Raw genomic sequence first — 144179 nt, 5'->3', positions numbered from 1 at the left:
AATGATGGACTTCCCAGGTGGTACTAGTGGTTAGGAACCCACCTACCAATTCAGGAGACAAAAGAGATGCAGGATCGATCCTTGGGTTGGGAAGACCCCTTGGAGTAGGAAATGCCAACCCACTCCAGTATTCTTGCCCGAAGAATCCCATGGACAGAGAAGCCTGGCAGGCTATGGTCCATAGGGTTGCAAAAAGTTGGACACGAATGAAGCAACTTAGCACAGCACAGTACACAAAATTAATGTCATGATATTTTAAAATTAGAATTGGGTTAGCAATGAAAATTATAGAATTGGAGAGTTGTAGGTATGTTTTTTTCTCACCCTTATAGGACAAAGATGATATACAGGCCTTTGAGGTAGAAAAGATAGGAATAAAGGAAGTGATTAATTTTCATCCTTACAGTAAAGTTCAAGTCCTCTAGCACTTAGGCAGATAGCTGATAATTATTTATCACCAGATTATACTTTCACTTTGATAATATTATGTTAAAAAAGATACTTTATTATTTATATTATCTTAGCCATGTAGGAAATTGCATCTACAACCCCTGTTCTATATCATGATTTAGTTTGTCACCTTCTCCTAGTGTATTGTCTGACCAAGTGCAGAAATAAACATTGAAAATGGTGAGGTCTTAGAGTTTTAGATTGGCAAAGTGATCATACAGAAGAGTATAGAGAGACATAAGGAAACGAGAGATGCAGTGAAAACAGTTCTTGTCTACTTTGCTTGTGTCCATGCTAAGTTGCCTCAGTCATTTTCCACTCTTTGTGACTCTATGGACTGTAGCCCACCAGGTTCCTCTGTCAATGGGATTCTCCAGGCAAGAATCCTGGAGTGAGTTGCCATGCCTTCTCCAGGGCATCTTCCTGACTCAGGGACTGAACCATTGTCTCTTATGCCTCCTGCACTGGTGGGCGGGCTTTTACCACTAGCGTCACCTGGGAAGTCCCTTTGCCTACTTTATGTTTCTGCTAATGAATTAGCGGACTCATTGCTTACTATTGTATATTTGTATGTATTTTTTGAAATTTATTTACATACTTTGCTGTGCTGAGTCAGATGAGGTACAGGGAATCTTTAGTTGCATTATGCACATTCTTAATTGTGGCACTAGGAATTTAGTTTGCTGACCAGGGATGGAACCCAAGTATCCTGCATTAGGAGGGCAGAGTCTTAGCCACTGGACCACCAGAGAAGTCCTTTATATGCATTTGTGTATGTGCTCTATCTGTCTGCATCTGTCTCTCCACACATACACACACACACACGAATGCAAGGATAGAGAGAAAGAATCAAGGCATGGGCAAGTCTCCGCAAGAAAACATACACCAAAGGGGATGGAAACTTCTCCTTGAAAAACAGAAGATCATGAATTGTAAAGTAGAGGCATGAGATAACCTCCAGGAAAAAGTTTACCCAAACATGCTTATAAAACTGACCTGTGTGCACCAGCTGAATAGTGAAGGGTAGAAAATAAATTAGAGTCTGGATGGTGGTCTGACCCAAAGGCATTTGGAGGCAGCAGCCACTGTAACTGATAACCTTAGAACAGGTGATTTGAGGTGGGCCAGGTTCTCTGCTTCCCTCCAGGGCTCCGTGACCTTGGTGTATGAAGTAAAGAGTAAAAGAACTTTTCCTAACAAGGGTGAACCCAATGGGGTCTTGGAGATAAATGAAGTTGTCTACTTCAGTAGAGTTCTACCATAGGAGGGCAAATTAAAAAAAAAAAAGATAAAAATGAAAATCTAATAGCAAATAATAGAAGAAAAACCTCCAGATGGTGAGAGGAATAGATTTTGTGGAGTAAAATTTTCACAAGATTTCTCATCATCTAAACAGTTAATTAGAATTTTATTTAATCCTCTCAACAATGGGGAGGCTTAGTATATTGAAAAATGAATATAATTGCTGTGTCAGGCTGTGGAGACCAGAGTCACCAGAGGTGGAGGGAACATTAGGAGGTTTTTATAGGCTTTCAGAAAAGAAGTAATAAAGACCTGGACACTTAGTACTGGATATATATGTTATGTAGTATTTCCTGTTAATTAAAATTCTTAGTATAACGATGGAGGAAGAGAACTTGTTCTATGCTTTATGGCTTTCCAGGAGGTGCTGTGCTATGAAAAGTGGAAAGTACTCCACCCAGCAACAGTCCATTAAAAATTAATTTCTGCAGAAATTCATAAAAACTTGAAAGGATGAAGCAGTTATATATATACCTTATATGACCACTCCCTGGTAAATCCCTCTGGATATATGCATCCAGGAGTCTTATGGTAAAATAGGATAAAGTATAGGTAATATTCACATGATAACAAGTATGGTCAGTTGATAAAATAAAAGCATTTAATGTTTAGATGATGAGAACAGCTTTCCTCTGAACATAAGTTGAACTATAAAGTACACATATATTTTCTCCTAATGAAGTTGAATATTAACTTCCATGCATGAGTGGACTGATTATTAAACAATTAAATTAAGTGTAATTCAGAGACCGGTAATTTGGGGACATCTGAAATTAATCTGTTAATTATGAGCTGCATCAGAAGAGTCTTTAGAACAGAATAAACAAAGTGGTAAATTAAATTCCACCTTGTTGGAAAGTTGAATTGGGCTGACATAATTTGCAAGTAAAAATGTGGGAGATGTAATTGAATAATAAAATCACACATTTTTCTTTAGCTTTTTTAATGTACCTTGTCAGAGAAAGAAAAGAGGCATTCAGGAAAGGATTGTAAAATAATCATTCAAGTGTTTCTGTGAAAGTTTAAACATGATGGCAGCAAATCCCAATATGTAAGAGTGCCTAAAAATAAAGAAATAAATAAACAAAATAGCTATTCCCCTTTTTTTTTTTTTGCCTGAAAAACAGGGTTTATATTTCAAATTTGTGTTTGGAAAGATGAATAAAATATTTAAACAATGTTCCTTTATTGCTTCTGTTTTAAATAGAATTTAATTATAAGAGCACAAGTACAAAGTTTTTGTGAAAAACAATATCAGGACATTACAAGCGATACACAAAGAATATCAGGTGAACTTCTGGTCCATATTTTAAAGGGCATTCATTTTTGCTTCTGTGGGGTCCTGTTTCATAAGGAAATGAAGAATCAGGTGATTTCCTTGTTTACAGGATTCTATAAGTTAATGTTGGCTTTGAAGGTTGGTGAAGATGTTTTTGTCCTACAAAGCAGATCTCAAAAGATTGATGCTTGAATGTACACTGTTAGTGGCATTCACTTGTTCTTTAAGCAGTTAAAATATAGTTTCTTTAAAAAAATATTTCCAGGACATGTCCTTCCTTTTGTAAAATGAGCAAATTTCCATAAATGTTTGATATAATAGAGTCATTCAGTTCAAAAAATATTTTTAAAAATGTGTCTTTTTATATTGAGGATTTTTTTCCCCAAGTTTGGCCTTTTCAAAAATGAGATAAAAATATGATGAAAGTTCCTAAAAATAAGCAACTCATAGCTCCATTTATAACTAAATTTAAACAGCTGTGAGTAAATTAAATTAGTATGTATTATTGTCCCAAATGTACCATGTGTCTGTACTCAATAAAGCAAGCATCATAGTTTTACAAGCAAAAATATGAATGTGCTATATATATTTATATACTGAATATAATATGCTTTAAATCAATTTAAAACTTAATTTTGGCATATTAAAGAGCAATAAAATGGGTAAATTTGAAACCTCTCAGGAAACTGAAACAAGTATGGTAAATCACATTGTTCAGAAACAACAAATAAAGCAAGTGTAAAGTATAGAATGTTGTGGTTACCGTTTAGTTGCTCAGTTGTATCCAACTGTTTGTGACCCCATGGACTGTAGCCTGCCAAACTCCTCTGTCCCTGGGATTTCCCAGGCTAGAATACTGAAGAGGGTTGCCATTTCCTTCTCCAAGGGATTGTGCTCACTTAAGGATAGTGAATCTCACCTGTGCCAACTCAGATATACAGGCTAGAGAAGGAAGAGAGAAAATTAGAGAGGATGACTGAGAGAGAGCACATGTTTAAATACAGTCTTTAAGTTTGTCCTTTTTCTATTCACCAGGAGCAAGTGTGAGAAGAGACATGAATCAATATCCTCCTTCCTCTGATTTCTCTTAGAAGGTGTACGGCTCACTGTACAAAGAGTGATTTTAATGCTTCAAGATATCTATTTTTTCTCCATCCTGACTTCTAAAAAAAATCAACTACCAGATCCAGTGCTCAAAGAAAAAACAGTTATCTATCCCAGATCTATCCTGAGCCAAATATTTTTCAGTCATAGAATTTGAAGAATGCTTTCTAAAGTTAAACGTATAGTAAATCATCTTTTACCTATGGCTTTAAGACAATTGAGGGGATTCTTAGACATTGTCGGCTATTGCTGCATTCAAATTCCAGGTTATGGGAAACTTGCCCAGTCTTTACATAAACTTATAACTGAAACTCAACAGGCCAAGACTGATAAGCTGGTTTTGTCATCAGAGACTCAAAAGGCTTTTAATACTCTTCAAACTGCTCTCTTACGAACTCCTGCTTTAAGCCTGCCCACAGGGTCAGGACTTCCCAGGTGGGGCTAGTGGTAAAGAACCTACCTGCCAGTGTAGGAGACATGAGACATTGGTTCAACCCCTGAGTCAGGAAGATCTCCTGGAGAAGGAAATGGCAACCCACTCTAGTATTCTTGCCTAGAGAATTCCATGAACAAAGGAGCCTGGTGGGTTATAGTCCATGGGGTTGCAAAGAGTCAGACTTAGCAGCATATCCCAGATCTAGAGGAAAAACAAATGGCTGTGTTGGACCCTTGTAACTGTGGCATGACACTTAATCCTCAATGCAGTGTTTCTGGAAGGGATCTGTCTGTGTTAGTTTGCTTGCACTGTTGTAACAAAGTATTAAAAACTTGTTGTTCAGTCACTCAGTCATCAAAGTGATGTTTGCTTTTTAATACGCTGTCTAGGTAGGTCATAGCTTTTCTTCCAAGAGGCAATCATCTTTTAATTTCATGGCTTCAGTCACAGTCCACCATGATTTTGGAGCCCAAGAAGATTGTCACTGTTTCTATTTTCCCCCCATCAATTTGCCAGGAAGTGATAGGACTAGATGCCATGATCTTAGTTCTTTGTATATTGAGTTTTAGGCCAGCTTTTTCACTCTCCTTTTTCACCCTCATTAAGAGGCTCTTTAGTTCTTCTTCACTTTCCATCATTAGGGTGGTATCATCTGCATATCTGAGGTTATTGATATTTTTCCCAGCAATCTTGATTCCAGCTTGTGCTTCATCCAGCCTGGCATTTCACATGATGTGCTCTGCATAGAAGTTAAATAAGCAGAGTGACAATATACAGCCTTGATATTCCTTTCCCAATTTTGAACCAGTCCATTGTTCCATTCCAGTTCTTAGCTGTTTCTTCTTAACCTGTATACAGGTTTCTCAAGAGGCAGGTAAAGTGGTCTGATATTCCCATCTCTTTAAGAATTTTCCACAGTTGGTTGATCCACACAGTCAAAGGCTTTAGCAGTCTTTGAAGTAGTCTTTCTAGTAGTCAATGGGGCAGAAATATGTTTTTCTGGAATTTCCTTGCTTTTTCTAGGATCCCATGGATATTGGCAATTTGATTTCTGGTTCCTCTGCCTTTTCTAAATCCAACTTCTAAATCATAAAGTGGGTGGCTTTAAACAACAGAAATGTATTCTCTTATAGGCAGAGGCTAGAAGTCTGAAGTCAAGGTATCAGCAGGGCCATGCTCTCTCTGATGGCGCTAGAGGGGCCAGTCAGTTCCATGTCTTTCTCTTAGCTTCTGGTGTTGCTGGCAGTCTTCAACAGTCTTTGACATTACTCCAGTCTTCAATCACTTCTTTCATTGTAAGTTGGTATTCTCTCTGTGTCTGTGTGTCTTCTCTTCTTATGAAGACACAAGTCATATTTGACTACAGCCGATGCAAATGATCTCATCTTAACTTGATTACATCTGCAAAGACCATGGTTCCAAATAAAATCACATTCCCAGATATCAGGGATTAGGACAAACATTTTTTTGGAGTGAAGGAGAGTTATAATTCAACCCAAGACAGGGTGTTACAATTAATTTTGAATTTTTTTGTCCCTTCTGTACCAACTTTAGACCTGAATTCCCACTTAGGATATGACTCTATGAAACATAAATGTAAAGGTGTCAGAAATATTTCACACTGTTTATAAAATAAAAAGTATTTTATCTTATGTTAAGTTTCTTTTCCAATAAGAAGTATTGATTCTTATGTGCTGAGAATTCTAAATCACATATTTTCTTAAATATTTAGCTGTAACTAGAGAGTCCCAGAGAAGCTACTAGAATAATAACCACTTTATTCTTGACATGTCCTTAGATTTTTAGTTCTTCTGTTAACATTTGCTCTCTTTACATCCAAACTGACAGTAGAAGGAACAAAGATTAAGGCTATCTCAATCACAATTGTGTTTAATATGAATATGTAATTATACAGAAGAAAAAAATTAATCCAAATTAATGTCAAGTCATTTTGAAAGAAATAACTTTCCTGAATTTAACTGGTTCCTCTCCTTTGATTTTAGGCAGCTTTAAATTCAATAAATCTTGAAAAGATAGGGTAAAATCTCACTAATTTATATGGAAAAGAAGCTATAAGCAGATCCACTTTTAGTCTTTCAAGGAACTAAATAAATTTAAGGTTCTCTGTAAAGTAAGTATCAGTTAAGAAGTGACTCTGGAGTTGAACAAGCTATGTATATATATTAATCTTAGTAGTAGTACTTACTAAGACAAATCCCTATATATAAAATGGGCATAATAATGACATAATTATCACCAGGTATTAAATAGAATACTTTAAGAAGATTGAATCCAAAAATAAATGTTCAAATTATTAGTAAAGTATTTATATGGAAATAACTATTCACTCAATGAATATTTGTTTAAAACATAAATTTTTCCAAGTTGCTTCATGCCATATCTTGAAGTATTTAAGAAAATTCATCAGATATTACTCCTAACTTCAAGGATCTCTTAATTCAAGTGGGAAAACTCATAATTAGTTTTAAAAGTCATCAAAGTAAAAATGAGGGCAAATATGGTTAAAAAAAATAAAATATGCGGTCAGAGTCTGGAAATACCTTATTTCCTAAAAGTTTGAAACCAGGCAGGATCTTCTTGGGGACAGGCCCCTGTGTTCTCCCACCTATCTCTTGTTTGTAGACAAGCTTTAGCCTCCTAGGCCTTCCCTAGTTCCAAAGAGCAAATTTAATAAGAGAAGTGAGAAAATGTAGAAACAAAGAAAAGCAGTCAGGCAAGACAAAATAATAACAGTTTAGCCATAAAACAAAGTCAAGGACTTATTTAGTTCCTCCTTAAGTGCTGTAGATAATATCCTGAGTTTCATCCGTGAGCTGTTTTGCAGATGCTGAAATCCCCACCAGATGGAAGTAGCTATCTGCATGCTGGCTACCTGCCTGGAGTAGACCTCAGAGTAGTTGGAAACAGAAGGTTGATTATTAAGACTCCAGAACTATCAACCTGTTAACCATTAACCAATCACAGACTTGTTTGTGATTGGTCAGGTACCCTGGAACCCATACCCCTAATATTGCCTTTAAAATTTTTTTTTCTAAAAGCGTTTGGGGAATTCAGATTTTTGATCATGAGCTACCTGTTCTCCTTACTCCTTAAATACTACAATATCCTACACCACAACCCAGGGTCAGTAGATTGGTTTTGCAGCATAGCAGTTGAACAGACCCAAGTTCAATTTGGTAACAATTTGGAAAGAGCAAGAGATAGGAGATCAGACTCTGAATGCTATTCATAATCACCTCTGAATCAACTGTAAGGACAACATCTTGGATGTGTTCTCCAAGAAAACTACACTGGTTTATGTGCTATTTTCAATTTATTTACACAAAACCATGGGAAATCTGATGGGCAGAGGAGCCTGGTGGGCTACAGTCCATGGGATCACAAAAGAATCAGACATGATTCAGCGACTAAACTAAACTAAACCTAACTAAATGCATGCTATATATTATGAAAGATTAAAGTTCCTACAGTGATTTGGTAGTACATGATTTTAGCCTAATGCCCTGATATTAAAAATCAACCTTATTGCAGTTTATAAAATTCCTATAAGATAGCCCAGTCTTCAGTTCAGTTCAGTTGCTCAGTCATGTCCAACTCTTTGTGACCCCATGAACCAGAGCACACCAGGCCTCCCTGTCCATCACCAGCTCCCAGAGTTCACCCAAACCCATGTCCATTGAGTCAGTTATACCATCCAACCATCTCATCCTCTGTCGTCCCCTTCTCCTCCTGCCCTCAATCTTTCCCGGCATCAGGGTCTTTCCCAATGAGTCAGCTCTTCACATGAGGTGGCCAAAGGATTGGAGTTTCAGCTTCAACATCAGTCCTTCCAATGAACAGCCAGGACCGATCTCTTTTAGGATGAACTGGTTGGATCTCCTTGCAGTCCAAGGGAATCTCAAGAGTCTTCTCCAACACCACAGTTCGAAAGTATTGATTCTTCGGCACTCAGCTTTCTTTATAGTCCAACTCTCACATCCATACATGACCACTGGAAAAACCATAGCCTGGACTAGATGGACCTTTGTTGACAAAGTAATGTCTCTGCTTTTCAATATGCTGTCTCAGTTGATCATAATTTTCCTTCCAAGGAGCAAGCATCTTTTAATTTCATGGCTGCAATCACCATCTGCAGTGATTTTGGAGCCCCCCAAAATAAAGCCAGCCACTGTTTCCACTGGTTTCCCATCTATTTGCCATAAAGTGATGGGACCGGATGCCATGATCTTAGTTTTCTGAATGTTGAGCTTTAAGCCAACTTTTCACTCTCCTCTTTCACTTTCATCAAGAGGCTCTTTAGTTCTTCTTCACTTTCTGCCGTAAGGGTGGTGTCATCTGCATATCTGAGGTTATCGATATTTCTCCCAGCAATCTTGATTCCAGCTTGTGGTTCCTCCAGCCCAGCGTTTCTCATCATGTATTCTGCATATAAGTTAAATAAGCAGGGTGACAATATATAGCCTTGACATACTCCTTTTCCTATTTGGAACTAGTCTGTTGTTCCATGTCCAGTTCTAGCTATTACTTCCTGACCTGCATACAGATTTCTCAAGAGGCAGGTCAGGTGGTCTGGTATTCACATCTCTTTCAGAATTTTCCACAGTTTATTGTGATCCACATGGTCAAAGGCTTTGGAATAGTCAATAAAGCAGAAATTGATGTTTTTCTGGAACTCTCTTGCTTTTTCGATGATCCAGTGGATGTTGGCAATTTGATCTCTGGTTCCTCTGCCTTTTCTAAAATCAGCTTCAATATCTGGAAGTTCACGGTTCACGTATTGCTGAACTCTGGCTTGGCACAGAAGCATGGCGGCTGCAACGATTCAGAAGTATGACCGAGAGGAGCTATCCCACGTCCAAGGTAAGGAGCAGTTGTTGCTCTTTACTGGAGCAGCCGTGAAGAGATATCCCATGTCCAAGGTGAGAGTAAGACAGTAGGCACTGAGAGAGGGAATCAGAGGGCAGACAGACTGAAATCACAATCACAGACAACTAGCCAATCTGATCACATGGACCACAGTCTTGTCTAACTCAATGAAACTAAGCCATGCCTTGTGGGGCCACCCAGGACGGACTGCTCATGGTGGAGAGGTCTGACAGAATGCGGTCCACTGGAGAAGGGAATGGCAAACCACTTCAGTATTCTTGCCTTGAACACCCTAATTTTCTTGAAGATCTCTAGTCTTTCCCATTCTATTGTTTTCCTCTATTTCTTTGCGTTGATCACTGAGGAAATCTTTCTCATCTCTCCTTGCTATTCTTTGGAACTCTGCATTCTGATGGGTATACCTTTCCTTTTCTCCTTTGCTTTTTGCTTCCCTTCTTCTCATAGCTACTTGTAAGGCCTCCTCAGACAGCCATTTTGCTGTTTTATAATTTCTTAAAAAAAATTCACATCTAATTCTACTTCTATGAATTTATCTTCAGAAAATAAGAATATCCACAAATATTAGCTACTAGCAAGTTTATTCCAGGGTATATGTAATAAAATTGGGAAAAAAACTATGTAAATGTTTAATTATAGAACATTTGTTAAATTTGTTTTATTAAAAATCAATAGATACATGGTCATTTAATAATACTGTAAGTTATATGTAATAAATGATGATCTACTTATAATTTAAAGAAATAAGAACAGATTGTAAAATAGCATATACTCTTTATCCCACTTATTAAAAAATTGATATTAAATCATACACACAGAAAAAAGTCTGTCAGATATGCTGAGTGTTTTTAATTTTCTTTATTGTGTTTATAATTGGTTCCTATTTTTCCATACATATTTAACCAGCCTAATTTAAAAATCTTATTACAAGTGAATTAAGGTGGTTTATAGCCATAACCTGAAACTCTGGATTCATTCAGTAGAATAATTAGGTTTTGTGTTTTTTAAAAACTTTATGGAAAGCAGAACACAAATTTTAGCCTAAAAATTTAATCTTTTTGTGGTAAAATAAAATATAGATATAGAAAATCACACATAATATATGTGTGTGTGTGCGCTCAGCTATGTCCTACACTTTGTGGCCCCATGAACTGTAGCCTTCCAGGCTCCTCTGCCCATGGGCTCCTCTGCTCATGGGAAAGGAGTACATCAAGGCTGTATATTGTCACTCTGCTTATTTAACTTATATGCAGAGTACAACATGAGAAATGCTGGGCTGGATGAAGCATAAGCTGGAATCAAGATTGTTGGGAGAAATATCATCAATTACCTCAGATATGCAGATTACACCACCCTTATGGCAGAAAGTGAAGAACTAAAGAGCTTCTTGATGAAAGTGAAAGAGGAGAGTAAAAAAGTTGACTTAAAACTCAACATTCATAAAACTAAGATCTTGGCATCTGGTCCCATCACTTCATGGCAAATTGATGGGGAAACAATGGAAATAGTGACAGACTTTATTTTTATGGGCTCCAAATTCATTGCAGATGGTGACTGCAGCCATGAAATTAAAAGATGCTTGCTCCTTGGAAGAAAACTTATGAGCTATCTAGACAGCCTGTTAAAAAGCAGAGACATTACTTTGCCAACCAAGGTCCATCTATTCAAAGCTATGGTTTTTCCAGTAGTCATGTATGGATGTCAGAGTTGGACTGTGAAGAAAGCTGAGAGCTGAAGAATTGATGCTTTTGAACTGTGGTGTTGGAGAAGACTCTTGAGAGTCCCTTGGACTGCAAGGAGATCCAACCAGTCAGTCCTAAAGGAAATCAGTCCTGAATATTCATTGGAAGGACTGGTGCTAAAGGTGATACTCCAATACTTTGGCCACCTGACGTGAAGAACTGACTCATTTGGAAAGACCCTGATGATGGGAAAAATTGAAGGCAGGAAGAGAAGGGGACGACAGAGGGTGATATGATCCAACTCACTGGACATGAATTTAAATAAACTCCAGGTTTTGGCGATGAACAGGGAAGCCTAGCGTGCTGCAGTCCTTGGGGTCGTGAAGAGTCAGACACGACTGAGCAACTGAACTGAACTGGACTGCAGCCTGCCAGGCTCCTCTGCCCATGGAATTTTCCCTGGTCCCTGGCAATAATACTGGGGTGGGTTGCCATCCCCTTCTCCAGGGGATTTTCCCAACACAGTGATCTAACCCATGTCTATTATGTTTCCTGCCTTGGCAGGCAAATTCTTTACCACCAGCACCATCTTATGAGTTGTTATGAGGCAAGCACCTTTACACTTATTACCCAGGTAAATATATAATATTATCAGTGACTCCAGAAATCCTTCTATGTGTGTGCCCTCATGTCATATCCTGTCCTCTCACCAAGATGTAACTATTATCCTGACTTTCAGCAGTCACTTTTTGTATTTGTCTTATGAATGTGCATTTCTAGACACAGTTGTTTAGTCTCACTCATTCACATTTTTAGTCCAGGTGCTACCCATTCCATGGTAAAATTTGCTATGTTTCTGAGGGCCCTGTATATCTTGAGGTTTGGCACCTAGAACATGAAGTCTCATCATACTTAGGTTTGATACCACAGGCAAGATTACAGGTAGTGCGTGTGTTTTCATCAGGGTTTTCCCTCTTTTTATTATAGTTAGGATGCTACTTATGGCTAATGATATAATGTTTATTCTTTGGGAGAACAATTGTAATAAAATTGCAAAATGGTGACATTTCAGTTCTGTTCTTTCTTTTTCATACTCTATTTGGACTAGTTTATAAAAAGATGCTTACCCAGGCTATAATTTGGTAACCCAGTAGTGAAGTTCATAAGGGGAAGGTCAGATAAATACTTAATTCTTTAACTACATTTACTAGTTTGCTGTCATCTCTCAAGGGTGTCCATTAATTATCTGCTTTTTAAATCCTTATTAGTCTATTGATTTAAACATATTTAATTAATTGCAATGAATTGTACTTTATTTTGAAGCACAAATTGATCCTCTAAGAACCTCTTCAACTTTGTTCTTGAGTGCTTTTGACACAACATTAGCAGTGTTGGACAGTTCCTCTTTAGCAGTTATGAGAAGTTTCAAGCTGATTTTGTACTTCTGTGCTTTGTGTATGGAATTAATCATTTCCTAAAGAAGAAAACACCATTGTGAAAAATCTTGGAAAAACAATATTTTAGGACTGCAAGATATCTGAACAATAGGGATTCTTATTTATATTGTGCTTGGTCATTGTTTTATGCCTTTTTGATGACAAAAGCTAGAAAGTATTCTATTCAAATCCAATGAATATCCAATCTATTCATCAATGATGAATATCATCACTCTATTCATACATATATACAAGTATATGAAAGTGAAAGTCACCCACTCCTGTCCAGCTCTTTGGGACCCCATGGTGTATACAGTCCATGGTATTCTCCAGGCCAGAATACTGGAGTGGGTAGTCTTTCCCTTCTCCATGGGATCATCCCAACCCAGGGATCGAACCGGGATCTCTTGTACTGAAGGTGGATTATTTACCAACTGAGCTATCAGGGAAGCTCATACATACATTTCTATGCATATATGCATATATTATGGGCATGTATATGCATATATTATGGGCTTCTTCCATGGCTCAGTAGTCAGGAATCTGCCTGCAATGCAGGAGACATGAGTTGGATTCCTGGGTCAGGAAGATCCCCTGGAATAGGAAATGGCAACCCACTCCAGTATACTTGCCTGGAGGATCCCATGGACAGAGGAGCCTGGAGGACCATAGTCGATAGGGTCACACATAGTCAGACAATACTGAAGTGACTTAGCATGCATGCATGTATTATAAACATTTTCATGAGTTTATATGAGTTTATACTATGTCCTTTTAAGTCAAATTTAGAATTATAATTTTTTAAAATGAATCTCCATTCCTCTTTTTTTCCACACTAAGAAAACTGCTTTTTAAGGATACAGGGAATAGTAGAATTAGACTATCCCATAATTATTCTTTTATTTTTTTCCATGTTATATACATTAGGCTCAGAATAACTATACTAATATCATTGCCATCAATATTATATTCTTACTTATTCATTCTCCACTCTTTCTTCATTTTTATAGTTTTACCATAGTCACTCTGGCTGAGCACATAGGCATTTCATATTATGCTCTCATATTAAACCTCATCTAGTCTTACTAGATGAGAAGCCTAGTCATACCAGATGAGAAGGGAATGGCTACCTACTCCAGTATTCTTGCCTGAGAAATCCTATGGACAGAGTAACCTGGTGGGCTACAGTACTTGGGGTCTCAAAGAGTCAGACATGACTGAGCAACTAACACATTAATGTTAGTCTTACTTCTATAAGTAGCTACATCACCATCTATTCTCTTATCATTTGAGTTATATGGAATCTGATCTCTAAGAATTCTCCAGAAAGACTTTGGAAGCAATACTCTGTGGATTTTTGCCTGTTCATACAGTTTGTGTCTGCTATGTTGACATTAGTTTTGCTGGATATGAAATCATGGTTCAGATTTTCTTTTTCTGAATATTTTAGTTTTGTAACTCTTTTTAACAAAGTATTGCTGTTGAATAGCCTAATGATAATCTAATTTTTTTACTACAGTATAAGTACCTCACTATTTTTGCCAGAGAAAGGGATTCTTCTGTCTTTAAAAAATTTTTAGAAAATTTAATAGAATATGTCTCTGTACTAGTCTCAGATATGTGATGTGGTTTTTTTAATATGAAGTTTCAATTAAAAAAAAAACTTTCAGGAATGCTTTCGTGATTTTAGCTTTTGTTCTGTTCCTTTGCTTCAGTAATCTTTAGGGATTACTATTTCCATATGTGAGATCTGGCATATTGTTAACATTTTTCACTTTTTTTCAGATCTCATATAATTTCTCATTTCTTTTTTATTTAAAGAAAACTTTCATCTTATATTTCTCTTAAGACATCATTTTCTGTGTTAATTCTTCCTATTCTCTCCTCTAATTTATTATTCATTTAAATTTATGTTTTCCTTTAGTTCAAATTCTCATCTTTATAGTATATTGCTTATGAATTTTTCTAATTTTGATTTATATTGTACTTAGTGTATTATATCATTTATTACTATCTCTTGTTCCTTTAAAAGTGAAAATGAAAGTGTTAGTCACTCAGTCATATCTGACTCCTCTATCCATGGGATTCTCCAGGCAGGAATACTGCAGTGGGTTGCCCCCATTCCCTTCTCCAGGGGATCTTCCTGACCAAGGGCTTGAACCTGAGTCTCCTGCATCACAGGCAGCTTCTTTATGGTCTGAGCCATAAAGGCTTAGTTTTGTTCTGTTCCTTAGACATGTCTTTCTGGCATGCAGTTCATGATCTGTAAGGATTTTATTCTGCTCCTTATTCTTTCTCTCCTTTTAACAGCAAGACTGTTCAGATTGACTTCAATACTTTCATGTTGTTCATTTTTATTTGAGATAAATCTTGACAAAATTTTAGAGGAAAATATGACTCAAGATAGCTTTGATCACTTCACAGTGCCCTTCTTTTGTGTGTGTGTGTGTGTGTGTGTGTGTGTGTGTGTAGTGTTCAAAATGATTATGATGGCTTGCTTTCTCGGGTTTTTGCTTCTCTCTTCTCTCCCCAGCCAGGCATATTTATCTGCATTTTCTTTCCTTCTCTATCTGCCCCTTTCCTGCCTGATTTTAATGTTACACCACCAGTTTCTTTTCAGTGTAGATCCTTGTTCTGGAGGAAAACCTTGGCGAGTCAGTTTCAACACGTCATAAAATCTAGACTTTTCTCTTTCTCTTTAAGGTTTTATGTTGGGACCACGGTACTCACTGGAGAATGGATTGGGCAAAACCTTTTCTAATTTCAACTATTGTTTTTAAATTGACCCAGCATGATTTCCAACAACTGCCTGTTACATAATTTAAAGTTCTTCTGTTCTCAGGTGTATCACTCACCCTTTATTTCTCTCTTCTTTCACCCTCACATGATACTGATAAGATGCAAGTCTTGTGGCTGCTGGTGGAGTCCTCTCACCTGCTTAAATATTGTGGTTTGTGAGAATACCTTTTGTGGTACTTACTGTCCATAGATTTTATATATGTATATATGCTTAGTCACTCAGTTATGTCCAGCTCTTTGCAACCTTTTGGACTGTAGCCCACCAGGCTCCTCTGTCCATGGGATTTCCCAGGCAAGAATGCTGGAGTGGGTTGCCATTTCCTTCTCTAGGGGATCTTCCTAACCCAGAGATCAAACCCTGTGTCTCCTGCATTGAAGAAGAATTCTTTACCCACTGAGCCTTTTGAGAAATCTTATATATGTATGTAATTGGTATCTCATTACTTAGCCTGTCTTTTTCTGGAGATTGGAAGAGATTCACAAATATGCCCCCACTTCTGCCACTTTCCTCATTTTTTTAAACTCCAAAGAGATCATGTAGATATAGCCTCAATTAATTGGTTCATTAGATTCAATATTATCTGGTGAATCCTATATATTACCTGTACTCTGGCAATGGAAGTAAAGTAAGGACTTGCATTTCCTTTTGGAGTATAATGGAAATATGAAATCACAGCTTGGAACATAAGAGAAAGAAAAATCTCTGATTTTTTATACTCAAGAAAATGTCAGGAGCAATTTAGACCATATCCTGGAGGCTAAGTTCTAATTTTATTTGAGCTACATTAGTCCCGCACGTGCTCAAGGGTACGCCTACTCTATGAAGTTGTGTCTTAAGTGGAGACTGACTGTTTTAAATTGTTGTTTAATTTTAGCTTGGTGATGCAAGAGCTCAGTTCTTTCATTGCATTTACATCAATGCCATAGTCTGCTTCACTGTGGTATATTCTGCACATAAACACTATCTCAAATTTGCAGTGAGGATGACTGCAATCATTCACACCACATATTAATAGTATGGTGATTTAATTACTATACAAATTGATTCATAATTAATCAAACAGGTAGGTAGAGCTTTAATAAGTTGTATGCACTGTGAAATATATCAAGTCTGCTACTGCTCACTAGTGCTGCTCTCATTATCTCCAGAGTCTAGTGGAGCTGACCAGGCTAGTCCTCTTAATGCCACAAACCAGTTTTTAGAGTCATCCCAAGACACTTCCCTGTGACTCAGATTGTAAAGTCTGTGCGCAATGCAGGAGACCTGAGTTTGATCCCTGGGTCTGGAAGATCCCCTGGAGAAGGAAATGGCAATCCACTCCAGTATTCTTGCTGGAAAATCCCATGGATGGAGGAGACTGGTGGGCTATAGTCCATAGGATCGCAAAGCATCAGGCAGACTAAGTGACTACACTTTCGCTTTCAAGACACTTAAGTTTTTTTTTCCTGAAACAACTGAGAGTGTAGTCAAGAGTTTTGGAATCCAGTTATTCTTATTACCTTCACAGGATCCCTTGTCTGGGGAGATAGCTTATTGGGCCCCTGTTGTACTGAGTTGGCCAAAAGGTTCTTTTGGACTGATTTTATGGGAAAATTCAAATGAATCTTTTGGGCAACTGAATATATAGTTTACTGTACTATGCTGCTGCTGCTGCTAGAAATAGATAATAGTCAAGGGCTTATTTTATTCTACATTTTATTGCTTTACTTAGTCTGCTTTGGGATATTACTAGGTTTTTGATTACTAGGTTTTGATCTGCATATCTTAAACAAACCATGATGCTTAGTTTTATGTGTCAGCTTGGCTAGGCCATGGCATATTTTGGATATTTTGTCAAATATTATTCTAGATGTTTCCCTGAACTATTTTTGTATTGTTTTGTTTTTACTTTTGGATGTAGTTAACATTCACATCAGTAAACTTTGTGTAAAGCAGATTAGTTCCCATATTACAGGTGAACCTCGTACAATCAGGTAAAGGCCTTCAGAAAAAGACTGTTCCCTAAAGAAGAGGTGGTTCTGTCAGTAGACTGCCTTTGGACTTAAACTGAAACTTCCCTGTGTTTCTATCCTGTGGCTTATCTACAGATTTTGGACTTGCTAGTCTCTACAATCATGTGAGCCAATTCCTAAAAATAAATTCTTTTGCATAGATTGCCCCCCATACACACACACCATATTGGTTCTGTTTCTCTGGAGAACCCTGACTAATACACAAATTATCTATAAATGGTCAGAAATATTATAGAGTTTTTACGTTGATATGCATGCATTCTAATTAGTTCTCACAGATGATTTTTCAGATCAGACCTAAAGTTATTCCCTGACAGGAATGTGTACCTAAGTAAAAGGCCAAATAAGGATAGTTCTGCTCTACCCCTTGAGAAAAGGAATTCTACTTTTATTTCCCATGTAAATGGAAGGTAGGATGTGAGACCTACCACAAGGTTGAGGTATAAGGGAAAAGTGGCCCTGACTCTAGCTTAGACTGTAAACAAATGGCAAAAACAATCATCATGGGTCACTTATGACCAGGATATGCTTATCAGGGTAGAGGACAAGAACTTTTAGAGAAGAATAGAGGATGTATTTAGACTCTGTATCAATTTATATTTATGTCCATTGATAGATGAATATATATACACACATATACATTTGCATGGACTTCCCTGGTGGCTCAGATGATAAAGAATTTGCCTGCAATGGGGGAAACCCAGGTTCAATCCCTGGATCTGGAACATCCACCAGAGAAGGAAGTGGCTATCAACTCCAGTATTCTTGTCTGGGAAATCCCATGGACAGAGGAGGTTGATGGAGTAGCCCACGAGGTCGCAAACAGTCGGACATGACTGAGTGACTACTCAGTCATATGTCATACATATGTGTATTTATGTCAGTAACCAAACATAAGTAGGTAATTAATTAAGAATAGCTTCCCTGGTGGCTCACCTGGTAAAGAATCTGCCTGTAGTGCAGGAGACCTCGGTTTGATTCCTGGGCTGGGAAGATCCCCTGGAGAAGGGAATGATTATCCACTCCAGTACTCTGGCTTGGAGAATTGCAAGTACTATGTAGTCCATGGGGTCACAAAGAGTTGGACATGACTGAGGGATTTTCACTAGTTGAGAATATTTCAGAATTTTGGTTATTTTCTCTGAGAATGAAATGACAATAATAAGTACTGGCAAAATTGTTTGATTTACAACCATATCGCTCTTAATTGTTATTAACGATAAAATGAAAATAGCTGTCTGGGGGAAGTCCCTGTGTTGTAATAGCTATAGGAATGAATTCATTTATTCATTGTAGGAATTTTTCTGAAGGAAGCATCATTGCCAACATTTTATAAATAAAGTAATTGAGTTTCAAAGAAGTTAATAACCTGCCCAAGGTTATGTGTGATTATATTTGAAGAATCATCTGGACATTTCTCAAAAATCCTGCATGAATTTCAACTTCCTGCTATTTTTGTTCTTTTATAAGGGCAAGAGCATGTAAGTTCCACAAGATATAATTTTTTAATATAAATGTATTTATTTTAATTTGAGGCTAATTACTTTACAATATTGTATTGGTTTTGCCATACATCAACATGAATCTGCCACGGGTATACATGTGTTCCCCATCCTGAACTTCCCTCCCACCACCCTCCCCGTACCATCCCTCAGGGTCATCCCGCTGCACCAGCCCCAAGCATCCTGAACCCTGCATCAAACCTAGAATGGCGATTCATTTCTTGTAGGATATTATACATGTTTCAATGCCATTCTCCCAAATCATCCCACTCTCTCCCTCTCCCACAGAGTCCAAAAGACTGTTCTATACATCTGTGTCTCTTTTGCTGTCTTGCATACAGGATTATCGTTACCATCTTTCTAAATTCCATATATATGCGTTAGTATACTGTATTGGTGTTTTCCTTTGTGGCTTGCTTCACTCTGTATAATAGGCTCCAGTTTCATCCACCTCATCAGAACTGATTCAAATGTATTCTTTTTAATGGCTGAGTAATACTACATTCTGTATATGTACCACCACTTTCTTATCCATTCATCTGCTGATGGACATCTAGGTTGCTTCCATGTCCTGGCTATTATAAACAATGCTGCAATGAACATTGGGGGTACACGTGTCTCTTTCTATTCTGGTTTCCTGGGTGTGTATGCCCAGAAGTGGGATTGCTGGGTCATAAAGCAGTTCTATTTCCAGTCTTTTAAGGAATCTCCACACTGTTCTCCATAGTGGCTGTACTAGTTTGCATTCCCACCAACAGTGTAAGAGTGTTCCCTTTTCTCCACACCCTCTCCAGCATTTACTGCTTGTAGACTTTTGGATAGCAACCATTCTGACTGGCTTGAAATGGTACCTCATTGTGGTTTTGATTTGCATTTCTCTGATAATGAATGATGTTGAGCATCTTTTCATGTGTTTGTTGGCCATCCGTATGTCTTCTTTGGAGAAATGTCTATTTAGTTCTTTGGCCCATTTTTTGATTGGGTCATTTATTTTTCTGGAATTGAGCTGCAGGTGTTGCTTGTATATGTTTGAGATTAGTCTTTTGTCAGTTGCTTCATTTGTATTTTTTTTCCTATTCTGAAAGCTATCTTTTCACCTTGCTTATAGTTTCCTTTTTGTGCAGAAGATTTTAATTTTAATTAGGTCCCATTTGTTTATTTTTACTTTTATTTCCAGTATTCTGGGAGGTGGGTCATAGAGGATCCTGCTGTGATTTATATCGGAGAGTGTTTTGCCTATGTTCTCCTCTAGGAGTTTTATAGTTTCTGGTCTTATGTTTAGATCTTTAATCCATTTTGAGTTTATTTTTGTGTGTGGTGTTAGAAAGTGATCTAGTTTCATTCTTTTACAAGTGGTTGACCACTTTTCCCAGCACCACTTGTTAAAGAGATTGTTTTTTCTCCATTGTATATTCTTGCCTCCTTTGTCAAAGATAAGATGTCCATAGGTGCATGGATTTTTCTCTGGGCTTTACATTTTTTTCCATTGATCTATATTTCTGTCTTTGTGCAAGTACCATACTGTCTTGATGACTGTGGCTTTCTAGTAGAGCCTGAAGTCAGGCAGGTTGTTTCCTCCAGTTCCATTCTTCTTTCTCAAGATTGCTTTGGCTATTTGAGATTTTTTGTATTTCCATACAAATTGTGAAATTATTTGTTCTAGCTCTGTGAAAAATACCATTGGTAGCTTGATAGGGATTGCATTGAATCTATAGATTGCTTTGGGTAGTGTACTCATTTTCACTATATTGATTCTTCCAATCCATGAACATGGTATATTTCTCCATCTATTAGTGTCCTTTTTGATTTCTTTCACTAGTGTTTTATAGTTTTCTATATATAGGCCTTTTGTTTCTTTCATTTCAATTCAGTTCAGTTCAGTCGCTCAGTCGTGTCTGACTTTTTGCAACCCCATGAATCGCAGCACGCCAGGCCTCCCTGTCCATCACCAACGCCCGGAGTTCACTCAGACTCACGTCCATCAAGTCAGTGATGCCATCCAGCCATCTCATCCTCTGGCGTCCCCTTCTCCTCCTGCCCCCCAATCCCTCCCAGCATCAGAGTCTTTTCCAGTGAGACAACCCTTCACGTGAGGTGGCCAAAGTACTGGAGTTTCAGCTTTATCATCATTCCTTCCAAAGAACACCCAGGGCTGATCTCCTTCAGAATGGACTGGTTGGATCTCCTTGCAGTCCAAGGGACTCTCAAGAGTCTTCTCCAACACCACAGTTCAAACGTATCAATTCTTCAGCACTCAGCTTTCTTCACAGTCCAACTCTCACATCCATACATGACTACTGGAAAAACCATAGTCTTGACTAGATGGACCTTAGTATTTTATTCTTTTCATTGCAGTGTTGAGTGGAATTGTTTCCTTAATTTTTCTTTCTATTTTCTCATTAGTGTATAGGAATGCAAGGGATTTCTGCATGTTGATTTTTTATCCTGCAAATTTACTATATTGATTGATTAGTTCTAGCAATTTTCTGGTGGAGTCTTTAGGGTTTTCTATGTAGAGGATCATGTCATCTGCAAACAGTGAGAGTTTTACTTCTTCTTTTCCAATTTGGATTCCTTTTATTTCTTTTCTGCTCTGATTGCTGTGGCCAAAACTTCCAAAACTATGTTGAATAATAGTGGTGAGAGTAGGCATTAAAAAGATCATACACCATGACCAAGTGGGCTTTATCCCAGGGATGCAAGGATTCTTCAAAATCTGCAAATCAATCAATGTAATACATCACATTAACAATTTGAAAAATAAAAGCCACATGATTACCTCAATAGATGCAGAGAAAGCCTTTGACAAAATTCAACATCCATTTATGATAAAAACTCTCCAGAGAGCAGGAATAGAAGGGACATTTCTCAAAATAATAAAAGCTATATATGACAAACCTACAGCAAACATTATCCTCAATGGTGAAAAATTGAAAGCATTTCCCCTAAAGTCAGGAACAACACAACATATCTTTTAAAGAACTCAAGTTTCTAATCATTCTTCCCTGCTTCCCTTGGCCTGTTTAGTTTTAGTTTGATATCTGATACATATTTGTCTAATCTACCTCTTATGTGTATTGTGATGTTTCCTGACACTCAGATTGATTGAGCAATTTGCCCAAGACTGCACAGGGTAGTCTTGGAAGAAAAACTATAGTTAATAATGGTAGAACCATAATTAGAATTTCTGATTCTTTATTCCTTTACTTAACTGGGCTATGTTGCCTTCCCAGAGCTATGTTATGGATAACAGCATGCCCTCTCAAGGAAAGGAAACACATATGAAATCCTGGTCTTGAAAATTTAGGTAAGGAAAGAATTGTTCAGTTCAGTTCAGTCACTCAGTTGAGTCTGAATCTTTGGGACCCCATGGACTGCAGCACACCAGGCCTCCCTGTCCATCACCAACCCCCAGAGCTTAGTCAAACTCATGTCCATCGAGTCAGTGATGTCATCTAACCATCTCACCCCCTGTCATCCTCATCTCCTCCTTCAATCTTTCCCAGCATCAGGGTCTTTTGAAATGAGGTGGCCAGAATATTGGAGTATCAGCTTTAGCATCAGTCCTTCCAGTGAATATACAGGACTGACTTCCTTTAGGATGGACTGGTTGGATCTCCTTGTTGATCTCCTGTTGAAGCCTGGCTTGGATAATTTTAAGCATTACTTTGTTAGTGTGTGAGATGAGTGCAATTGTGTGGTAGTTTGAACATTCTTTGCCATTGCCTTTCTTTGGGATTGGAATGAAAATTGATCTTTTCTAGTCCTGTGGCCACTGCAAAGTTTTCCAAATTTGCTGGCATATTGAGTGAAGCATTTTTACAGCATCATCTTTTAAGATTTGAAATAGCTCAACTGGAATTCCATCACCTCCACTAGCTTTGTTCATTGTGATGCTTCCTAAGGCCCACTTGACTTAGCATTCCAGGATGTCTGGCTCTAGCTGAGTGATCACACCATCATAGTTATCTGGGTAATGAAGCTCTTTTTTGTGTAGTTCTGTGTATTCTTGCCACCTCTTTTTAATATCTTCTGCTTCTGTTAGGTTCATACCATTTCTATCCTTTATTGTGCCCAACTTTGCATGAAATGTTCCCTTGATACTTTTAATTTTCTTGATGAGATCTTTATTCTTTCCCATTCAATTCTTTTCCTGTATTTCTTTGCACTGATCACTGAAGAAGGCTTTCTTATCTCTCCTTACTATTCTTTGGAACTCTGCATTAAAATGGGTATATCTTTCCTTTTCTCCTTTGCCTTTAGCTTCTCAGCTCTTCATAAGGCTTTCTCAGAGAACCATTTTGCCTTTTTGCATTTTTTTTTTAAATTGGGGAAGTTCTTGATCCCTGTCTCCTGTACAGCATCATGAACATCCGTCCATAGTTCATCAGGAACTCTGTCTACCAGATCAAACCTTTGAGTCTATTTGTCATTTTCCACTCTGTAATCATAAGGGATTTAATTTAGGTCATACCTGAATGGTCTAGTGGTTTTCCTACTTTCTTCAATTTAAGTCTGAATTTGGCAATAAGGAGTTCATGATCTGAGCCACAGTCAGCTCCCAGTCTTGTTTTTGCTGACTGTGTAGAGTTTCTCCATCTTTGGCTGCAAAGAATTTAATCAATTTGATTTTGGTATTGACCATCTGGTAATGGCCATGTGTAGAGTCTTCTCTTGTGTTGTTGGAAGCAGGTGTTTGCTATGACCAGTGTGTTCTCTTGGAGAAACTCTGTTAGACTTTGACCAGCTTCGTATTGTACTCTAAGACCAAATTTGCCTGTTACTCCAGGTAGCTCTTGATTTCCTACTTTTGCATTCCAGTACCCTATAATGAAAAGGACATCTTTTTTGGGGTGTTAGTTCCAGAAGGTCTTGTAGGTCTTCATAGAACCATTCAACCTCAGGTTCCTCAACATTACTGGTTGGGGCACAGACTTGGATTACTGTGATATTGACTGGTTTGCACTGGAAATTAACAGAGATCATTCTGTCATTTTTGAGATTGTATTTCAGTACTGCATTTTGGACTCTTTTGTTGCCTGTTATGGCTACTCCATTTCTTCTTAGAAATTCTAGCCCACAGTAGTAGATATAATGGTCATCTGAGTTAAATTCACCCATTCAAGTCCATTTTAGTTCACTGATTCCTAAAATGTTGATGTTCACTCTGTTTGACCACATCCCATTTGCCTTGATTCATGGACATAACATTCAGGGTTTCTATGCAATATTGCTCTTTATAGCATTGGAGTTTACTTCCATCAGTGGTCACATCCACAACTGTGTGTTGTTTTTGCCTTGGCTCCATCTCATCATTCTTTCTGGAGTTAAATCTCCACTGATCTCCAGGAGCATATTGAGCACCTACCAACCTGGGGAGTTCATCTTTCAGTGTCCTATCTTTTTGCCTTTTTCATACTGTTCATGAGGTTCTCAAGGCAAGAATACTGAAGTGGTTTGCCATTCCTTTCTTCAGTGGACCCCATTTTGTCAGAACTCTCCACCATGAGGTATCTATCTTGGGTGGTGTCAAGATGGTAAGAGGGGCAAAATTGAATTTAGAATCAAACCCTGTACCTGCCAGAGATGTTTGCAAGGCTAAAACAAACCTTGTGAACATCAGGACCCAGAGACCCTACAGAGACTGAGCCAGAACTGTGTTTGAGTGTCTCCTGAGGAGGTATGGATCAGCAGTGGCCTGCCACAGGAGCAGGGACTCTGAGTGCAGCACACCTGGGTATGGCATAAACCTTCTTGGAGGAGGTTGCCATTAACCCCACCAAAGAGCCACCAGAACTTACACAGGACTGGGGAAACAGACACTTGGAGGGCAAAAACAAAACCTTGTGTGCATCAGGACCCAGGAGAAAAGGAGCAGTGACCCCAAAATATACTGACTCAGACTTGCCCGTGAGTGTCCAGGAGCCTTCAGCAGAGGCATGGGTCAGTGGTGACCTGTTGCAGGGTCAGGGGAATGAGTACAACAGTGTGCACATGGATCTTTTGAGGGAGGTCTCCATTATCTTTATTACCTCCACCATAGTTTGGCCTCAGGTCAAACAACAGGGTGGGAATGCAGCCCCACCCATCAAGAGAAAATTTGATTAAAGATTTACTGAACATGGTCCTGACCAACAGAACAAGACTTGGTGTCCCCCTCAGTCAGTCTCTCTCATCAGGTAGCCTCTCTAAGCCTCTTATCCTTATCCATCAGAGGGCAGACAGAATGAAGACCACAATCACAGAAAACTAACCAAACTGATCACATGGACCACAGCCTTGTCTAACTTAATGAAACTATAAGGAATGAATAGATATCATACATATAACAAAGTTGCTACGTTAATATTTTCATGAATATAGTTCTCTAAAGAAATTATGTCCATCCTCGCATGCTAATTCCCCAAGCAATTAGAAGGATAATAATGTTAAATGAAAGTTGCTTAGTTATGTCTGACCCTTTGAAATCCCATGGACTATACAGTCCATGGAATTCTCCAGGCCACAATACAGAAGTGGATAGTCTTTTCCATCTCCAGGGGATCTTCCCAACCCAGGGATCAAACCCAGGTCTCCTGCAATGCAGGTGGATTCTTTACTAGCTTAGCCACCATGAAGTGAAATGAAGTCACTCAGTCGTGTCCGACTCTTTGCGACCCCATGGATTGTAGCCTATCAGGCTCCTCCGTCCATGGGATTTTCCAGGCAAGAGTGCTGGAGTGGATCGCCATTTCCACCATGGAAGCCCACAAATACTGGAGCGGGTAGCCTATCCCTTCTCTCCAGCAGATCTTCCCAACCCAGGAATCAAACCAAGGTCTCCTGCATTGAAGGAATATGTTAAAAGGTGAAGTATATTATTATAGTTGTTGTTTAGTCAAATCCAAACCTTTTGCAACCCCATAGACTGTAGAACGCCATGCTCCTCTGTCCATGGGATTTCCCAGGCAAGAATATTGGAGTGGTAGCCATTCCCTTCTCCAGGGGATCTTCCCAACCCAGGGATTAAACCCGTATCTCGTGCTTGACAGGCGGATTCTTTACAACTGAAGCACCAAGTTATCATATGCTATATTGTCTAGGGACTGTCACTCATTAGTTTAAAACTTCATTTGAATTCTTGTTAAATAGAAATTGTAGGTAAAAGAAAAACCCTCAGGCAAAGTTAAGCAGGAGATATTTTACATACACAGAATGAAAGGGTTAATTAAGCCATCACATTTAGAGAACTTTTTCAGAACATTTCCTTTTACAGAAGCTATTTTGGCAAATGTATGCAAATTGTGCACGGATTTGGTGGGCAGTAAAAGGATATTGTAAAACTTCATTAATTATAAATTCTACAGAAGAGATAAAATGGACTTTGAATGAACTGAGTCCATTTATTCCATTATGTACATTTATCTGTATGTATATGAAATTTACAGAGTTGAGACTCTACTTTTTGGACACCTGCTGTATGTCACACAAGGCTAAGTGACTTACATTTGCTCTCTCTCTCTCTCTTTTCTTTCTTTTTTTCTTTCTTTTTTTTTTTTTGGATTTTTTATTGGGGGTATAGTTGCTTTACAATGTTGTATCGGTTTCTGCTGTACAATGAAGTGGATCGGCCATCCATATATACATATATCCTGTCCATCTTTGAACTCCTTTCCACCCACACCCCCATCCAAACCATCTAGAACATCACAGGGCACTGAGCTGTACTCCCTGTGCTATATAATAGGTTCCCACTAGCTATCTTATACATGGTAGTATATATGTGTTAATTGCAATCTCCCAGCTCATTCCCCCTTCCTGTCCATGTCCATTTTTCCATTCTCTATGTCTGCATCTCTGTTCCTGCCATGCAGATATGTTCATCTGTAACATTTTTCTAGATTCCATGTATCAGTTCAGTTCAGTCACTCAGTCGTGTCCGACTCTTTGCGATCCCATGAATCGCAGCACACCAGGCCTCCCTGTCCATCACCAACTCCCAGAGTTCACTCAGATTCACGTCCATCGAGTCAGAGATGCCATCCAGCCATCTCATCCTCTGTCGTCCCCTTCTCCTCCTGCCCGCAATCCCTCCAAGCATCAGAGTCTTTTCCAATGAGTCAACTGTTCGCATGAGGTGGCCAAAGTACTGGAGTTTCAGCTTTAGCTTCATTCCTTCCAAAGAATCCCAGAGCTGATCTCCTTCAGAATGGACTGGTTGGATCTCTTTGCAGTCCAAGGGACTCTCAAGAGTCTTCTCTAACACCACAGTTCAAAAGCATCAATTCTTCGGCTCTCAGCCTTCTTCACAATACAACTCTCACATCTATACATGACTACTGGAAAAACCATGGCCTTGGCTAGACGGACCTTAGTCGGCAAAGTAATGTCTCTGCTTTTGAATATGCTATCTAGGTTGGTCATAACTTTTCTTCCAAGGAGTAAGTATCTTTTAATTTCATGGCTGCCATCGCCATCTGCAGTAATTTTGGAGCCCAACAAAATAAAGTCTGACACTGTTTCCACTGTTTCCCCATCTATTTCCCAAGAAGTGATGGGATTGGATGCCATGATCTTAGTTTTCTGAATGTTGAGCTTTAAGCCTACTTAAGCCAAGAAACACCTGGAATAACAGGCAAATTTGGCCTTGGAATGTGGAATGAAGCAGGGCAGAGATTAATAGAGTTTTGCCAAGAAAATGCACTGGTCATAGCAAACACCCTCTTCCAACAACACAAGAGAAGACTCTACACATGGACATCACCGGATGGTCAACACTGAAATAAGATTGATTATCTTCTTTGCAGCCAAAGATGGAGAAGCTCTATACAGTCCACAAAAACAAGACCAGGAGCTGACTGTGGCTCAGATCATGAATTCCTTATTAACAAATTCAGACTCAAATTGAAGAAAGTAGGGAAAACCGCAAGACCATTCAGGTATGACTTAAATCAAATCCCTTATGATTATACAGTGGAAGTGAGAAATAGATTTAAGGGTCTAGATCTGATAGATAGAGCGCCTGATGAACTATGGAATGAGGTTCATGACATTGTACAGGAGACAGGTCTCAAGACCATCCCCATGGAAAAGAAATGCAAAAAAGCAAAATGGCTGTTTGGGGAGGCCTTACAAATAGCTGTGAAAGGAAGAGAGGGGAAAGCAAAGGAGAAAAGGAAAGATATAAGCATCTGAATGTAGAGTTGCAAAGAATAGGAAGAAAAGATAAGAAAGCCTTCTTCAGTGATCAATGCAAAGAAATAGAGGAAAATAACAGAATGGGAAAGACTAGAGATCTCCTCAAGAAAATTAGGATACCAAGGGAACATTTCATGCAAAGATGGGCTCAATAAAGGACAGAAATGGTCTGGACCTAATAGAAGTAGAAGGTATTAAGAAGAGGTGGCAAGAATACATGGAAGAACTGTACAAAAAAGAGCTTCACGACCAAGATAATCATGATGATGTGATCACTCATCTAGAGCCAGACATCCTGGAATGTGAAGTCAAGTGGGCCTTAGAAAGCGTCACTATGAACAAAGCTAGTGGAGGTGATGGAATTCCAGTTGAGCTGTTTCAATTCCTGAAAGATGATGCTATGAAAGTGCTGCACTCAATATGCCAGCCAATTTGGAAAACTCAGCAGTGGCCACAGGACTGGAAAATGTCAGTTTTCATTCCAATCCCAAAGAAAGGCAATGCCAAAGAATGATCAAACTACTGCACAATTGCACTCATCTCACATGCTAGTAAAGTAACACTCACAATTCTCCAAGCCAGGCTTCAGCAATACATGAACTGTGAACTCCCTGATGTCAAGCTGGTTTTAGAAAAGGCAGAGGAACCAGAGATCAAATTGCCAACATCCACTGGATCATGCAAAAAGCAAGAGAGTTCCAGAAAAACATCTATTTCTGCTTTATTGACTATGCCAAAGCCTTTGACTGTGTGGATTACAATAAACTGTGGAAAATTCTGAAAGAGATGGGAATACCAGACCATGTGACCTGCCTCTTGAGAAACCTATATGCAGGTCAGGAAGCAACAGTTAGAACTGGACATGGAATAACAGACTGTTTCAAAATAGGACAAGGAGTATGTCAAGGCTGTATATTGTCACCCTGCTTATTTAACTTATATGCAGAGTACATCATGAGAAACACTGGACTGGAAGAAACACAAGCTGGAATCAAGATTGCTGGGAGAAATATCAATAACCTCAGATATGCAAATGACACCACCCTTATGGCAGAAAGTGAAGAGGAACTAAAGAGCCTCTTGATAAAAGTGAAGGAGGAGAGTGAAAACATTCAGAAAATGAAGGTCATGGCATCTGGGCCCTTCACTTCATGGCAAATAGATGGGGAAACAGTGGAAACAGTGGCTGACTTTATTTTGGGGGGCTTCTAAATCACTGCAGATGGTGACTGCAGCCATGAAATTAAAAGATGCTTACTCCTTGGAAGAAAAGTTATGACCAACCTAGATAGTATATTCAAGAGCAGAGAAATTACTTTGCCGACTAAGGTCCATCTAGTCAAGGCTATGGTTTTCCCTGTTGTCACGTATGGATGTGAGAGTTGGACTGTGAAGAAGGCTGAGCACTGAAGAATTGATGCTTTTGAACTGTGGTGTTGGAGAAGACTCTTGAGAGTCCGTTGGACTGCAAAGAGATCCAACCAGTCCATTCTGAAGGAGATCAACCCTGGGATTTCTTTGGAAGGAATGACGCTAAAGCTGAAGCTCCAGTACTTTGGACACCTCATGCGAAGAGTTGACTCATTGGAAAAGACTCAGATGCTGGGAGAGATTGGGGGCAGGAGGAGAAGGGGACGACCCAGGATGAGATGGCTGGATGGCAACATGGACTCGATGGACGTGAGTCTGAGTGAACTACGGGAGATGAAGGACAGGGAGGCCTGGCGTTCTGCGATTCATGGGGTTGCAAAGAGTTGGACACGACTAAGCAATGGAACTGAACTGAACTGAGCTTTAAGCCAACTTTTTCCACTCTCCTCTTTCACTTTCATCAACAGACTTTTTAGTTCCTCTTCACTTTCTACCATAAGGGTGGTGTCATCTGCATATCTGAGGTTATTGATATTTCTCCCGGCAATCTTGATTCCAGCTTGTGTTTCTTCCAGTCCAGCGTTTCTCAGGATGTACTCTGCATATAAGTTAAATAAGCAGGGTGACAATATACAGCCTTGACATACTCCTTTTCCTATTTTGAAACAGTCTGTTGTTCTATGTCCAGTTCTAACTGTTGCTTCCTGACCTGCATACAGATTTCTCAAGAGGCAGGTCAGGTGGTCTGGTATTCCCATCTCTTTCTGAATCTTCCACAGTTTATTGTGATCCACATAGTCAAAGGCTTTGGCATAGTCAATAAAGCAGAAATAGATGATTTTTTGGAACTCTCTTGCTTTTTGCATGATCCAGTGGATGTTGGCAATTTGATCTCTGGTTCCTCTGCCTTTTCTAAAACCATCTTGAACATCAGGAAGTTCATGATTCACGTACTGCTGAAGCCTGGCTTGGAGAATTTTAAGCATCATTTCAGTAGCTTGTGGGATGAATGCATTTGTGCATTTGATCATTCTTTGGCATTGCCTTTCTTTGGGATTGGAATGAAAACTGACATTTTCCAGTCCTGTGGCCACTGCTGAGTTTTCCAAATTGGCTGGCATATTGAGTGCAGCACTTTCACAGCATCATCTTTCAGGATTTTAAATAGCTCAACTGGAATTCCATCACCTCCACTAGCTTTGTTCATAGTGATGCTTTCTAAGGCCCACTTGACTTCACATTCCAGGATGTCTGGCTCTAGATGAGTGATCACACCATCGTGATTATCTTGGTCATGAAGATCTTTTTTGTGCAGTTCTTCTTTGTATTATTGCCACCTCTTCTTAAAATCTTCTGCTTCCGTTAGGTCCAGACCATTTCTGTCCTTTATTGAGCCCATCTTTGCATGAAATGTTCCCTTGGTATCTCTAATTTTCTTGAGGAGATCTCTAGTCTTTCTCATTCTGTTGTTTTCCTCTATTTCTTTGCACTGATCACTGAAGAAGGCTTTCTTTTCTTTTCTTGCTATTCTTTGGAACTCTGCATTCAGATGCGTATATTTTTCATTTTCCCCTTTGCTTTTGACTTCTCTTCTTTTCTCAGCTATTAGTAAGGCCTCCCCAAACAGCCATTTTGCTTTTTTGCATTTCTTTTCCATATGCACTAATATATACTTGTTTTTCTCTTTCTGACTTACCTCACTCTGTATGACAGACTCTAGGTGCATCCATGCCTCTATAAATAACCAAATTTTGTTCCTTTTTATAGCTGAGTAATATTCATTGTTTATTTGTAGCATCTTATTTATCCACTCATCTTTTTAAAAATTTATTTTAATTGAATCATTCATCTGTTGGGACGAGGGAGCCTGGTGGGCTGCCGTCTCTGGGGTTGCACACAGTTAGCCACGACTGAAGCGACTTAGCAGCAACAGCAGCATTTGTTGAGGACATTTTGGTTGCCTCAGTGTCCTGGATATTCTAAATAGTGCTGCAATCAAGATTGGGGTGCATGTATCTTTTTGAGTTGTGGTTTCCTCAGGGTATATGTCCAGTATTGGAATTTCTGGGTCATATGGTAGTTTTATTTTTTTTTTTAAGATATTTAAAAATATTGTTTTTTCCATACTGTTCTGTATGCTAACTGTAACCATTTCTACATCTGTTATTGTATTTAACCCTTATATTTAATTTATGAACTTGTTACCAGTATCATCCATTTTTCATATTAGAAAAGTAAGACTCAGAGTATCTTTCATGAAGCAATAGCAAATCAGGCATCCTAACAAGTCCTGACATAATCTCCAGATTTTTAAAGTGATATCCTGTCCTGTACACCTTCCTTCCATATTTCTGTATTACTTCCATATATATATACTCACACATCCAAGGTATTTGCATTTATCTATTTAATATTAATGGAAATACCTATTTCATTCTGAATAAATTATTATTGGCCCACTTAATGGAGCAAAATTAACCATTCACCTAGTTCCCTTTTCCTCAAGCTTGCAATATTATCCCATAAGAAATATATTTAATATATCTTATAGATTCCTCCCATTTCTAAATTATCAGGATTTTTAATGAGACTAGAAGATAAGTTTGACTAAATGCTATTGTGGCATCTATTGAGTTGAAATTGTTTTCCTTCAATCTTAAAACTTTATGAAGTGAATAAAATCAAAAGAACTATTATTGAGATATTATATTATTTTAATGCATTTATGAGTTTTACACTTGTGCAGCTGTCATAAGAAGGAAAGTAACTGATAAAATAATGTAAATGTAGATAAAGACTCTAAGACAGATGAGTGTATGAAGATTGTCCTGAGATTATGAGACTCAGTCATTCTTGCTCTTTGGATGGACCAACTTCTGTGGTCTTCAAATCCCCTCATAGTGAATTATTGCTTCACTAGAGGTATAATCTACTGAAGAATTATACCTTCTGAGAGGATTGTGTGTGTATGTGGTAGGGGATGAGTAATTATATGTATTCCTCTGGCACATTGCCACGTGAAATTGTTCTGCATAAGAGTTTACCTGTTGGTCTGGGAAGTCAAGTGTAAAAGTACATCAACTGAATCAGGAAATGTTCATTTTTCTTAGTGCCTTTGAATACATGATCAAGCAATTCAGATATATTAATCCATGCATACTGAATGGATTCAATCAGTAGACAGTGCCACACATCTTCTTGGTGTGATGGAATAATCTTTAAGAGTATGGTTCTCACAGCATTTGAGTTCAATAGTTCATTGATGTTGGTGTGCAATTGTGAACTTTTAAAATCAGTTTTATTGTACCTTCATGAATTGAGTTATTACAATGGTTTCAAATATAAAAACCAGCATAGAGAATAATATAATGAATACCTGCTGTAAGAAACAAACCATAACTAATTTGAAACTTCCTTTGTATTCTGTTTCCTTTCTCTAAATTTGGAGATTTAGTGCTAAATTTATTCACAGTGGTTCCTGTCCTTCCCATTCATGTTTATATAGTAGTACTACAGTGTCAGTCAAGTGTAAAGTCAGTTTACAGTATGGGTTTATAATTCTCTGTTGATGACAGGATGTTATATGTATCTTTTTGCAATTGATTTTCTTACTTAATATGATGTTTTCAAAATTGATCCCTGTTGATCAATTTTGTAGAAATGGTTTATACTCTTTAATTGATGCATAAATTGTACAGAACATACCACACCATGTTTTATACGTTTCATTCCTGATGGACATTTGGTTGTTTCTATTTTTATATTTTTACAGCAAATGTTGCAGACATATTTATATATGGCCTCCTATATCTCATGTGAAAATTTTGCATCCCAAAATAGAACTGTTGATGGAAGAACAAGCTCATATTCAGATTTACTCTATCTTGCCAAATTATTGTCCAATAATGAAGATGGTCCCACTTTGTGTCAGTTGTGTTGGGAGGCCTGCTTCATAACGAGTGAAAAATAGCAGCCTGATCAAACAGAAGTAGCTTCAGGGGACTTCAGAAAGGGTTTGAGGGTAATACACAGGTAGGTAAGTGTCACTGAAGAAAAATCTTTTTAATTTTGCTACTCTACAAAGGATAGACACAGAGTCCATGATGACCATGATAAAATGGAACTGCACTTTTCTTCATTTTGGTGGGCATTTCTATAAGTTTCAGTCAGGCAGAAGCTTCAGTTAAAATTTTTACCATAATTTTAAGAACCAAAGAATAAATTAGCACATGCTTCATTGGAAAAAGTTCCATGCAATTACTGTAAATTATGTTTCTCCTGAACTCTCTCACTTTACTCAGAACTTCAACTCCTAGGATAATCCACCAAAAGAGAGCTGGTAGTTTTAATCTGTAGTTGTTCAGTCACTAAGTCATGTTCGACTCTTTGTGACCCCATGAACTGCAGCACACCAGGCTTCCCTGTCCTCCACAATCTCTCAGAATTTGCTCAAATTCATGTCCATTGAGTCAGTGATGCTATCTAACCATCTCTTCCTCTGCCGCCCCTTTCTGTCTTTGCCTTCATCTTTCCCAGCATCAGGGTCTTTTCCAATGAGTCAGCTCTTCTCATCAAGTGGCCAAAATATTGGAGCTTCAGCACCATTCCTTCCAATGAGTGTTAAGGGTTGATTTCCTTTTGGATTGACTGATTTAATACCCTTGCAGTAGAAGGGACTTTCAAGAGTCTTCTCCAGCACCACAAATTCACCACAAAGAAGCATTAGTTCTTTCATGCTCAGCCTTCTTTATGACCCTACTCTCACATCTGTACTTGACTACTGGGAAAAACAGCTGTGATTATACGGACCTTTGTCAGCAAAGTGATATCTCTGCTCTTTAATATGCTGTCTAGGTTTGTCATAGCTCTCCTTCCATGGAGTAAGCATCTTTGAATTTCATGGCTTCAGTTGCATTCACAGTGATTTTGGCGTCCAAGAAAATAAAGTCTGTTACTGTTTCCATGTTTTCTCCATCTATTTTCCGTGAAGTGATGGGACCAGATGCCATGATCTTACTTTTTTGAATGTTGAGTTTCAAGTTAGCTTTTTGACTCTTCTTTTACCCTCATCAAATGGCTCTTTAGTTCAACCACCCAGGTCAAATTTATATCCACAGATCCTGGTAGAATGGGCAAAATATCTTCATCTAAGGAACCTTGAAGTCAGGTATCCAATCAGTCATCTGGACAGTATGACTTTTAGGATAAAAATATAATTACATGCCAAAAAAGAAAAAAATAAAAGGCAGAAAAAGAGCATCTGCAGTCAGCTGACATTCAAATCTAAATAAATTTATTTTAAAACTATCTACTTTTTAATCACAGAACTTATTGGAATTTGGGGCTTTATATGTCTGTATATGTTTAGATGAAAAAAAAACCTAGAAAGACAAAGGAGAAATACAGACATAGGCATTGTTGGGCATTAGCAATTTCATTAGTCAGTCAATGGGGTTTGAGGAGAGAAGTGACATTTACTCAGAGATCAGAACAGAGCATATGGATGAAGACGGGGGGCTTATCCAGTTTCTCTTCAGCCATTTCAGTTATTCAGGGGGGCTGGGGATGTTACTCTGTTTCTGTTTGTGTATGTGTGTGTGTGGGGGGGTTGATGTAAACATTAAAACATTAAATAAACATTCACTGACCAATTTTCTGGGCTGCATGTTTCACTGGGTGCTTGGAGATTTTATATCAATAGCTACAACCAACTGAACATCTATTCTGTGTCAGGACATTTACATACATTTTTTTCAACGCTCCTAAAATAACACTATAAGGGAACAAGCATTCATCTTTTTCAAAAATAGGTGAGGAAGTTGAAAAACTTGTTCAGGTCTATACCACAGTAAGTAGCAGATCTGATATTCAAAATCAAGACCACTCTGATTCCAAAGTTAGGGATTTTAACACAGATTCTTCATAGATGTAAATATGCTAGCTTCACCTTTCATTCAGGAATTTGAGAAGCCAGTGAGGAGAAAGACATGCAACAAAACTATCACATTGTTGAATTCCTTAGTTGAAGTCCTATTTCTTCCCTTGCATAGATTCAGGTCCATTTTAGATAGAACAAGTAGGTAACTGTTTTAAACATGAGTTGGATCCTCTGACATCTGCTTATGTCCCTCAGTGGGAGCTCAATTATACCCACATAAAGTCATAGTCCTTATAATGGCCCACTTGTCCTGCAGATCTTTTCACTCTTCCGATCTCATTTTCTACTTTCTTTCTCACTTACTTTTGCAGTCACCCTGCCCACCTTTGTGTTCCTTAAACACTTAAGCCAGTCTTCTGCTTCTGAAACTTCTTTTCAGAGGAATCTTTTGCTAACAGGATCTTTCCACTTCTTTTCCTCTTCTTCTCTACCAACATACTCTCCCCTAACTGTATCAAGGTTTTTATCTGCTTTGTTCACCATTTTAAGTTCAGTCCTACAGAAGTGTTGGATACCTAGAAACCTCTGCTTAATTGTACTGAATAAAGATAAATGAATAAGTGAATGAACAAATGCAAGCAGTAATATCATGAAGATGTATGCACATAGATGATGGCTTTCCAAATCTAACTGAGATCTACAGAGGCTTGACAGAAAAGGCACTTCAAACAGCAATTTGAAGGATGAGGTATGGTTACCCTGGTGGACAAAAAAGGAAAGAGATGTCCAGGCAGAATGAAAAACAAAAGAAATGGATAGAGTGGCTTAATAAATCATGATTTGTTTGGGTAACTGTAAACACAGTTCAGTATTATCTCAACATAGCACTTGAAAGAAACTGGGGTGCTGGCAGGGAGCCAGATTATGGTTCCATGTGCAACAATCAAGACCTTAGCAGGCAACAGATGAATATGTACAGGGTATACTCGAAAATAAATCAGTACAGTTCAGTTCAGTTGCTCAGTTGTGTCCGACTCTTTGTGACCTCATGAAGTGCAGCATGCCAGGCCTCCCTGTCCATCACCAACTCCTGGAGTCCACCCAAACCCATATTCATTGTGTCAGTGATGCCATCCAACCATCTCATCCTCTGTCGTCCCCTTCTCTGCCTGCCCTCAATCTTTCCCAGCATCAGGGTCTTTCACATGAGTCAGCTCTCTGCATCAGGTGGCCAAAGTATTGGAGATTCAGCTTCAACATCAGTCCCTCCAATGAACACCCAGGACTGATCTCCTTTAGGATGGACTGGCTGGATCTCCTTGCAGTCCAAGGGACTCTCAAGAGTCTTCTCCAACACCACAGTTCAAAAGCATCAGTTCTTTGGCACTCAGCTTTCTTTATAGTCCAACTCTCACATCCATACATGACTACTGGAAAAACCATAGCCTTGATTAGATGGACCTTTGTTGACAAAGTAATGTCTCTGTGTTGGAGATTACGAGTGAAATGACACAGAACAAGACACACGAGACAGACCACACACACACACACTCCGGCTGGAGGAATAGAACTGGGCAAAAAACTAATTGCCGTTTATTATAAAAAGCCCCCTAGGCAGAATTTCAGACTGCATGAAAAAGCCTTTTCAGCACAGCACAGGTGCATACATGTTATCGTATAGCAAGAGGGAGTGAAATTCCGGCCTACTGCAGAGTCTGTCCAGAGCCTTATCACAAGAAGGAAATGTTCCCTCGTTTGCAAGGGACCATTAGTCTCAAGGCTGTGTCCGCCTCCTTGGCAGAACATCTTGTTTGTAAGCAGCACATCTCCACTTTCCCTATTGTGGCCGCATTAACCCTTCATCTCCCCCTTTTTTATTTTATTTAAGCCCTTGAGACATTTTTATTGATGTTCTGTAGAGCAAGGCGGAAAGCTGTAGGTGGCCAACCTCCAGCCTTGCCAGCCCCTCTCATGGCTGTGCCTGTCTTAGGTTGCCCTCCTCTGAGGGTCTTACCCGTCATTGGCTATCCAGCCACCTCTTGGGGGCTAGGCGGAATCTCTCTAGATGATGGGCATCTAGAACTCTTTTTATTTATATGTCTCAGTTAATCTCTTGAAAGGCTCATGTTAAATGGTACAGGTGTTATATAAAACTGAGAAGAATTCCAATCATATTTCAACACACTTCGTGTAGATAAAACAGCCAATTGATCTCCAAGCCAGGAAACGGTGTGTTGAAGATTGAGCACATTGGTAGCAAGTTGGGCATCCAAATCTCGCTGTTGTTGCCATAACAAATGAGAGTCTTTATGCCAGTCCCCAATAAAATTAGCTGTTTGAATTCCTTGGTGTAACGCAAGACCTGCCATCGCTGCTGTTGCAGTTACTGACGCAACTGCTAGAATCGAAGCAATGACCACACCAAGCATATGTCGAGATCGGTGTAGCAAAGTCTGTACAGTGGTTACTAGATGAGAAACAGCTAAAGAATCTGACCACGGCCGAGTAGATTTATAGGTAACCATACTTCTGTCCGAGCCTTAACAATTACTAATGAGAAATTGGAATTATAGGCTTGTCTTTCAAATTCTTCTCACCAAGACTGATTTACACATTGAGTTAGATTACAATAGTCACATGACATAGACCCCACAGTATCATTCTAGGTCCAATTTCCATATAACAATGCAAAAGGATATTTTATACATGCCATTGCAGAATAAGATTTATTAACATGTAAATTAACATGGAATGGACCCGAAGAGTCACCACTGTCCAAAGTATAGTTTTTTGACCAGATAGTGAGATTACCAGAAACCGCCCATAGTTTCCAAATATCTGCTTGAATGTGCGGATATCCTTGCAATTGTAATTGAGGAGGGACAAGTGCAAATTGCTGCCATTTAACTGTTTCATTACCATTGCCCATCAAAGTGCTATCTGCACGATGCCACCTAAAAGATTTATTTGACCATTTTTCTAAGAATTGCCCATGATCTGGACTCCAATCTACAATGATGGCCCCAGAATAATTTATGACTTTAAAGGGTCGATGACCTCGGCAACGTTCCCACTCCAAAGATTCTAGAGAAGGAACAAAAAAGTTAACAGGACATAGCAACATGTGTTTTCCATTATGAATATCTATCAGTTCTGTCGAGGTGCTAAATCCCCTGGTGGAAACAAGCACAGTAAAAGTAGCAAAATGGTAATTATTATATTTTACCCCCCATGTATTATAAGAATGATGAGAATGTTCCTTGGTGGACTGACAAAAGGGGTGTCCCTCTATACATAAAGGAATACCTTCCACTGCAATGGTCAAATTACTAATATTATATTGTAGTTTATGATGAGATAGTTGTTCTATTCCCCCACAAGCTGGCGGGGGAAAAAAGGCAGTCTCATTAGTACATACCTGCACTTCTGGTTCCCCCCAGGAAACTGCTCTTACTAATGGGGGATTAGGTATATATGCCCAATATGTATGATTACTTGCCGATACACTGATTACCTGACATGTCACCACCGCCATCATGGCAAGCAAAAGATTGGTAGGATTTAGAGGATGCCCCACCTTCATTCACGTCTTCTCTGCTTCCTGGGTCAACCTCTTCATTTGACCCCATGTAGGAGGTGTTGCTTCCCTTGTAAGGGAAGTAAGGCTTCTCTGTATAGTAAGCTCTTCAAATTTTTGAACAAAGGGATCAGCCATTGTTGATTTTGATCCATCTTGCTGGGGTCCAAAACCTGTAATTATCAACAGAAATGAAAATATACCCTCGTCCCAATTATATTAATGATGCTGGGATCCAACCTTTCTCTTTATCTTTATACCAAATAGGCGTATTCAAGATCTTCTTATCCTCTTCTTTCTCTTGAAAATGCAACTCTGCTGCTGATAGATTTCCCTTGCTCCAAACATTCAAAAACTTTAGGGTAAGTAAGGTTTTATTCAGAATGTCTTTAGGTTTCATAAATCTCTCTTGTTTCCCCTTTTTTAATTTTTTTAAGATAATCATGCAAGGTACGATTAGTTTTTTTAATGATAGCTTGCCCTTGACTATTATAAGGAATACCAAAAGTATGAGTTATATGGTATTGAGATACAAAGTGAGCTAATTTTGCGGATTGGTAGGCAGGTGCATTATCAGTTTTTAATTTAATTGGTAATCGCATAACTGCAAAACAAGATAACAAATGAGTAATAACAGCATCAGCCTTTTTAGAGTGTAATGTAGTGGCCCATTGAAAATGTGTGCAAGTATCTATAGTATGATGCACACATTTTTGTTGTCTGAAGGAAGAACTGTAAATTACATCTACTTGCCATATCTGATTTGCTTGTAGTCCTTTTATGTTGACACCTGGTGGGGTAAATGGCAAAGTAAAGGGTGCATATATGGAATAAGAACGAATAATATTTTGAGCTTGTTTTTGTGTAATAGCATGAGATTTTTGTAACCCTTTGGAGTTGGTATGTTGTAAGAGATGTTCTTGTTTTGTTGCTTTTATAGGATAAAGTAAGGCATCAATTGTAGCATTTCCGGATGATAAGAGTCCAGGAAGGGCAGAACGTGCATGGATGTAAGTAAAGAAAATTAACTCTGAACGCTGTAAGAGCAATTGTTGTACTTGGTAAAACAAAGGGAGACATGGGGAAGCTGTAGGCAAGAGAGAACAGCATATTGAGAATCTGAAACAATGTTAATAGGAAGTTGGGGAAAATCTTGCAAAACTAAACAGATAGCCCACAATTTCGCGGGCTGTATAGAAGAAAATGAGTGGGGGAGAACCTTGGAATTTTTTTGGGTTTAATATCTAGCAGTATTTATATTTGCATCTGTAAAAATAGTGGGTCCCTTAACTGGAATATCTGAAATTGGGGAATGAGATATCATAGTGTTAGTCCGGAGAAAATCAATCAATTTAGATGATGGATAATGATTAGAAAACGAACCAGGATATGAGGCAAGAGAAATTTGCCAGTTTTTATTAAATTGTAAACATCGAGATATTTGAGCAGTTGTTAATTGAGTAACAATCTGGTGTGGTTCACATCCTGATAATTGTAAAATATGATGGTGACCCTTTTGTATAAGGAAGGCTAATTTATCCATATATATAGTCAATTTTTTGGAAAAACTGTTAGGTAAGAAAACCCATTTTATTAATCCTTCTTTTCTGAGCAATTACACCAGATGGGGAATAAGGGGTATGAAATATTATAAAAGAAATAGGTTGAGATGCATGTAAGTAAGTCAAAAAGCCGTCATTTAGTCGTTGCTCAACAAATTGAAGTTTTTGTAAAGCCAATGGGGTTAAGGTCTGGGGGCTATCTAGAGCTGTATCTCCTTTTAAAGTAGAAAACAAATGTCATAATTGATAAGTAGGAATCCCAAGTATGGGGCATAGCTAATTAATATCTCCCAATAACTTTTGAAAATCATTTAAGGTTTTGAGATGGTCTCTTTTAATTTGTAACTTTTGGGGCCTAATTCTATGTTGTTTTAATATTGTCCCTAAATATGAAATAGGAAAGTCTTTTTTAATTTTTTTCAGGGCTATTCGCAAATTGTATAGTCTTAAAGCCTCCTGTACTTTTAAAAAGAATTTATCACATTTAGCAATACTAGGAGCTGCCAATAGGAGATCATCCATATAATGATATAGAATATAATTGGGGTATTTTTGATGGAGGGATTGTAAAAAGCCAGCTACAAATTTTTGGCATAAGGTAGGACTATTTATCATTTCTTGTGGTAAGACTGTCTACTGATAACGCTTAACAGGCTGAGCATGATTAAGAATAGGAATTGTAAAAGCAAATTTATCTTTATCTTGCAATTGTAGGGGAATGGTAAAAAACAAAACAAAACAAAACAAAAAAAAAAAAACGGTCTTTAAGATCTAGCACCATTAAGGACCAATTTTGAGGAGTAAGAGCTGGAGAGGAGAGTCCCAATTGCAAGGCTCCCATAGGTTCAATGCATTTATTAACTTCTCGTAAATCAGTTAACATTTTCCATTTTTCAGATTTTTTTTTTATAACAAAAACAGAAGAATTTCAGGGTGAGGTAGAGGGCTCTATATGACCAAGTTGGAGTTGTTCTTATACTAATTGTTTTAATGCCTCGAGCTTTATTTTTGGTAATGGCCACTGCTCAACCCATTTTGGAGTATTAGTTAACCATTTTAATGGGAGTGCTTGAGGAATTTGAGCAGTGGCTATTAGTTTTCTGATGGAATGGTTACAGATGCCCCCAAAGGAGAGAGAAGATCTCTTTCCCATATATTAATAGGTATATTTACAATATAAAAGGTAACAAACACTGATCTTTCATTACAGAATTGACATTGTAAGGGATGGGTACTCTTCCAGATATCTGTAATGGAGCCCAATCCCGTCAGCATTAAAGGGCCTTTTTTTTTTTTTTTTTTTTCCTAATCTTGGGGCCATTGTTGAGAAGAAATGACTGAAACATCTGCACCTGTGTCTATTAGTCCCTTAAAGTTGTTTTTTTGTATAATCAAGGAGAAAACAGGGCGAGAATCTTTGATAAGCATTTCCCAAAATATATATCACCCAGTACTTTTAAATCCTCCTGTTCGTTCATCAGGAAGAGCCCAAAAGGGGTGATAAGGTAGGAGAAGTACTTGAGCAATATGTTCCCCAGCTAACAATGAAAGTGTGGTAGAAGTAGAGACCATAATTAAAATTTCCCCAATATAGTCAGAGTCTATTACCCCAGGAATTATGGTTAAACCTCTCAAAGCCACACTGCTACGGCCTAATATCAAGCCAAAAGTGCCTTTAGGCAGTAGTCCAAATACATTTGTTTTTAATTTATAAATTCCTCTCCCTGGTGACAAAAGAACATTATCAGCTAGTGGCAAATCAGCAGCAGCACTCCCTGAAGTAGCAGACTGTAAGTCTGAAATCATAATCTGAGGTCTTTTTAACGGGGCATCGACTCGTAACAGTTGTTGGGAGGGGATAGGGTTGGGGCAGATGGGATGGGAGGAGGGCAAGGAGGAGAAGTCCCCAGTATTGTTCTTGGGCCCCAAGGACTTAGGCCCGCAGGATAGTTTCCTGGTATCGGGTTGCCCATTTTGTCTGTTTTAGATTTGCACTCATTAGTCTAATGAAACCCTTTCCCTCACCGACGGCAAAGTCCAGGAGGAGTCTTATTCTTCCCAGCAAGAGATCTGTCTTTAGGAATTGCACCTTGATCAGCTTTTAATTTCCGACATTCTCTTTTCTTATGACTAGGTTTTTCACAATGAAAGCAGTTACCTCCCTTTGATGGTCTCATAACTTTTGTCAAGGCTGTAGCAAAGACATTAGCCTGATGCTCAGTCCCTCCTATTCCTGAGCAGGCTCTGATATATTTAGCTATAGATGCATCCTGTCCCTTTAAAGGTCCGAGTATATGCTTGCATTTAGGAGTTGCATTTTCAAATGCTAAAGTTTGTAATAATATCTCTGAAATTTTATCTTGTCCCTAATTTGCCTTTCCCCAATGAATCCAGCATAGCCAAAATAAAGGGAGATTGAGGACCGTATTGTGCTACTGCAGCTTTAAGATCTTTAAAAAATTTATATTTTAAAGGAGCATATTGAACATTTATCACATTGCCATCCTGCTCTCTCTGGATAGGAAATAATTGTGGAGGATTGATAAACCCACCAGGGGGAGCAGGCAAGTCACCATCATGAAGCATAGACAAAGGAAAGGAGAACCGACAATGTTCCCTGCCCACATCGGGCTGATTAACCACAGTGGGGAAAAGAGAAGCACAGGAGGAGCAGAAGGTGTAGATTTTTTCTCCTCTTTATGGGATTTCTACCATTCCTGGGATAGATGGGTCATTTCTTTAATCTCTTTGCCCTCCTCTGATGAAACTGAAGAAGCATCTGAATCTGATTCTGAACTACCAGATGTTTTACCATTTACGGGCGGAGGCTCATTTGTATCCTTGCCTTCAGGCGATGCAGAAGCCCCACCAACGTCTGACACATCCTCATAAATTATTTTTCCCGTCCTTGCATCATTAGATTTAGTTTCATTATCAGTAGAGAGCAAGGTCAAAGCCTGTGTTATAGCACTACACAAAGTCCATAACTTCAAAGGGCTCACATTACCCTTCTGATGTTGCTCTCTCAATTCCTTTTGAATTATTTCCCATTCCTTCAAGTTTAACTCTGACTTAGTTTGATATTGAAACCAATGACAATATTGCTCCACCAAGCGAAAGAGCTCACTCAACCGATGAGTCGAGGCCTTAATGCCTATGGAGTGGAGAAGTCCTTTGACTAACTCCATGTACATGAATTCCCCTAGCAATTCTCCATGATTTTCTGAAAGTTCCCCTGCTAGGGTGAGGAATTCCACTTGATTTTCTGAAAGTTCCCCTGCTAGGGTGAGGAATTCCCCATGATTTTCCCAAAAGTTCCCCTGCTATGGATTTAAAATCCCCCTGGGGTTACTCACCCTTTCGGTTTCACTCGAGCCCCACGTTGGACGCCAGATGTTGGAGGTTACGAGTGAAATGACACAGAACAAGACACAGGAGACAGACCACACACACACACACACTCCGGCTGGAGGAACAGAACTGGGCAAAAAGCTAATTGCCAATTATTATAAAAGCCCCCTAGGCAGAATTCCAGACTGCATGAATAAGCCTTTTCAGCACAGTGCAGGTTCATACATGTTATCGTATAGCAAGAGGGAATGAAATTCCAGCCTACTGCAGAGTCTGTCCAGAGACCTTATCAAAAGAAAGAAATGTTCCCTCATTTGCAAGGGACCATTAGTCTCAAGGCTGTGTCTGTCTGCTTGGCAGAACATCTTGTTTGTAAGCAGCACATCTCCATCTTCCCTACTGTGGCCGAATTAACCCTTCACTCTGCTTTTTAATATACTCTAGGTTGCTCATAACTTTCCTTCCAAGGAGCAAGCGTCTTTTAATTTCATGGCTGCAATCACCATCTGCAGTGATTTTGGAGCCCCCAAAAATAAAGTCTGACACTGTTTCCACAGTTTCCTCATCTATTTGCCATGAAGTGATGGGACCAGATGCCATGATCTTAATTTTCTGAATGTTGAACTTTAAGCCAACTTTTTCACTCTCCTGTTTTACTTTCATCAAGAGGCTTTTTAGTTCCTCTTCACTTTCTGCCACAAGGTTGGTGTCATCTGCATATCTGAGGTTATTGATATTTCTCCCAGCAATCTTGATTCCAGAAGGGACTTTTTAAATTTAATTTTTTTGATTATTTACTTTTTAATTGAAGGATAATTGCTTTACATAATTTTGTTGGTTTCTGCCAAACATCAACATGAATTAGCCATGTACACATATGTATACCAATCTATACCAATACATTTTACACATTTGTATAACTATTAAGGGGCTTTTTGCAGAAATGTGAGTAGCGTTAAGGGGAACCAATAAGATACAACCAACTTGCCAGCTGGGGAAATTAATAACCTTAACTCATTCTTTTTTACCCCCATCTCTTACCATTACTTTTCATGCTTAACCCCCATAAGCCAGATGGCAGTGGAGCCAATTAGCTATAGCAATATAGTTCAGGTTTCCAAGGGCATACAAACAAGGTGAGGAAGGATGAAGGGTACACCTAGAGAGAAAGAGAGTATGTCCAGGACAAAGATAAAAAATTTTACTTGTTGTTGGAGAACCATTCAAAAATTTTACATGTAATAGTTGAAAATCAGATTTGATATGAGAGAATATGGCTCTAGAAACAGAAAATGAATAAATGTAGAAAATAATTGAGGTAGGAGAGACAAAATGGTATTAAGTGGTATTGGAAGGATCCTGGTGAGAAATTGTGAGGGTCTGCACAAAGCAGTAACTGCAGACCAGGGGAGCAAAAACCTCAAATTGAAGACATCATAGCAATGTACATCACAGCTGAATATCTCTCAAAAATGCATACAGGAAGAGCTACTATCAATCTTCTTAATTATATATTAGCTTACATGTCTAATATAAAGAATAACTACTGTTTAGCTTCCATAAGATTTGCAGGGGGCTTCCCAGGTGGATCAATAGTAAAAAATTTGCTTACCAATGCATGAGATGTGGGTTTGATCTCTGGGTCAGGAAGATCCTCTGGAGAATGAAACAGCAACCCACTCCAGTATTCTTGCCTGGGAAATCCCATGGACCGAGGAGCCTGGCAGCCTACAGTCTACGGTGTTGCAAAAGTCGGACATGACTAAGTGACTAAACAACAACAACAGAAAGACTTCACATACAAAGGATACTTGCTCTGAAATTCAAAGAGGATTCTTTACTCATGGCCAGTAATGATTTTAACCAGGATAGAGGGTACCACTTCCAACTAAATATTTGATTTGATTATTGAACTGTAAAAGGAATGCGAGTTCATATAATTTATAGTGTTTTTTCCCAGGGACAAAGAATATAGAATATATTAGCTATGCTTGAAACTCTGGCTAGCTTTCTAGCTAGATGTGTAGACAGACTAAAGTTATGTGAACATGAGCTGGGTAAATTTTATATACTCATTTTCCCCATATAACTGAAAAACCCAGCAAGTCTTCAACAAACTCATAGGTCAAAGGCTTCCAACTATAGCAACTATTATGTAAATGAAACAAATTCAAATCATGAGTTTAAAAAAAACTGAGTTAGGTCAGAGTGCAAAGGCTGGTCAAGTTTTGAGAATTGTGGAAAGTGGTGAGTTGACCTTGGCTGAGGTCATTTTCAATTCCCGTAAATTTAGGACCCAAGCAATGAGAAGGGCACGCATGAAATCACAGATATAGGGTGCAGAGAGGATAAAGTGATCCCCAGTGTCTTTCTTGTATGCAGTCACTGAGTCATATGTGACTCTTTTTTTGACTGCATGGACTGTAGCTTGCCAGTCTTCTCTGCCCATGGGATTTCCCAAGCAAGGATTCTGGAGTGGGTTGCCATTTCCTACTTCTCTGAAGTGTATCCCAAGGTAAAAATTCCCAGCAGTCCATTTGCCTTGAGAAACCTTCCTGATAAGTCAGATCTAGAATCACAGGATCACTATTTTACTATACCAGGACCATGACATGAGGAAGATCATTTCATCACTTATGAGTTAAACTTCAGTTCAGTTCAGTTCAGTCACTCAGTTGTGTCCGACTCTTTGTGACCTCATGAATTGCAGCACACCAGGGCTCCCTGTCCATCACCAACTCCTGGACTTCATTTAAACTCATGTCCATCGAGTTGGTGATGCTATCCAGCCATCTCATCTTCTGTCATCAACTTCTCCTCCTGCCCCCAATCCCTCCCAGCATCAGAGTCTTTTCCAATGGGTCAACTCTTTGCATGAGGTGGCCAAAGTACTGGAGTTTTAGCTTCAGTATCATTCCTCCCAAAGAACACCCAGGTGATCTCCTTCAGAATGGACTGGTTGGATCTCCTTGCAGTCCAAGGGACTCTCAAGAGTCTTCTCTAACACCACAGTTTAAAAGCATCAATTCTTTGGTGCTCAGCTTTCTTCACAGTCCAATTCTGACATCCATACATGACCACAGGAAAAACCATAGCCTTGACTAGACAGACCTTAGTCGGCAAAGTAATGTCTCTGCTTTTGAATATGCTATCTAGGTTGATCATAACTTTTCTTCCAAGGAGTAAGCACCTTTTAATTTCATGGCTGCAATCACCATCTGCAGTGATTTTGGAGCCCCTCAAAATAAAGTCTGACACTGTTTCCACTGTTTCCCATCTATTTGCCCTGAAGTGATGGGACCAGATGCCATGATCTTAGTTTTCTGAATGTTGAGCTTTAAGCCAACTTTTTTGCTCTCCTCTTTCACTTTCATCAAGGGGCTTTTTAGTTCCTCTTCACTTTCTGCCATAAGAGTGGTGTAATCTGCATATCTGAGATTATTGATTTCTCCCGGCAGTCTTGATTCCTGCTTGTGCTTCTTCCAGTCCAGCGTTTCTCATGATGTACTCTGCATATAAGTTAAATAAGCAGGGTGGCAATATGCAGCCTTGACATATTCCTTTTCCTATTTGGAACCAGTCTGTTGTTCCTTGTCCAGTTTTAACTGTTGCTTTCTGATCTGCATATAGGTTTCTCAAGAGGCAGTTCTGGTGGTCTGGTATTCATATCTCTTTCAGAATTTTCCACAGTTTATTGTGATCCACAAAGTTTATTGTGAGTCCAACTTACATAAGATAAAATTCTTGCTTACTCACAGTTGCGCATTTCTATAATTTTGACTCCTGATCCTGCAACTAACTGTATAACTTTGAGTAAGTTTTATAGACTTGCTATTCATTTGCTTAATCTATAAAAAGGGACAAAAATTTGACCTCCTTTATAGGTTTTTTCCCCAGAAGAATGAGTTGATTCATGAAGAATGCTTGATGGGCACTTGGCATATAGTAAATATTTAAAATACTAGCTATAGTTTTATTTCTTTTTGTACTACCTGCGAAAGATTTCAGGGAAGCAGGCTTTTTAATGAACTAGATAGAAAGGATGTTCATAGTGCCTGGATGATATCTATATCATCTTTATTTGTCTGTTTATATCTAACTAGCTACCTTTCTATCTACCTTTCTATATCTATCTACCTGTCATCCATCCATTTATCTATTATCTGTCTATTTCATAAGAAATTACCAAAAATATGAAAGAAGAGAATTGAAGACAAATAAGAATGAAAAAGAAAAAAATCAGAAGAGAAGACAGACAATAGACTAGACCAAAAAAGAGCAGAAGTGAAGTGGTGTAGGAATAACAAGAATCAGACAGAAGTAAGTCAGGAAGGAAATAAAGCAGAGGTGTCCCTGAAGGAAGAGAGAGAGAGAATTAGCCTGCTCTGCATATCAATGCAGTGAGTATTTCTATATTAGAGCGTCCTGTAGTAACTATTTTCTATTTATTCTACTAAAATTTATGAAGAATCTACTATTTGTAAAGCCTGAGAACTAACAGATATAAGAGAACTGTCAGCAAGAAGTCTCATCATGGAACAAGTGTTTATATCTAGTATGCACTTTTTTTATATGAGTTGGAAAGTGAATATCTTACTTTATAAAATGCTTTGTGAATTGTAAAAGATGATTATAAAGAGGTGGGGCCCATAAAATAGAGCCTTTTGTCATTTGTAGACCCAATTCTTCAGGATTAAATGTATTGCCTCAGAACAGTGCTATACTGCATCAGTCTTCAGTGGGATGAACTTGGGGCTGAGAGTGCTAGCCACGAGCAAGGTCCTCTGTTGCATTATTACACACACACGCACACAAAAAAAATCTCCACACTCCATGTTCACCAAGTGTAAACAGTTGGGAAGCAAGGCTTTCTGGGCGCTCTTGATGGATACTCTCCCTATTTTCCTTCACTGCAGAAGCTGACAATTATCTATTAATAGATAAAAGTATGATTGTTGTTGTTCAGTCACTCAGTTCAGTCGTATCTGACTCTTTGTGATCCCATTGACTGCAGCACCCCAGGCCTCCCTGTCCTTCACTATCTCCCAGAGTTTGTTCAAACTCATGTCCATTGAATCGGTGATGCCATCCAACCATCTCATCCTCTGTAGCCCTGTTCTCCCCCTGCCTTCAATCTTTCCCAGCATCAGGGTCCTTTCACTGAGTCAGCTCTTTCCATCAGGTGGCCAAAGTACTAGAGCTTCAGCTTTAGCATCATTACTGCCCATGAATATCCAACTAAATCAATTCTGGGAACTAATTTTTCTTGCCATTAGAATAGGACCATTAGGATGTGATTACAACTGTTGAAGTAGCCTACAGCTTTCCCCCCTTTTTGGAGGGAGAAGATCAGACAAAGTTCACCAGAGTCAATCCATCTTCTCCAGGGCTGTCAGCCCAGCAGTTCATTTTCATAATTGATAATTTCCAACTGGTTACTTGATAGGACCCCTATTTCTAGCACTTGAATTAGGAAAAGTGAAGGACTTCTCATCTTTTGTTAAAAGATATTTAACCCTTGGATGACTTCATACAGCCTTTAATCATTGATAGTAAACTATCCTAGAACTTCTAACGGTTTTTAAATGATATTTAGAACTTCCATGTTATAGATTGGGGAGAGTTGGGAGTCTGCTAATTAAATTTCTAGAAAGTTTGCTAATGAGAGCTTAATGAGATAAATGTAAAACTAGACAGACTACTTTACAAATACAGAATATCTGAAAAGTAATTTTTAAAAATGTAACATAGGGAAGTGATGAGGGAAGTAATTGGAAAAAAAAAAAAAAAGATAGTTCAGTGGTCTCTTGATGTTCCAGTTGTGGAAAGTAAAAAAAAAAAAAAAAAAAAAATAGCACGAGTGAATTTGATTTATGTCCTCAGTTCTGCCAGGGAGATTGTAACTTCCTGGGGAGAAACATCTCATTTTATATTTTTCACCTTGATATATATTATCTTACTTTCCCCCCCACTATGTTATAGCTATTTTAATCCCTTTAAAATTAACTGATCAGTGAGCATGTACATACTTTGAGGGTTCTAACTGATTTTGATTCAATGGACCTGAGTACTACAAGAGATAAAACAGATTCAAAGGCATTTCACAATCAGAGTGGCTTTACAACTTGTATTCTAGTTGCTAATCATTCTACAGAGAATAATCCTATAGGAAGACTCTGCCGCTGCTGCTGCTGCTGCTAAGTCACTTCAGTCGTGTCCGACTCTGTGTGACCCCATAGACGGCAGCCCACCAGGCTCCCCCATTCCTTGGATTCTCCAGGCTAGAACACTGGAGTGGGTTGCCATTTCCTTCTCCAATGCGTGAAAGTGAAAAGTGAAAGTGAAGTCGCTCAGTCGTGTCCAACTCTTCGCGACCCCATGGACTGCAGCTTACCAGGCTGCTCCACCCATGGGATTTTCCAGGCAAGAGTACTGAAGGGGGTTGCCATTGCCTTCTCCGAGGAAGACTTTAGAGATGTTATTAAACAACTGAAAAAGAGTTTTTAGTGACTGTGCGCAGCAAATTTCAGGATTTTGTTTTAAACTCAAAATTCCTAAAAGTGGAATGTGAATTACATATCATTATTTGAAAATGAAGTGGTCAATGTTTCATCTCTCATGAGGTCCTTTGAATTATCTTGTATTTTTAAGAGTCTGGAAGGAGTATGTGCAGGTAGTAAAGCATCTCCTGTGTAGATGTCCTTTGCTGTGATTTTGTGGGAAGTTTAGATAATTCCTTAACATGAGCATCAGGTCTTCTTAGATGGCTGTTGCTTTTTCTGGGTCCTTGTTCCCCAGTGGGCAGCAGGATATCAACAGGAAGAAGAGCAATGATTATTTCTGAAAAAGAGAAAGTATTACACAGGAAAAACAACAAAGCCTTATTCTATTCAGATCATTTGTAAAGTATTATTTGACCTTGACTAAGTGGAAGTGAGCACTGGGTAAGGAAATTAGACTCAAAGATACTTTATTGTCAGGGCTGTTTTTCAGGATTATTATTCTAGTTCATATTGTTTTATAGAATGTCATCATCTTGAAAGACTCTAGAGATGCTATTAAAATATTCCAGGAAAGATTTTAGTGACTTTTCACAGCATACTTTGAGATACTCTCCACTGTATAATGATGTAGAGGGTACCTAGTAAATGTCTTAAAATAGGCATTATTTCCATTGAAAGCTAATGAATAATTTCCATTATAATTTAAAGAGAAATTAGAAAAGTGAAATAATTTAAAGCATACTTAATTCATCCTCATTTCTGATAATAAACCCTTCTCTACTGAGCCCTGCCTCGGCCCTTTCTTTTTAAAAGGATATTTAGCAAATCCTGTTTCTTTTTGGGTAACCTAATTGGAATTGCTAGATAAGTCATGGGAAGGAAAAACAAACAAAAAAATGAGGTCAAGATTCTTAAAGACCATATATTATACTTACTGATCCAGGAGGTTAGAGTTAAAGATCCATTCAGAGACATAAAGACATGTTAGTGATAATGAAACAAGGAAGGGGGCAGGGTACAAACTTTAAGAGAAAGACATAGCCCAAAGACACAGCACAAACTGATTAAAACCAAATAAATTTAACATGGCAGAAGAGTTGAGTTCCACTAGACCTTGTTGTTCAGTCACTCAGTCATGTCTGACTCTTTGCAACCCCATTGACTGCAGCACACCAGACTTCCCTGTCCTTCACTGTCTCCGGAGTTTGCTCAAACTCATGTCCGTTGAGTTGGTGATGCCATTCAACCATCTCATCCTCTGTCATTCCCTTCTCCACCTGCCTTCAATCTTTCCCAGCATCAAGGTCTTTTCCAATGAGTCAGCTCTTCTCATCAGGTGGCCAAAGTATTGGAGCTTCAGCTTCAGCATTGATCCTTTCAATGAGTATTTAGGGTTGATTTTCTTTAGGATTGACTGGTTTGATTTCCTTGCAGTCCAAGGGACTCTCAAGATTCTTCTCCAATACCGCAGTTCAAAAGCATAAATTCTTCAGCTCTCAGCTTTCTTTATGGTCTAACTCTCACATCCATACATGGCTATTGAAAGACTATAGCTTTGACAATAGGGACCTTTGTTGGCAAAGTAATGTCTCTGCTTTTTAATACTCTATCTAGGTTGGCCATAGCTTTTCTTCCAAGGAGCAAGAATCTTTTAATTTCATGGCTGCAGTTTCTGTCTCCAGTGATTTTGGAGCCCAAGAAAATAAAGTCTGTCACTGTTTCCATTGTTTCCCCATCTATTTGCCATGAAGAGACCTTGAACCTCTTATGTTAATAACATGTCAGTAAGCAAAATGACACACCCACCAGTGCCATGACAGTTCTGAAGTCAGCCATCAAAGATCAAAAATTGGATGGTGGCTCAATTCCTAGAAATCCAAGCCTCTTCTCCAAAACAGTTGAAATAATCCTCCCACTCATTAGCCTATGAAATTATCCAGTCCAGAAAATCTAACCATGCCATATTTTGAGGGCTATCATTTGCTGAGATGGCCCACACTCTGACTGTGGAGCATGTTTCTCTCTAAATAAATCCACTTCTTGCCTATCACTTTATCTCTCACTGAATTCCTTCTGCAATAAGACTTCAAGAATCTGAGCTTCATTAAGTCCTGAGACAAGGGTGTGTCATCTCAATTAAAAGACCAGGGGTTTTGGCTGACTAGGTTCAACTCCCAATCTGAGTTAGACAATTTCAATCAATGCCAAAGTAGTTTTGACCTAATATTTACTTTCTCCATCATATTAAATATTACATGAATATTTCTTGAGTGGGACTAAAACAAGTTCTAAAGAAAAAAGACTTTAGAACTAGGAATAGACAAGGACAGGGCACTCCAGGGCACTCCGTCAAACTCTGGGACAATGGCTGGTATGTTCCAAATCGTTTGCTTCAATCTGAGTACACAGATAGTTCACCAACACTAAAAGAACAGTGAGAAGCTCAAGTGCTATTGGCAGTTATGGGGTTAAAGAAGTTTTTCAAAATGTCAGACCACTATTCTTCCTATAATTCCACATAATTGTATTGAACCCCCAGTTAGTCTGAGATAAGTTATCGCTAAAGAATATTCCAAGCAAGCAAGAAGGAATTATGAATGTATGTGACTGAGACAGCAATACTCAGGTCAGCCTTGTGGAATCAGTAAATCACTGGGCTGAGGTCTGCCTAGTTGCAGAAGGATTGCAAGATTTTCCACATGCCTAGCATGTTCCATAGAGGAGAAATGTAATAGAGTTTCTACTGCAACATGTTTCTTATACATGAACCAGGCTTGTTTAGAGTAAGTGATGCATGAAGTGAAATATGTTTCCCTTGGCAATGTAAGTTTGGAAAGACTAGGGCTTATATGTTTCTTCTAGTATTTTATGAGAACACATCAAACATGCTAATTAACTATGCTTGTCATGAAATTATTCATTTGTGGAGTAAGAGAACACAAAACTGTAAACAATTACACCCCAATTTAAAAAAAGAAAAACAAAGCAAAACAAAACAAAAACCTTTCTGTAGGCTCAAGGTATTGCATCTATGGTTCTTAGCAAAGAGTTACATTTTTAGACCATATTTTCCCCATCTGACCATTCTTAACTCATTTTTCTTTTTCTTAAATCTTTTCCTATCATAATTTCATAGTAGCTGTATTTCTTTATATAATTCAGAAGTAATGAACATTTGTGTTTTTTTTCTTAAATTTTAATAATGTTTAAAAACTTATTTTCCTATTGAACACCAGGATTTCTCTAGAAGTATGAATGTCTTTATTTAAGAATAGCATTTAACAGGGATAAAAAGAGGGAAACTTTAAGTATATGAGTTTGTAGGAAACAAGGGAGGAAAGTGACAGCCCATGTATTCAGATAAGTTGGTAAAAATTGCCAAGGGACTTTGCGTAACATGGGAGAATAATGTTCTCTTTTAAATTATCTGCTATATAGTCTTGTGATGAGTGCTTACCTCCACTACCCCTTGAATCTCTTCTGTGTAAAAAGTCTATTTTTGTTTTTATTTAGTCATGTCCAACTCTTCACAACCCCATGCAATGTAGCCTGCTTGGCTCTTCTGTCCATGGGATTTCCTAAGTAAGAATACTGAAGTGGGTTGCTAAAGGTCTATAGCAAATTCTATTCTATGAATGGTAGTTTGGGGTGAGGGAACACGGAACTATTTTTCAAGAGTTGAAAAATAGGTCCTAAGGGTAACTCAATAAATAAGCAGCAGTAAGATATATAGTAGAAAATCAAGGATGTATCAGGAGCATGCAAGTGAATTTGGAACTGCAGAGATTAGTAGAAATGTTGGAGAAGACATTGAATTTTCCATTTGAAGAGGATGCTTTTGAAAGGACTCTGCAGCAATCTCAAGGAACAGGATGACTCTGCTGATATCTTGATAAAGATCTGATTTGGTGGTGAGAATACAAAATTAGAGTAAATTAGATAATAAAATCCCATTTATTTCAATAGCTCAGTCACTGCCACATTTCTCATAAATCGGTCACTTCTCTCTCTTTACATCCCCTGGATTTCTTTACTCTCATGTTTGATATGGCTTTTCAAGACTTCTATTCTCTGATCCTCTTTGGATCTGTTCTTACTAATAATGTTCTGTTATGAAACTCTCTGAGTCATTAAGATGAGGATTATAATATCTTCCTCAAAAAGTTATAAGAATTCACTAAAATAAAATATAGGAAGAGGGCAAGTTGTATAATTCAAAGTGCTATAAATTTTAGGTTTTGTACTTAGACAGTAGTTTATAACTGCTCTAACAGAAGAGAATAAAATAAAACAAATAGAGGCTCTTCTCCAAACAACTACCTATTTTTCTGGACAGTAGAGCTGGAAGGGAACTTAATAACTTTTCAGCACTTCTTGGTAGGACCCTCCATTTAATTGTGTATCAGAACCAAAGCTCAGTCCTCTCAGCAACCTGGCCAGAGAACTTTGTCTTTTCCAGAGGCCTCTGTACAGAAGGACACACTGTCAGTAGCCCCAGACTAGTTAATGTGGTAACAGATCTGAGAAAATCCTGGCCCCCCAACCCCTTCAAAATCCAGAGTACCCTTTCAATGTTTTCCACCTGAGTAGCTAACTAAACGTAGAGATGGATGCCAGGCGCTTAGAACAAGTTCTTGGATTGGCTAATCTATTTACATTTGATTGTCATGGCTGGACTTGAACTGTTTCAGAATTTATTGAATGTGAATAATGGCTAGATTCCTCTCATTTCTTTACATGAGAATTTGGCAGCACTGATATAAGGTGGATTGAAGGTGGGGTGGAAATGAGGCCTTCTTTTCTCCAGTATTTTTCTTCTGCCATTTAACTACATTCCTCCTGGTTTTAGTCAATGGCAATAACATGTTGCACTGATATCCTTTTATATACGTGTTGACAGCTTTGATGTTTCACTCTGTCTTCCTATATCCTCCAGACGGAGCATCTACAGTTCTCTTAACCTTCCCACATAAATCTTATTTTGTAAATTCTCTCCCATCTTGTGACTTCCTTGAAAGCTTCCCATCTGTTTTTCTTTGAAGAAAGCCCATATAGAAAATTAAAGGGCAACTAGAAATAAAGGTGCAAATATATCTTATTTTGCTCTTCTTATCTACTTCATTTTTCTTGTTTGTTCAGTAGCAGGAATAATTTACCAAAGACAATAAATCTGATATCTAAATGAATAATTGCCTCTTTCTGAAAATAACACAGTTTAGATTTAACTTTGGTTCTGAATACAGTTGAAATCAATTTGTTGTAGTTTAGTCATGTCCAACTCTTTTGCTACCTTATGAACTGTAGCCCACCAGGTTCTTTTGTCCATGGGATTTTCCAGGCAAGAATATTGGAGTGGGTTGCCATTTCCTTCTCCAGAGGAGCTTCTCAACTCAGGGATCGAGCCCATGTCTCCTGCATTGGCAGATAGATTCTTTACCATTGAGCTACAAGGGAAGCCCTGTTGAAATCAATGCCTGAATCAAAAAATTTAGTCTGTTTTTAAATTAATTGGTAAAGAGTACATTAGATTAGAGATTAAATCTAATCTGGATGATGCAGATATGAACAGGAATATTAATCCAATTTCTCTTTTTGAGCTTTTATCTCAGAAGAATCTTGTAAGGTTATCTTGTAAGATAACCTTACACCATCTTTTGTCAAAATTTTTTGAGAGATTGAATACATTTTGAAGCCACTCAGTATTTATTCCATGTTGAACCTTACCTATAACCTTACTTGGACATTGGACAAAATATAATGGAAAAGTTATATTTGTAACACACACACACACACACACACACACACACACATACACTATGGTGTGTGTGGTATATTTCCATGGTGTTGGTTTCTGAGGTTGAGTTAGTTGTTTCAGGCATCTCTCTTCCTTTTTCCTTCTTTTTAAGCTAGAAATGCTAAGTATGTCTCCTATGTCCAGATATTATGATGGTGGTATTTTTCCAATATGGGATTTACTGGCAAAAGAAGGACAAAACATAAAATTATGTCTTTGTGATAAAGCCAATGTTTTTAATGTTTTGATTTATCAAAAACAAGAATGATTGTCTCAATGCTTACTTTCTCTACTAGAGATTTTAATCATTCTTAAAATAGAATTTTTATCATTTCTTTTTTTCCAAGAGTGCATAAGAATGGCCAAAAAAAACCTTTAATTTTGGTTATTGTTATAGTTCCTAGGGCACTGTCAGGAAATGAGTTCATATAAAATAATTTCTAATTGAATCAGTGCAATATATAAGCACCTTACTTATAAGATAGCAATTTATTGATTTATAGGAAAATTAAAAATCAATTTGAAAATTGATTTACAGGAATAGAACTCCTTCCCCTTCTCTGCTGCTGCAGCTGCTAAATCGCTTCAGTCGTGTCCGACTCTGTGCGACCCTATAGACGGCAGCCCATCAGGCTCCCCCGTCCCTGGGATTCTCCAGGCAAGAACACTGGAGTGGGTTGCCATTTCCTTCTCCAATGCATGAAAGTGAAGAGTGAAAGTGAAGTCGCTCAGTCGGGTCCAACTCTTAGCGACCCCATGGACTGCAGCCTACCAGGCTCCTCCGTCCATGGGATTTTCCAGGCAAGAATAGCGGAGTGGGGTGCCACTGCCTTCTCCACTCCTTCTCAAAAATGCATAGGAGTGAAAACTTAGTTAATATATGTGCTATGTAACTGTGTGGCTTGTTACTATGTAAAAATCTAGTAGTTCTTTCCTCAAAGAAATTTCATTCTGATAAATCTTTAAAATGATCTTTGATAACATGATGGTTAATTTCATGCATCACTTTGGGCTATGGGGTGCAGAGATAATTGGTCAAACATTTTTTCTAGTGTGTCTGTCATGGTATTTCTGAAGGAGTTTAACACTCAAATTGCTGAATCAATAAAGCAAATTGCTGAATCAATAAAGCAAATTGCCCTCCCCAATTATGGTGGGCCTAATCTAACCCACTGAGGACCTGGATAGAATACAAAAAGACTGAGTAAGGAAGAGTTCTCTCTCCCTGATTGTCTTTGAGCTATGGCATTGGTCTTCTGTCTTTAGATTCATATTCAGACTAAACTACACCATCAACTCTCCTGGTTCTCAGGTCAGATTTGGTCTGGAAGTATGTCATCGGCTCTCTTAATCCTGACTTCTCAGCCCCCATAATTGCATGATCCAATTTCTAATGATAAATATAAACTATATATTAAACTATATATATATGTGCATGTGTGCTCAGTCATTGCATCATGTCCAACTCTTTGTGATCCTATAGACTGTAGCCCACCAGGCTCCTCTGTCCATAGGCTTCTCCAGGCAAAAATACTGGAGTGAGTTGCCACGCCCTCCTCCAGGGGATCTTCGTGATTCAGGGACTGAACCCACATCTCTTAGGTCTCCTGCAATGGCAGGTGTGTTCTTTACCACTAGCACCACCTGGGAAACCCCTTGGGTAAAGAAACTGACTGCCAGTGCAGGAGACCTAAGAGACACGGGTTCAATCCCTGGGTCAGGAAGATCCTCTGAAGGAGGGCATGGCAACCCACTCCAGTATTCTTGCTTGGAGAATCCCATGAGTAGAGGAGCCTGGTGGGCTACAGTTCATAGGGTCTCAAAGAGTCAGGCATGACTGAAGGACTTAGCATGTATGTATGTATGTATATATGCATGTGTATATATATATATGTGTGTGTGTGTGTGTGTGTGTGTGTATATGTGTGTGTATATATATATATGGTTTCCTTGGTAACTCAGGTAAAGAATCTACCTGCCAATGCAGGAGATGTGTTTGATCTCTGGGTCTGGAAGATTTCCTGGAGAAGGCAATGGCAACCCACTCCAGTATTCTTGCCTGGAAAATGCCATGGACAGAGGAGCCTGGCAGACTATAGTCCAAAGAGTTGCAAAAGACTTGGACATAACTTAGCAACTAAACAAAAGTGTGACCTTTTTTTATGATCCCACAATGGGGATTTCTGTACACTAGTGTCTGAAATTCCATTAATACAATGGAATTACCTACTTCTCTATCAGAGATGAGATATGAAAGGTAAATACTTTGGAAGAGACTATATTATGATTTCAATTTATGTGAAAGTAAATGGGGAGTATGATTCCTCTTTTTCTTTTTCTTCAAAGAAGGGATGGATTGGACTAGAAAAATAGCAGAAAAGATAGGAGTGTTACAGAAACAGAATGGACACAGAGAGGCATGATTGAGTGCACTACAGCTTCTTTCACAATTACTTCATGTTCATTTATTCAAAGGCCACCCCAATGAAAACCACTTTCTGAAAACTGGGCACTTCTCCACTCTGCTTGGACCCTCAGGAGTGATTCCATGGATTGGCAGTTAGCTTTTTAAAAAGATTTAATTATTTATCTAACTAGAATTGTTGAAAATATAGACTACTAAACAGATAACAGTTTGCCATCAAGGGCAGCCTGACCCGCTATATAAATTCTCAGGAGGCTGGAGAGAGAAAAGATTCTTTTTCTATTTGTGCTTATTGTAAGCACAGGCACTAGAATATTCTTATAATGAGTAGTGTCGTGTTTCAGATGTTTACTCATCAGGATCAACCTGAATGCTTTTTGAAGATCACTGTGACACAGTAAATGTTTAAAAAGATAACACAAATTCTCCAAAAGAAATGGATTAGAGCTTGAGCTTTTGTCAGTCACTGGAAAATAAAATAAAATCCATGTATCTATTTTTAATATGTATGAACTGCCAAGTTCAATTCTATGCCAAATTGTGTAGGATCATATACATTATATATATATGTATATACATATATATGAAGGGAAAGTGAAGTCACTGAGACAGGTCCAACCCTTTGTGACCCCGTAAGTGAAGTCACTGAGACAGGTCCAACCCTTTGTGACCCCGTAATCTGTCAGGATCCTACATCCATGGAATTCTCCAGGCAAGAATACTGGAGTGGGTTGCCATTTCTTTCTCTAGGGGATCTTCCTGACCCATATACTTGAATTCTATTATCTAATATTTTGCCAAAAGTTTTTCTGTCTATAATCAAAATGATATTCAAAGTTTCCATTTTCTTTTGTCTGATTTTGGCATCAGAGTGATTCTAGTTTAATAAAATGAATTGGGAAGGTTTTATTTTTGTATTCTCTTTTCTGAGATTATATAGAATTAACATGAGTTCTTCTTAAATATTTGAAAGAATTTTCTATTGAAGCCATCTATACCTGGAGAGTACTTTAAAAAAAAATTATGACTTTAATTTCTTTAATAGTCATAGGGCTACCCAGTTGATCAGTGTCATGTTAAGGGAGTTTTGGTAGTTTGTGGTTTTCAGGAACTGTTTCATTTCATGAAATTGTTATATTTGTATGGACAGAGTTCACTGAGTTCTCTTATGATCCTATGACTTCTGCAGAGTCTGTAATGATTTCCTGGTTTCATTTCTGATAATAGTTATTTGTGTCTTCTTTTCTTTTTCCACCAGACTTGCTAGAGGCTTGTCAATTTTATCAATGTTTCTAAGAACCAGCTAGTTTCATTGTTTTTCTCTATTACTCTAATTTTGTGGTTTTTTTTTTTTCAATGTTGTTGATTTCTCCTCTTTAATATCATCTTTCTTGAGCTTGGCTTAGGTTCATTTTATTCCCCATTTTGTAGGTTCTTGAAGTAGGTAATTAGGCTATTTCTGTTCTTTACTAATGTTTTTATTTAGTGCTATAAATATTTATCCCCAAATTGCTTGTGTCTCTCAGATTATTATTTTTTGTTCCATTTCCAATGCTCTAGGTAATGTATCTTTATTATGGTAAAATCTATACAGTGCAAATGGACCATTTTCAACTGTGTGGTTAATTGGCATTTAGTACTTTTATAATATTTTGAAGCCATCACCTCTAGTTTCAAAGTATTTTTCACCAACTTTACTGAAATGTAATTGATATATAATATTCTTTAAGGTATAAATGTGATTTGACACAAATATATATTTTAAAATGATTACCACAATAAGTTTTATTACAAAACTATCACTTTACACAACTGCTATTTTATTTGTAGTGAGAACATTAAACATCTATTCTCTTAGCAACTTTTAAGGATGTGATAGTGTTGTTGTTGTTGTTTAGTCTCTAAGTCATGTTTGACTCTTTGTGACCCATGGACTGTAGCCCACCAGGCCCCTCTGTCCATGAGATTTTCCAGGTAAGAATACTGGAGTGGGTTGCCATTTCCTTCTCCAGGGGATCTTCCTGACCCAGAGATGGAACCCATGTCTACTGCTTTGTCAGGTGGATTCTTTACTGCTGAGCCACCTGGGAAGCCCATGGAAATTCTTTACTGCTGAGGATGTGATACATTATTGTTAACCATAATCTTTATTCTGTATATTAGATGTCCAGAAGTTATTCATCTTATAACTAGTAGTTTGTGGCTTTTGGCTAACATCTGCTCATTTTCTCCTTCTTCTCAGCCCCTGGCAACCACCATTTAACTCTCTGTTTCTATAGGTTTTGATCCTTTCAAATTCCACATATAAATGGGGTCATTCAGTATATGTCTCTCTGGCATATTTCACTTAGAATAATGTCCTCAAAACCTTAGTTGGTGACCCATGAAAAGATAGAAACATAATTAAAATATTAGCACTGTTTTATACTCATTAAATGGCCAAAAGATACATAAATACTACAATAAATGTAGCATTTTATCTTGAAAAAGAAAATTCCTCAAAGCCCAAAGAATTTACTGCTTAGTCCACCACTGGGGAGGGTTTTATTATGTTGATTCCTATGGTTCTTATATTTTTTAAAATATTGCAAAGTTCTGATGAGCTTTTATGAGAATAAAAATAAAAAACAGGTTTTTCTTCTGACGGTCATTCCAACTGAGATATTTTTGATATGTTATAGGAATAATGAATAGCATAAAATAAAACTATCCTAAAAAGAAATCTCAGACCTTAGATAATATTGTCATTTATTCAAGGCACTTGGCCAGTCATAATGTAAAGAAAAATGACTACTTTTTCTGGTATTAGGATGTCTTGCATTAAGAATCAAAATAATTTAGATCATAAAGCATTTTCCCCTACAAACTAACTCTGGAGAGGCTTGGGGGGAAATAGAGAAACATAAGTATTTAGTTTCATTTTAAGCAGATCTTCATAAAATGGGATTCTTCCAAAGTAAGCATTTATAGTACCATTTTGAGGGCAATGTAATATTGAAATCTGTTTGAATGTGTATTCATTTAATCCATGTGTGCCTATGTTCAGCAACCAACTAGAGAATTAATATCTATCCCTTCTATAGTGATAAAGATCAAATTCTTCACAATACCATAAACCCTTCCTAACTAAATTATGGTTATGATAATAAATTCACATCTTGAAGGGTTTAAACACAAGAGAATAAAGGACTAATAATGAAAGTTAATGGATTACAATCCATTTAAACTGTATACTCAAAAGACTATGTTTCATTGGGGAGTTTTGTTAGCTTAATAAATGAGAATCATCTGTCCTGACTGTAAAATCAGCCTGGTTAACCTCACAACAAGGTCAGCTCACTGATTAAACACAGAAGGTATTTGAAGGGCACTTTATCTCTAGACCTAGATCATGCCCTTGACACAAGGGCATTTTTCCTTTATTAGAAAATAGCCATTTATTCTAACTTTGTGTTTAAATTACTCATTTGAGAAAAGAAGTAACTTTTCACATTGTTAGATGAAAACTATTTATAATGGTAACACATCAAATCATTCCTTCATCCACTTCTTGTTGGTGGGTCTCAAAATCAGAAGCAACCTTAAGGAAGGAATTTAAGTGCTGTGTGAATCACAGGATTTGGTCTTTGGCCATGAGAGTCCATCAGGCTCCTTTTTGGAATGAGTCCACATAAACCCCAAGACATCCTCTTTGTTCTGTAAAGACCCTTCCCTCACTGCTGTAGAATGTTCTGTGTTCATTCACCTGCACTAACTGAGCAGTACCCTGAGACAGGTGCCCAGCTCTGCCCCTCGTGTGTGTCTAAAGATGCACTTGGGAAAGATTTAGAAATTAATGTTGTGAGTCAGAAATATATCAGCTGGGCAGATGGACATGGTTTCACTCAACGGATGGAAATGGAGGGAGGAAATGTGGCTCCCTGAAAGAAACTAACCATGAGTGAACTGGAAGTCTGAGAAATGGAGCCACACCAAACGTGGCAGACAGGGAGCAGCAGGCCATGGTAAGATGTGAGACTCTGTCTAATCATATAGCCATTCAAATACTGTGAATGTACCCTGAGAAAACCATAATTCAATAAGACACATGCACTCCAGTGTTCACTGCAGCACTCTCCCATAGCTAGGACATAGAGGCAATCTAGATGTCCATTGACAGATGCTTAGAAGAAGATGTGGTGTGTGTCACACACAATGGAATCTATTCCAGCCATAAAAGGAATGGGATTTTGTCATCTGTAATGATGTGGATGGACCTAGAATCTATCATACAGAGTGAAGAAAGTCAAAAAGAGAAAAACAAATATATTTTAACACGTACATATGGAATCTAGAAAAATGTTACTAATGAACCTATCTTCAGGGCAGGAATAGAAAAGCAGGTGTAGAGAACAGACTTGAGGGCACAAAGGAGGAAGGAGAAGTGGGACAAATTGAGAGAGTAGCATGGACATATATGCACGACCATGCAGGACCGTATATACGCTACTACTGGGAAGCTGTTGTAGAGCATAGGGAGCTCAGCTCAGTGCTCTGTGATGAGCCTGACAGGTGGGGTGCAGGGACGGAGGAAGACTCAAGAGGAAAGAAATATAAATATATTTATAGCTGATTCATGTTGTTGTAAAGCAATTATACTCCAATTAAAATAAATCTTAAAAATATAAATATATAAAAAATAAAACTAATATTCAGGTTTTTAAAAAAGACACACACACACACACACGCACACGCACACACACACACACACACCTATACTGTACACACAGCTTTCTCTCTCTCACGCAGTCATCTTCCTGAGTGTGGACACTTGGGAAAGAGGAAACTGATAAACAGAGAGGCGCTCTGTCACTGCAATCCAGTTCTGCAGTGGGACATCTTTGGAACAAACTGGTTGTAAGAGTGGAGGGGGAAAAATCAGGACTTAGAGCATTTACCATGGCAGAGGTGGTGGTCAGGGCACAAAAACAGCCAAAATATTTCTGATTATTATGTGCAGGTGGTACAAGTTACAAATTCAGGAATATTGAGAACTACAATTTCATTTTCCTGTTACCCAATTTCCTCTTCATTCTTATTCATATGGAATGGAGGAAAATGAAAGAAAAATTTCTCAAACATCTTTTCTATCCATAAATCTATGTTTCAGTTGCAGGAGCCTTATGGAGGACCAAATAGTGAAAGGACACTCTTGTCATTTCTTCACTCGAATGAGATGCCCATTATCCTGTTTGGGCATTGGCCACCTGACCTTGTATGTAGATATCAGGTCATTTCTTACTGCTCTTCACCCAGCCCTTTTTTGCCTCACTGCTGTAAGTGACACATGTGTGACATACTTGGAGTTACACGTATTCACTTGCCACGCTCCGTTTCCCTGGGGACAGAAATCTCAGGGGAGTTGTCTCATCCTCATTAATCTAGCCCTGTTCCTCAGGCAGAAAGTTGGATCCTGTTGCTCTCAGAGAACTTTCTCCTTGCCAGGCTTCTTCTAGGATTTCCCAGTGCACATCTCCTGTCTGCAGAACCCAGTAGAGTCTTAAGTTTCTTATCTTACTACCTCCTCTCTTTTGTCCTTCCACATGGGACTGATTTTTCTTGGACCACTACAGCAATTACAAATAGATTAAATTTGTTTTTGAGACCATTATAATGCCTTGCCAATAACAGCTGAAAATTTCCTAATTTATAAGCTTGGTGTCTTCTCAGTTTACATTTAGAATCAAAGCATGTAGGGATAAAATTTCAGAATATAAAATGTTCCCTGCCTTCTAATCAGTTGAATGTCTCTTTTAGGGCAAAGAGCCTAGAAAGGTCTCAATGCTTTAATTTAAGAAAAATGGATAAGCACAGAAACAAAAGTAAAACTATAGAAGATAGATATTGATACATGACAAAGCTAGGCAGCATATTAAAAAGCAGAGGCATTACTTTGCCAACAAACATCCATATAGTCAAAGCTATAGTTTTTCCAGTAGTCATGTACGAATGTGAAGGTTGGACCATAAAGAAGGTTGAGTGCCAAACAATTGATCCTTTGAGCTGTGGTGTTGGAGAAAACTCTTGAGAGTCCCTTGGAATGCAAGGAAATAAAATGAGTCAATCCTAAAGGAAATCAACAATGAATATTCATTAGAAGGACTGATACTGATGCTGAAGCTCCAATGTTTTGGCCACCTGATGTGAAATGTTTGCTATAACCAGTGCATTCTCTTAGCAGAATTCTATTAGCCTTTGCTGCTTCATTCTATACTTCAAGGCCAAATTTGCCTGTTACTCCAGGTGTTTCTTGACTTCCTACTTTTGCATTCCAGTCCCCTATAATTAAAAGGGCATCTCTTTTGAGTGTTAGTTCTAGCAGGTCTTGTAGATCTTCATAGAACTGTTTAACTTCAGCTTCTTCAGCGTTACTGGTCAGGGCATAGACTTGGATTACTGTGCTATTGAATGGTCTGTCTTGGAAATGAACAGAGACCATTCTATCATTTTTGAGATAGTATCCAAGTACTGCATTTCAGACTCTTTTGTTGACCATAATGGCTACTTCATTTCTTCTAAGGGAGTCCTGCCCACAGTAGTAGATATAATGGTCACTTGAGTTAAATTCACCCATTCCAGTCCATCTTAGTTGGCTGATTCCTAGAATGTCAATGTTCACTCTTGTCATCTCTTGTTTGACGACTTCCAATTTACATTGATTCATGGACCTAAATTCCAGGTTCCTATGCAATATTTCTCTTTATAGCATCAAATCTTGCTTCTATCACCAGTCGCATCCACAACTGGGTGTTGTGTTTGCTTTGGCTCCATCCCTTCATTCTTTCTGGAGTTATTTCTCCACTGATCTCCAGTAGCATCTTGGGTACCTACTGACCTAGGGAGTTCATCTTTCAAGGTCCTATCTTTTTGCCTTTTCATACTATTCATGGGGTTCTCAAGGCAAGAATACAGAAGTGATTTGCCATTCCCTTCTCCAGTGGGACCACATTCTGTCAGACCTCTCCACCATGAACCATCTGTCTTGGGTGGCCCCACATGGCATGGCTCAGTTTCATTAAGTTAGAGAAGGCTGTGGTCCATGTGATCAGATTGGCTAGTTATCTGTGACTGTGGTTTCAGTCTGTCTGCCCTATGATGCCTTCTTTCAGCGCCTACCATCTTATTTGGGTTTCTCTTAATTTGGACATGGGGTATCAATTCACAGCTTCTTCCAACAACACAAGACAAGACTCTACACATGGACATCACCAGATGGTCAAAACAGAAATCAGACTGATTATATCCTTTGCAGCTGAAGATGGAGAAGCTCTATACAGTCAACTAAAACAGGACCAGGAATGGACTGTGGCTCAGATCCTGAACACCTTATTGCCAAATTCAGACTTAAATTGAAGAAAGTGGGGGAAACCACTAGACCATTCAGGTATGACCTAAATCAAATCCTTTATGACGAGACAGTGGGAGTGAGAAATAGATTTAAGAGACTAGACCTGATAGACAGAGTGCCTGATGAACTATGGACAGAGGTTCGTGACATTGTACAGGAGACAGGGATCAAGACCATCCCCAAGAAAAAGAAATGCAAAAAAAGCAAAACGGCTGTCTCAGGAGGCCTTATAGATATCTGTAAAAAGAATAGAAGCCAAAAGCAAATGAGGAAATGAAAGATATACCCATCTGAATGCAGAGTTCCAAAGAATAGCAAGGAGAGATGAGAAAGCCTTCCTCAGCTATCAATACAAAGAAATAGAGGAAAACAATTGAATGGGAAAGACTAGAGATCTCTTCAAGGAAATTCGAGATACTAAGGAAACATTTCATGCAAAGATGGGCCCAATAAAGGGCAGAGATGGTATGACCTAAGAGAAGCAGAAGATATTAAGAAGAGGTGGCAAGAATACACAGAAGAACTGTACAAAACAGATCTTCACAACCCAGATAATCATAAAGGTGTGATCACTCACACCTAGAGCCAGACATCCTGGAATGTGAAGTCAGGTGGGCCTTAGGAGGCATCACTAAGAACAGTGCTAGTGGAGGTGATGGAATTCCAGTTGAGCTATTTCAAATCCTGAAAGATGATGCTGTGAAAGTGCTGCATTCAATATTCCAGCAAATTTGGAAAACTCAGCAGTGGTCACAGGCCAGGAAAAGGTCAGTTTTCATTCCAGTCTCTAAGAAAGGCAATGCCAAAGAATGCTCAAACTACCACACAATTGCACTCATTTCACACACTGCTAAAGCAATGCTCAAAATTCTCCAACCAGGCTTCAGCAATATGTGAACTGTGAACTTCCAGATGTTCTAGCTAGTTTTAGAAAAGACAGAGGAACCAGAGATCAAATTGCCAACATCCGCTGGATCATTGAAAAAGCAAGAGAGTTCCAGAAAAACATCTATTTCTTCTTTCTTGACTATGCCAAAGCCTTTAACTTTGTGAATCACAATAAACTGTGTAAAATTCTGAAAGAGATGGGAACACAAGACCACCTGACCTGCCTCTTGAGAAACCTATATGCAGGTCAGGAAGCAGCAATTAGAACTGGACATGGAACAACACACTGGTTCCAAATAGGAAAAGGAGTACATCAAGGCTGTATATTGTCACCCTGCTTATTTAACTTATATGCAGAGTACATCATGAGCTGAAACGCTGAGCTAGAAGAAGCAGAAGCTGGATCAAGATTGCCGGGAGAAATATCAATAACCTTAGATATACAGATGACACCACCATTATGGCAGAATGTGAAGAACTAAATAGCCTCTTGATGAAAGTGAAAGTGAAGTGAAAGTGAAGTCACTCAGTTGTGTCCAAATCTTTGCGTCCCCATGAACTATAGCCTACCAGGCTCCTACGTCCATGGGATTTTCCAGGTGAGAATACTGGAGTGGGTTGCTATTTCCTTCTCCAGATAAAAGTGAAAGAAGACAGTGAAAAAGTTGGCTGAAAGCTCAACATTCAGAAAACTAAGATCATGGCATTCGGTCCCATCACTTCATGGCAAATAGATGGGGAAACAGTGGCTGACTTTATTTTTTCTGGGCTCCAAAATCACTGCAGATTGTGATTGCAGCCATGAAATTAAAAGATGCTTAGTCCTTGGAAGGAAAGTTATGACCAACCTAGACAGCATATTAAAAAGCAGAGACATTACTTTGCCAACAAAGGTCCGTCTAGTCAAGGCTATCGTTTTCCGGTAGTCATGTGTGGATGTGAGAGTTGGGAGTATAAAGAAACCTGAGCACCGAAGAATTGATGCTTTTGAACTGTGGTGTTGGAGAAAACTCTTGAGAGTCCCTGGACAGCAAGGAGATCCAATCGGTCCATTCTAAAGGAGATCAGTCCTGGGTGTTCATTGGAAGGACTGATGTTGAAGTTGAAACTCCAATACTTTGGCCACCTGATGCAGAGAGCTGACTCATTTGAAAAGACCCTGATGCTGGGAAAGGTTGAGGGCAGGAGGAGAAGGGGACGACAGAGGATGAGATATTTGGATGGCATCACTGACACAACGGACATGGGTTTGGGTGGACTCCGGGAGTTGGTGATGGACAGGGAGGCCTGGCATGCTGCTGTTCATGGAGTTGCAAAGAGTTGGACATGACTGAGCAACTGAACTGAACTGAACTGATGTGAAGTGCCGACTCATAAGAAAAGACCCTAATGCTGAGAAAGATTGAAGACAGGAGGAGAAGGGGATGACAGAGGGCGAGATGGTTGGATGGCATCACCGACTCTATGGGCATGAGTTTGAGCAAGCTCTGGGGATGGCGAAAGACAGGAAAGTCTGGTGTGCTGCAGTCCATGTGGTCACAAAGAGTGGAATATGACTGAGCAACTGAACAACAACAGATCAATAGATTGCTACATAAAAAGATGGTCTGATACTTTGCCACATAAGTGAGAGTTTTGGGTGATCATGCTTAATTATGAATTACAGTGAACGCTATAATGGTATATGCATGCCTGATAAGTTGTTTCAGTCGTGCCTGACTCCTCTGTCCATAGGATTCTCCAGGCAAGGATATTGGAGTGGGCTGCCATTTCCTTCTCCATGGGATCTTCCTGACTCAGGGACTATGCCTCCTACATCTGCTGCACTGGCAGGCAGGTTCTTTAGTGGTATATTACTGGGTAAAGTTGAGGAACAGAGAAAGTTGAGGGGCAGAGAAAGCTGAGGGACAGAGATTACTCCCTTTATTTATAGCTCTGCTAGGTCTTCGTTGCTGCTCAAGGGCTTTCTCTAGTTGTGGTGCTAGGGCTTCTCACTGAAGTGGCTTCTCGTCTTACATAGCACAGGCTCTGGGAACATAGTCTTTAGTAGTTGTGGTGCATGTGCTCAGTAATTGTGGCTAACGGGCTTAGTTGCCCCACAGCATGGAGGGTCTTCCTGGACCAGGGATCAAACTCGTGTCCCCTGAATTGGCAGGTGGATTCTTAACCACTGGACCTCCAGGGGAGTCTCAATTACTCCTTTTAACCCATCATTTGCAGTGACTGCCTTAACATCCTTACAACTGAGTAAATGCTAATCTTTAAGAATTTTATATAGCAGGGGCATTTGAATGTTATTTTGAACTGGAACAAGTGGTCAAACATCCTAAAATGTGAGAGACAGGTGATTTTCTTGTAATAATGTTAAATAAAATTAGTCCATACTTGACCAAGGAATATGGAACATGAAATAATTGTTGATTAAAACCCACATAGAGATTTCATTCATACCTAGTTTTCCTTTTTAGATAATAATTCAAACAAAAGATAACTAATTTTTAGGACAGTGATTTACTGAAATTAAAAACAAGTGGCTATATTTTTTTAAAAAACAATAAGGGCTTTGATTTAGATTGGTAGAAACTTGTACATGTGACACCCATTAAAGCTAGATACTCAATAGTGGCTGTGTACAAGTATTTAGGTTTACTGATTTTTTGATGCAACAGGTAACAATCAATTCCTGTAAAAAACTCAATGTTTCTCACTTTAAGTGTTCATTTTAGTGACAGCAAAATTGATAGGAAATATTGACTAAGATGGTAAAGAATCTGTCTGAATGCAGGAGACTTGGATTCAGTTCCTGGGTCAGGAAGATCTCCTGGAGAAGGGAACAGCTACCCACTCCAGTATTCTTGCCTGAGCCTAGAGGGAGACAGTCCATCAGGTTACAAAGAGTCAGACATGACTGAGCAACTAATGCTTTCACTTCACTTCACATGAGCTAGACACTGTACCAGTTTCTAGCATTCTAAGAATGTGTGTGTGTGTGTGTGTGTGTGTGTGTGTGTGTGTGTGTGCCTGTGTCTGTGTCTGTGTCTGTGTGTTAGTCACTCAGTCGTGTCTGACTCTTTGACACCACTGAGTGACTAAAACTTTAACTTTTCAAGGTAAAAATACTTTGATATCACAGTTAAAATAGCAGCAAAAAAGTACTTGATTTTATTCATTACAAAAAGTGTTTAAGTCTTATGAGTCTTTTGAGGGGTGCACTATTATTATCTTCAGTTATAGGAACTGAGGCATGGAAGGGTTGTATAGCTTCCCAAGTAAGTGCTGAGTCAGGATTTACAACCAGGCAACCTGGCTATAGAGTCCATGAACTTACCTCCCTTCTTCTACATCCCAGAAATCCCATTTCATTTAGACCACATAGAACAAGAGATAATCAGCCTGAGCACAGAGGCAGTAGGTCCTCAAAATGGTGGGTCTCAAAATTTAAGAACAAGTTCAGTTCAGTTCAGTCACTAAGTCGTGTCTGACTCTTTGCAACACCATGAGCTGCAGCACGCCAGGCCTCCCTGTCCAACACCAACTCCAGGAGCCCACCCATACTCATGTACCTTTAAGAACAAAAGCAAGAGTTATTGTTTTGACTCAAATTATTGAAGATTTTTAATAAGTCATGTTTATTTGGACTGATGAAAATGTTAATTTGTTCAACTGATTAAAGTTTTCACATGTGAGAATATATTACTTAGGTATGGATGCTTAAGTAACATTTTTTTTCTATGGTCCTATATAAAGGTTTTTGCCCTTCTTAGTGACTAGCTGTGGTCAGTCCATACCTGAGTACCTGATATCATGGGCAAGTATGATGTGTGTGTGTGTGTGTGTGTGTGTGTGTGTGCGCACACAATCATTCAAGCGTGTTTGACTCTTTGTGATCCCATGGACTATAGGCTGCCAGTCTCCTCTGTCTACGGAGTTCTCCAGGCAAGAATACTGGAGTGGCTACCATTTCCTACTCCAAGGGATCTTCCTGACCCAGGGATAGAACCCACACCTCCTGCATCTCCTGCATTGGCAGGCAGATCCTTTACCACTGAGCCACCAGGGAAGCCCCAATTAGTGTCTTAGGGAAAAACCAAAAGTATACATTACTTTCCTAAAGAAACCCACAAATCATATCATCCAATAGCACAGAATTTTTAGAAAATGTGGTTTGTGGTAGATAGGAAAACTTGGAGTCAAGTAGACCGGAATGAGTGTTTGCAGTATGACCTAGGGAAAGTTACTTGACTTCTCTGATTCTTAGTTTCCTAATTGCAAAATACAAATAGAAATGCCTATGCATATTGCCTGAAGATTAAATGAGATAACATACAAATTCACTTTGACAATGGTGGTGGTTACTTAATTTTAGAGGTTATCCCTATTTGAGCAAAATCATTATAATGACATAGGAAAATACCAAGTTTTTGCCACCAGTCCTTTGGAGTCAACCGTTGAGATGTCTACAAAAATAAAAAAATTTATTGTCATAACTCATGAGTCGCAGAATAGGATGATATTGGTAGCCAAACTTCCAGGGATTGAGTTCTATATCTACCTCTTACCAACTGGTGATTCTGGCCAAGTTGCTTTCTCTCTTCATGTCTAGTTTACTCATTTGTAAAGACTCCTTCACCCATGGAATTCTCTAGGCATGAACACTGTAGTGGGTTGTCATTCCCTTCTCCAGGGGATCTTCCTGACCCTGGGATCAACCCTGGGTGTCCTGCATTGCAAGGAAATTCTTTACCATCTGGGCCACCAGTGAAGTCCCTGTAAAATGTGTGTAATAATAATACCCTCAATACTTTCTTTGAAACTAGACTGTGTGATTATTTACACATTTCTTAGAACAATGACTTACACATAATTAGCACTATGTGCATGCATGCTAAATCGTTTCAGTTGTGGGTGTGTGCTAAATTGCTTCTGACTCTTTGGGACTCTATGAACTGTAGCCCACTAGGCTCCTGTGTCCATGGGATTCTCCAGGCAAGAATAATAGAGTGGGCTGCCATGCCCAACTCAGGGATCAAATGCACTTCTCTTACATCTCCTGCATCAACAGACATGTTCTTTACCACTAGCACCACTTAGGAAGCCCTTAGCACTAGGTAGGTATTTATTAAACAAGTATCTTCATAATGTATAGCTGATTTAAACTCTAATAATGGGTTCGACTGGATAGTAATTTTAGTCACATATATTTCTAGTATTTCTTGATTTCTTATTTGAATGGATACATAATTATTCCATATCTTGTAGAGGTAATCAGAGGTGGAAGCTTTCAGATATTTAGCAAATACTATTTTAGAAGGTTGATTAGCTTCACAGTATTTGCCTGAAGCTAAGTTGTTTATGAGACTACATTCTATGTGAGTATTAGGTTTATTTTTTTTTTAAATTGAAATTGTGGTGTCCTTTGTGTGTTTAAACTGAAATAAGCTAAGTAAAATTTTGAATTCATTGTATATTCCCAAGATGTCTGACTTCATATAGATAGCCCCCTTGTAAGAGTTTAATTTCATGAGGGAAGAAAGGAAGAAGCCTGAATGAAAGTGCTGTTACCTCAATGTCAGGATTGTGATTATTAACAGCAAAATGACAAAGTATTATGGAAATAAGCAATCAGGAGTCCAAATCTGTAATTCTCTCCAGTCCTTAAGTGTTCTGTTGCTTTAATCTGCAATCCATTGCCAACCAATAAAATTGCTCCCCAAATACGAACTTCATTCTCCACGCTGGATTCAGAGTGTTCCAGACTTATTTCTGATTCCAGTATGTGATTAGATGCTGACTGAATGCATCTCTCAGACAAGTGATGAGACACCTTGTCAAGGTTATAGTCAGACACTCCATCTCGTACAATTTAGACTTGGAAGGTGGCGGCTGCATTTATTTCTGTTAAGTGAACATTAGAGGTAAATGGCAGGGTTCATTTTCCAACTTAACACTTCTGTGAGGGTGAATAATGGATAGCTAAAAGCAATAGTGGTATCTTAACAAAAGCCAAAATAGGAACAGTGAATTTAGCTTGCTCCATCTGTCTAAAATAATATCTCTTATTTTTACCTACTATTGCCATCTCCATGGTACCCCATTCATTACTTACTTTTGGCAAAACTTAAACTTTTGAGATCAACTAAGGGATTATTAAGAACAATTTCTGTGGAATATAGACCATCCATATCAACCCCTAATACATTTTGTCAGAGGTAATATCCAACCTGAAAGTGAAACCTAAAAATAAATCTTTTTTTCAAATATAGTTATGAAAGGAAACTTAAAAAGAGAGAGCTTTTTTCATGAAACTGGATGTTAAGTCCAAAAGAAGAGAATTTGATGGAAATATAGTTAAACTTCAAAAACACAGACCATGCTTGGTTTCTGGGCAGGAAACCAGAAAGAAGCATCACAATAACCACTTCTGATGCCTATACCATTAAGGTGGGGTAAGGCTCTTTCCCATTTCTTACAGAATGGTAAATATTGGCTTTCAAAACTTTGATGGAGTAAAATGCAAAATACTTTTCCCTGGCAGCTCTTTGTGGATATTCTGTTGATTTGGACTGAAGGTGAGAAGGGAGAAGGATAGTTAAATATGACTAACCCATTGTCTCGGAGAAGACAATGGCACCTCACTCCAGTGTTCTTGCCTGGAGAATCCCAGGGATGGGGGAGCCTGATGGTCTGCTGTCTATGGGGTCACATAGAGTTGGACACAACTGAAGTGACTTAGCAGCAGCAGCAGCAGCAGCAGCAGCAGCAGCAGCAGCAGCAGCAGCAACCCATTGTCTTTAGTGCTCTGGAAAATATGAGTTTTTAAAATACTTGCTCCCCTTGGCCATTCTTGCCTCTTGGTTTAGCTATTAATCTCATTATCAAAGTCACACTAAATTCTCTAGCTGCTAAGTTTTGTTAGAAAGCCCAGCAAGAGAAAGGTTAGTGGTCCCCATCCCTTGATTGCTGAATGCCTGGGGTCCTTCTATATGGCAATATGATGCATTGTTCCCTGTGCTTTCTTTGCCATAATCTTACTGTTATACAACCCAGTATATAATTTCACAATCTTTCTCATTATCAGCACATTTCAATAAAGTTCAAATTTGTATAGCCTTGAAGCCATTAACATTTTGTAGCACATTCTGGGTGGCATATTTTTCATTCAGAAAAACGTCTTCAGAGGAATGTTCTTCTGATATATTACACTCCTTGGTTTATCATTTAAAACTTGAGACATCCACCAGCATATACATCTTATTTAAAGTGTCAAAAGAGGGCAAAAAATTGCAGTGACTTGAAGAGCCTTGTTACTTAAACTTCAGGGATCACTGAATCCATTTTGCCTTTTCAGTGTTAAACATTTTCTTCCCCTATTTTTTTCTCTATTTATTTTCTTTACATGAGGATTAAAAGAAGGGACAAAATGGGTGAACATCTTTAAAGTACAACATTTAAACCCAAATTTTGGGGAAAATAACAAAAATGATTATTTGTCCCTGCATATATAAGGCAACATAGAAATATTAATATTTGTACCTTTAGGAGCATTTTCTTTGTGGATTATGTATCTATGCAAAATAATAATAATATGATCTTCCTTTAGGTGAGTCTTAAAAAATTGAAATGTCTTACTTATGTAGAGAGACTCAGAACTACTGAAGTCTGAAGGGAGATTCTTTGAGTTTGAAAATAAGAGTGCTCATTACTTTTGTCACTCTTTAAAAATTCATCATAGGACAAATCACTAAGGAACATAAATATTGTTAAACTGAGTAGAGGCTCTATGTCACTGCTTACTGTGTATGCACCTGCATGTGGTTGGCACAGAATGGAAGGTCATCTTCAAGCTGTGATGGGAAGGGCTCTTCTGAATGACTCTTCTGTTCCTTGTTTTCATAGTGCTAATGTCACCATTTGAGGTTTATTTTTTCAGTCCTTTTCAAATGCAATTGGACTCTGACTCACCCAGAAAGTTTGCTAACAGTAAAAATACCCAAGACTTGTATGCAGAACAGTCTCTTTGCAAGTGCAATTGACCCTTGAACAAAAGAGATTTGAACTGGGTCGGTCTATTTACACATGAAGTATTTTTAGTAGTAGATATTACAATGCTACACTATCCATGGTTGGTTGAAGCAGTGGATGCTGAACCTTGGGTACAGAGGAACCACCTATACAGAGTACTGCAGCTACTCAGAGGGTGATTGATAAATTATACACCTGCGAGGAGGGTGAGCCTACCTTAACCTCTGCTTTGTTCACATCTGAAGTCTGGAATAGACCTTTGACTTCTGCAAACTTATGTACTTCTCATGTGATTCTCATAGTTTGGAAAATGCTGAATTCAGGTGATTCTTCACAGGATTCATATTAAATATAAATGACCCCTGGAGATAAAATTGTTATATTTTTATGTGATTGATTGAAGTACTTTTTCTAATTTATTTTTGCCTCATAGGATGACCCTCCCTGAACAAGACCAGTGGTGTGCTGATGAAGTGGGTAAAGTGGGAGGTAGGTGTTCGGTTTGGGGGTTTGTAGGAGGAAGCTTTAATTTGTAGCATTTGTCAATTTCCATGGTGTAAATCCTCATACCATAGCCAACTTTAAGCTATTAATGGATTAAAAACCATCTTGTGAGATTTCTGAATATTGAACAATCACCTCTTTTGAATCCATGAGATGTGGCTCTTGCATACAACTGAGACTGCAGGTAACTATATCTGAGAAAGAGGGAAAGTAGGCTCTGAAAATATGGCCCAGGGCCAAGAACTTGAGGTTGAGATATGATGCTCTTCTAAGGACAACCAGGGAAGGATTATGGTCAAAGTAAGCAAACAAAAAGACAAAAGAAGGGAGATCCTCTTTGGGATTTTGCATACAGAGTTATCGTTACCATCTTTCTAAATTCCACATATATATGTTACTATACTGTATTGATGTTTTTCTTTCTGGCTTACTTCACTCTGTATAATCAGCTCCAGTTTCATCCATCTCATTAGAACTGATTCAAATGTATTCTTTTTAATGGCTGAGTAATACTCCATTGTGTATATGTACCACCACTTTCTTATCCATTCATCTGCTGATGGACATCTAGGTTGCTTCCATGTCCTGGCTATTATAAACAATGCTGCGATGAACATTGGGGTACATGTGTCTTTTTCTATTCTGGTTTCCTCGGTGTGTATGCCCAGCAGTGGGATTGCTGGGTCATAAGGCAATTCTCTTTCCAGTTTTTTAAGGAATCTCCACACTGTTCTCCATAGTGGCTGTACTAGTTTGCATTCCCACTGTGTATGCACCTGCATGTGGTTGGCACAGAATGGAAGGTCATCTTCAAGCTGTGATGGGAAGGGCTCTTCTGAATGACTCTTCTGTTCCTTGTTTTCATAGTGCTAATTTCACCATTTGAGGTTTATTTTTTCAGTCCTTTTCAAATGCAATTGGACTCTGATTCACCCAGAAAGTTTGCTAACAGTAAAAATACCCAAGACCTGTATGCAGAACAGTCTCTTTGCAAGTGCAATTGACCCTTGAACAACAGAGATTTGAACTGTTGGTTAGCCATCTGTATGTCTTCTTTGAAGAAATGTCTATTTAAATCTTTGGCCCAGTTTTTGATTGTCATTTATTTTACTGGAATTGAGCTGCAGGTGTTGCTAGTATGTTTTTGAGATTAGTTGTTTGTTAGTTGCTTCATTTGCTATTATTTTCTCCCATTCTGAAGGCTGTCTTTTCACCTTGCTTCTAGTTTCCTTTGTTGTGCAGAAGCTTTTAATTTTAATTAGGTCCCATTTGTTTATTTTTTCTTTTATTTCTAGTATTCTGGGAGGTGGGTCATAGAGGATCCTGCTGTGATTTATGTTGGAAAGTGTTTTACCTATGTTCTCCTCTAGGAGTTTTATAGTTTCTAGTCTTACGTTTAGATTTTATTCCATTTTGAGTTTATTTTTGTGTATGGTGTTAGAAAGTGATCTAGTTTCATTCTTTTACAAGTGGTTGACCAGTTTCCCCAGCACCACTTGTTAAAGAAATTCTTTAATCCATTGTATATTCTTGCCTCCTTTGTCAAAAATAAGGTGTCCGTAGGTGTGTGTATATATCTCTGGGCTTTCTACTTTGTTCCATTGATCTATATTTCTGTCTTTGTGCAAGCACCATACTGTCTTGATGACTGTGGCTTTCTAGTAGAGCCTGAAGTCAGGCAGGTTGTTTCCTCCAGTTCCATTCTTCTTTCTCAAGATTGCTTTGGCTATTCAAGGTTTTTTGTATTCCCATACAAATTGTGAAGTTATTTGTTCTAGCTCTGTGAAAAATACTGCTGGTAGCTTGATAGGGATTGCATTGAATCTATAGATTGCTTTGGGTCGTATACTCATTTTCACTATATTGATTCTTCCGATCCATGAACATGGTATATTTCTCCATCTATTTGTGTCCACTTTGATTTCTTTCACCAGAGTTTTATAGTTTTCTATAAATAGGTCTTTTGTTTCTTTAGGTAGATATATTCCTAAGTATTTTATTCTTTTGTTGCAATGGTGAATGGAATTGTTTCCTTAATTTCTTTTTCTACTTTCTCATTATTAGTGTATAGAAATGCAAGGGACTTCTGCGTGTTGATTATATATCCCACAACTTTACTATATTCATTGATTAGGTCTAGTAATTTTCTGGTGGAGTCTTTAGGGTTTTCTGTGTAGAGGATCATGCCATCTGCAAACTGAGTTTTACCTCTTCTTTTCCAATTTGAAATTCTTTTATTTCTTTTTCTGCTCTGATTGCTGTGGCCAAAACTTCCAGAACTATGTTGAATAGTGGTGGTGAGAGTGGGCACCCTTGTCTTGTTCCTGACTTTAGGGGAAATTCTTTTAATTTTTCACCATTGAGGATAATGTTTGCTGTGGGTTTGTCATAGATAGCTTTTATTATGTTGAGGTATGTCCCTTCTATTCCTGCTTTCTGGAGAGTTTTTACCATAAATGGATGTTGAATTTTGTTAAAAGCTTTCTCTGCATCTACTGAAATAATCATATGGCTTTTATTTTTCAATTTGTTAATGTGGTGTATTACATTGATTGATTTGTGGATATTGAAGAATCCTTGCATCCCTGGGGTAAAGCCCACTTGGTCATGGTGTATGATCTTTTTAATGTGTTGTTGGATTCTGATTGCTAGAATTTTGTTAAGGATTTTTGCATCTATGTTCATCAGTGATATTGGCCTGTAGTTTAATTTTTTTGTGGCATCTTTGTCAGGTTGTGGTATTAGGGTGATGGTGGCCTCATAGAATGAGTTTGGAAGTTTACCTTCCTCTGCAATTTTCTGGAAGAGTTTGAGGAGGATAGGTGTTAGCTCTTCTCTACATTTTTGGTAGAATTCAGCTGTGAAGCCTTCTGGACCTTGGGTTTTGTTTGCTGGAAGATTTCTGATTACAGTTTCCATTTCCGTGCTTGTGATGGGTCTGTTAAGATTTTCTATTTCTTCCTGGTTCAGTTTTGGAAAGTTGTACTTTTCTAAGAATTTGTCCATTTCTTCCAAGTTGTCCATTTTATTGGCATATAATTGCTGATAGTAGTCTCTTATGATCCTTTGTATTTCTGTGTTGTCTGTTGTGATCTCTCCATTTTCCTTTCTAATTTTATTGATTTGATTTTTCTCTCTTTGTTTCTTGATGAGTCTGGCTAATGGTTTGTCAATTTTATTTATCCTTTCAAAAAACCAGCTTTAGGCTTTGTTGATTTTTACTATGGTCTGTTTTATTTCTTTTACATTTATTTCTGCTCTAATTTTTAAGATTTCTTTCCTTCTACTAAACCTGAGGTTCTCCATTCCTTCGTTTTCTAGTTGCTTTAGGTGTAGAGTTAGGTTATTTATTTGACTGTTTTCTTGTTTCTTGAGGTTTGCCTGTATTGCTATGAACTTTCCCCTTAGCACTGCTTTTACAGTGTCCCACAGGTTTTGGGTTGTTGTATTTTCATTTTCATTCATTTCTATGCATATTTTGATTTCTTTTTTTATTTCTTCTGTGATTTGTTGGTTATTCAGAAGCGTGTTGTTCAGCCTCCATATGTTGGAATTTTTAATAGTTTTTCTTCTGTAATTGAGATCTAATCTTACTGCATTATGGTCAGAAAAGATGCTTGGAATGATTTCAATTTTTTTGAATTTACCAAGGCTAGATTTATGGCCCAGGATGTAATCTATCCTGGAGAAGGTTCCATGAGCACTTGAGAAAAAGATGAAATTCATTGTTTTGGGGTGAAATGTCCTATAGATATCAATTAGGTCTAACTGGTCTATTGTATCATTTAAAGTTTGTGTTTCTTTGTTAATTTTCTGTTTAGTTGATCTGTCCATAGGTGTGTGTAGGGTATTAAAGTCTCCCACTATTATTGTGTTATTGTTGATTTCCCCTTTCATACTTGTTAGCATTTGTCTTACATATTGCAGTGCTCCTATATTGGGTGCATATATATTTATAATTGTTATATCTTCTTCTTGGATTGATCCTTTGATCAGTATGTAGTGGCCTTCTTTGTCTCTTTTCACAGCCTATGTTTTAAAGTCTATTTTATCTGATATGAGTATTGCTATTCCTGCTTTCTTTTGGTCTCTATTTGCATGGAATATCTTTTCCAGCCCTTCACTTTCAGTCTGTATGTGTCCCTTGTTTTGAGATGGGTCTCTTGTAGACAACAAATATAGGGATCTTGTTTTTGTTTCCATTCAGCCAGTCTTTGTCTTTTGGTTGGGGCATTCAAACCATTTACATTTAAGGTAATTATTGATAAGTATGATCCCATTGCCATTTACTTTATTGTTTTGGGTTTGGGTTTATACACCCTTTATGTGTTTCCTGTCTAGAGAGTATCCTTTAGCATTTATTGGAGAGCTGATTTGGTGGTGCTGAATTCTCTCAGCTTTTGCTTGTCTGTAAAGCTTTGATTTCTCCTTCATATTTGAATGAGATCCTTGCTGGGTACAGTAATCTGGGCTGTAGATTATTTTCTTTCATCACTTTAAGTATGTCTTGCCATTCCGGCCTGGCCTGAAGAGTTTCTATTGAAAGATCAGCTGTTATCCTTATGGGAATCCCCTTGTGTGTTATTTGTTGTTTTTCCCTTGCTGCTTTTAATATTTGTTCTTTGTGTTTGATCTTTGTTAATTTGATTAATATGTGTCTTGGGGTGTTTTGCCTTGGATTTATCCTGTTTGGGACTCTCTGGGTTTCTTGGACCTGGGTGGTGGTTGTACCACATATTCTTTATGCATTCATCCGTCAATGGATATTTAGGTTGTTTCCATATCCTGGCTACTGTAAACAGTGCTACATCTAGTTCCTCAGCAGGAATAGAAATACAGATGTAGAGAACAGACGTATGGAAATGGCAGGGAAGAGAAGGGAGAGACGAACTGGGAGATTAGGTTTGACATAAATACAGTACCACGTATAAAATAGATAGCTAGTGGGAACCTGCACAGGGAACTTCAGCTTGGTGTTCTGTGATGACCTATAAGAATGGGATGAGAGGTGGGGTGGGAGGGAGGTCCAAGAGGGAGGGGATATATGTATACATATAGCTGATTCACTTTGTTGTGCAGCAGAAACTAACACAACATTGTATTGCAATTATACTCCAATTAAAAAAAATAATAATGAGTGTTCCAGGAGACAGGAAGTGGGAGCTGCCAGTTTCTCATAGATCTGGAAATTGGAACAGGCCACCTTTCACCATATGGATATTGACCAAGCAGCCATAGCCCATGCCAATTCAAGGAAAAGGAACATTGATCCTACCTCTCAGTGAGAAAAGTGTAAACAAATGTGGCCTCCTTAAATCCATGATGAATGGATTGCATATTTTTATATCTCAGAATATTAATATGCTTCTGCCTATGTACAAAGTTATAGTTGTTATAGTCAGTGCCAATCAACACAGTGAGATATTTCTCATATTCAAGTTAATTTTCCTGGTAGCACTTAGTCACTAAATTTTAAAACTAAAATTTTTCTTTGTCTAATTCCTTCATTTTAACAATGAGAAGGAAGTAGAAAGGAAATCTGAGAGTTCAATGCAGAGTCAATAACAAAATTCAGATGGAACGCAGATTTCTGAGTCTTTCTCCCATCTTTGGTTTACGCATTGGCTTCAGCAAATTCCTTTACCACATACACAGGAAGCCTGGATAGTCTCAACATCATCACAAGATAAACTTATAAGATTGACTAGTAGATATCTAGTGACTGAAGTGCCTTGAAAGGAATAAAGAATAAAGTACATACTTTTCAAAGGTGGACAATATCTTAGAAAGATTGAAATTAAATATAAATACTTTATGCTTAGGATGTGGGTATAAGTGGGACATAAAAACAATGATATAGAAGTAGGAAAAAAACATATAGATACTGGGGGATATAAATTTATAGGAGAAAGAAGTAGAAAATGAATTTTGATGGAAAGTTTTAGGTTTTACTGCAAGGAAGAAAATAAAGGATTTAACTGGCCTTTAGTTCAATTCAGTTCAGTTCAGTCGCTCAGTCGTGTCCGACTCTTTGTGGCCCCATGAACTGCAGCACACCAGGCCTCCCTGTCCGTCACTAACACCCGGAGTTCACTCAAAATCACGTCCATCTAGTCGGTGATGCCATCCAGCCATCTCATCCTCTGTGGTCCCCTTCTCCTCCTGCCCCCAATCCCTCCCAGCATCAGAGTCTTTTCCAATGAGTTAACTCTTCAAATGAGGTGGCCGAAGTACGGGAGTTTCAGCTTTAGCATCATTCCTTCCAAAGAACACCCAGGACTGATCTCCTTCAGAATGGACTGGTTGGATCTCCTTGCAGTCAAAGGGACTCTCAAGAGTCTTCTCCAATACCACAGTTCAAAAGCATCAATTCTTCGACACTCAGCTTTCTTCACGGTCCAACTCTCACATCCATACATGCCTACTGGAAAAACCATAGCCTTGACTAGATGGACTGGCCTTAATTTCGCTTAATTCAGGCACTAACTAGAATAAAAGGACTTCCCTGGTAGCTCAGACGGTTAAGCGTCTGTCTACAATGTGGGAGACCCAGCTTCGATCCCTGGGTCGGGAAGATCGCCTGGAGAAGGAAATGGCAATCCACTCCAGTACTATTGCCTGGAAAATCCCATGGACAAAGAAGCCTGGTAGGCTACAGCCCATGGGGTTGCAAAGAGTCGGACACGACTGAGCGACTTTACCCTACCTAGGATATTTTGATTCGTAAATATATAAAAAGTGAGCTCTTTTGCATATGAAATTATAAAGATGATCTGCATTGTGTTTTGTTGGAGGATAATAAGGGATTTTAAATATCACACAAGCCCATCTAAATGGCTTTTACTATTCAATTCTAGAAGATTTGTAAAACTGCTTGAAATTGACTAGGCCATGTTTGGTTCCCTAACATAGTAAAGCTTACAAAATAGCTTTCACTGTGCTGCAGTATACTGTGATTTAAATTGACTGATTTTTTTCGCTGAGTCAGGTAAACGATGACCCAAAACACAGTATGGCCTTAGGTGAACCTATTCTAAGAACAAGCAACTTATGTGTAAACTTGTTTTAGCGGATGAAACACAGGAGAAGCGGTTTATTGATTTTGCTCTCTACAGACAGATTTTGTACGTTGTGGTACATTTGGGTGGTTGTACAGAATTGACCAGCTTGGTCCAATTTACCAGTCACCTCCTAGCTAGGGATGTAAAGCCCAGTTTAATTTTAATTTAAATATAGATAGCTAGTGATGTACAGCCTAGTTTAATTATAATTTAAATGTAAATATCAGGTTTTTTTTTTTTTTTTTTTGAAAAGTAGAGGTTGTTTGCCACCGTGTTATGCTAAGCCAGGAAGAGTCAACCACAATATTCAACTACTTTTCTCTGGATATCATGAAAATAACCTGTATTAAACATGCTAGCTGTAACAGTGGTATAATATGAAAATATTTTAATAATAATATTTAAAAATAGCTACTGATATATGTCAGACTGTTAGCTGAAAGTAATTGACGCTGACTGGCTAATTTAAGCAAAAGTTGAATTTGTTAAAAAGAAGTTCTGACAATGTCAGAAAAATCCAAACTCACAGCATTTGATGGTGGTCAGTGATAAAGCCTCAAAACCCTGTCATAGAGCCAGTGCAGTATTGATATCAGGCTTCCCTAGTGCCTTAAAAAATCCACCTGCAATCAGGGAACTCTAGATCTGGGTGAGGGCTGTCCTTAGACTTGTGAAATAAGTGAGGATATTATGTGAGCAAGCTTGCCTGGTGGCTCAGCTGGTAAAGAATCTGCCTGCAATTCAGGAAACCTGGGTTTGATCCCTGGGTTGGGGAGATCCCCTGGAGAAGGAAAAGGCTACCCACTTCAGTATTCTGGCCTGAAGAATTCCATGGAATATATAGTCCATGGGGTCACAAAGAGTCAGGCATGACTGAACAACTTTCACTGACTGACTGATTACATGAGCAAAGAGAGGATATGTTGCGGGGGAGAAAGGGCGTTGAACTTGAGAGTAAGGAAATTGGGTTCAGGGCTTCTGAGGTGGCACTAGTGATACAGAATTCATCTGCCAATGCAAGAGGCATGAGAGATGCTGGTTCAATTCCTGGGTCAGGAAGATCCCCTAGAGGAGGGCATGTCAACCCACTCCAGTATTCTAGCCTGGAGAATCTCATGAACAGAGAAGCCTGGCAAGCTACAGTCCATGGGGTAGCAAAGAGTTGGACAGGACTGAAGCGACTTAGTCTGCATGCATGTACCCAGACCTGCTAACCAACTATTTGATCTTGGCTCAATGCTTACTTTTCTATTCCCTGATTTCCTTCAGTGGAAAATAATAGCATTACATTGGAGAATTTCTGAGGAATAAAAGCATGTTGTATTCATCAAGAAACAGTGGCAAACTGTACTTTGATACACATGCTTTTAATGTTTTCCATTCATTACTTCAGTAATTTTATCATTTCCTCTACAACATCTTCTGTCATTCTGATAATATATTATGCAGTGAGAATACAAAGTTGAGTGACAAAATAAAGCAGATATGTTAGAAAGCAAGTGAAAACTGCACAATAAAAGCATGATTCAAATGTAAAGTAAAATGCGGCCTGATTTTAACAATTGATAGACTCTCAGGAAAGGGAATGTATGTGCCATTTACTCTAGGATTTTCCACAAGGGACCAGGAGATGCAAGACCAGAGACTTTGAGAATGATGTATGATTCCATAATGTAGATGGTCTTGACAAAGCAACATTTATTGCAGTAGGATAACAAACTATTTTTTTGATCCTAACTTTTACAGACATCTATTATAAACAATGTGGCATCTATGATTAACTCCAATACTTTGGCAGCCTGATGCAAAGAACTGACTCATTGGAAAAGACCCTGATGCTGGGAAAGATTGAAGGTGGGAGGAGAAGGGGATGACAGAGGATGAGATGGTTGGATGGCATCAGTGACTAATGGACATAAGTTTGAGCAAACTCCAGGAGTTGGTGATGGATAAGGAGGCTTGGAGTGCTGCAGTCCATGGGGTCGCAAAGAGTTGGACATGACTGAGTGACTGAACTGAACTGACTGATGATTAACAAGGGGCTTCCCTGGTGGTTCAGCAGTAAAGAAACCACCTACAATGCAGAAGACATGGGTTCAATCCCTAGGTTGGGAAGATCCCCTGGAGAAGGAACCCAATCCAGCATTCTTGCCTGACAAATCCCATGTACAGAGGAGTCTGGCAGGCTACAGTCTATGGAGTCATAAGAGTCGGACATGACTTAGCAACTAAACCACCACCACCATGGTTAACAGAGACCTGATTTCCACAACAGAGCAAAAGTTAATCCTTAAGAAATTCACTGCTGCTGCTGCAGTTGCTAAGTCGCTTCAGTCGTGTCCGACTCTGTGCGACCCCAGAGATGACAGCCCACCAGGTTCTCCTGTTCCTGGGATTCTCCAGGCAAGAACACTGGAGTGGGTTGCCATTGCCTTCTCCAAAGAAATTCACTAGCAAATACAAATTGTTTCAAAGTGGGAAATGCAGATTATTTCTTGAAAGGTAGTAGAAGAAATAGAGGTACTCATTTTAGGCAGAGTAGAATGGAATTGCTGATTAGAGTCACAGAAAAAGTGAAATGGGTATATCATTTTAGGTAACTAAGAAAATTACTAAAAATTACTAAAAATTTCTTTACCAGTAAGGAATACTGGTAAAAGGAAGTGATTCATAGAAGGTGTTGAATGAGATGCTTGATTTTTTGAAATACAGAGAAATGATTTTTTGTAGTTAAATTTTTAAAAAATTTTACTTAGAGGATAATTGCTTTACAATGTTGTATTGGTTTCTGCCATATAGGTATATGAATCAGCCATATATATATATATATATATCTATATATATATATATATATCTCCTCCCTTTTGAGCCTCCCTCCCACCCCTCCATTCTCCACTCTAGGGAGATGATTAAATCTAAAACATAAATGGCTTAAAGGAATAGGGAATAGAAGGAAGGATGGAGAAGAGTCATGCTGGAGACTGCTGATTTTCATCTTATTTTCCAGTCTTTTAGAATTGGGGGGGTGGTGCTTTTCACTTAATAGAATATTTTGTATATATACATAGTGTGTATGCATTCTCTGTATAGACTCCATCTACCTATCTATTTATCATCCATCAGCTGTCTATCTATGGGTAACAGGTAGAATTTCTCAGGGAAGGTGATACTTCAGCTGAATGTCAAAGAAAGAAGAGTTATATTAGACAAACAAAGAAGGTTCAGAGGCATTTCAATCTAACTATAGGACTTGAATATATTACTCATGTCTTCTGATTAAAATACGAATTTTATTTAATGGTTTATTTAAAGATACGCTAACGAGACAAGTCATTCTTTCTTAAACATGACTGTAAAAGTAAGCATAAAATTTGAATCAATATTCTTCTATGGGAGAAGAAAGAAAGCAAGGCAGAACCTGACACTCTTGTTGAGGAAATAATCTCACTGATATGGGCTGAGTAACATTTGCATGAGGTGAAGAAGCATTTGAATCCTTGACAATCTAAGTTTGGGAGTTTTCAAAATGAAGATTTAAGAGCTCTTGATGAAAGCACTTTTCAATGTCACATGAGGTTAGAGTTTTCTCCATGAGTGATTTAGAAAGGAAATACAAGTATTTGCAACACTCAGAGTCCAGCTCAGAGATAAAAAGACTGACAGAACCTGACATTATTTTTCAGTGTCCTGTCCCATTGGTGTGGATCAAGACTGTCACTCCAGAGAGAAAATCAGCATAAGTGTCTGTGCACAATCAAATTAATCCTTGGATCATTAATGTGCCCTTACAATCAGGGGCAACTTCACACTGGGACAAAGATGTAGGAAAAAATGAGTTGAAATTAAAATTTTATTCTTGGCTTTCCTAGCATTCTAATATGAAGAATAGTTGAGATATTTCCCCAAAAGTTATTTACCACAGAAAAACCACCCTGGGAAAAATCACAAACTACAAAAGCAATCTGGGAGTATTTAGCAAATCTTAAATGTTGAAAAATATTGATAGCACTCTTGTACTCAAATCTAAGCTATACTCAAAATAAGGAGCAGCAGTGAAAGCATTCTAGTTTAGATATAAATGTTTATTAGGTCTTGTTTAACAAATGTGCTAGAAATATGAATTAGTCATCACATTACAATTCTATATATATCCATTTTTAACCATTAGAGAAAGTACAATCAAAAAAGGAAAAGGCCGAAACCGAAAAAAAGCAGGTAAGAAAGCTGAATAAAACTTCAGAATATAATGGTACGAATAAAGCTAAATCTGTTAATAATCACATTAATACAAAATGCTGTATTTCATATTAAGAATTAAGTTCTTATTTGATTTTTTTTTGAGGAGCTGACATTTTACTGAAGTATACGGAGAAGGCAATGGCAACCTACTCCAGTACTCTTGCCTGGAGAATCCCATGGATGGAGGAGCCTGGTAGGCTGCAGTCCATGGGGTCACTAAGAGTCAGACACAACTGAGTGACTTCACTTTCAATTTTCACTTTCATGATTGGAGAAGGAAATGGCAACCCACTCCGATGTTCTTTCCTGGAGAATCCCAGGGACAGAGGAGCCTGTTGGGCTGCCGTCTATGGGGTCGCACAGAGTCGGACACGACTGACATTACTTAGCAGCAGTAGCAGCAGCAGTTGATTTATAAGGTGTTATTTTCAGGTATACAGGAAAGTGATTCAGTTTTATATATATATATATATATATATATATATATATATATATATGAATATATATGTGTGTGTGTATGTGTGTGTACATGCTTTCCTTTCAGATTCCTTTTCATTATAGGTTTAGGTTATTATAAGATACTGAATATCATTCCCTGTACTATACAGTAGGTCCTTGTTGGTTATCTATTTTATATATATTACTGTGTATCTGCTTATCTCAAATTTCTAATTTATCCCTATGTGCCTTTCCCTTTGGTAACCATGTCAATTTTTTATGTCTGAGAGTCTGTTCCTGTTTTATAAATACATTCATTTGTATCAGTTTTTTAGATTCCACATACTTGTGATATCATGTGATTTTTTTCTTTGTCTGATTTACTTCACTTAGTTTGATAATCTCTAGATCCATCCATGTTGCTGCAAATGGCATTATTTTATTTACTCCTTTTTGTGACTGAGTAATAATCTATTGCTCATATGTGTATACTGGAGAAGGCAATGGCAACCCACTCCAGTACTCTTGCTTGGAAAATCCCATGGACAGAGAAGCCTGGTAGGCTGCAGTCCATGGGGTCACTAAGAGTTGGACACAGCTGAGCGACTTCACTTTCACTTTTCACTTCCATGCATTGGAGAAAGAAATGGCAACCCATTCCAGTGTTCTTGCCTGGAGAATCCCAGGGACGGGGATAACCCCAGTGGGCTGCCGTCTATGGGATCACACAGAGTCGGATATGACTGAAGTCACTTAGCGTTATATGTGTATGCAGTAACCTCAGATATGCAGATGACATCACCCTTATGGCAGAAAGTGAAGAGGAACTCTAGAGCCTCCTGATGAAAGTGAAAGTGGAGAGTGAAAAAGGTGGCTTAAAGCTCAACATTCAGAAAATGAAGATCATGGCATCTGGTCCCATCACTTCATGGGAAATAGATGGGAAACAGTGGAAACAGTGTCAGACTTTATTTTTGGGGGCTCCAAAATCACTGCAGATGGTGACTGCAGCCATGAAATTAAAAGACACTTACTCCTTGGAAGAAAAGTTATGACCAACCTAGATAGCATATTCAAAAGCAGAGACATTATTTTGCTAACTAAGGTCCGTCTAGTCAAGGCTATAGTTTTTCCTCTGGTCATGTATGGATGTGAGAGCTGGATTGTGAAGAAGGCTGAGTGCCAAAGAATTGATGCTTTTGAACTGTGGTGTTGGAGAAGATGCTTGAGAGTCCCTTGGACTGCAAGGAGATCCAACCAGTTCATTCTGAAGGAGATCAACCCTGGGATTTCTTTGGAAGGAATGATGCTAAAGCTGAAGCTCCAGTACTTTGGCCACCTCATGCGAAGAGTTGACTCATTGGAAAAGACTCTGATGCTGGGAGGGATTGGGGGCAGGAGGAAAAGGGGACGACAGAGGATGAGATGGCTGGATGGCATCACTGAGTCGATGGATGTGAATCTGAGTGAACTCCGGGAGTTGGTGATGGACAGGGAAGCTTAGCATGCTGTGATTCATGAGGTCACAGAGTCAGACATGACTGAGTGACTGAATTGAACACACACACACACACACACACACACACACATATATATATATATATAATTTTTAAAGTAAATGCAATTTATAAGAGACAAAGTTTGAGAGTGACAAAATAATGGGATATTAAAAGATTTACCAGGTAGATGCTAACTAAACTCGCAGTGATGAAGTAACACTTGCATTAGACTCAATGTGTGCAGGTATACATGTGTGCTCAGTTGTGTCTGACCCTTTGCCACCCTGTGGACTGTAGCCTGCCAGGCTTCTCTGTCCATGGATATTTCAGGCAAGATTATTGGACTGGGTTGCCATTTCCTTCTCCAGGTGACTTTCCTAGCCCAGGGATCAAACCCATATGTCTTATATCACCTGCATTGGCAGCAGATTCTTTACCAACTGTGCCATTTAGGAAGCCCTCGTACTAAACTTTAAATGCTATTTCCAAGAGATAAAAAGAAGCATATATAATAAATAAAGTTATCATCTAATAGAAACACATTTGTCACAAATATTGAAGTACCTAATAAAATAATGCAAAATACATTAAAATTTTTAAATTTAATTTAAAGCACATAGTAAATATGGAAATATTTGACAAGTCACAATCACTGGGGAAGAACTTCAACCAATATATCTCAGCAATTTTAACATCAGAAACTATATTGAAGATTGACTAAAAGAGGTATAAAGTCTGATAGGGCATATAATTTCTTTCAAAGAGAAAATTTACAAAAGACAAAACAAGATAGGAAGGACAGAAAATCCTTGGTAAATCCTTTTAGAAGCAATTTGCCAATACAAAAATTTAAAGCTCAGTCTTTGAGACAGCAACTTTAATTCCATGACTCTATCCAGATGAAATATTCATGTGTTTGCTTAAAGGTGCTATTGTAACATCTTTGTCATTAGGAGAATATTTTAATACTTTAAAGAATCACAGAGCATTCATAAAGATTTAGATAAACCTACATGTTTAACTGATACTAATAGGTTGCATTCAGAAAACTAAGATCATGGCATCTGGTCCCATCACTTCATGGCAAATAGATGGGGAAACAGTGGCTGATTTTATTTTTTTGGGGGGGGGGGCTCCAAAATCACTGCGGGTGGTGACTGCAGCCATGACATTAAAGACGCTTACAGCTTGGAAGGAAAGTTATGACCAACTTAGACAGCATATTAAAAAGCAGAGACATTACTTTGCTAACAAAGGTCCATCTTGTCAAGGCTATGGTTTTTCCAGTGGTCTTGTATGGATGTGAGAGTTAGACTGTGAAGAAAGCTGAGTGCCGAATAATTGATGCTTTTGAACTGTGGTGTTGGAGAAAACTCCTGAGAGTCCCTTGGACTACAAAGAGGTCCAACCAGTCCATCCTAAAGGAGATCAGTCCTGGGTGTTCATTGGAAGGACTGATGCTAAAGCTGAAACTCCAATACTTTGGCCACCTGATGTGAAGAGCTGACTCATTTGAAAAGATCCTGATGCTGGGAAAGGCTGAAGGCAGGAGGAGAAGGGGGTGACAGAGGATGAGATGGTTGGATGGCATCACCAACTCAATAGACATGAGTTTGAGTGAACTCAGGGAGTTGGTGATGAACAGGGAGGCCTGACATGCTGTGGTCCATGGAGTTGCAAAGTTGGACACAACTGAGTGACTGAACTGAATTGAACTGAATATGTTTCGTTGATACTAATATGTTGCTAAACTATATCGTTAACTAGCAAAAATAAGGTTCTAGAAAAATACATACAGCATTTATAGGAAAATAATATTTTTATATAAATATCTAGAAAATTGTGTAGACATCAAATTTCTAACTTTAGAAATTTCTGAGAAGAGGGTAGGAAAGCAATAAAAAAGAGAGTTTCAAGTAAATGTTCATGTATATCTTTGCATAATTTCTTGAGCATTTTTTCAGAAAAGATACATTAGGACTGTATTCATGAAATTAAAAATATCAAAAGCAGGCTGGTTAAATGTTTACTCATATTATAATTAAGAGATTTGAATTATCAGGGTGTTTAGGTACGAAACTGGAAAGTGAAATGACCGTGCTATGAATTCAGGAAGGTTCATTCCAGGTCTTCTTCTTGTTTTTTCACTTTCATTTTTCTGAAAGCCTTAAAGATGTAAGGACTTAGGTATTTATATTTTATCTCACACTTTTTCTTTCATTAAGCACCTGTTATCAGAATCCAAATAAATCAATGCATCATTCGGAAGTTTGATCAGTGGTACATGTCAGTGCTTTTGCAGAGATTTTTCTGTGTTCAACTCAGTATTGTAGCGAGTTGTCATTCAGCCTTATGTTCCACTTCATTTGCATTCAGGAAAAACAGAATTATTCTTAGTGAGAACCAATTGAAAAGAAAACACTGAATCATTTTCAACTCACTTCTTTTAAGATGTTGCATGTAACAAAGATGTCAATCATATAGTTAACTTTTTATCTTATAAATGTGACATATTCTGAACAGTTTATTCTGCCAATAATTTGAGGTAATGAATATTTTATTGTATATTAGTTGAAATAAATCAAGTTTACAAGGCACTTGATAAAATTGTGAACATCATAAAGGAAAATAATCTAGTCATGTAATTGTAAAGGCTAACAGCTGTCTTGCTGGCATAACTGTTTGGAAATAGATTTATTATTACCTTGTACAAGTCAGGAAGTATTCATAATTGGTGGAGGGGAAAAATTATCTTGGTTAGGAATATATGCATAGACCTGAAGTTCTGATTGAATTTAAATTTTATTTGTGACACTGAGCCTAACCTGTTCCTTGGTGATTTTATTGCCTAGGTTTCTTTGGTCTTCTGTCACTGAATCCACATCTTTTGCTAAATATAGCATCAGAATTGGGAATACATAGCAACTTAGCACCCTGGAGGAGGGCATGGCAACCCACTCCAGTATTTTTGCCTGGAGAATCCCATGGACAGAGGAACCTGGCAGACTTATTGTCCATAGGATCACGGTGAGCTGAACACAACTGAAGCGACTTTGCATGAAGCAACTTTGCAAATCCTAGTATTATTGTTTAGGTTCAATCCTAGAATGGGTCTGCACAAATAGGAAATTATCTTTTTAATTGCCTACACAAATTCTTCTCATCTTGGCAACTTTAGGTGTTACATTGGAGTCATGAAACCCATTGGATTTATTCCTTGGTATCTGTAGGCGATAGGTTCAAGGACTCCCTGTCAATAGCAAAATCCATGGATGCTCAAGCCCCTTATATAAAATGGCATAATATTTGCATGTAACCTACACACATTCTCTGACACAGTTTAAATTATCTCTTGTTTATCAGTTGCTCAATCGTGTCCAGCTCTTTACAACCCTATGAACTGAGCATGCCAGGCTTCCTGTTCTTCACCATCTCCTGGAGCTTGCCCAAACTCATGTACATTGAGTCAGTGATGCCATCCAAGCATCTCATCCTCTGCCATCCCCTTCTCCCCCTGCCTTCTATATTTCCCAGCATCAGGGTCTTTTCCAATGAGTGACCTCTTTGAATCAGGTAACCAAAGTACTGGAGCTTCAGCTTCAGCATTAGTTAGTCCTTCCAATGAACATTCAGGACTGATTTCCTTTAGGATGGACTGGTTGGATCTCCTTGCAGTCCAAGTGACTCTCAAGAGTCTTCTCCAACACCACTGTTCAAAAGCATCAGTTCTTCGGCTCTCAGCCTTCTTTATGGTCCAACTCTCACATCCATACATGACTACTGGTAAAACCATAGCCTTGACTACACAAACCTTTGTTGGCAAAGTAATGTCCCTGCTTTTTAACACTTTGTCTATGTTTGTCACAGTTCCTCCCCACCCCCCCCACCCCCCAAGGAGCAAGCAGCTTTAAATTTCATGGCTATAGTCACCATCTGCAGTGATTTTGGAACCCAAGAAAATAAAGTCTCTCATTGTTTCCATTGTTTCCCCATCTATTTGCCATGAAGCTATTGGGCCAGATGCCATGATCTTTGTTTATTGAATGTTGAGTTTTAAGCCAGCTTTTTCACTATCCTCTTTCATCTTCATCCAGAGGGGCTCTTTAGTTCCTCTTCACTTTCTGCCACAAGGGTGGTATCATCTGCATATCTGAGGTTATTGATATTTGTCCTGGCAATCTTGATTCTAGTTTGTGTTTCATCCAGTCCAGCATTTTGTATGATGTATTCTGCATGTAAGCTAAATAAGCAGGTGGCAATATGCAGCCTTAACATACTCCGTTCCCAAATTTGAAATAGTCCATTGTTCCATTGTTAAATAACTAGCTGTTGCTTCTTGACTTGTGTACAGGTTTCTCAGGAGGCAGGTAAGGTGGTCTGGTATTCCCATCTCTCTCAGAATTTTTCACTGTTTGTTGTGATCATCACAGTCAAAGGCTTTAGCATCATCAAGGAAGCAAAAGTATATGTTTTTTTCTGGAATTCTCTTGCTTTTCTCTGATGCAATGGATGTTGGCAATTTGATCTCTCATTCCTCTGCCTTTTCTAAATCCAGCTTTTATATCTGTATGTTCTCAGTTCACGTACTGTTGAAGCCTAACTTGGAGGATTTTGAGCATTACTTTGCTAGTGTGTGAAATGAATGTAATTGTGCAGTATTTTGCACTTTACCTACTTTAAATTATATCTAGGTTACTCTACTCTAAATTATTTCTAGGTAACTTATAACACCTAATAGGATATAAATGCTATGTAAACGGTTGGAAATACAATGTAAATCCTATGTAAATAGTTGCAAACTCAAGTTTTGCTATTTGAAACTTTCCAATTTTTTTCCAAAATATTTTTAATCTGCGCTTGTTTGAATCCTTAGATGTAGAAACCACTGATATGGAGTGTGGGCTGTATAATGTTTAACTTTGGGGTTTTGTAATTGAAAAGATGATTGTGTGTATGTGTGTTCATTTCTCTGTGTGCTTATGCTGCTGCTGCTGCTAAGTCGCTTCATCGTGCCCGTCTCTGTGCGACCCCATAGACGGCAGCCCACCAGGCTCCCCCGTCCCGGGGATTCTCCAGGCAAGAACACTGGAGTGGGTTGCCATTTCCTTCTCCAATACATGAAAGTGAAAAGTGAAAGTGAAGTCGCTCAGTTGTGTCCGACTCTTTGTGACCCCATGGACTGCAGCCTACCAGGCTCCTCTGTCCATGGGATTTTCCAGGCAAGAGTACTGGAGTGGGGTGCCATTGCCCTCTCCGCTGTGTGCTTATAGGTGAAGAATATTAAAAGAGAAAAGTAGATGGCAAAAGGGAAGGTCATTTTCATAATTCTTTCTTGTCTTCAAGAGAAAAGATCTTTGGGAAGAAAATCACAGTTACCAGAGAGAGTCAGTTTTCTTCCCTGCACCTTTCTCTTTATTTTTTATGTAGGCAGTTCTTTGTCTCAGTTGCCTTGTTTTCATGAATTGTTCAAAGCTTAACTCAGGCAAGATAGGATTGGTCAGTAGGATCCTCGAGAACTTTTTGCCAGGCTGGAAAGTAAGTTTAGGCATTCTCGTTTTCTTCCTCCTCACCAAGCAACCGAATGTCTGAAATGTGCTAGTTTTCAGAGATGAAATACTAGGGGGTTTCAAGATGATAATAGAAAGGTAATAACTACCATTCTTGGATGACCTCCAAAACAGGATTGTAGAATGTTTCTGCTGGCTTTATTAAGACTTATACCTATTAATCCCTGCCGTGGGCTGTTACAGCATTATTACTGATAACATAGCTAAGAATCCTTCCACCCTCATCAGAAACAGTGCTCTTGCTCTACAATTACAGCATAAGCTTATTCACATCAAAGCTAGATAACAAAAAGGCAGTCATCTAAATGGGCAATAATGACTATTTTAAATAGGTAATTAGAAATACGACCATATAAGGAATAGACTGACATCTCTCAAAATATCGTTGAAGTAAATTTATTGACATTCATGCTATGTAGTAGAAGGAAAAGCATTTCCTGCAGACCAATTAGTGAAATTACCACACTTTATAATTTTTGCCAAAGGTAACAGCTGAGTGGTATTTGTACAGTAAGAAAGTGAGCCTGAAAGTAATACCATCTGTGTGGATTGGTAGGTTAGAAAATCTGTAGATGCCAAGGAAACTTTATTGTGTCTATTGTTTCCCCAAAATGGTTGCATCTTTCTACCACCATATCTGACACATCAATTCCAATATATATTTTAATCAGTAAATAATTTTGTAAAGCAAATAGTTCAATGCCTACCAAGAGATATTTGGTTGAAAAGTGAGAAATATTGTTACTCAATGTATATCAAGAAACAGAATTAGAATAAGAAGTTGAAACTATCAGAAATAATTGCTGGCTCTGTAGCTTGTATACGTTGGGCCCTGTAGCTTACCCGGGTGGCTCAGCAGTGAAGAACCCACCTGCGATGCAGAAGATGGAGATGTGGGTTTGATGCCTGGGTCAGGAAGATCCACTGGAGGAGGGCATGGTAACCCACTCCAGTATTCTTGTCTTGGAGAATCCCAAGGACAGAAGAGCCTGGCAGGCTATAGTCCATAGGGTCGCAAAGAGTCAGACATTACTGAAGCGACAGAGCACGCATGCATAACTTATGTATATGGCACCTATGGCAATTTCATGAGGTCAAATAATTGAAAGGACCCATGAAACGTTATAAGGCTTTAATAAAGACGAATAAAACAACAAGAGAAAGAAAGCTTAAAAAAATATCAGAGAGGTCCAAGACTTTCAGGTACAACTCCTGGGGCCATTCTCAGGAAGCCCGGAAATGCTTTATTTTTCAATCATAAGTCTGCAAGAAACATAAAATTTACCTTAGGCCCAGGGGAGCCAAGGTAAACATAGCTCAATCCAGACCATGTAACCATACAAATCAGGTACAAATCATCCACCTAGAGCTTATCAATAAAAAGTGTGAACACACAGGTACATGGTACTTTCTGAGAGGTTTCAGTCTTTAAAATTCACATTTTGAATCACTAGCTGATAACTTTCATCCCCATCTTGGCCAAGGGTTAGTGCCATAGTCCTGGACTTAGGTGGAGATATGCACAGAGCTACCCCAGCTACCAGCCTATTAACCTATCCTTACTCAGCACTTTCATGAAGATTGGGAAAAGGTCTTTTCCTAGTGTAATCTGAAAGAGGTAGATAAGGCTTTCTCCTCTGGGAAACATAGGTCCATAGCTTGAAAATAAAGGTAGGCTGTCCACTGGTCTCTACTTGTACTGAATGCTGGCTGCTTCTCTGAGTACACAAACTATATAGTGGTTTACAACAGACATATGTGGAAGAACTACAATCTGGACATTCAGCACTTTCACTGGTGTGACCTATGCATCAGAGGACAGATCTGGCCTGGAGTGCTGCAGTCCATGGGGTCACAGAGGCGGACATGACTGAGTGACTGAACTGAACTGATTGCAATGCCAGCTACTCCATGTTCAGAGATAGAATATGTGATTTTTGGAATGCTTGTGAAAATGAGGCTTAGTCTTGATTTTGTGACAACTTGATACCAGGCAGATTCAAAGCAGTAGCTGAAATGCAGAAGAAGCAGAGCTCCATCCAAGTACCAGAACTCTGGTTTAAAGTGAGCATTTAGTCCCAGCTCCGAGGCTCATGCCAAAATATCACACCAGATGGGACAGAAGATAAGCATGGGAATAGGAAATATAACACTTTGATGCTTGCTTATCCATCCTATAGAACTTGCTGTTTATAATCTGGCCTAATTAAAATGACACTGAGAAGCAAAATAGCATAGCAATTAAGGTCAAATTCTGCTGCCCGAGGTCTGATTTAAATCCTGGCTCTGTGACTTATCATCTGTGTGGCTTGTGTTGTTAGTGTTAAACCTATTCTTTGCTTTAGTTTCCCCATCTGTAAAATGAGGATAATAATAGCATCTATTTCAACATGTTTTAGAAGCAAATGACACAATAAAAATGTAAGTTCTTAGCACAGTGTCTGGCACAATATAAAATATGAGCATTATGTATTAGCCACGATTCTTGCTATTCCCAGAGGTTGGAGTTGAGTTAAACTACAACAGCTACCAAGGCTTTTAAGGGCTGGCTGCCTCCACTGTAACGGGGCTTGTAATTGATCAGAACAAAATCTTTCTTCCGTTCATTAGTTCCCATATCCCGCTGACCAATTTCTATCAGCAATTCCCTTTCAATACTGAGCCTCCTGACACCCTGCAATGCTGCGTTTTCCTGATGCCCTGCTGACATCTCTGGCTCCTCTGGACTCTGTTTGCCTTTTCACGGATTTCTCGCAGTAGATTGATCTCATGGAACTGATGTTCCATTTTGCTTATTTTCTCGGCTATATCTACTAGACTTTTAAGTTTCATGCACGCAGGTGTCACATCTACTTTATTTACCACTGGCTTCCCTGGTGGCTCAGATGGTAAAAAATCTGCCTGAAATACAGGAGCCACAGGAGATGCAGATTCGACCCCTGGGTGGGGAAGATCCCTTGGAGAAGGGAATGGCAACCCACTCCAGTATCCTTGCCTGGGAAATCGCATGGACAGAGGAGCCTGGCAGGCTATAGTCCATGGGGGTCTCAAAGAGTCAGACATGACTCAGTGATTAATACTTTCACATAATAACTAACAGGACACCTGGAACACAAAAGAACCACAATTAATGGTTTGTTTAAGGAAGGAAGGATTTACCTTTACCATAGAGACCTGGTATCTTCGGATGCTTCTCCATTAGTAATAAGGGCTTCCCTAGTAGCTGAGTTGGTAAAGAATCTGCCTGCAATGCAGGAGACCCGGATTCAATCCCTGGGACAATATCCAGGGAAGAATCCCTGGAGAAGGAAATGGCAACCCACTCTAGTACTCTTGCCTGGGGAATATCATGGAGGAGGAGCCTGGCAGTCTACAGTCCATGGGATTGCAAAGAGTCAGACATGACTGTGCGACTAACTTTCTGACTTTCATTGGTAATAAACTCTGGTTCCTTTCTTTGATGCATGGCTCAATCCCTTTGTTAACTCTATTTTCATTTCTTTTTTAAAAAAAATTATTCATTTTTAATTCACTTCTTTAAATTTGTATGTTACCTGTGAAAATTCAGTCTCTGGAACTCACCCTAGTAGAGTTTCCTGGTTTGGGACCTATAAGTGGGATCTAGACATGAGGAGTATTGAGATGTCAGTAGGATAATCAAGGAAGTTATTGCACCAATGACTTCAGAATGCATTGAATATTCATTTAAAAAATACACTTGTTACCTCATTTCAGTACACTGACTTTGTGCATTGTGCTTAAGCCAATGTGCATATGTAATAAATTTAAGAAAAAGTAGTCATTGTGGAAAACAGTCATGTGGTGTATGTGGATGTGTGCTCAGTCATATCTGATTCTTTGCAACCCCATGGACCTTAGCTCTCCAGACTCCTCTGTCCATGCAGCTTCCCAGGAAGGAATACTGGAGTGGGTTGCCATTTCCTTCTCCAGGGTATCTTCCCCAGCCAGGGACTGAACCGGTGTCTCCTGTATCTCCTGCATTGAAAGGTAAGTTCTTTACCACTGAGCCACTTGGGAAGCCACAAAAACAATCATGTCACCCAGTAATGTGCTATGTAGTTGATTATACCTTCAAATTATATCTAAATGATTTAAAGACTTTTTTTCATATTTTATTCTTATTAAGCATATCTTACCATGAAAAAATCCATCTTAGTAGTAGCTGTAAGCTTAAGTTATGTATGCCTCATAATAGTATGTATGCCTCATAATAACGTGTAACTGAGAGTGTTCTCAGGGATTATTTGTAGATATGGAAACTACCCCTAGGAAGATGGTCACTTGACCTAAGTCATATTTTGAGCATAGATATAAATTGTCTTCCATCCATTATGTTAAAATGCTTCCTATGGACCTGTCAAAATAAAGGGAAATGACTTGTCATTTCCCTTTGGAATCTACAGTGTAAATCTCCATCAAGATCCATGTCACCTTATATGGTGATAATTGGCCATAGACCTTGGTAAAGAGGTTTTGCTTTCTTCCCATGGGGTGTATCTTCATGCTTTGTGCTTCAGCCACTACTGATTCATATATGGTCTATTTCTCTTTTTTATTCAAAGTAAGGACACAACAATTATTGCCCCTGACCTTGTATGATGTTAAATTAACTGTAGCTTTGAATTTAAAAATTGCTTTACCAGCAGGATGAATCATGTACTTATTTCATCAGGCACTTGTAGCAGTGAAGATTGAGAAGGCTTTAATGACTTGGAATTTTCTTTTTATTGTGTTATTGAACAAATTATAGAGCTAATGAGATTTACCCTAAATGAAACACCTCTGTATCACCTGCTGTTTTATGGTTCTTAGGGAAAAACTGTTGGTAATTTTTCTCTTTCTGCAATTATACAAAGTTTTGTTTTTAAACAGTATTTTCTCTGAATGTAAAATATACACTTGCATTATTTCTTCATGGGAAATACATTTGATATGGTATATGAAATGCATAGTTTACATCAAGGGTCTCCTTGTACACTTGAGTATTTAGAGAGATGATATGGGGAGAGAGGTGGGAAGGGGGTTCAGGATTGGGAACTCATGTACACCCGTGGCGGATTCATGTCAATGTATGGCAAAACCAATACAGTATTGTAAAGTACAATAAAAATAATAATAATAAAAATAAAAATAATAATGCAGTAACATTAACAAGGCTTGACACTGGGAATCTCGAGTTCAAATCAAGTTCTGCTAGTTTTAGTTTTTAAATTAGCCAGATCACTTAGTAATTAAGCCTCAGTTTTCTCAGATGAAAATGTCAATGTTTCTGTGAACTATGTCAGAGTAAATAAACATAGAGCACCTAAACCAATTTTTAGAACATTATAAAAACTCAGTAAATAGTAATGGTGTTGAAGTTGTTATTAATGTTGAAAACTGCATCCTCAATTCTATATTTTATATAGAAAAATTTTAAAGTTGGTCTCGGAGGCAATAAAGAATTCTGTAGGGTTATTAGAAAATACATGAAACTACCTTTGATCCTTCATTACAGACTATTATAAGACATGAAGGTTTAATAAGGGAAGAAAATTAGAATTAGAAGGAAAGTAGATTTGCCAAGAATAGTAAATCAGAAACTATTATCACAATAGATCAATGCTTTTATATGGATTTAATAGGAAGAGTATCTTTCTAAATTTGGCTGGGCAATAGTTTGTGGCAAAGGGAAAAGAAAAGGAGATTAAAATAACAGATGAGCATCGGTCATATTTCACATGGAGAAATCATTTTATTTGAAGTTTATGCATTTATTTTCTGTTCTCTCATACTTATCCAAGCCATTTTGGTTCCATGTTGTTAAAATACCACTGTCACTCTGAAAGAAACTTATACCAGATAAAGAGGCCCACAAATCCAAATCAAATCTCAAAAGAGATGGCTCTCTTTCTATGCTAGGCACAGCTTTTTTTTTTTTCTTTTTTCAGTTTCTAAACAATAAAGGAAACTACTTTCTTATTACTTTGATATATATTTTTGTGGCACTATGTGAGGTACCCAAGTTGCTGCTGAAATCTAGATAAATGATTCAATAAAGATACACAAGAATATAATAGAGGTTCATATGGTCTGAAAAAGATAAGACACACTACATTAACCTTCTCCATAAGAAATAAGACAAACACACACATCTATCTAAATATCTCTGCAATTGTGAACTCAAAGCATTTATATTATTGCCTGAAAAAATACGTTACTGTTGCAATATCCCCCTTGCTGAGACTTTTCTATCCAATGCAAACTGCCAGGTTTAAGCAGTCCTCGGTCAAGCGGCCATAAAGCAGGAGAAGAAAATAAGTCTGTGAGTTTAAAACCCTGCTGTTTGGTACAGAAAATAAAATCCAGCATATTCTAAAGTAGTTGCGGTTTTATCCCATGAAACACCTCCCTACACCAGAGACTGGGAGTAGCAATTCATCAAAATCAATACCACCACATAACAGGCATGCCTGAGATTTTCCTTAGAATGGGTCCTCCTGAATCCCTCCTTCCCTGGGTGTATCAATATTTTAATTTCCCTAAGAGAAATAATTATTTTATCTTCTAAAATTAAAAAATGCTCAACACACAAATAGCCCTAGAGAAGATGCATGATAGATCTTTTAAGCATTTATTCAACAATCAGACATTTAGCCACTTCTATGTGGCTTCCCCAGTGGCTCAGCAGGTAAAGAATCTGTCTGCGATGCAAGAGACACAGGAGACATGGGTTTGATCCCTGGGTCAGGAAGATCCCCTGGAGGAGGAAATGGCCACCCACTTCAATATTCTTGCCTGGAAAATCCCATGGACAGAGGAGCCTGGTGGGCTATTGTCCATGGGGTTGCAAAGAGTAGGACATGACTGATCACACACACCTATGGCCAGGAAATTTATCAAGTCCTGATGGTAAAGATATAAACAAGACTAAAAGTGCAAAAGCATCCGAAGACTAACGGCAAATATAAAGAGGTAAATGAGCCAGCACAGATAGATGCTACTTTTCCAATAGAAGTAAGGAGAGGATGGATATTCAAGTCTAAAGGAGGGGGACTTATCCAATTTGGGATGCCAAGGAAAGTTTCTTGAAAGATGTGACTTCTAGCTGGAGACCTGGAAGAGGAGAGCTATTTGAAAAACAGAGGGGATGGATTGGAAGAGTAGCTCACACAGAGACTGTAAAGAAATATAATTCTGGGATGCAGCATGCTTGGGGCTGGTGCATGGGGATGACCCAGAAAGTTGTTATGGGGAGGGAGGTGGGAGGGGGGTTCATGTTTGGGAATGCATGTAAGAATTAAAGATTTTAAAATTTAAAAAATAAAAAACTAAAATTAAAAAAAAAGAAAAAAAAAGAAATAAAATTCTGGCAGTCCTTGCTTTGCATGAACTTTAAGTATGTTTAGTGTGGCTAGGATTTGTAGTATACTTAGGAAAGGGGGACAGTGACAGAGATGAGGTGGGAGGAGAAATCCAAATTTGTCACACACATAGACTGGAGTTGCTTGAAGTATCATCATTAGACTGGTATTTTTAGTGTACCTTGGAAGCTGGGAAGAAATGAAGACTGATTCAGGGGCTCTGGGGTGGAGCTTCAGATTCTACAATTCAAACAGATTTTCACACAACCACTTTTAGTAGCAAATTGTAAACTATATTAAGAGCTGTTTTTTTTTTTAAATTATTGGTTGCTTTGCAATGTTGTATTAGTTTCTACTGTAACAGCAAAGTGAATTAGCTGAACATATACATAGATCCCCTTCTTTTTGGATTTCCTTCCCATTTAGGTCACTACAGAGCACTGAATAGAGTTCCTGTGCTCTAAGGTAGGTTCTCATTAGTTATCTGTTTTATACATAGTATCTAGTGTATATACATCAATCCCAGTCTCCCAATTGATCCCAACCCCCTCCCTTTCCCCTTATCCAAATGTTTGTTGTCTACAAATGTGTTCACCATGCTGTAGACAGTCTGTGGGTGGCTATGATTTGCACTCTAGAATAAGCACTCTGGTTGCACCAGTGAGGTTTATTTCTTGGTGTAACACTTTCTTCATAACAGTTACATGAATTAATGAATGAATTATTAGGTGCCAATTCCTTAGAATCCTTGATGTTCCAACTTTAAGTCTGATTTTTTAACTGAAATCACTGTAGTTAGGCTTTTTCTATGAAGACAGCGGTATTAAAGTGTGCAAATTACAGAAAGTATATGGTGCTGAGTTTATAAATGATGGGCTGAATAGTATGACACACTTTTTATTCTGATACTCCAGTGCAATATACATTAGGATTGCTTTCACTGAATATTTTGCTAGTTTCTGTCATTATTTTCATGTGTTTCTGATGAAATGAGATCAGGGTTTGGGCTATGCTTAGACAGTCCTGGCGGCCATTGAATAATTGCCAACTGACTATTGGGAAAATCTGCTCATTAAAGAGAGAAGAGAGCATCAATGTTCAGCTACATTTTGAAGTTCCACTTGGTTGGCTGGCTTTAGGGGAATTGGCCCCTCTTGTTTTACATGTTCTGAGGCAGAGTTGTCGTGAAAAGTAGAAAGCGGGTATTTTAAATTATTTTTTTATAGGGAGGAAGAGAAAATGAGAATCAGGGCACATGGCCTGCCTATTTCTCAAGAATATTGCTCAGCTCAGAGTGTCTGAGTCAAAGAATTCCTCCCAGGCTGTTGTTGATGATGGCTTATGAAAGGGCACCTGTCTGACCTGACAAGTGTACACAGCGCTGGAGGCTTCAACTTTCCATTAGTAACAACAGCCCCAAAAGGTTAATTTGTTTTGGCACTTCCTGATTACTTTCTCTGTTCATCTCATTCTGAGACTTCACATTCACCACCTGATTTAGGGGTTCTCCCTAGCAACATATTGTCATTTTTCTCAACTTATTTGCTAGCTTTGGTCCTGTGATCTCTAAATGCAACTAAATAGTGGAAATCAATTTTCTCTTTAGAGGAGTTGATGACATCTAGCGGAATTTGAAGATTTCTCTTCTTGGATGTGTTTGGGAGTCATGTTGCACTGTCATCCCAAATGGATGGAATTTGGAGGTCTTGTCACATCAGTGACCAGGATGCAAGTCCCTTAGTTGAGGCTCACTTTGAGTTCTCATTTTGGGATTCTTTGTCTTCTTAAATTTCCCATCACCTGAAAACTTTTTGAGGAACACGGCTATCTTAGTCTGTTTCATTAAATTTTTTTCAATAGTTGTGTATAAAAAGTCCCACTTTGCATACTCACAGTCAGTGTCTCATAATATAACCTTGGTTCAGTTCAGTCGCTCAGTTGTGTCCGACTATTTGAAACCCCATGAATCGCAACACGCCAGGCCTACCTGTCCATCACCAACTCCCAGAGTTTATTCAAACTCATGTCCATTGAGTTGGTGATGCCATCCAACCATCTCATTCTCTGTCATCCCCTTCTCCTCCTGCCCCCAATCCCTCCCAGCATCAGAGTTTTTACCTATGAGTCAGTTCTTTGCATGAGGTGGCCAAATTACTGGAGTTTCAGTTTCAGCATCAGTCCCTCCAATGAACACCCAGGACTGATCTCCTTCAGAATGGACTGGTTGGATCTCCTTACCATCCAAGGGACTCTCAAGAGTCTTCTCCAACACCACAGTTCAAAAGCATCAATTCTTCGGCATCCAGCCTTCTTCACAGTCCAACTCTCATATCCATACATGATGACAGGAAAAACCATAGCCTTGACTAGATGGACCTTAGTCGGCAAAGTAATGTCTCTGCTTTTGAATATGCTATCTAGGTTGGTCATAACTTTTCTTTCAAGGAGTAAGCATCTTTTAATTTCATGGCTGCAGTCACCATCTGCAGTGATTTTGGAGCCCCCAAAAATAAAGTCTGACACTGTTTCCACTGTTTCCCATCTATTTCCCATGAAGTGATGAGACCAGATGCCATGATCTTCATTTTCTGAATGTTGAGCTTTAAGCCAACTTTTTCACTCTCCACTTTCACTTTCAATAGGCTTTTTAGTTCCTCTTCACTTTCTTCCATAAGAGTGGTGTCATCTGCATATCTGAGGTTATTGATATTTCTCCCGGCAATCTTGATTCCAGCTTGCATTTCTTCCAGTGCAGCGTTTCTCATGATGTACTCTGCATGTAAGTTAAATAAGCAGGATGACAATATACACCCTTGATGAAATTTTTTTCTTATTTTTAACCAGTCTGTTGTTCCATGTCCAGTTCTAACTGTAGCTTCCTGACCTGCATACAGATTTCTCAAGGGGCAGGTTAGGTGGTCTGGTATTCCCATCTCTTTCAGAATTTTCCACAGTTTATTGTGATCCACACAGTCAAAGGCTTTGGCATAGGCAATAAAGCAATAATATAACCTAAATGTCTATAAAACCTCTCTGAAAAGCCCTCAGGTGGTTTGACCTGTAAGAACAGATTACATCCATGATCTCTCACTTGACTTTTAAGCTTTTTATTCATTTACTACCTTGATTTCCAAAAACTATCTATAGGATTTTTTAATATCACATTTTCTTTCTTTTCACTCATTTACTTAGGAGTTTCTACCAAGGAGTTATGGCTCCGGTAACTGTATAAAATTTCAGTTCAGTTCATTTCAGTAGCTCAGTCATGTCTGACTCTTTGTGATCCCATGGACTGCAACACTCTAGGCCTCCCTATCCATCACCAACTCCCAGAATTTACTCAGACTCATATCCATCAAATTGGTGATGCCATCCAACCATCTTATCCTCTGTAGTCCCCTTCTTCTCCCACCTTCAATCTTTCCCAGCATCTGGGTCTTTTCAAATGAGTCAACTCTTCATATCAGGTGGCCAAAGTACTGGAGTTTCAGCTTCAACATCAGTCCTTCCAATGAATATTCAGGACTGACCTCCTTTAGGATGGACTGGTTGAATCTCCTTGCAGTCCAAGGGACTCTCAAGAGTCTTCTCCAACACCACAGTTCAAAAGCATCAATTCTTCGGCATTCAGCTTTCTTTATAGTCTAACCCTCACATCCATACATAACTACTGGAAAAACCATAGGTTTGAGTAGATGTACCTCTGAAAGTAATGCCTCTGCTTTTTAATATGCTGTCTAGGTTGGTCATAACTTTTCTTCCAAGGAGCAAGTGTCTTTTAATTTTATGGCTGCAATCTGCAGTGATTTTGGAGACCCCCAAGATTAAGTGTGTCACTACACTAAATTATAGAGAAAGTATAAGTTTTTTATTAGATAGAATTGAGATATTTGGTTAACTTTTCATATCACATAATATAAACTTGTAGCTTCCCAGGTGGCTCTAGTGATAAAGAACCTGCCTGCCAGTGCAGGAGGTGAAAGAGACACAGATTCAATCCTTAAATCAGAAAGATCCCCTGGAGGAGGACATGGTGATCGACTCCAGTATTCTTGCTTAGAGAATCCCATGGAAAGAGGAGTCTGGTGGGTTACAGTTCAAAGGATCGCAGAGTCAGACATGACCAAAGTGACTCAGCACAGCGCAATGTAAACTTAAAAAACTAAAACTATGGATAGAATAAAATGTTGAATATTTTAAAGCTTCATCATATGTCACATTTCTAAATGTCAAATCATAAAGGAAATACATGAAAAATGTATGCAAAATATTCTTATAAACACATACACAACACACACACTACACATGCCAACTGAGGAAAATATCTGATTTTTTTTGTTTTTGCACAACTAGTGACAGAGAATTTAATTCTTAATATACAAATTTAGAGATTTATTTTTCTCCATCAGGACAAAATGGACAATATAATATAAAATTTGGAAGAGCACAAAACAGACAAAACATTTGAGATTGGCAGAGTACAAAAGTGGAAATATAAATAACCAAAGGATGTGAGAAGATATCTAACCTCACTGATAACCAATGCTAATACAATTTATACAGAGGATTCCTTTTACAGTCATATTGGTAAATATTAAATGATTGTATATATATGTATATTTCTGCACAGCAATTGTCTTAAAATGTGATGGCTTAAAACAACAACTACTTATTTTTACTTGTCTTTGTATTTCAGGAATTTGAACAGGGATCAGTTAATTCACTCCACTTGGCACTGATTGGGCTCCCCAGTGCTCCTGATTCAGCTGGTATCAGGGCTGGATTGGAAGGTCTTAGAAGGCTTCACTCCTACATCTGGTTCATCATGCTCCTTAATGTGGTTTTCTCTTTCTCCACATGATATCATAGCATTTATTTACCAATCTTGAGCTTATTTTTATTTACAGTATCATGGGGTGCCTTTCCTGAACAAAAATGGAAGGCATGGTGAGTCAAAATCAGTTTCAAAGGGAGAGAACTAGCCTCCCCTCTTAAAAGGAGGGACAGCAACACCTGGAAAGGGATGCGAGAAATTGTTAGAGTACTTTTCTGAAGATTATTGTAATTGATATTCAGAGTTGTGGAGGATAGGAGGAAATAGGTGGTCTCATAAACTCTGTAGAAATGATCAAGAAAATAGAACCTTAAAAGACACTTGAAATTGTGTTAAAAAGTATTAAAATTAACAATATTCATATGATTTGACCTAAGATGTATTTTCTAAGAAACCACCTTACAGAAAATTGAGATTTATAAAATATATAAAAAATTATTCATTACAGTATTTTTTTGGTAAAAATTAGAGAAAGATCCAAATGCTTAGCTTTTGAATATAGGTTAAATAAGATATGGGATAACCACATAATTAAATATTATGAAACTTCTTAAAAATCTAGGGTTGCCACTAAAATGGAAAAGTGTCCCAATTGAAATCTACATTAATTAATTCTTATTTATTCTTTGGCTTATCAAAAAGCCAGTTAGTGAATTCAACTATGATTTAAAAAAAGCTATAAAAGAAAGTTCTACCTCTGTAAGAATAGACTTATGATCAGAGATTTTAGGATCTAGTATTATAACTATAACATTATGAACCACAATGATGAATCCAGGAGATTTTTAAGTTAGGATTGTTTTCAAATAAAACTTTAGAAAGGTATAACTCCTTCCCACAGCCTGAAGCTTAATTTCTTTGGACACAAAATTAGTAAAATATCATGTCTACCGCACTTAACTATGAAAAGCCTATGTCTAAAGTACAATTACTTTCACTGCAAGATTTATGATTACTGTTGGTTGATGTATATTTATCATGTACGATTTCTAACAAAAAAAGACTGAAAAAATTGTTTCCTGTTTTAGAAAATGTAATTGTTGATTGTATTAAAAACTTTGTATTGACTAATATAAATTTAGGAAATTTTGAATAATGCAACTATATATATATTTATATTATATTTATATTTATATTATATATATAATATTATAATATATATTATATATTATAATATATATTTATATTATATTATATTATATATTTTTATATATAAATTTATATATAAATATATATATATATAAAATCTTCCTAATGCAAATTTCAAAATCAGAATATATTTACCATATGATATATATTATTATGTAATCAGTATCTCTCAAGTATCTCAGTATCTCTCAAGACTGTCATGGCATGTTAGCTATGGTTTCTAAAGAATAAATACTTCTGTCGGTAGTAAGCAGGTCCTCCCTGTTTTGGTCCCCATCCTTAGCCAGTCCAATCCTTAGAGCTGTATGGCCCTACAGCCTGTTGTTGGTTCTTGCTCCCCTTGGGGATTTAAGCGACTCTCTCCCAGAAGAAAATACCCTTGCTCCAAATATAGCTTTACCTCGTGGCACACTGGTCAACATCAATTGCAAAGAATTTTGGACCTTGCACAAAGTTCACTCTGAAACTTGCTTCCTATGATTATCTTACTGTTTATTATTAATAATATGCAACATCTATCTAAAGCACATGATTTCCATATGTCTTCTTGCTTATTTTTAACTCATCCTGTGGAATAGGTACTTGTTTTAGGTTGGGTGTTTTAGCAGCAGAGCCTGAGACAGGGACTCTTGATACAGTGATTTATTGAGGAGTATTCTCAAAGAAGGTAAGTGAAAGAAGTAGGACATGGCAGGGCCAAAAAACTCAGCAAAACTTGGTCTCCTGTTGCTGATTTCACTGGAAATGCTGAAGCACAGAATGCACCATGGAGTAGTTCCTAATTTGACACAAGAGGGCTGGTGTTTCATGTTTCCAACTCAGTCCCTGGCTGCCTGTGGGGATGGATGGTAAACTATTAATAACGCCAACTCATAGCAGTGGGGGAGAGGTGTGTGATTCAGTACACTGGATCAGGGCAGGACTCCAAAGCATCCTCTATAATTCTACTGAAACAGAGCATGTTCTTATCCCTCATGTCCTCAGCTTGCCTTTGTCTGTGGAATAATTTTAGCCCAATTACAAGTTTAATCAGAGAAGTGAGAACATGCAGAAACAAAGGAAAACAATCAAAGGAGACCGAATAACAATAGTTTAGTCATTAAGCATAGTCAAGGACCTTTAGTTCCTTCTCAAGGACTATGGATAATATTTTGAGCCGTATCTTGTCATCTGTCTTGTAGACACTGAAACTCCCACCAGGTGCAGAAGTTAATTACATGATGACAAGACGGTAGCCATGACATCAGTTCCGTTCATTTCAGTTCATTTCAGTCACTCAGTCGTGTCCAGCTCTTTGAGACCCCATGAATTGCAGCACACCAGGCCTCCCTGTCCATCACCAACTCCTGGAATTCACTCAGATTCACATCCATCGAATCAGTGATGCCATCCAGCTATCTCATCCTCTGTCGTCCCCTTCTCCTCCTGCCCCCAGTCCCTCCCAGCATCAGAGTCTTTTCCAATGAGTCAACTCTGCATGAGGTGGCCAAAGTACTGGAGTTTCAGCTTTAGCATCATTGCTTCCAAAGAAATCCCAGGACCGATCTCCTTCGGAATGGACTGGTTGTATCTCCTTGCAGTCCAAGGGACTCTCAAGAGTCTTCTCCAACACCATAGTTCAAAAGCATCAATTCTTCATTAGTGCCCACAATTCTGAGAACTAGCCTCAAGAAATGGAAACAAGCCAACACTGGAACTCAAGAATAACTGTAGTTAAAACAATCAAGATGATGCTGGTCAGACAAACTTCAAGATGACTGTCAGAGCTGACTGTGATGTTTCTGCATGTAGTCTCCCCTGTCTATAAAAGCACTTGCCCCCTGATTGTCAGGGGGTGGGGGGAGAGTCAGTCTTTGAACAGACACATGTCCCCTATCAGTTGCCAGCATCCAAAATAAAGCAAATTTTCCACCAACCTGGCCTCTTTAATGGTTGTTTTAGTAGTAAGTGGCCAGACTCCACGTTCCTTTACACTGTTCAGTTCAGTTCAGGTCAGTGGCTCAGTCATGCCTGACTCTTTGCCACCCCATGGACTGCAGCACACCAGGCCTCCCTGTCCATCACCAATTCCTGGAGTTTACTCAAGCTCATCTCCACTGAGTCAGTGCTGCCATCCAACCATCTCATCCTCTGTCATCTCCTTCTCCTTTTGCCTTCAATCTTTCCCAGCATCAGGGTCTTTTCAAATGAGTCAGCTCTTTCACATCAGGTGGCCAAAGAATTGGAGTTTCAGCTTCAACATCAGTCCTTCCAATGAACACCCAGGACTGATCTCCTTTAGGATGGAGTGGTTGGACCTCCTTGCAGTCCAAGGGACTCTCAAGAGTCTTCTCCAACACCAGAGTTCAAAAGCATCAATTCTTTGGTGCTCAGCTTTCTTCACAGTCCAACTCTCAAGTCCATACATGACCACAGGAAAAACCATTGCCTTGATGAGACGGACCTTTGTTGGCAAAGTAATGTCTTTGCTTTTTCATATGCTGTCTAGGTTGGTCATAAATTTTCTTCCATGGAATAAATGCCTTTTAATTTCATGGCTGTAGTCACCATCTGCAGTGATTTTGGAGCCCCCAAAATAGTCTGCCACTGTTTCCACTGTTTCCCCATCTATTTGCCATGAAGTGGTTGGACTGGATGCCATGATCTTTATTTTCTGAATGTTGAGCTTTAAGCCAGTTTTCCACTCTCCTCTTTTACTTTCATCAAGAGGCTCTTTAGTTCTTCTTCACTTTATACTATTAACGAGTCAGAATAACATATTTAGTAAGTAATGAAGAATCACATTAATATTCTCCTTAACCCTAATTAATTTTGTTGGTTTTTAGATGTGGGGTTTACTCTGATATCTGATAATCTGGCAAGCTTCAAACCTGCCACTCTCTCTCAATGCTAGGATTCAAGTAAGAAGTCTTTTTTGTGGAGGCTCACATCTAAGGTAAGGCTGAAGGATGAGCAGATATCTTTTATTCCTCCATTTATATCTCTTCACTGAATAGGTCAGACTTTGATGCCAGGAGTGACTTCATAGAAAACCAGAGTGGTCCTTGACCTTGGATCGTTGCCCTCTCATCCATGACTCCCTTATGGTGGTTTGTGTTAGGACTGGGATGGCCAGAAGTTTGGAGAGGCTCTGAGATGATGGCAGGCAGGAAGAAAGTCCCAAAGATCTCAAGAAAAATCTGACTCATTCTTGTCATTTTTTCTAGGTGGTAAGGATTGAAATAGTACTCACTCAACCCTGAAAAACTGACCACACAAGAAATTTCTGAAACATTCTTTCTCTTTGCTGCAACTGGATTAGAAGTAAGATTTTCAACATCTGAGCTGAAGCTCCAGAACTCCAGGGATTCTTAGATTTTGAAGAGTGGAAGTTATTACTGGGCAAGAAAGCATAGAATGTGGCAGGTAGTGTCCATGGTTGCTAGAGACACTGCTTTCCCACTGACACCACACATTGAATATTTGAGAATGTGAGGCTGTTGCTATTTTAACATCACCACCCGATTCTGTTGTGGTGCAGCTTGCTGCATCCTGGTGACCAGATAGCAACATCAATCTATTTTACCTCATTTCACTTGATACATCATTGAAGAATAATGTGGGCTAATTTTAAACAATCTGGCAACCTGCCTTTGCATGGAATGTGTCCATGCTGAGAATATCTTCAGTGTGTTGAAAATTTTACTGTTCCTGAGCATGCAGCTAATTTTGATTAAAGATGATACATGCTTTAATTTCACCTCTATATATGTGACTAGAAGGGACCCAACCTTTCTTATGGAAATATTGGGACTTCTTCTGGAAAGGCGGTGCCTTACAGAAACTAGAGAAACGCTGGGGAAACTCTTAGACTTCTAGTTTGTCTTGAGGCGGTGCAGAGTGCCCGTTTCATGTGGCAGGAGTCTGTCTGAAATGAGTGACTCAGGTGAAGGAGTTGTAATTTATTTTTTAACCTCAATCCCTCAGTGTCATTTGGCAGTTTTCTGTTGGTAAATCTCTCTTCAGCTCTGAGTCATTTTGCAACAGCAGATCTGAGGGAATCTGTCAGGATTGAATTGTCAGGGCTAATCATCATGGTGAGATTTGGTAATACTCCCATCTGTGGTAGCTGCAATGTAAGAGTGCAGCTGACTCACAGAATCGCCAAACCTAGTGCACCTGTACTGACGGTGCTATGACATGACAGACTGAGTTAAGAACTACTTTTCCCATCTCCATTCTACCTGTACACACTCCCCCAAACCTATTTGTCCGTATGTTATTTAGAGGAAATCTGTATCTCCTTAGTCATTATCTTACTAGGGATGTTTAGGGGGGCAAAGAACAGAAAAGAAATATATTTTATTCTCTAAATCTAGGACTTGTCCCCAGACCTCTTTCCTTTCACAGACAATACCTTCCTTCAACCGCATTTAACTCTGGTTTAATTTCTTAAAAAAAAAAAATGATGAATACGTTCCTCCATCTTCTCACCTCCTCTTAGCTCCTTATCTCATTATAGCTATAGTTCCACTTTTACAACTTTATTGAACCTGTATAAACAATATCTTTATAAATGCTGAAACTAATGCTCTCTAGTAAGTTCTTCAATGATTTCATCTCTTGCATTATTTAGCAATGTTGTTTATTCCACTCGGTTAGAGAAAGCAAACTAATCAAAAAACCTTTTCTGGGACTTCCCTGGTGGTCTAGGAGTTAGGACTTCGCCTTCCAATGCAAGGGGTGTGGGTTGGATCCCTGGTCGGGGAGCCAAGATCCAACATGCCTCAGGGCCAAAAAACTAAAATGAAAAACGTAAGCAATATTGTAGCAAATTCAATCAAGACTTTTAAAACGGCCCACACTTTTTAAAAAGCCCCTTTCTTATTGTGATTTAGGATCTATCATTTGCAGTTGAATTTTTTTTAATTTAATTTTATTTTTTTTTAATTTTTATTTTTACTTTATTTTACTTTACAATACTGTATTGATTGAATTTTTAATTCCCTTCTCCTGGCTGTGACTTCTTGATATCTTCTGAGGCATTTCTTTCTGACACTACATCTTAAATGTTGATGTTTCTCAGAGTTCCACACTTCTTATTTCCTCCCTTCTTTCACTCTATCAAACTCCCTGGGTAATCTACCAATAGCTATGGCTTCAAGTTTCATTGATGTGAACATTTTGCCAAGCCATCAATATTTACTTACAACAATTAGATTCTTTTTCACAACACTTAGATGTTTCAGAGTGGAACTGACCAGTGAATGCCACTCAAAATGGGACTCATTCTTATCAAAAAACTTATGCATTTGCAGTCATCGATACACCCTTCTTACTGATCTGACTTAAGAAGTACTAATTCATTTTTTTAATATTTGCCTTCTTAATATTTGCCATTCAGTCGAAGTTTCCAATGTCTGCCATAAAGTCTCCAGCACCAAGCACAGCACTGAGCTCATATTAAAATCTCAATGAATATGTGTTGAATGAAACTGGAAAGGATGGATAATAGAATATAAGAAAATGTGAAACCAAGTTAAATTATAGCAATAATAGCAGCTTGATTTGGAGTGAACTGGTCAGAGAGACAAGCACACTGGTAGTAAGTAGCCGTGTAAGCTTGGAGAATTTTCTTAACCAGAGTATCATTTTCTTCATCCATAAGAGGGAGAGGATTGGACAGCATGATCCCTATTATCTCTTCCAACACTAAATAGTGATGTCTTATCCCATAGAGGGGAGACACCTAATTTCAGACTATCCTTGGAATGAGAGAAGCATAGTATTACGAATCTTGTATAAGATATATGCCCATATAACAGGGACCCCTTGGTGGTCCAGGTTAAAATCTGCCTTCCAATGCAGAGGACACAGGTTTGATCCCTGGTTGGGGAGCTAAGATCCCACATGCCCTGGGACAACTAAGCCTTCAGGTGACAGCTAGAGAAGGCTGTGCACCACAAAGAAGATCCAGTGCAGCCCTCCCAAAATAAAAATGAAAACAAATTTTAAAAGATATATGGCCACATATTTTCTTCTTTACTACCTCAGCTGAAGGGGTAACCACAGAGATGAGCTTGTCAGAAACTGATATGACCCTCCTGATAAGATATTTTCATTATTTCACTTTCCGACTGGCTGGTCCCCAAAGAGCCTGGGTGTTTGTTTTGCATGCACAACACAGATGCAGAAGTACACACAAGAAGCTCTGTCTGTCTGCCTTTCCAGGGAGTAGTTGAGTAAAAAGTAAATGATGTCCCTAAATAGCAAACGAATTCTTCTAAATATAGGAACTTAATTACTTCTCTCATCATAATACATGGGGGAGGAAGAGTATCTCTATGTATTGAAATCCAAGCTAAGTTTTTGAATTAGACAACTATTTCCTACTTTAGCCAACTTTAAACATAGCCACAAATTTATTTTTCTAGAAAAATGCTTGAAATATAGATAAAGAGACTGCATTTGCATATATTATTATGTGACAGTGGGGAGTTTTTAAACACTACCTTAAATAAGCAGCAAGATGAAATAGATGAATATATGTGGCAATAAGCTTAGGAGAACAAACATCCTTCAGGTGCTGCCTTTTTTTTTTTAAATAAGAATTAAATTATGTGTTCAGTCTTATATATATCCCTGATAATCTTGTTCACCTCTAGCTTTGACTGTCAATAACATAACCTCTCAACTCGTTAGCACAGGCCTTAGCTCTGAACAGAAACATGGGAAAAAAGAAACAAGTTCAGATCTCACTGTGGTTCATGTCTTAACAAAGCAAAACCTAAATCATCTAGCCTTCATTCCCTATGTCCACCTCTCTGAAATGTTTCCATTTGGAATCAACCATTAAAGCCAAACAAAAATAGCCATTGCATCAGCTTGTGTAATGTTATTAATATTTTCAAGAAAAATGTTCTTTTCACAAATTTCTCATTTTGCTTCTCAAGATAAGGGATAAATGTAACATAACAATGTAAAACCTAAAATTTCATTGATGTATTCATAATAAAAACAAATACAGATAAAAGACGAAATTTCACCTGTTTTTTCTGTCCAAATCCCAGCAAGAAACAGATTGACATATGAAAGGGTTTATTTAATGGAAAGGAGTTTAACAATGGGATTATTTATAAGGGTGTGCACTGGGTTAAAGGAACCCCAAAGCAACCCTTAAACATACAGAGCCTGAGGTCCCTGGGAAAGAATTACAATTCCTCTGCTTTCAAAGGCACAGAGAGGGAATAGTATTACTGAAACTGGACTAGAATTATAACCTTGAGAGAGTGGCCATCAAATAGGAAATGAATTTATCCACAGAACTGAAAGCTACAGCCAGGATGGGAGGAGGCAGGAGACTACATCACTCACCCTTTCTTTTCTCCACTGTTCATCTGTAAGATTTCCTCTTGTTGGCTGAACCAAAAGTAAGCAAGAGAGCCTGAGAGATTGGAGTCCATAGGGAACAACACCCGAAGACCAGTCAGGCCAGGGAAGTGAAGAGAACAGACATGGAGGAGCCGAGAATTACCAACATATCAGTGATCCCATGACCTAGAATTGACCACTGTTAAGATGCTGGTATAAATCTTTCCAAGCTACCTCTGATAATAGTTATAGCAGTTTTATTTCCCACTTCTGAGCATTCCAGTTGCTGTTCACAACTGTCCTCCTTGGAGTATTACCCTCTATATGTTGGGTAGGCTTTATTGAATTACATCTTATAGATCAAGGGGAAAGACATGGTCCTGGAATCCAGGTAATCTTTATTCAATTTCTTTTGCCTTCTCAAAATTGATTTAACAAAATTGTGGTTCACTGTACTATCTAATCCAGTTTTAAATATTTTATTTAGATTAGCTAATTGACTGACTGGCATGATGAAAAAGGCAAATCTCATAGTTTATATTTTTTAAAAGAAAGGAATACAGGTCTGCTTTTTATCTCCAACCATGATACTCATGGCAATAGTTGCATTCCACTTGTTTTTAACGGTCAAATGCTACCACACAATCTCTAGCATTTGGGGAGTAAACTCCCACAATGCTCTCAGCATACCCAGTCCTTCAGCACTATCTATGGTCTGCAGAGGACAGCTTCACTCAGTTTATTAACAATGCTGGTGACTATCTGGGCAGCACATGCATTAGCAGTTTGGTTAGTAGAGTGTCCTCTGGGCCTCCCACTGTAGTCAGCTAGTTAGGGCTTCTCTGGTGGCTCAGTTGGTAAAGAATCTGCCTGCAATGCAAGGAGACCTTTGATCTCTGGGTGGAGAAGATCCCCCAGAGAAGGAAAGAGCAGCGCACTCCAGTATTCTTGCTTGGAGAATCCCGTGGAAAGAGGAGGCTGGTGGGCTACAGTGCATGGGGTCAGGAAAGAGTCAGACATGGCTTAATGACTAAACCACAAGTGAGTGTTCTGGTTTCCAACAGTACATCCACTCTAGAATGCTCATTTCTCGGAGGCATTGGATCCTTTCCTCCACTCTTTCCCGCACTAGTTTGTCATCTCTACTTCTCTTAGTGTTTGCCATCTTTTTATCCAACCTTCTAAAAACCATAGGGATGTATGGACAGCATCTCCCAGGGGAGTGTTTATACGTTATAGCTTTAGAATTAAAAATCTTGTCTTAGATGTGAATGCTCCCATATTGATATTCTCTCTCATGTTACTTTGCATTCTTCCTTCCTTTGATCCAGCATTCTCAGCATCTATCCCCACAAACAATCTCCATGTCTTTGCCCCTTCATGTAGCCCAGGTTCTACAGTTCCTTCCACAGACTGTCTCATGTTTCTTCCTTAGCAAGCCCTGGACTCATGAGCAGGGCAGAATTATGTTGTGATTTGACCTGTTTAGTGATCTGATATGTAAGAAGGTAGACAACAGTAGGTCTAAAGGGAGAATGTATTATCTAACAAAATGTTTTACATCATATTTAAGCAAAGAGAGAACATTAGAGCATTCAAATGAGAGAGGAATAGGCTAGTGGTGACCTAAAGTATTCAGAAATATCTTGGAATTCAAGATTTCCAACTTCTCCAACCCAGATGCAACTATTTCAAGTTTCCAGGATTTAGTCCTTCACAATCAGGCCCCTGAATCAGCATATCAGATCTCATATCAGATCTGCTAAGATTGACAGCTCATCCATTAGTGCTTTTATGCAAATTTAACAAAACCCAGTGCCCTCTCTAACCAGATTTCTTCCTCTGTGAAAATACTGCCTGGCAAATAGCTAAGTTTCTTTTTGTGAATTAGAAAGGATTCCCTGTATTCTAGATTGCTGTAGCTTCATGCTAGGGAGTATACTTGGCAAGTAGGGCGTAGTCTAAATTTCAGTCCCCACTTGCTCCCTCAGTTTGATGCTGTTGTGCAGTGAAAAACATACTTCAACTGTACTGAAGACAGTCATTCAAATGGTTTGTTTAGAGAGATCCTGAAGAATTGCAAACCAGCCTGTCACATGGCCCATATTTTTCAAGACTGAATGAATATTAAATTTATTGCTTCACATTAATATTTATTGTTGCTATCCATAAGTGGTTTTTAATTATCCTTCTTACCTGTTACCACTTTGCTTCCTCCCCCTACTCTGATGTACTGATTATTCTCTTTAGTGTAACTTGACCATTTCTTTTTTTAAAATTTAAATTGTATTGAAGTATAGTTGCTTTACAATGTTCTGTTCTTTTCTACTGTACAGTAAAATGAATCAGCCATACATATAAATACATCCCTTCATAGGCAGGACATGGAAGCAAACTAAATGTCCATCAATAGATGAATGGATATAGAAGATGTGGTACACATATACACTGGAATATTACTCAGCCTATTACCATTTTAATTCTAATTACATTGCCATTTGAGTTGGCTGAATAAATAATGCTTACAAAAGGCAGATGTTGACTATGAAAGAAGAAAGTCTTGGTGCAAGAAATAATGCTTAGAAATATAGAAGGAAGGACATAACAAAGGGCAACCCTGGAATATTTTGGTGCAGTGAATGAGAGACCAAAAATGAGACTTAGGAGCTGGCCTAAGGTGCAGAGTCTAGAAAGTAATATTGACACTTTAGCTTTCTGAAATAAAATCTCTCACTTGTTTGAGGTGATATTGCTTAATCAATCATGTTTAAATATGTGGAGGAAAACCATAACTAGTTTACATAAAGGTGTGTCTCAGGGACAACTCAAAAGATGGAAGAGGAAGAGAGAAGCATTTCCTTTCTAATTCAGCATTGTGTCAATTTCCCTTAAATATTTCCAATCAAATTCTAGTACTTACTTAATAACTGTGATCTCACTTATCACTGATTGGAGGTGTGTTTTTCTGAGCACTTTTTCTGTCAAAAAATTTTCACCATAACAAACACATATTTTACACCTTGGTAATCATGATAAGATATAGATAATCTGGTTTGGAGTTTATAGGGCCTATTTTTAAAATCTAAATGTATGCATATTTTTAATTCATGCTGTAGTGAAATAACAGTAAATGAAGCTCTGTAAATATATGCTCTGCCAAGCAGAAGGGGGTGTGAAACAAATCAGTCTATCATGTCTAAGAGACATGGTTCATGTTAGCAAATGAATCTTAACTCTCACTCATAGTATCCTTAGACTCAAGACTGAAATGTCTCTTAGTGACATCCTTCAACTTGTTACTAATTCTGACAAGGAAACACTTTTTAATTTGATAATCAAGAAAGATTCACATACTTCTCAAACTTGGTTTGAAAAGGATGGATTATTTGAATTCTGGAATCTTTCAAATACTTCTGAAATCACCCTTTGTCATCACTCACTAATGCACCAACATTGAAATCAAACACCTAGAAGCTTGATTCAAGAGACCTTTACCAAATGCTTCATCTAATTTCAGTTGGGTTGATTATCAGACTAGATGCTAAAAGTGCTGTGCAGAAAAGGCTCTATGCTTTTTATGATGAAAGGTTATAGGGACATAAGAGGCACTAGAGCAAGCAGGGTAGGGGTAGCAGAACAGTTCATAGGCAAAGTTCAGGGTTTGTATTGACCAAAGGTAGAGGGGTGGGGCACGAGAGAGAAAGCAAAGCTTAGGTAATGGTCTAGAAATCAAAAGATAAAATTCTGGATGACTAGAGAGGAACAGGCCTCTGTTAGCAACAGCAGAAAAGAAAGCCTGAGAACTGGGAAGTCAAGCAGAGGCCAGGGTGTCCAAAGTGTGTTAAACATTCATTTAATGTACATTTTTTGGACTACACTAAGTCCCCCACAGATGAACCTTCAAGTTGCAAATTTTCAAAGATGCAAACGTGCATTCGTGTGTCAGTTAGTTCACATGTCTGGTATACACTGTCACCTGTGCGTCTTCTACACGCTTTTGTGTACTTTAGACTTCTATTGCTGTGCAGCATGAGGCACTTACTGATGAAGACCTGGGGGTATTGGAGACCTAGAGAAAGAATGAAGAGAGGCAAGAAAAAGAAGTAACAGAAGAACCAAAGCGATTTATGCTTCAGGAAACTGTAAGGGGATGTTCTGTGTTTGAGGACACAACGGGCCCAAACATAGGGTTGAATCAGCTGTCCAGAATGCAATCCAATGCTACCATGACAAGTGCTATCTATGACAAGTGACAATTCAATACTCTCTATGACAAGTAACAAAGAGCAACTTCCTAGACATCACTGGATCACTTCTTCAAGAGGGTAGATAGAACTGAATCCAGCAAGGAACCGGAACCTGTGCCATCAAGGGCAAATATGAGTGAAGTTTCAGCTTTCCTTCAGTCTCCTATTGCTGATGACCCTTCAGCTCTACCATCTCCCACCTCCTTTCCCTCCTCTAGGGAGTAACCCTTATTGCCTGTTCACTTGATGCTAGAGGCCAGCCCCCGTATGCCAGCTGTCTTACTGTACTACTGTACTTTTCAAGGTACTGTACTATAAGATTAAAAATGTTTTCTTTATTTTTGTGTGTTTGTTTTAATGTGTTATTTGTGTGAAAATTATTATAAACCTATAAATGAATCATACTATATAGCTGATTGTATTAGTATCTAGGCTAACTTTGCTGGATTTACAAACACTGGTAGGGCAGAACTCCTTTGTATGTAAGGAACTTACTTTAAGGAGGAAAGCACAGGCTACTTCAAGTCCTAGACTCATGCTTGTCATTATCTTTAAAAGAAAGTAAAATTTAGATATCTGCATTAGAAGCCGAGATCAATGTTTCTTTTTAAGGTTTTTGAAATCCAATACATCAAAAAGAATAATAAGTGATTAGAATGAATTACTTAATATAACTGGAAATAATTAAGTTAAGGATAATAGCCTTTTCTTGTCCTTCATGTGACTTTCTTGATTTATCGTTACTTAAAAAGTAAGAACACTATTTCCCAAGAGTAGAACCTCAGTTATAATTCTTATTGTATTACCTTTGATTCAAGCAATCATTGGGACTCATATTGTTTTTGTGCCTTTTTTCATGCTCCTTAAGTAGCTTGTGTTTTTTAAGCCCATACGCAATTGTCTTTAAGTTTTAAAATCTTGTGTTGTTCATAAATGAAGAACTTATATTTACCTTTTTACTGTATTTTACTGAAGTCTTCACCTTAGTTCATAAATAATTCCTTTATATATATATTGGGGGAAAATACTTTATTTTATTTTTCTGCCTGGAGAGTTGATCAGTAGGAATCTGCCTACAATATTGGAGACCTGGGTTTGATCCTTGCTTTGGGAAGATCCCCTGGAGAAGGGTAAGGCTACACACTCCAGTATTATGCTTGGAGAAGTCCATGGGGTCGCAAGGAGTCAGACACAACTGAATGATTTTCACTTCACTTTTTCATAAGTTCATTCATCCAAAATTGATATTTATGAACAGCTTATTTGTGACAGATTCTGTCCACAAACTTTCAAGAGTGGAGAGAGTATGAGCAGAAAATAGATAACTATACAGCAAATAAAGAACAGGATGTTGTATGTGGAGGGAATAAACAAGGGAATATGATAGTAAGGAGGACAGAAGCTCAGGGAAGAAAGGAAAATAGGAACCTGGAAAATGCACAAAAGTAACAGGAAAGAAAAAAAGTAAAAGAAAAAGAAAGTGATATGGCAGGTTAGTAGTTCATCTTGTGACCACGTGAGTGAGCATAGACAAGGAATATTCTCATGAAATAGGCCGAAACCCAAAGCATTGGTCTTCCTTACAGTGAAACTCCCTAAGAATTAATTACATGCTTATTGCCTTCAAATTTTAATACATTGTTCTCATTTGCAAGGAATTCCAATAGATAATTGATAGCTTCCTAAAGATTGAGATGTAAGCCAAGAACCAAGGATGAGATTTCGCTGTTACGATCACTGAACTTGCCCAAAGTAACATAACCAATACTCAATTGTTCAATTTGCAAACATTGAGATGTACTTCTATGATCTTCAATCACATTCTGGTTTACTTATTATCTTCTTAGGATATAGAATAAAATAAAAGAAAAATCTACAAATTGAGCATATTTACATAGGTGAGCATTTATTCTTATTCAAAACAATATCTTATTCTTTTTAATTTTATTTAATATATTATCATTTTAACAGCTTTAAACATTATTCCAAAGATTAGGTGACATATAATATCTTTAACCTGAAAATAACTCTTTGATAGTTGGAAACTGTTGACTTGACGAGTAATTAACAAATATTGATTCCCAGAATTTTTCTAGTTGTAAAGGGGAAAAAATGTTCATGGAAAACATACAAACATTTAATACTGATGTTGGGGAATAGTGTATATCTCATTGGTTCTCAGAAAGTAAACAATGTGTAATGAAATCAAATAGTTTTCCTACTTTATCTATTAAAATACAGACAGCAGTAAGAACTCCTTCCTTTATTGCTACTTCATTTGTTTATTTTTCCTCAACAAACAATTGCCTGATGAGCTTTAGATAGAGGAGAAAGAACTGATGGTTTCTTTTAAATGACGAACACTAGAATTCAAGGCAAGTGCTCAGCATCATATGAGATACTCACAGCATGTGACCCTCATGCTTACATACAGGCAAGGCTTCCTTGAATTTTCTCACTTTGTCAGGACCAAGGAGGAAAATTCCAGTTAATCCTTAGAGCTACATGTAAACAATGCCATTACTTGGTAATGACAGCCAAAACAGAAGTATGACTAAACTCTAATAAAATCATATTTTGAAAAATTTAAAAACACATGAATATAGAAAAACTTTTCTTGAAAATTGATACTTTGTGTCTTGTTAATTACATTGTTTGCTCTGTGTGTGTGTGTGTGTGTGTGTGTGTGTGTGTGTGTGTTCATGAAGTACCTAGCACTGCTCTAAGTATTTTATTTGATGTTCTTATGCAAATATAGTATTCTCCAGGGGATCTTCCCAACCCAGGGATCAAACCCACACCTCCAGCATTGCAGGTGGATTCTTTACCAACTGAGCCACCAGGGAAGCCCATTACTGGTACCACCTACTACACTGGCAATTATAAGATGCAGAAACTAAAGCACAGATAGTGAGTTATTTACTCCAAATTTGCTGAGTTGTTAGTGGTGAAGTTGGGATTCAAGTTCACTAGTTGGATCCTAGAATCTTTATTCTTAACCCCATACATCTACACACAAGTTGTTGTTCAGTTTCTCAGTGGTATCTGACTCTTTTGTGACCCCATAGATTGTAGCCCACCAGGCTCCTCTGTCCGTGAGGTTTCCCAGGCAAGAATCCTGGAACAGGTTGCCATTTCCTTCTTCAGGGTGTCTTCTCAACCTAGGAATCAAACTCGCATCTCCTGCTTGGCAGGTGGATTCTTTACTTCAAGTAAATATACCCTGAATACTTAATTTTGCCCATTACTTCACTTTTAATATGAAAGACATTATTTCGTGCTTTCTAAGTTGCTTCAGTTGTGCCCCAGTTTGAGACCCTATGTTCGATAGCCAACCAGGCTCCTCTTTCCATGGGATTCTCTAGGCAAGGATACCGGAGTGTATTGCCATGCCCTCCTCCAGGGAATCTTCCCAACCCAGGGATCAAACTTGTGTCTTTTACATATCCTGCATTGGCAGCTGGGTTCTTTTCCACTTAACACCACCTGCTAAGCCCCTGAAAGACATGATTAAACTACACTTAATTTCAGCTCATATTTTGAGCCTTTATTTTATTTTTTTTAGTGAAATCATTATTTAGTTATATATTGGCATGCAGAATATTCCCTTTGCCATGGACATTCATCCTTTAAGATAAAAATCCTATAACTTTCTGACATGTTGAAAAAGTTTCCTAGGCTGTTTGGATTATCCTTTTAAAATGTGACCATTGTTACTTTCTTTTGAGATAGTAGTGAAGTTATTTCAAACTCCACGGTATGGAATGAGTTCAGTTCAGGGAAACGAGATGGGTAAATTATCAGTAATGGGATGTACTCAGTCTTTCACCTCTAGGCAGCTGGTTTGGATACAGCCTGAGGTGAGAGTTCTTTCTGTCTGCCAGTTTCCTGTTAGCCCAGGTGAAATGAGTTGGTGGTGTCACATCATTTCCTGCAGGCAGGTCTCCACATCGTAATTGGCACCAGACTTTGTAATCTTGGCAGTGAGTTCTTGGAGGGCAAATGGAATTATGTCTCATTACTGTGAAGGAGCCACCAAATGAAATTTTAGGTATCCCCTTTTCTATTCTTGTTATCACAATCCTATGTTCAAATAATTCACTAGCCTATGTTCAAATATAGTTATTAAGCTAGTGGGAAACCCAGAGATAAATAATCATCCTAATTATTTTAATGTCTTTAAAAGATAACAGCTTACCCTTCTCTCTTCTCTTTTCTTCTTCCTCCCCCTCTCCCTTCTTTCCCTCTCTTTCTTTCCCTCCCACCACACACAGAGACACACACACAAATGTCATGAAATAATATGTAAAATCAATTCAGTTCAGTTCAGCTCTTTGTGTGTCCGACTCTTTGCAACTCCATGGACCGCAGCACACCAGGGTTCCCTGTCCTTCACCATCTCCCAGAGCAGCATGCTCCAACTCATGTCCATCGAGTCGGTGAGGCCATCTGAACATCTCATCCTCTGTCGTCCCCTTCTCCTCCTGCCTTCAATCTTCAATACGAAAAAGAAATAACTCTAAATAATTCATATTAGAAAATCCAATTCTCCAGTAGACAAGATCTTGGCATACTATGTTATATTATAAAGAAGGAGATAAGAAAAAGAGTTTACTATGTATGTTCTTTTACCAATTTTTTTTCTCGCTAAAGATACAAATATCCTCAATTTTACACAGACAAGTTGAGTCTTCTTGTGGACCGCAAGAGGTTAAAAAATGACACTGGCTGGTTTGGATTTATCTCACTTCCCCTGGAGTTTTGGTGCTATAAAAAGTCACAGGAATTTCATCCTGGATTATATAGTCACTCTTTGACTGATATGTCACGTGTTATTTGTTTCTCTAAATAGTGGAGACCAATTCAAACGGTTTCACTTTCCTGAAGTTGCCCCATTACTTGGGTTTTATTGGAAGCTCTGATTTTTGGAAACAGGGCAGAAGAAGGAAACACAACAAAATTATCTTTACAAAGTGAAACCATTTAAAAGGCAGATACCGAGTCATGGTTCAACAATCATTTTTACTGTATGTGCTAACAAAGCAAGCATTCAAAATCATTTTTAAGTATGCTCTCCAGACATACCTCATGTAGTATACCTAATGTAAGATACAAAAAAGAATAACTGAAATATTTCCATTATCTCCACCACTTCCATAAAAGCAATGATAGAACCTTAATCTTACTATACAGTCAACATGACAATGACATCTCTTACCCACAAAGTGTAATACTTTGTATTTTGCAAAATACAGAGTGAGGATATAAATTTCCATTTCATAAATATATTGAATCAAAGAACCTGCTAGGGACAGAAGTATCATAGATTCCTTCACCTTTTGTAGAAGTAGAAGTTGAGTACTGGGCAGATAAAGTAATTTGTCTAAGATTTTTTTTGTTGTTGTTGTTATATTTTAAGATAATCTTTTAAAATAATATTACTGTTTAATATTTTATCTTCATGGGATAATTCACCTTTCATAACAGCTGTACAGTGACAAACAAAGCCTATAATCCAGCAGATGTAAGGGGTATTCTAATTCAACCTAGCCTGTGTGAATTGAATGTCAAATTTCCTTCTTTTTTTGCTAACTAAATAAATGACCTACAACAAATAAATGAACAAAAACACCATAAAGATGTGTGGGGTTTTTTCCTTATAGAAATTTATTTTTATTCCTTTTAAAATTTTATTTTGTTTTATTCATACAGAAGAGACTAAATGAAATATATAATGCTATTAAATAAGTCATTCATGCCATCTCAACTTGTGGGTATTTCACAAAAAATTGATAAATACCATTCAAGTTTTTCTTGTCAAATTTCTCTTTAAATTCAAAAGGAATAATATCATAACTTTCCTTTAAAAAAATACCTTACCTTTCCCAAATAAATAAAAGTCATCTAGGAGCATCCACAGGTTTTCTTTAAAAATGCAATGGGAAAAGAAAGTGGCATTCGTCATTTATTCAATTACAAACTACTTGCTTCAAGATACAGGGTATTTTCTAGCACAAAGAGTACATGTTTTATTTAAAGATTTGAGTGACATAATCATTTTGGAATGAGCTGAGCTATCTGTCCCAATGGATTCTCTCATGGGGTTCAGGATATCAGCAACTGAGCATCCTTTTATCTTGTTCTGTTTATGATATACATCAATACTTCTTAAATGCATACATAGTTTTCTTAACTCCAAATTGGAACAGATGTTTTAAGTCTCACTATTGTTTCACTAAATGGTTTCACCAGTTCTGTAGAAATAAAATAAAATTATTCTTGAGCAGAAAAAAATTACCCTGATATTAGGAATCTACAACTTACCCATTAGGTTCATACGATCATTGAACAAATATGACAGCTACTCAAGGCTCCATAAGAGATCATAGAGGTAGTGAGAAGAGCCTCTGGAAGCATCACTGAACATGAATTAGAATCTCTTCTTTATAGCTAAAAGCTGTTCTTTTATGTGATCATATGCTTTCTTCCCTCCAAATTTCAAATGAGTTCGGACTTTGAAAGCCAGTTAATGAGCCATTAACAAACTCTGCAAGACTGTGTCCTCCACTAGCAATCAGCAATTCCTTCTTTCCCTTATTAGGTATATTAGTTTCATATTCTTAGAGATATTCACTTGATTAACTGATCATTATTGCCATGCTGGATAATATAAATTTACAAAGAAATAGCTGAAGCCTTAGCTTTTAAGACAGTAACAAAAATTGCACTCAGCAATAGCACAAGTTGTTTTGTGTGATGTGTGTGTTTATTCATTTAAGATTTTTGCCACCTTGATATTGTATTTTTTTCTAGACACGCTTGTTAGTCCTCACTGCTGCTGCTGCTAAGTCGCTTCAGTCCCAACTCTGGGCGACCCCATAGATGGCAGCCCACGAGGTTCCCCTGTCCCTGGGATTCTTCAGGCAAGAATACTGGAGTGGGTTGCCATTTCCTTCTCCAATGCATGAAACTGAAAAGTGAAAGTGAAGTTGCTCAGTCGTGTCCAACTCTTCGCAACCCCGTGGACTGCAGCCTACCAGGCTCCTCCGTCCATGGGATTCTCCAGGGGAGGTTACCGGAGTGGGGTGCCATTGCCATCTCTGATAAGAGTGTATATGACCAATCATACCTTTGTACCGAAGGACTACTGGATCATCTCTGAAGAGGCTTAAAATTGTTGCTAAGTTAGGGGTGAAGGCGATACCATGAGATGTTCATATATTATATGGGAGGACAAAGAAACTTTCAACATGGCTAGGTCTTCACTTTTAAAACCTATTTTATTCATAGATGGACTGTTTTTTTAAAAATTTTTATTTTTACTTTATTTTACTTTACAATACTGTATTGGTTTTGCCATACATTGACATGAATCCACCATGGGTGTACATGAGTTCCCAAACATGAACCCCCCCCTCCCACCCCCACCCCATATCATCTCTCTGGATCATCCTCATGCACCAGCCCCAAGCATCCTGTATCCTGCATCAAACATAGACTGGCAATTCGTTTCTTACATGATAGTATACATGTTTCAATGCCATTCTCCCAAATCATCCCACCCTCTCCCTCTCCTACAGAGTCCAAAAGTCCACTCTACACATCTGTGTCTCTTTTGCTGTCTTGCATACAGGGTCATCATTGCCATCTTTCTAAATTCCATATATATGTGTTAGTATACTGTATTGGTGTTTTTCTTTCTGGCTTACTTCACTCTGTATAATTGGCTCCAGTTTCATCCATTTCATTAGAACTGATTCAAATGTATTCTTTTTAATGGCTAAGTAATATTCCATTGTGTATATGTACCACCACTTTCTTATCCATTCATCTGCTGATGAACATCTAGGTTGTTTCCATGTCCTGGCTATTATAAACAGTGCTGCAATGAACATTGGGGTACATGTGTCTGTTTCTATTCTGGTTTCCTTGGTGTGTACGTCCAGCAGTGGGATTGCTGGGACAATCTCTTTAACAAGTGGTGCTGGGAAAACTGGTCAACCACTTGTAAAAGAATGAAACTAGATCACTTTCTAACACCACACACAAAAATAAACTCAAAATGGATTAAAGATCTAAACGTAAGCCCAGAAACTATAAAACTCCTAGAGGAGAACATAGGCAAAACACTCTCAGACATAAATCACAGCAGGATCCTCTATGATCCACCTCCCAGAATTCTGGAAATAAAAGCAAAAATAAACAAATGGGATCTAATTAAAATTAAAAGCTTCTGCACAACAAAGGAAAATATAAGCAAGGTGAAAAGACAGCCTTCTGAATGGGAGAAAATAATAGCAAATGAAGCAACTGACAAACAACTAATCTCAAAAATATACAAGCAACTTATGCAGCTCAATTCCAGAAAAATAAATGACCCAATCAAAAAGTAGGCCAAAGAACTAAATAGACATTTCTCCAAAGAAGACATATGGATGGCTAACAAACACAGGAAAAGATGCTCAACATCACTCATTATTAGAGAAATGCAAATCAAGACCACAGTGAGGTACCACTTCACACCAGTCAGAATGGCTGCGATCCAAAAGTCTACAAGCAATAAATGCTGGAGAGGGTGTGGAGAATAGGGAACCCTCCTACACTGTTGGTGGGAATGCAAACTAGTACAGCCACTATGGAGAACAGTGTGGAGATTCCTTTAAAAATTGCAAATAGATCGACTGTTTTTGACCTGGCAAGAGTTTCAGACTTGAAGGGAAAAGACTTAAAGGATATAGAGTAGGTAAAATGTAAGTGTGTGCAAATATATTTTCCAGTTTAGGATGAGAAGGGCAGACATTATGTGCAATTCTTAGAAGGGTATTCTTGGCCATGGTGGGTAGGGCTGAGCAAGAGCTAGCAGGAAGGGCAAGGGAGCATTTTAGAGAATGAAAGTAAATTTAGAGATATTAAAGTAGTTCCTGGAATGACCTAAAGGCAGCTTTTAGCAAATGAGAGACTAATGTCTGTGAAATGTTGATCAGTATATTTTCCATATTTTTTTAATTGGGATATAGTTGCAATGTGGTTAGTTTCTGCTGTACAACAAAGTGAATCAGCTATATGTACACATATGTTCTTCCTCTTGGGTTTCCTTTCACCACCCTCATCCCACCCCTCCAGGTCATCACAGAGCGTTGAGCTGAGCTCCCTGCACTATACAGCAGGCTCCCACTAGCTATCTGTTTAACACATAGCAGTGCATCTATATCAGTCCCAATTTCCCAGCTCATCCCATCTCCCCGATACACACACCTTGCCCACAGGTCCATTCTTTACATTTGCATCTCTATTCTTGCTCTGTAAATAGGTTCATTATTTCCATTTTAATAGAATCCACACATGTGCATTAATATACAATATTTGATTGTCTCTTTCTGACTTCACTCCATGTGATGGACTCCTTATTTGAACACATAGGCAAATTTTTGTTTTCTCATCACCTCAGTCTATGTATATAAGAAAAGAATGCAAAGTATATGAAAACCTCTTCCTTGTTTCTGGGTTTTAAAAGCCTAAAGTCTTGGGGGACAGATGAGGAAGGAATCCATTAAAAAAATTCAAAGTTGGAGAAAATTCTTATCTGCAGGAGTGAGTCCTTTGCCACTCCTTCAGTTGGAAGAACAGCAATAATGAAAATTGCTCATCTGCAGTGAAGGAAATTAAAGAAGAGGACCTGGAAGGAGGGGAAATGTGATAGTTTTCAGAACTCAACATGGATTCAGAACCTACAAGGGCAGTGCCTACAAGGGAGATAAACCCAGAAGCACCAACACAGAAACCTGCACAGGTGGGAAACACCATTAGGGCAGGTGGGGAATGTACAAGCGAAGGTGGAGAAATAAGGAACAGGAGAGACAACTGGCAGAAGCAGGAATCTGATGCCCGTTCTTACCTGAACTCAATCACACCTTCACCCACTGTTTCCATGAAATACGAGGTCATGGATTTGGTTACTTTTAACTGGAATGCTGGAATAACCCAGTTTCTTCAACATGACAAGTATTACACACAACTTCTACACTGAAATATTTCAGACATATGATTTTTTACAGTCATATTTTATTGCTATAAAACTTCATAGAATTCACACAGAAAAATAGCAGAATGTCTCAAAAGCTAGTGGACAAGAAGTGAGAATTTGAAGGACGAATTCATGCGTAACTGAAGCTTAGTGCAGGCAGCTTCAATATTTGACATTTACATTTTTAACAATCTTGTATTTAATTCCATAAATCACTTCAATATATGGGCACATGTTCAAATATGCTTTTAAGTATTTCTCATAAGTCACAATTACTTACTAATAGGAAAATGACCATAAAACACTCTTTTGTCAGGGTTGCCTCCATTTTTATCTCATATCATTTCTTGTTTCCATACATTCTGATTGTTCCTGATCTGGAAGCTTCTTCTCAAGTCATGACTTCCTTCAGCAGGCAGGAAAGATAGAGTTTGGGTGAGACATCAGAAGCCTGTATAATGCCTGTTTGAACTGGCCTTTGTTAATGTTCTCTGAATTCTTAGTCCCTGCTGTTCATCCAGTTGCTGGCATTGATCACTTTAGTTGCAATCCAAACACAGTGAAAACTCTTTTTTTGTTTGTTTTAAAGAATATAGTTGTGGTAAAACATGAACAAACTTTGTTATCATGAGATTTTAGTTTTTGAATAAAACCTTGTTATTCAGTGGAAAGGCAGACATTGTTCACTATTAATTGATTATGACCTGCTAACACTATGAGTCAATGTCACCATCAGATTCTTAAGTTTAGTATTACTTCTGATGGCTAATTGACTGGTTCCTGGATGCCTTAGGGGCCTTTTCTCACAAAATAAATTTTCATTTGCTTTTCTTTCCTTTTTTGAACATCAACATTTATTTCTTGAAGAACTGTTGATTTCTTGTTTTTCAACAACCTTCGATTTCTCTCTGGGTGGGTAATTTTGATTTAATTTTTCTTCAGATAATTTTTGAGGCAGCCTTCCCCTTTTCCAGAGCTTCTTGCTTCCACTTTTGTCTTATTTTGCTCTAGCTTGGTGTGGGCAGTTGTAAATATGAGTCTTCTGTGGCTACTGTCCTCATCAAGGTGGTGGCGAGATGGATAGAAAACTTGACTTAGAAAACAATTTGTTCTAATGGCTGCAATACATGCTTGGGAAAAATTTAAGTTGACATCTTACAGCTTTCTGCTTTGTCCTCTCCCCACTGGGTCCCAATTAGTTCAAAGTATATATTTTTGGTAACTTTGCTTATAAGACATCAGGGAAATGATGTTAGCTTCCTGCTAGCAATAATAACATTTCAATACAGATAGAACCAGAATGAACCAGTTTCTCTCAGAAAAAGGCTTTGCTTGCATGAGGTTTGCTTAATGCTGTCATAAATTCTCTAGTTACTGCTTCATGCATCCTTATATTATAATTTCAAAAAAGCGTATGTTAAGAAATTCACCAATGGCTTCATTATCTATCTACCACTTCTTTCAATTCCACTTCCATTGCACAATTCATTTTGATGAGTTTTTGCATTTTATTCTAGTGAAATTAGATAAATCTTTTCAGTTCCATGTCTAAGTTACAAGTCCAAAGACAAAACTTATGAAATCTGTCCTTCTCGTCTCTGACTTTCCAATATGATTCTCCAGGGGCAGAGAAAACTTGGAAGGGATGCGATACCTTGGGAGTATTATATATATCCTAATTTTGGGAGGATGACCAAAGCAATGGACTGTGTAATGCTACAAGAGTTAGAAGTAGAGTTTAAAACAGGTGGTTAAACCTGGTGGTTTAATGAAGGTTCAAATAATTTTCCTTAGATGCCTTGTGAATATCTATCAAATATGTTAAGATGTAAGTATGTTACTCAGTGATCCCAGGTCACCCCAAGAGGTTTATGCCCAAAGAGTAAAGATAGATGCTACTGGTTCATCTTGACTCTATTTATGCTGGAAAAAAAATTCTTCTTCATAGATTTTCATTTAATCACAAATTTCTACTAAGGGAGATGTGTATACTGGAGTTCAGTTCAGTTCAGTCGCTCAGTAGTATCCAACTCTTTGCGACCCCATGAATCGCAGCATCCCAGGCCTCCCTGTTCATCACCATCTCCCGGAGTTCACCCAGACTCACGTCCATCGAGTCCGTGATGCTATCCAGCCATCTCATCCTTGGTCGTCCCCTTCTCCTCCTGCCCCCAATCCCTCCCAGCATCAGTCTTTTACAATGAGTCAACTCTTCTCATGAGGTGGCCAAAGTACTGGAGTTTCAGCTTTAGCATCATTTCTTCCAAAGAAATCCCAGGTTGATCTCCATCAGAATGGACTGGTTGGATCTCCTTGCAGTCCAGGGGACTCTCAAGAGTCTTCTCCAACACCACAGTTCAAAAGCATCAATTCTTCAGCGCTCAGCCTTCTTCTCAGTCCAACTCTCACATCCATACGTGACCACAGGAAAAACCATAGCCTTGACTAGATGGACCTCTGTTGGCAAAGTAATGTCTCTGCTTTTGCATATACTATCTAGGTTGGTCATAACTTTTCTTCCAAGGAGTAAGCGTCTTTTAATTTCATGGCTGCAATCACCATCTGCAGTGATTTTAGAGCCCCAAAAAGTAAAGTCTGACACTGTTTCCACTGTTTCCCCATCTATTTCCCATGAAGTGATGGGACCAGATGCCATGATCTTTGTTTTTTGAATGTTGAGCTTTAAGCCAACTTTTCCCTCTCCTCTTTCACTTTCATCAAGAGGCTTTTTAGCTCCTCTTCACTTTCTGCCATAAGGGTGGTGTCATCTGCATATCTGAGGTTACTGATATTTCTCCCAGCAATCTTGATTCCAGCTTGTGTTTCTTCCAGTGCAGCGTTTCTCATTATGCACTCTACATATAAGTTAAATAAGCAGGGTGACAATATACAGCCTTGACATACTCCTTTTCCTATTTGAAACCAGTCTGTTGTTCCATGTCCAGTTCTAACTGTTGCTTCCTGACCTGCATACAGATTTCTCTAGAGGCAGGTTAGGCCTGGTATTCCCATCTCTTTCAGAATTTTCCACAGTTCATTGTGATCCACACAGTCAAAGACTTTGGCATACTGGAGTTATTAAGTACAAAATCTCTGGAATCTAACAGCACTGCACTGAACCCCAGCACCTCTATCTAGTAACCTTGGAAACTTGGGTGAGAGATTTCATCTTTTTATAGTTAATTCTTGCAGCCACACAGATGATATAAGATCTGAATGAAATGATATTTATAAGAAAGTAAAAGTGGAAGTGATGGTGATTCCCTAACGTTAAGTCCATAGTTCTTTGCTGTCTAGATGAAAATGAGAACTAGTTCAGCAGTGGCCTAGACATGACTGTGATACAGGCCACTTTTTATGGTCCCTTCTCTTCTGCTATGAGTAACTTCTCTTTCCATTAACTCAACAACAACAATCCTGGTACACTCACACTGCTCCTGAGATGTCCAAGCCCCAGACTCTAATGAGTCATTCACTTTTGATAATACCCAAAGCCCTAAATTTTCCTTTCTCCCCACCCCCTCAGATGTCCAATGTAATCCAAGCAAGATAGATGTGAGGAATGTGTTAATTTTATACCAAGGTGTTGATGGATCAAAGTAGTATATCATGTGCCAAGAAAACTTTCTCATCTTAGCTTTGCCTCTCAGTGAGAATTTCAAACATTTGGGAGAGGAATGGAGGACAATATGGGGCAGATACTTTTCACAAACATCCTTTTATCCATGTATTTGTTTTTTAAATTACATTGTTATTAGGTAATTAAGGTTTAGTGTTGGGCTTCCCAGATGCCTCAGTGGTATAGAATATGCCTGTCAATGCAGGATGTGAGGTTTCCATCCCTAGGTTGCGAAGATCCCCTGGAAAAGAAAATGTCAACCCACTCCAGTATTCTTGTGTAGAAATATCCCATGGACAGAGGAGACTGGCTGGCTACAATCCATGGGGTCAAAAAAAGTCAGGCCTGACTTAACAATGAAACAATAATAAAAACAAACGTTTAGAGTTACCAGTAGCACTACAATGTAGAATCAATGAAAACAACCTCTTACCTGTAATGCAGGGAGCCAATACTGAAAAGAGAAATAGGATCTTTTTAAGTGGATGAAACAGATTCTTAAAGGGAGATATAATCAAATGGAAAACCTAGTCCACTGAAAAGAATCACTCAAATCATCATAATTTTGGTGATTATAAATGTAAATATGTAAATATAATATGCCTTAACTAAGTATGTATAATTAAACTGGTTATATGATGACTCAATATTATATAGTGTTTAGGTTTTCATTCATTACTCATTAAGAAAAGAATCTGAAAGAGACTGGTTTTGAAATCTCTGGAAATATGTTCAGCCTATAAAAGTAAGACAATAAATTCTTCAAAATTTTCCCATTGGATGGATATCATCATAACTCTTTAGGAAATAATTATCTTTCCTCTCGGCCAAATGTCTTGCAGACATCTTTAAGGTCTTATTAAAGCTAAGTTAAAAAGAAATGCATACACACTGCACAAATTATGGGGAAAAGCTTGGAGGTACTCATTCTATATTAAAATATCATTGTCACACTTTGTAAGTATCAAGAACAGTTTATCTTTATCCTTTAAAAATTATTCACACTCCTTAGGCAATGACATTTTAAAGAGGGTTTTGCTGAATATAGAAGCCTTTTGATGAAAGAAGTTAATTTATATCAAGACGGCACCATTCCAAAAAGTAGCCATCTGGAATTTACATTGCTTTATCAATGATACCAGCCCTGCCTTGAATAAAAACCTGACTTTGGGGCTTTCATCTTCTAGCATCCAAGGTCCATAAAAAAGTTCAAAATACTTAAGATATTTAACAGATACTTAAAATGGAAAAAACTTCAATCATCACCTAGTCTAATGCCCCAATTCAGACCAAGAGACATGGATGCCTGCCCTCTGTCACAAAGTTTGTATCAGGCCATATCTTCTATTTCCATTGTCTGTGCTCTTCAACTCACTGGACTTGATTCATCTCTTCATGTTACACTTTGTTGTCAGGTGGTGTATTAAATTAAAAATATGCACATTATAACTTGCTGAATGAGGTGGTAGAGGCCACTGACAAAGGGTGGATTGGAAAGTGAATATCCCAGGGTCATTTTGACTTATGGTATAGTTTCAATACATTCATGAGCAAGCAGGTGATAGACAGAGGGTAGCATGCATCACATAAGTTACAAAGTGGTTGAGGGGGAAGTCACTATTTGTGGACTCAATTCTAAATGGTTATTTAAAAAGAGAAAGCAGGGTGGGAAATTCTGGTGGGAAACCCAAGCTTAGGCTCTTATGTAAATGTCTAGATTCTGAGGGTGAGTAGGATTGTCATACCATAAAATGCTGGGGAACAACTTGAAGTAGCTGTTTAATCATCACACCATGTTAGAATCATAGAAAAATTGTTGTAGATCATCTTCAGACATAAAAGGAGGATTATGAAAAACAATGATGCTAATGTCTGAAGAAAGATCAGTTAAAAAGGAATTTATGGTCACGATTATGTTCTCTCTGTTAACCTCAATGCTTTACAGACCCGTTGCTTTTCAGTTTGCAAACAATCTGAGAAATTACTATTTTTTAGTCAGAGTTCTCAAGTTCTCTGGTGGCTCAGAGGTTAAAACCTCTGCCTGCAATGCTGGAGAACCAGGTTCCATCCCTGGGTCAGGAAGATCCACTGGAGAAGGAAATGGAAACCCACTCCAATATTCTTCCCTGGAGAATCCCATGGAGGGAGGAGCCTGGTAGGCTACAGCCCATGGGGTTACAAAGAGTTGGACACAACTGAGCGACTTTACTTTCATTTTCTGTATACCTACATATATGTGTACATACTCAGTTGTTCAGTCATGTTCTACCACAAATAAATTCATAAAATAATGATCTGTCCATGCTGAGCCCTGATAAAACAGAACATTTTGAGCAAAATAAATGATTGTTTTAAGCCATGATTTTTGAGGCTGAAAGATGATGCTGTGAAAGTGCTGCACTCAAAATGCCAGCAAATTTGGAAAACTCAGCAGTGGCCACAGGACTGGAAAAGGTCAGTTTTCATTCCAATCCCAAAGAAAGGCAATGCCAAAGAATGCTTATCTCACATGCTAGTAAAGTAATACTCAAAATTCTCCAAGCCAGGCTTCAGTAATATGTGAACCGTGAACTTCCTGATGTTCAAGCTGGTTTTAGAAAAGGCAGAGGAACCAGAGATCAAATTGCCAACATCTGCTGGATCATCAAAAAAGCAAGAGAGTTCCAGAAAAACATCTATTTCTGCTTTATTGACTATACCAAATCTTTTGACTGTGTGGATCACAATAAACTGTGGAAAATTCTGAAAGAGATGGGAATACCAGACCACCTAACCTGCCTCTTGAGAAATCTGTATGCAGATCAGGAAGCAACAGTTAGAACTGGACATAGAACAACAGACTGGTTCCAAATAGGAAAAGGAGTACATCAAGGCTATATATTGTTACCCTGCTTATTTAACTTATATGCAGAGTATATCATGAGAAACTCTGGACTGGAAGAAACACAAGATGGAATCAAGATTGCTGGGAGAAATATCAGTAACCTCAGATATGCAGATGACACCACCCTTATGGCAGAAAGTGAAGAGGAACTCTAAAGCCTCTTGAGGAAAGTGAAAGTGGAGAGTGAAAAAGTTGGCTTAAAGCTCAACATTCAGAAAACGAAGATCATGGCATCCAGTCCCATCACTTCATGGGAAATAGATGGGGAAACAGTGGAAACAGTGTCCAACTTTACTTTTTGGGGCTCTAAAATCACTGCAGATGGTGATTGCAGCCATGAAATTAAAAGACGCTTACTCCTTGGAAGAAAAGTTATGACCAACCTAGATAGTATATTCAAAACAGAGACATTACTTTGCCGACTAAGGTCCGTCTAGTCAAGGCTATGGTTTTTCCTGTGGTCATGTATGGATGTGAGAGTTGAACTGTGAAGAAAGCTGAGCGCTGAAGAATTGATGCTTTTGAACTGTGGTGTTGCAGAAGACTCTTGAGAGTCCCTTGGATTGCAAGGAGATCCAACCAGTCCATTCTGAAGGAGATCAACCCTGGGATTTCTTTGGAAGGAATGATGCTAAAGCTGAAACTCCAGTACTTTGGCCACCTCAAGCGAAGAGTTGACTCACTGGAAAAGACTCTGATGCTGGGAGGGATTGCAGGCAGGAGGAGAAGGGGACACCACAGGATGAGATGGCAGGATGACATCACTGACTCGATGGACGTGAGTCTGAGTGAACTTTGGGTGTTGGTGATGGACAGGGAGGCCTGGCATGCTGTGATTCATAGGGTCACAAAGAGTCGGACACGACTGAGCGACTGAACTGAACTGAACTGTTATATAGCAGTCATCACTGGAACAGACTTGGTGCCTGAAAGTAGCATGTTGCTGTAGAAAAAACTTAATATATGTGCCCTCTGGCTTCGGGATTGGGATTGGGCAGAGGACAGACTTTGGAAGCCCATTAAGGATACTGTTAGTGAAAGTCTACAAGGTTGAGAGCTGCATATTACAAACCTAAAGGGCTTGAAGGGCTTCCCTGATATCTCAGTTGGTAAAGAATCCTCCTGCAATGCAGGAGACCCTGGTTCAATTCCATAGTTGGGGAGGTCCACTGGAGAAAGGATAGTCTCCCCACTCCAGTATTCTTGGGTTTCCCTTGTGGCTCAGCTGGAAAAGAATCCACCTGCAATGCAGGAGACCGGGGTTTGATCCCTGAGTCAGGAAGATCCCCTGGAGAAGGGAAAGGCTACCTACTCCAGTATTCTGACCTGGAGAATTCCATGGACTGTATATTCCCTGGGGTCACAAAGAGTTGGACATGACTGGGGCTTGAAGAAGGCTATCAATGAGGGCTTAAGGGAAAGTGAGAAGATGTTACTGAAAATAAGGAGGATTCTTGTTATGTGGCAGCAAGTTGAACAACACTGTTGTAAATAGTAATATGGAAAATTTTAAAAAAATTATTTAATAATTTCTAGGTCAAATTCCAGAGAAGGCAACCCACTCCAGTACTCTAGCCTGGAAAATTCCATGGATGGGGGAGCCTGGTGGGCTGCTGTCTATGGGGTCGCACAGAGTTGGACACGTCTGAAGTGACTTAGCAGCAGCAGCAGCAGCAGCAGCAGAGGTCAAATTCTATCTGATTTGCTCTCTTTTATCTACCTATAGTGAAATGTATAATGGGAGATTTGAGATTTTAAAAAAAGGAAAGAAAGAAAAAAGCTGTTCAATTTTTAATAAAATTTTAAAGAAAATAAGCTAGGAATTATTGGATTGAAAATTAACCTTTTCCTCATTTCTAAACTTGCAAATGAAAACCATTTTCAACTTAAGAAATGATATTAGGATAAAGATAAGAATAGATTGGGCCTGTGTGAGATCCTTTGTGAATCTGTGTGTTTGTGTGTGTGTGTGTGTGTGAACTAGTTTGGCCAGTCAATCTAGTTAACAAGATAAAATTACTTACATGTGTATTCCAAGTCAAAAACTCGATTTACCTTCAAGGACATAAAATCTCAAATGAGAGGAGCATGAAAAATACATAAATAAATTTGACAAGTTGGCTAAAAACCATTAATCATCTTGGGAAATAGAGAAGTCACATGATTTATAATGAAGTAAGCATTCTCAGAATGTGACAGTCAGTTGTCTTAAGATCAACAATATATTCCATTCTGATTCTATTCATTTGAAAACAAATAGAAATATAGCAAGATTTTTTTCTAGTAATTATATTCATAGGGGATTTGAAACCTGAATTTGAAAGTGAAGAAAAAGCTATTCCACAGAACTGTAATTGAAAAGAATGCTTATTGCTGTCATTTTTATTAAAACTTCAAGCACTCTTCAAACACTGAGTTTAATAAGATAGAATATAAATGTTGATATCCTGAGAGATAAACAACCTTGTGCTTCAAATCAGGAACAAAGAACTTCATACATGAAACTAGATAACCTCATATATTTTATTTCTAAAAGTTGCATATTTGCAAATTAAACCTACTCTGAAGAGGAAAAATACCTATATTCTCCAGTTTTCTTTTTAATGGTCTTCTTTTTACAGGAGCCTTAAGATGTTAGATTTTGCATGGAAATAGTTATAAGCATTAGCAGTGGCAATGAATAAAAATGAATGTAAATAGGCTTAATCTGACAGGTGTGATTCTGTGCAACCCTGGCTAACCTTATTCTGGAAGGAAATGCTGGGAATGAATGTGCAGTCTAATTGAGAAATAAAAATGGTATACCCAAACATCTGCTCTTCTGCTGTGCAAGGGGATAGACCTATGGCAAAATGGAACTGAGGGGAATCTGAGGCCATCTGATGCATCACTAATGTCTCTAGTCACAGGTGATAGGAATATGAAGCTTTAAAAAGAAAAGCTATTTTTGTTTTTCCATTATGCTGCAACTTTTAAAAACAATTTGAACTGACTGTTCCTTCTGTTTTTCACCCCATCCCACTGGTGTCTGCTCGTCAGAGAGGAAATGATAGATCCTCCCACATCCACCCCATTTTTTCTAAAGATTAATGGCACCCCCCATAATTTGAGAGAGCAGGCTACCTTAGTTTTATTGGGTAACTAAAAGGGCCACTTGAAAGGTAAGGCAGTGCCATTTGAGGCAAACCTGAAGTTTGAAACCAGTTGTCCTATTTGCCAATCTAAACTTCTATTCTAAAACATGCTCTTTATGAGATAAATCCTAAAATTCTTCGATTCTTTATCCAATCTTTGCTTGACTATTGTGGTGTCTTCTTGGTGTGTCAGATGCTAAAGAGCTCCTCTGTCTCAGGTGGCTTTTGTGGGGTCATCAGTGACCCCACTTCTCTCTGACCTGTGAGGGACATGCCTTTTATACAGCCATTGACTACCTCTCCTTTAGTTCCAGTTGCTTGCAGCACCTTCCATAAAGGCTTTTCCTATTGGATTTGTTTGTTTGTTTGTTTGTTTTTTGCCAGATGTTTTAAGTCTTGCTATTTTTCAAGGACTCTTTCTGTCCACAAGAACGTCATATACCTATGCCATGGATAGATGTTCTTCACATCTTCTCTTCTTGCTCTGTAATCACAAGCAAGTCCAATACTTTTGCCAATAAAACCTTCCAGCTCAGAAACAAGCACAGGCTTCTGTGTTGTCCAAAACCTAGAACTCCTGATGTAATTTTCTTCCCCAAATTTGGCCTGAGGCAGATAAGCTGCCAGGACTCATTCAACTCCCTTCAAAGACATCCTCACTCTCCTGTCTCATGAATCCTTGGTCTTTTCTTAAATAATCTGGTGACAGATCATATGTTGAAGGTTTATGAGCCCATTTTATGGTCTTTCCATGTTTTGTAGAATGGACCAGTATCAACTGTAAAAATTTGGAACCTCTGCTAAAACAGAAAGTCTGCTCAATTCCAACTTTAAATTACATAATAAATAGGCGGAAAATTTTGCAATGTGAGTTTACAAGTAACGATTCCATTTGGATTTAGAATCATCTCCTTGAGAGGGATACTAATCTTAAATTTTAAAAGTATTTTCACATTTATTGAATCCCATCTCACATTCTGTTTCTCTGTCTTCCTTTCTATCTCCCCCATACACAGACTTAAATTCTTATCCATGGAGGGTAAGTATAATCCAGTAACATACCTTAGTGAAGGGTAACTTGGTTGCAAGCAGAAAAGGCAGGCAGAAGTTGAGGAGAAGCTAATGAAGAGATCCAGAAGTCTCTTGAAACACTTAAATTCTGCTGGTATTAAAGGAAAAAAAATGCATTAAAAAATAATCACAGAAGTAACAGGAAAGTCAAATATAAAAGTCGCCCACTTCATTTATCTACTATTCTTAATCTTTGGGGTTTATATTTCTCTATCTTATTTTTCTTTTAGATGGTTTGATATTCATCCTTGAGTAAGTATAAGTCTCCATCATATTTGTTCATGGTGGCTTCAAGACGCGAAGACAACTTACCTTTTCAAGCTTAGGTCACCATTGTCAAGAGTCCCATTTTTCTTGTTCCAAATCCAAACTCATGAGACAGAGAATTCAGTTATTCCATCTTGAATCAGGCTTATATTCCACCTGTGGCTCAGTTGGGGAGCTAGCAGTGGGCTTGAAGAGCAGGGAAAATGCAAGTTTTAGCAATTCTCTAAATGACCTCATAGCATTATTTCTAGCACAAATAGGTTAAGAAATTCAGTAACATAGTACTCTGTATCACAGTAACTCTTCTTTATAATACCGAATAGGAGAGCAGGTTTAAAACATGTGCAACTCAGAATGCCTATAGGCCCAAGTGTCATCCTCACGTTCAATTAAATTATGCTGGGTCTCATTCTTCAACATTAGAGCAGGACTGACACAGTTTTCTGTAAGGCCAAACATTTCCACAGAGTCCTAAAATATCTTAAAGAATGAAAAGAAAAGAAACAATAGCAAAAATGTCATTGGTAAGACAAAGCTGTATCTGATTAGGTAGAAAATTTTGCAAAGAATAGATCCTGATATGATTGTTGTTGTTCAGTCATTAAGTTATGTCCAACTTTTTTTCAGTTGTTAGCAAGCGAAAATTTGTGGTTCCTATTCACCTTCTATTGTCATAACTGTTTGCCTTTGGTCAAAGGTTCTTTCCTGATTGTATCTAGAAAGACACTTTCCAACGTTTGTTCTGTCATGTAATATGCAACCCCCAAAACACTGTGAGATCTAAGTACACATTAATTATTTTGATGGATCTGTTCAAGGCAGAAACTCTCCTTTAACAAATGGATCTTCTAACCTTCATTAAACAAAGACAAGATTTTAAGTGAAAATTTTCTCTGCTTCTGTTGATATTAACCACTTGTAGTTATGTGCTGGTCTGTCAGCCAGTGCATTCTTAACGTATTAGTGGCTGACTTTTGACTGGCCTTAAAAGATAACAATAGTTATATATACAGATGATGGCATTGTTTAGACCTTGATGGTTTTACATCTCATTAATGGACAGAGCTCATCCTCACCTCCATATCCTTCAAACGTATCAAATTTTAAAACTTCCAAAAAGAATTCACCATTATTTCCTCCAAAACCAATTGTTTCTTCAATCAGTTTCTTTGATAAATTTGTACCTCTCAGTAAATAAACTCTAAGTCAAAGTCAAATCAAATTGCTCAGTCGTGTCCGACTCTTAGCGACCCCATGAACTGCAGCCTACCAGGCTCCTCTATCCATGGGATTTTCCAGGCAAGAGTACTGGAGTGGGGTGCCATTGCCTTCTCCACATAAACACTAAAAAAATGATTATATGCTACAAAATTTTCTAGCTTATTTTCTGTACTTATTTTTTCAAAAAATACTCATTTCAAGAAAAGCTAATGATAATGTTTACCAGCACTGAATAAGATTTTCTAAAATAATCTGATGAAAATCATACTCCTGTTTCATGAATTTGCTATCCACCGTGAATGTCACGCCAACTCTATTGCTATGCTTTATTTAATGAGTTCGTATTTGTAAAATAGGTAGGACAGTAGCTGGCACTTAGAAAGTAGCTGCCCCTATGAATGTTTGCTAAATAAATAAAAATAAAGCCTCAAAAATGAAAGACTGAAAGGGAAGAGAAGTTTGTAAATTTTGATTAATAAGAACATCACTTTAGGACTTTTTGTCTCTTTTCAGATACTCTGCTTAGAAAGATGACACAGCCTTTAAAATGTCCAAATATAGGTACAGAACATCTAGAATCTATAATAAAGGCTGAAGAACAAGGAGATGACCTCTGGGAAAAAATCAGAAAAATGTTACAAAGTTCATGTTCATGATGTACATATCAGTAGACATAAAATCTAAAAAGATAGTTTGGACATGTCTTTTTTATCTAGAGCTATATATAAGACATGATTAATGACTAAATTGTAGCAAATATGCATAGCAAGTAAGACGGATGAAGAAGAACATTCATGAATTTTCCCCTTCTTTAATGACAAATAACCTTCATTTAAAAATGAAGTTGTTTATAACTTTTAGTTAATTAAGTTGTCTTGATTATACAAATTAAATTTTATTGAGTATTAAGTACCTCAGATATGCAAATGACACCACTCATATGGCAGAAAGTGAAGAGGAACTAAAAAGCCTCTTGATGAAAGTGAAAGAGGAGAGCAAAATAGTTGACTGAAAGCTCAGCATTCAGAAAACTAAGATCATGGCATATGGTCCCATCACTTCATGGGAAATAGATGGGGAAACAGTGTCAGACTTTATTTTTGGGGGCTCCAAAATCAGTGCAGATGGTGACTGCAGTCATGAAATTAAAAGATGCTTACTCCTTGGAAGGAAAGTTATGAACAACCTAGATAGTATATTCAAAAGCAGAGACATTACTTTGCCAACGAAGGTCTGTCTAGTCAAGGCTATGGTTTTTCCTGTGGTCATGTATGGATGTGAGAGTTGGACTGTAAAGAAGGTTGAGCACTGAAGAATTGATGCTTTTGAACTGTGGTTTTGGAGAAGACTCTTGAGAGTCCCTTAGACCGCAAGGAGATCCAACCATTCCATTCTAAAGGAAATCAGTCCTGGGTGTGCATTGGAAGTTCAGTTTAGTTCAGTTCAGTCACCCAGTCGTGTCTGACTCTTTGCGACCCCATGAATCGCAGCACACCAGGCCTGCCTGTCCACCACCAACTCCTGGAGTTCACTCAGACTCACGTCCATCATGTCAGTGATGCCATCCAGCCATTTCATCCTCTGTCGTCCCTTCTCCTCCTGCCCTCAATCCCTCCCTGCATCAGAGTCTTTTCCAATGAGTCAACTCTTTGCATGAGGTGGCCAAAGTACTGGAGTTTCAGCTTTAGCATCATTCCTTCCAAAGAAATCCCAGGGCTGATTTCCTGTGCATTGGAAGGACTGATGCTAAAGCTGAAACTCCAATACTTTGGCCACCTCATGCGAAGAGTTGACTCATTGGAAAAGACTCTGATGCTGAGAGGAATTGGGGGCAGGAGGAGAAGGAGACGACAGAGGATGAGATGGATGGATGGCATCACTGACTCAATGGACATGAATCTGAGTGAACTCCAGGAGTTGATAATGGACAGGGAAGCCTGGGATGCTGGGATTCATGGGGTCGCAAGGAGTCGGACACAACTGAGTGACTGCACTGAACTGAACTGAAGTAGCCTACTTTAAAGGATAGTGGAACTTAGGCATAAGGCCTTAATTTAATGAAGAAAAAATTAGGTTTAAGAATGCAAAATTAAGAAGCAGATTTTCAACATTATTTCAATATTAAACAATATTTAATTGCCTACTATGTGCCTACCATCTTTCTAAGACTCAAAGTATATTGCGTTTATAATAAACCCAGCGCTTTTCCATAACCTACAAGATCTTATAGGATTTGGCCCCTTCCTCCTTTTCTGACTTCAGTTCAATATCTTCCCAGGCTTGCTTCCTATGGTCCTCTCTAGGTATCCTTCAGTTCCTTTGCCATTTTGAGCATCTTTTTAGTTTGGACCACTGTATTCCCCCTAACTCTACCTACCTGGCTTACTTTTGTGTCTGCTGCCTCAAAAACTCTTTCCCTGACAATCCTACATAATGCCACCTTCCCCAACCACAAGGACTTTTTATCATATGATCTTGTTTCATGTTCTTCACAGTGCCTATTTTGTATTTGCTTGTCATCATTAGAATCACCCTCATTAGAATCTAATATTCATAAGAACAAAAACTTGTCTGTTTCATACCCCACTGTGGATCTCTGTAACCCATAACTGTATCTGACTCCTACAGGGTGTCTAATTAATATTCATTGAGTACATTCAAGGAGGAATAATACTTAGTTTTCGCAGTTAAAAAAAAATCTAGAAATTATTGCTGCCCCTTTGCTAAATGCTTCCTGTTGACCCCGCACAGGCTCTAAAACTATGAAACACATGAAAAGTCAGATCAATTCCAATTAGATAAGGTCTGTGATCACCTGTCTAAGGACAAGCAGCTTGGAGGGCTGAGCAAACAGCTATGTCTGG

The sequence above is a fragment of the Ovis aries genome, chromosome 2 (genome assembly GCF_016772045.2).
Source record: "Ovis aries strain OAR_USU_Benz2616 breed Rambouillet chromosome 2, ARS-UI_Ramb_v3.0, whole genome shotgun sequence".
NCBI classification, from domain to species: domain Eukaryota; kingdom Metazoa; phylum Chordata; class Mammalia; order Artiodactyla; family Bovidae; genus Ovis; species Ovis aries.
This window is presented reverse-complemented; position numbering follows the sequence as displayed.